At 36.1% G+C, this 117,606-nt stretch overlaps 2 protein-coding genes across 5 annotated transcripts; both read right to left on the reverse strand.

The window, feature by feature from the left end:
• Positions 1-25,919: 25,919 nt before the first annotated feature.
• LOC138703130 (ATP-binding cassette sub-family G member 1-like) lies at positions 25,920-101,447 on the reverse strand. 4 transcript variants are annotated; one of them, XM_069830749.1, is made up of 11 exons: positions 101,399-101,447; positions 66,295-66,424; positions 64,809-64,998; positions 52,956-53,101; positions 42,943-43,181; positions 40,355-40,462; positions 37,473-37,636; positions 33,302-33,470; positions 28,394-28,494; positions 28,142-28,300; positions 25,920-27,368 (listed from the first exon to the last, which is right to left on the reverse strand). In XM_069830749.1, exons 1-11 carry the CDS (start codon positions 101,430-101,432, stop codon positions 27,024-27,026), a joined length of 1,785 nt encoding a protein of 594 aa, XP_069686850.1. In that variant the 5' UTR covers positions 101,433-101,447; the 3' UTR covers positions 25,920-27,023. The 4 variants fall into 4 exon arrangements, with proteins under 4 accessions (XP_069686850.1, XP_069686849.1, XP_069686851.1 ...); XM_069830748.1 differs by lacking the exon at positions 101,399-101,447 and adding an exon at positions 89,921-90,167; XM_069830750.1 differs by lacking the exon at positions 101,399-101,447 and adding an exon at positions 89,921-90,166 and having other exon boundaries at positions 66,295-66,447.
• A 2,663-nt stretch (positions 101,448-104,110) lies between these two features.
• On the reverse strand, positions 104,111-115,001 carry LOC138703131 (mitochondrial genome maintenance exonuclease 1-like). The gene is made up of 5 exons (XM_069830752.1): positions 113,662-115,001; positions 112,468-112,684; positions 110,558-110,690; positions 108,925-109,164; positions 104,111-104,760 (listed from the first exon to the last, which is right to left on the reverse strand). Exons 1-4 carry the CDS (start codon positions 114,491-114,493, stop codon positions 109,003-109,005), a joined length of 1,344 nt encoding a protein of 447 aa, XP_069686853.1. The 5' UTR covers positions 114,494-115,001; the 3' UTR covers positions 104,111-104,760; positions 108,925-109,002.
• Positions 115,002-117,606: the final 2,605 nt, after the last annotated feature.

Raw genomic sequence — 117,606 nt, forward strand, 5'->3', positions numbered from 1 at the left:
GTGGTTTGAGAGGCGACATGTTTCCGAATAAGACCAAGCAAAGTATCTTTGTCCCCCTTATTATTCGGACAAATCTCCAATCGCGCTTCCTTCGTCTCACGATCTATCATGCCCAAAACCCAAGAACCCTCCACAATACGACTACCAGCCTCAAATTTTCTACGTCCAATCTTGCATTCATCAATTTCTACTATATGATTCGGCCTCCAATTCTAGGTTCGTTCTTGTAACGGCGATCCAGACTGTCTGAAAGCAAAATAAACCTTATAGCAAATAAAAGCCTACAAAAACCTAACCTAACCCAACGCATCATAAAAGTCTAAACTAACCTAACCTGTCACTAAAATCCTAACTAACCTAACCTGTCACTAAAATCTAAACTATCCTAACCTAACCTTGCACAGTTTCGTATATGCAAAGCATAAAAAAGCCTAAACTAACCTAACCCAACTTATCACTAAAATCCTAAACTAACCCAACCTAACCTGCCACAGATTTGCCTATACAAGGCATAAAAAAGCTAAAACTATCTAACGCATCATAAAAACCTAAACTAATCTAACCTAACATAAGGCCCTAAACTAACATAACCTAACCAAACCCTAAACTAACCTAACCAAAATCCTAACCTTACCTAACTAAAACCCTAAACTAACCGAACCAAAATTCTAACCTAACCAAAACCCCAAACTAACCTAACCTAACCTAACCAAAATCCTAACCTAACGTAACCTAAACTAACCTAACCAAAATCCTAACCTAACTAAAAACCTAACATAACCTAACCTAACCAAATCCCTAAACTAACCTAACCTAACTAAAATCCTAACCTAACCTAACCTAAAACCCTAAACTAACCTAACCTAACCAAAACCCTAAACTAACTTAATCTAACCAAAACCCAAAACTAACCTAACCTGTCACAGATAATTATGCTTCACATCATAAAAGTCTAAATTAACCTAACCTGTCACAGATAATTATGCTTCGCATCATAAAAGTCTAAACTAACCTAACCTGTCACTAAAATCCTAAACTAACCTAATACGAAACGCATCATAAAAACCTAAGGTAACGTAACCTGTCACTAAAATCCTACACTAACCTTATCTAACCTAATCTAACCTAACCTAACCAAAACACTAACCTAACCTAACCTGTCACAGATAATTATGCAACGCATTATAAAAGTCTAAACTAACCTAACCTGTCACTAAAATCCTAAACTAACCTAACCTGTCACTAAAATCCTAAACTAACCTAACCTGTCACTAAAATCCTAAACCAGGACGACTAGAAGAAATAGTGTACGCACTCCTATGCTTTCTCATTGTCGGTGGCGGACCTGACAACTAATGGCGCTTCGATCGCTAGGAGCCATCTGTTGTCTGAAGTGAGACACCGAAAATATATTTCTCGCGCGTTTAATGGTGAAAGTTTCTAAGAGTTGTTAATATGATTCGTTGTTGAGAGTTACGTAGATGTCTTCAATTTGTTGTGCTCTGAATTAACCAGTGACAAAAGAATATTGTATGGTGGTTTACAAAATAATTACAAAAATTCCGTACTGTTTTGTTCCGAGTTGTAGCTCGGGATACAGTAGAAATAGTGTAACAAGTCATTTCTTTTTATCGCCCAAAGAAAAAAAAATGAGTTGGGAAATAGGTCAGAGCGATTTCGCGGAAAAATAGGCAGCTTTCGGTAAATAACCGATCAGACTGTTTTAATATAAAAAGTCATAAGACAGCAATACCGCGAGTGTGTTGGAAATTACAACCAGGAACTCTACCTCACATTTTCCCTAATTTACCGAAATGGTGATATATATGAAAATAAACGTTGCGGAGCGGTAATATTCGATGAGGTCAAACTCAGGGAAGAAATTCAATTTAATAATTATTCCCTTAAAATGGACGTATTTGTTGATTTCGGAGATCTCACGACTGATATCCAAAGAATCAATTAGCAAATCATGCATTAGTATTTATGTTTATGCCATTTATGCAAGATTGGATTCAGCCAATTGCTATTTACGCTGGTAGAAACGCTACTCCAGGTGACATTCTCGCTAAAATTCTTATACAAGTTATACTACAATTAGAAGCAGTTGAGACGAGAGTAGTCGGTTTCATTTGTGATGGCAGTCAAACAAATAGAAAGGCCTGGAAGTCTTATAAATCAGTGGAAAAAATTTTCAGAATTATACTATATTCCTAATTCGTTCGACGATAAAAAAGAAAGATACAGGCATTCTCAGATATTGTGCACATACTGAAATGCATAAGAAATTATTTCCATGATAAAACTGAACTCTCTTGCAAAGAGAAAAATATCAATTTTAGTTTTTATAGGAGACTTTTTAAGGAAGACTTATCTGGATGTGCGGGTCTTAGGGTTTGTCCCAAGTTGACAACAGCTCATTTAGATCTCTCGTCCTTTGAGAGAATGGATGCCAGACTCGCGTTCCAACTCTTCAGCAACAGTGTCGCCAAAGGCCTCAAATCTTATCGGGAAGTAGGGTCATCGGGTTTCGAAGGCAGTGAGGGCACTGAAGTATTTACAAAGCATTTAAACTGTATTGTCGGCGCATTAAATTCACACATTTCTGCTAAGGTTCTTTATAAAGACTCTTCTGATCACAAATTCCTTACTGATTTTCTTCAGTGTCTCACAACTACAACCAACACATTTGCGTCTGCTACAACAATGCTTAGTAGTAACCTCGCAGAGTACCTTAGAAATGAGCGAATGGTTTTGGAGCAAAGGATACAAATATATCATAACAGGGAAACTCGCCCAAGACCCCTTGGAACGTCACTTCGGAATTTTGTCCTCACTCACTTCAGATGACCATTCTTCGACGATAGATTTCTTCCACATGTATTTACTACGAAGCAGATCCTTAACATTGCTGGAAACTTTGATGAACTACTCACATCGTTTGTGAATCAAATGCGAAACATTAGCGCGAAATGTGGAATTACGCGACAAGACATTTAAGAAGTCTGTAGAAACTTGTATAAAAGAAAAAAAAATGTTATTCATGAAAAAATACATGGTCAAGACTGGGAAAGTGCTGTGCCTGAGTTGGTGAATACCATTCCTGCTGCGTTGATTGACAGATGTTTAGTGTATTATGTGGCCGATTATGTCGTAAATCATTCCTCTAATTTTATTGCGTGTACCCTCTGTGCCCTTCGACAGGAATGTAATAGGTCTAAACATTGTGCAGCTCTCACCCAAATCAAAGACTACCGATCAGGTAGGAACGTCAGTTTTTTAACCCATCCCTCCCAAGCTGTGTATGACGTACTTATTCAAACAGAATTGAAAATTAAAGAAAAGATTAGCTCAGCAAGTGCAATGTGGATGACATCTTCTATTTTGACACCATTGACGCTCTTTCGATCCAGTCTTCGGAAGCAGGTTGATGCAGAGGACACATCATGGTTATTATTACTAAATTGGTCTACCACTACTTAAAGTGCTGATTCTTCTCCAGGACAAAGTAAATCCGAAGATAATTGCAAGCTCGTAAATCCGTCAAGTCATCTCGCAAACTCTCGAAGGTTACAGGCAACTAATCCGTGTGAATATAATTTAATTAATTTATAGGCACGAAAAATATCATTCACCTCTTTATTTACTAACATTTTGTAGGTTTTTTCTGTCCCTGAATTCGCAGCTTGTTACGAAAATATTATTTAAATGCTGAACTTATAATATTGCTTTTACAACGTTTCAGATCCCATTGTATTTTCTGTTAAAAACGTTCATAATAGTATTACCTGATAGAAGACTATTAATTGTGAATAAGAGATTATAAAGGTATTTCTTAAGTTACGAATAGCCGGGTTAAATGGAAGAAATTTGCTTTTAAAAAGGACTACATTCAGCGTAACAAGTACTGTGAACTCCTTCCGAGTCAGGCTCATAGCAGTAACAGCGTCGCGTTGCGGCGGATCCGTGTAAACTCACAGAGTGCGTACACTATTTCTTCTATTCGTCCTGCCTAAACTAACCTAACCTGTCACAAATAATTACGTAACGCATCATAAAAACCTAAGCTAACCTAACCTATCACTAAAATCCTACACTAACCTTATCCATCCTAATCTAACCTGTCAGTAAAATCCTAAACTAACCTAACCTGTCAGTAAAATCCTAAATTAAGCCAATCTGCCATAATAGTTCATTTTCTTACCTCTACACACTTCCCTCAAGTATGAAAACCAATCCGCGATCGTTGACTCCGCTATATCTGGTACATTCGTCTCATCGCACTCCCTTATTGTTTGGGAGTACGAAAACTCCCCACAAAGTGGACACTCCATATTTGCGGGAAGCAGACCTTTCTCCTGGCACCACTGTTGCGCTTCATTTTCACTATTAATAATGCTCAGCTTTCTAATATTAATACGATCACCTACTGCAGCCATTGCGTTTCATTTTCACTATTAATAATGCTCAGCTTTCTAATATTAATACGAACACCTACTGCAGCCATTTCCACAACTACGAATTCCCGCTCGAACATTAGAAACTAGCACGAAACATTTGTTATGTTATATTGATAGCTATGAATATATACATTTTAAATACCCGCTCAACCATCCCGCTGGAATATTGCAAACTAGCGCGGAACGTTCGTAATGCCTCATAAGTTATGTTGGTATGATATGTAAGATGCCTGAAAGTGCAGGAAGAGAATACGCTCATTCCTTGTTCAACCTCAAGGATAATTTAGGCCTTCTTATAAGTGAGAGTAAAAGGGCAAATAATTATGTGTTATTTCATACAAGTATGTTGGAAAATTTATTTCAAAGTTTGATATGTGTAAAGTGTGGTGCTACAGGTCTGAATACAGTGGTAGAAGATTTTCAAGGTTTTACTGCTAATGTAACTGTGAAATGTCCTGCCTGTCAGACATGTTGTGCACAGACATATATAAGCCCTCGTGTCTCCTGTGAATCATCTTCTAGACCACCACTTGAGGTAAACAAAAGGGTAGTGTCTGCTTTTTGAGACTTTGGTTGGGGGCTATGCAGCCATTAAAAAATTTTGCATGTCAATGGGGATGCATGTCATGAGCAAGTCAACTTACATTTCACATTTACAAGATAGGGCAGAAGATGACAAAATATTGCGACATAATGTTTTGGATATGGCACGTAATGCTGTTCGAAAAGCATATACAGGTTTGAATCAAGATCAGGCTCCTGAAAATGTTGTAGACATAACTGTGTCTTATGATGGAAGCTTGCACAAAAGAGGCCATATGTCACACTATGGTGTAGGCATAGATATTGAGGTACTGGTCTTGTCATAGATTTTGAGTACTTTCCACATATTGTGCCACATGCAGTAACAAGGTAAAAACTCACAATAAAGACAGTGAGGCATATAAAGAATGGATGCAAAACCATAAAGAAAGTGGTGAGTGTGAGGCTAATTATAGTGGGTCAGCAGGGTCGATGGAGGTGGCAATAACTGAAGTTCTGTGGAAGCGTTCAGTAAATGTATGTGGCATGAGATATGTTACTATGCTCTCAGATGGTGACTCTAAAGCCTTCAACCATCTAGAGTCCCTGAAGGTGTATGGAAACGAAGTGAAGTTACAGAAAGATGAATGTATCAATCATATATATTTAAAGACTGGTGACAGGATTGAACAATACAGTGAGTGAGTGGAGTGCAAAGGGTGTGACAGTTGGTAGTACTAAAACAGGCAGACTGACAAAGGAAACAATCCTAAAGCTGCAGCTTTATTATCGACAGGCAATTAAAAACAATATTCCAAATGTGCAACACATGAAGACTGCAATATATACCACTGTGTACAATGCAATGTCTACAGATGAAAAGCCTCAACACTTCAAGTGTCCCGGCGGAGCATCGTCATGGTGCTTCTACAATCGTGCTACAGCCAGAGGTGAAATACCGCCAAAACATGACAAGACCACGATGACAACAGTACTGGATTCCTCAGTGGTAACTAAAATAAAATAATACCTGTGTACCAAAAGCTTGCCAGTAATGAACTTCTTGAAAGGTGCAAGCAAGGCAAGACACAAAACTCCAATGAATATCTACATAGCGTCATCTGGAATTATTGCCCTAAGACTGTTTTTGTGGCAAAAAAAAAGTGAACATTGCTATTATTTCAGCTGTTAGTGTTTTCAACGTAGGTTGTGAGGTTAGTGAAAAACTAAAAGAATCTGCAACTGGCTTGAACATGAGTAAGAGTGGAGTGAAAGTAAGTGTGCAACGCGACAAGCGAAGAATTAATCAGAGTGAAGTAACACACAATACTGGACACCATTCAGTCAGGAAAAGGTTGAAGTTCTCTAAAATGGCTTCTCAACACCAGAAAAAGAGAGCAGAGGGAACCACATATGTAGCTGGGCAATTCTAAGGTAACATATCATGTTAGAAGCATGTTTTATTTCAGTGTTAGTTTTCTCCCATTTAAAATTTTTAATATACTGACATCATAAAAGGCCTATTACAAAGGAAGTTATGACTCAATAGAGTTGAAATTTGCCACACATATAATATAGTGTGTAATAAAAATAGTGACATATGCTTTTTTCCAATCTGCATGCAGGAGCTGTGCTATCATTAAAAGAAATTAATAGTTATAATAAAATTCATTATTTTTTTAAAATATGAAACATAATATTTTTTTTAGAAGAAAGGAACATGATAAAACAAAATGCATATGTCACTTTGTTATTACAACTCTTAGGAGTATATAAAAATAATTGTATTGATTTTCTCCCAAAACTTTTTTTTAAATAGCATTTTTATACGATAATGAATAAATTAATGTAATAATTAATATCTCAAAGACTAATTGAGATAATCTAATGAAACTTGGTACAGGTGTTTCACTTACAATATGAAATATGCAGTAAAAATTTCGAACCATTTGGTTAAGAACTATGGAAAATACAAATTTCAGTGCTCCCTCGTCTTATGCAGAATTGTAGCCTATTCTGTTTATCTTCCGACCGCAGTTTTGACACACCTGTAATTTGTAAGGATGGAACTTCAAGTCAGACTTCACAAACCTACTCAGGATAGTGTGAGTCATGCGTAATGTCCTTATATGGCGACGAATCGATCGCTGCGGACTTCATTGCAGCGTTGGATATTTTCAGGCGTACGTACAAACTGTTTTCTGCGGCCCCTCATGTATCGTATTCACGACTGAACCAATTGTTCTCCACTGATTCACTCACCTGGATATTGTCCTGTTCGGAATGCAGTGATGACGGTTCTCTCCACGTCGCACAGTGTGCAATATTCCCAATCTAGCTGGACAAAATTAATTTCTCACTTTCCTTTGGTCAGATTTCGATGAAACTTTATATTCAAGTTTATATCAATCATAGAAAGATGTGTTTCAATTTTGATTTAAATTGGGTGATTAAATCAACCCTTTCACATAAGGGTGGGAACGATATATTGTTTTTAATGAATATATTACACTGAAAATAAGTTCTTGGTATGAAATATTTGTCCAATGTAGACTTTGTTTAATGGGGAAATGATATTTATAAATTCCCTTAAATATGGGTGAAAATATTATTTTCTTTTCCACGGGACACATTGTAGGCCTAATTAAAATTAATATGTGTATTAAATATTGAAATATTTGATGTGTTGTAACAGGACAGAATATATTTTGAACCACTTCAGTTAAAGAAATAATTGATTTTTATTTATTTATTTATTTATTTTGACCCAATGCCAGGAACATTAATATTTGAATTAAATATTTAACTGAAAGTTAATATACCTATTATAACATTATCCTCAGTTTCATAATTTCTTGTAGTGAATTATCTACGTTTTACTTCACTCAAAGTGATATGGCAAAATAAATAATACACTTTATAACACAAATGTGCGAAATGATCTGAATTTACAACAATTTCTTTAAACAAAAGATTTGTTTTAAATCGGTCATATTATTTTATGCCGTAATGAAAAGTGTATATACAACTGAGACAATAGATCTGCTGTTATTTGTCTAGAATAAAAATTATAACACTAATAAAAATATAGGCTAATTTACAGGCGTGCTTTATTCACTATTCGTTTCACTGGAAATATCGCCAGATGCTTCTGACGTTGCCGAGCTGCTTACTGGTGGACTGGGCAATAGCAGATTAATCACTTCTGGTGATAAGCTCCCACTTTTCTTCACGGGAAGTTTTCTTAATGAAGAAATGAGGGGATCAGATGACACCAGCAACAGTGATAAAAGATCTTGATTTGTAGATATTCTTGACTTCTTTCTGGTATGTCCTTCCCTAAACTTTCTCAAATCTTTGTTCCTTACTTCTTGTGCCTCTTCAGAAAGTTGTCCAATGGGTAATATGCAATATTTTATTATTTCTGTGCTGTGAATTAAAATTTTGTGAACTGTTACCGGCATGAAATACCAGGGATATAATTCCATATAGAGTGTTTTTGTTTCTGCTGTGTATAATCTGAATGCTTCTAAATTTATATCGTAACCACTTGCTATTGTTTCCAAAATCACACAGAATCGTCATATAAGTTCTTCATTAATTCCAGTAATATCACTACTTTGTTTTGAATTTCTGAAGAATCTTCTTGCAGTATTACCATCATTACTGGTGTCACTACCTGGTTGAGGTTTGTCAACTATGGGACCCATATCAGTTCTGAATTTTTCTTGTATTACTTTTTTCCTTTCATTACATACGGATTTGTCCACCGTTTGTTGAGGTTGGATAAAAATGTGTCCAATGTATTTTTAATCTGAACTTCAATGTCATGTGAACAATTTTGTAGGCCTAAAACACTCACACAGTGATAAAAACTTTCCTCATTTCGTGATTCTTTACTGCTTACCCAAACATGGAATAGTTGCCGCCGCGTTACCGTGTGCGCCGCCACTGAAAACAATTAATTGCTGATAAATGCGCAAGAACACGCAAACTTTGAAACAAGGATTCAACACTCTAAATGTTGTTTTATTAAATGCTAAAAGAATTATCGTAACCGGACGTGACCGGAGATACTAAAACTCCAATTATATTTAGAGAACTTGAAAAAATATTTTTTTTTCAATTGTAATATTTAAACCCTGTTGTAAGAAGAATAATAATTTACAAACTAAAAATTGAAGTATCATTAGTAAGAACATACCTGTCTGAACAGATTCCATGTCTCAGAATACAAATAATAACTATCAGCTGGCACTTTTTCGCCCACACAGTAAGCTACTTTGCCTACGACTGAACCGGAGCGAGAAATGCAAGGAAGAACTCAGTGTTCCCACCCTTCTAAAAATAGCTTGCTCCTGATAAAACAGTAAAAGCTATCCGTCACAACATTCTCCAAACATTAAAGAGCATGAATTCATATTCATCTATGCCAAACTAAACAAGTCGAAATTTGATTTTTGTCCACCTAGATTGGGAAAATTGCACACTGTGCGTCGTAACTCACGCTGCGCGAAAATAAGACTAGCTCCACGAATTTATGCTTCCATTGCCCTGACACGGATCTCCTGCGACCAACGGTTTATGGTTAACAAAATGGCAATAATAGTTGTTTTGTTTGGGCAAAACAATTGACGGATGAATCCATTATTAACTGCATGATAACCAATATAAAATTGTACTATTTCCCGCGGCCCACCTTGTACTTGACGTATTATCACAGTCTAGTATATACAGTCACGAAGCTTGAGTTGTTGAAGTTACTAGGAACAATGGATGCATATTCCCTATGTATTGAGCTTCGTGACTGTATAGGGTCCACAATGAGACATGTTCCACAGTGAGACATTCCCTATAATATCACCTTGCAGATTGCTCACTGTTTTTCTGCTGTTGCAACCAATATTGTTGGAGTCTTAAAAGCTATAAACTCCAATATTTCTTACAATCTGTTACAGACATCCTGAAAGTGTGAGCTGGTGAACCATCACTGTAGGCCACCACAACAAGACCGCCCTGCACCTGAAACACATATAATTTATGATCATGTACAGTAGAGCCAAGAACTGTCCTCTATCCTTATCATGTGCCGTGACTATATCACCAAATAGTAGTAATAGTAGGTTTATTTTGCCTGGCAGAGTTAAGGCCATGAGGCCTTCTCTTCCACTCAGTATGGAGGGAGAAGATATGTTTAGTCTGAGATGAACTTCCGTGTCAGTAGATTTGTATATTAACAGTCATGAAACAAACTCTTTCTGATAGCTCATTCTTTCCCCTCTTGCACAACTCACATGCCAGGTCTCGCCTCCTCGTCTATAAAACCCTAGACAAAAAAGACAAGACTCTTATATTCTAAGTCTCCTTCATATAGTCTTATGCGAGTTCATAAGCACTTGATTCATACATGTATGACTTTCGTTATTCAGCTACATAATTAACCAATTTTGTTGCCACGTGATGAAAGATGAGTGGAATGGAGAAAAATTCTCTCCGGCACCGGGATTTGAACCCGGGCTTTCAGCTCTACGTGCTGACGCTCTATCCACTAAGCCACACTGGATTCCCATCCGATGTCAGATCGAATCCTCTCAGTTTAAGTTCCACCTCTTGTGTTCCCTTTAGTGGCCTACCCTCATGCACTGCGTCATAGATGTATGACAGTGGCACAATGTCCACACATGTGCAGAGGTACACTCGTTATGAGTGACTAAGTGGCAGGGATCCGACGGAATAAGTGCCGTTTTAAATTACTAAGTGATTATTTTTCGCATATCATATATTATTATTATTATTATTATTATTATTATTATTATTATTATTATTATTATTATTATTATATCTGCACAGAAATATCATATGTACTTCGGTACAACATAATAATAATATTTGTTGCCACTGTTTTAAATGCCTCTTAAAACATAAGTCAGTGTTGTATTGATAATAGTCTAGGCGTAAGATTGCAGTTTATATTGTTATATTCCATGTTCAAATCCCGCCATTTCTTTTTTTTTTTTTCCTTTCTTTTCTTTTTAAGTTAATAGTGTTAGAACATATTTAAAACAAATAACAATTTTTGTCAACTATAAAGGACAAAGACACATTACAGATAAAACTGCTCTTCCTCTTGTAATTAAAAATACTGTAAGCCTTTTATAGTAAGGAAATTATTCTTTAAAACATTAATAATGCAATAATTAAAAAAAAGCATAGGCGCAGTTGGACATATAAATATGTTCATCCAAAAATTTCTTGGAAAAACAAATTACTAATGAATACAAATAACCAATCGTAGTATATTATGCCATCCCTCTGCTTCTATGAAAGCTTGTATTCTCCGTGGTATAGATGATACTAAGCACCTAGGACTATCAACAACATGAAACTACAAGATTCCAAGGATTCTCGATATTTGCCCAGGAATCTTTCTTTGTGGTTGGCTGATGGAATTCCTGCGCAGTTTTCCTCGTGGTTTTCTTCACCTCTGCCCACAAAATTCTCTTATCGAGTTTATATGTAGTAAATGAGGAAGTGGTTTTTCAGTCTGATATCTGGTCTGACAACCAGTTCATCACTCAAGCACAGGTATGGACAGGATGACTATCATGCTGGAATAGAATAATTTCATCCTCAGGTTACACCATTCTCACAGGGGGAATCATGACATGCTCCAGTACACATTAAATTGCATCCAGATGCTCATCCAGCCTCCATAAAACACCGAGACCATCACTGGACATCCACCTCCAACATGTCACAGGTATGTGGCCATTGCTATAGCATACTGCTACGTATTTAGGATCAAAACAGAATGCCACTCATCTTGTGCAGAGTCAAATGTAACCTCGTCTGAAAATAAAATATTACCCTACTCCAGTCCCAATTAACATTTATTCCTCTGGCCTCCCAACTAACACTCTATATGGATTTCTGGATTCGCCCATACATGCTACAAGCCCTGTCCGTCTATGTCTGGATTTAATGTTCCTAATTATGTCAGGTGAAGAATACAATGCGTGAAGTTTTGCATTGTGTAACTTTCTCCATTCTCCTGTAACTTCATCCCTCTTAGCCCCAAATATTTTCCTTAGCACCTTATTCTCAAATGCCCTTAACCTCCATTCCTCTCTAAAAATGAGAGTCTAAGTTTCACAACCATATAAAACAACCGGTAATATAACTGTTTTATAAATTCGCTTCATCCATCCAGCTCAATATTTAATCACTTGTTAATCAGGCATTCATTCAAAGGGACCAAGTAAAATTCATGCTTCAAGAGTTCGGTAATTTTTTAAGGTGTACAACCATTTTTTGTATACATATGAAATCTGATAATGCATTAAAAGAGATTAAAGTGCTACAAGATAAAATTAAAAGCCTTGTTAGTAACTTCAAAAAGAGTCCAGGTGCCAATGAAAAGTTTCTGCCCTATCAGAGAAATTCTGGTCAGCAAGTACCAAGGAAACTAAAGCAAGATGTTCCTACAAAATGGAACTCCACATACTACATGTTCGAACGCCTCATTGAGCTTGAAGATGCTGTGAAGACCACTGTGGCACTTATCAACAAGGATCTGCCAGTGCTCACCGAGGCTGAATGGAAGACATGTAGAGAATTGTGCAAGGTGCTCCAACCTTTTGAACAGGTTTCGGTGAACTTAAGTGGTGAAAAGTATGTCTCAGGCAGCAATGTCATTGTAATAGCAAGTGGGCTAAATTCAGTCTGTAGCCAGTTGCTCGAAGAAAATTTTAGTGATAGTGTGAAAGCTGTGGTAAAGGAATTACCAAAGGGCGTGTCTGAAAGATTTGAGAATATAGAATATAGCAAGATGATTGCCCTTAGCACCTTTCTTGATCCAAGACACAAATTATTGGCTTTCAATTAAGAAATGGCTGCTGACAATATTAAGAAACTTACAATAGCATTGGTTACTAAAGAAATAAATCTACAGAAAAAAAAAAAGAATCACAACAGCTCAGCAGGTCACGCCCACATGTGAAGAGGAAAACAAGTTCTCAGTCTGGGGAAAATTTGACACTTTGGTCCAGAAAACTAAACCAATAGGTAAAATGTAGGCCTATTTAATATAATGTGCTAATAATAATGTAGAATCGAATCTCTTAAATTTGACAGATTCTATTAGGTATGTACTAATGAGATAATGAGGTTAATGGTAATTCTCACTTAATATTTTCAGGCACTGCCATGTCAGCAGCGATAATAGAAGTTGATAGATACTTAGACGACACCTACCTCCCAAGGGAACAAGATCCTCTTTTATGGTGGAGAAACAACAGGCACAACTACTCTACACTGGCACGACTGGTTGTGTCACGATTCAATGTCATGGCAACATCTGTTCCTTGCGAAAGATTGTTTTCCAAGGCTGGAACAGTAATAACAGAAAGTTCCCATCATGTAGAAAAGATACTCTTTTTGAATGCAAATATGCCAGATTAGGAATGTTACTAAATTACTATTCACATTATCACTAACATACTGTACAGTGGCATTTCTAAAAATGCTGAGAAAAAATTGATATTGTATTCCATGGATTCCGGGAAACATGGTGGGATAGAGAGGTTTCCCCTAAAATTAATTCTGAAAAAAAATGTATTTCCACTTCTTCTCGGATTTTAAAAGAATGCCAGCTGTAATTTATTAAATTCAAATGTAACTTAATGCATTAAGTCATCACTACATTTGGTATTTCAGCCTGATAGAGCCGAAGCTTGTCTCAAGCATAGTTCAGTTTGGTTATTTAGGCTATACAGGGTATTTTACAGAATTGAAGTGTGTTCACTCAGTACATTAACCTTAATACAGTGTAAAATACAGATAATAGAAATTACAAAAGTATATACGTGTATTAAACTTAAAATTTAAACTCAAGTAAGTTGTATAAGAAAAGAAAAGATTAAATAATTAATGCAGTTTTTTCTTAAATTTGTGTGTGTCGAGTGTACTTAGCTGAGATTTGGCTCTAAATAATGTGTTATATATTCTGGGTCCAAAATGTCTGCTGTGTTTTAATCCAGTAGTTGTGTGGCATTTGGCAGCTTTCTGTTCTTGTACCTTATGCAGTGAGGTTAGTTGGGAAACTCGAGCGTCCCCAACTAACCTCACTGTATATTATACTTTGTAAATGCTTTTTTTTTTCTAACCAAGTCTTATAAGTTTATTTTTAATACATACACGTACATTGTGTAAATTAGTTTCTTTATCACTTGTATGATCACTATATTTTGTAATTTTAAATAATTATATAAGAACTTAACCCTCACTGTGTTATAATATTTCGTTGTTACTCCATTCCGAGAACACCTAAATTTCTCTGCTATATGTTTTGAGAAAAGATAACTAACACGAAGTATGTTTGTTGCTAAACAAACTGAAGCTGGCTCGTTTTTGGTTTTTAATGAATGTTTTAATTCTTCCAATTTCTTATTGCGGGATGGCCCTATTTAAAAAGGACATAAATTAGCGTTTAATCTGTAAAACGACTACACAAAACCGTCACGATTCGCTTCACTCGTGGATTTATCGGCAAATATCAGACCTCTTGTGACATTACTATAGATAACTTCATTTTAACCCTAGTTTTCTACGGTTTTAGTAAATGGCGCTTGGCCCACTATGGTTCTGAACCCTTTAATTCTGTTCATGGAGGGATTTAAAATGCCGGAACATATTAAACAAGGAGCAGAATACCTCCTTGTTGCACAACAAACACAATGCTTTGTTATTTCGAGGAATACAAAAGTACTTATATTCCCATTCGTCTTTGTAAATGTATCTTCTTATTTTGCTGTGGGACATGATTCCACCAATGATACTCGCAGATTTGTTGTGACAGAGTGGTCGCGATTTGGACGGAAACAGATAAGCTTATAGGAATGAGTAGTCTGCTAGCTAGCAGTGGTAGGGGTTCAATTATGATTGAGGAGAAGGGAACACACTGTGCTACGTTTCCCCATCGCTGTTATAGACTGCTTCTTTTTGAATTTCAAAATATCCATCCAAATCTCCCTCCATGATTTTCAGTCTATCAACTGTTCCTGCATGGATAGCTTCGTAATGAGCGTATGCTGCATTCTGTAATGTTTAACAGGCGATGTAAACATTGCCGGAATAGGGAGAAAGATAATTGCTATTCGACCAATGGCAGAGATGATATTCCAGACTTATCTTGAAGTTGGGCGGAGGTAGAACGAGGTACAACAGCCTACAAGCCGACTGCTAGCCTCACGTGCATATGCCTCAGTAGCACGGGAGGCTTTAGAGGCAGTGCCATCGTGGTATGGCACTACCAGAACACAAGAGAGAAAAGAAGAATTTATATTTTCCGCGCAAAACCGGAGAGAAACAAGTTACACTTGTACTTGCAAACTCTATCGCCAATATTATCGTTGCCGCCAACCATATTGTAACCAGTGTTCGCAGCATGGATCTGAGCCAGGCTCTACATCCCAAAAGAAATAGAATGGGCTGCGCGTGTAATTTTCATCTTCTCCCGTCCTTTTCAACATCTAAAACGTGCCAGGCACAGTTTTCAAATGCTTGGGTAGCTATCTACAACCCCATTTACTATCTCACTCCCTTACCTTGCACTCTTGTCTCTTTTTCCTGTTTGTCGAAAGAAGTTTCTTAGAGGAAAGGATGCAAAAATAAGATAATAAAATCCTTGTCGGTTTCTTAAACTACTTTGTTTAAGAATGCTTTTATAAATCTGTTAGTCTACGTTGTTTTAAAAAAGGAGTTCGCTATTCATGTATAACAGTCTTCAATGCACTGCCTCATTATCTTAAAGATTTGAAGAACCACGAGAAAAGGTTAAGAAAAGAATTAACCAAATTTCTACATACTCATACCTTCTACACAATTTATGAATTGTTTATGCTTGTGAATTGAATTATTCTACTTAAATGACATGTACAATTTTATATATTAGCTCAACTAAAATATGTTTTTGTATTGACTTAATTGTTTACTATGCATTGTATATTTTTGTTTAGCATTGAATGGTAGTCTGTATATATAGCTCAATTGATGAATTGTATATGCTGTAAATTGTATAGTAGTCTGTATAGCTCAACTAATGAATTGTTTATGATTATAAATTGAATTAATCTACTTGATATTAATTGCACAAATTTGTATAGCTTAATGAAAGTTTGCTACTTTGTATTGTATATATTTCTATAGTTTTGGCCGATGAATTGTATATGCTTTAAATTGAATAGTAATCTATATAGCTCTATTGATAAATTGTTTGTGTTTGTAATTTGATGTAGTTTGCATGATATGTATTATCAATTTCTGTATATCACAACTGGTTGAATTGTTTATGCCTTAAATTTAATTAACTTACTTGTTTTATATTATACCTATATCTCAACTGATGAATGATCGTTTGCGTTTGTAAATTTAATAATCTGATTGGCTATGTGTTGTATACTTTTAGTAGAGCCATCGATGTACCTCAGTCGGCAGACTCGCTGGGCTGCTGATCCGGAGCTACGTTCGGGCTTGGATTGGATCCCCCTTTGGTCTTCGGTTTCTTCCGAGGTTTTCCACAGCCGTGGGACTGAAGCCGGATGGTCTATGGCGAGTCCTAGGCATCAACCCCTTTGATTTGATTACCCCCCTTGATTTGATTACCTGGTTGGGGTTTTCCGAGGTTTCCCCCAACCAAAAGGCAAATGCCGGGTAATATTTTGGCGAATCCTCGGACCTCACCTCATCTCACTACATCTCGTCAAAATGTAAAAAATTGCACGAAATCGTAAAAATTGTAGAAAATTATTAAATTGTAAAACTAAAAATTTGTAAAAATTGTAATTGTAATATTGTAAAATTATGACTTGTTCCACATCTTAAAGCTTCATTGCTCATGTAAGATTTATGGAATAAAATAAATAAATGAATGAATGAATGTTTTACTAAGACATTTTATGCAAAAAAATAACATTAAGACAAATATATTTGGGTTTAGTTAATTCCATCCTACAATATGGCATTATAGGATGGGGTAGGGCAATGAAGTCTTCACTCATGCCATTAATATCATTACACAGGAGAATAATAAAAATATGTATTAAGAAAAGAATGGATTATCATACACGCCTCATATACAAGGAATTTAATGTACTGACTATTAAAAAAACACACACACAAAAACACGCACGCACGCGCGCGCACACACACACACACACACACACACACACACACACACACACCCTATTAAAATACTACGATAAAAATAATAACTATTATGATCATGGTTACAGTACTATAAGACACATTATATCAGGCCCTGTGTTTGATCCCAAATGCAATTCTGAAGCAGAACTAAGGCATGCCTCAAATTTCGGCCCGAGACTGTATAATAACTTCATTAAAAACATTCAAAATTAGCATCTTCCAATAATAAATTATTTAAAAACCAACCACTTCAACTGATTTTAAATACTGATTAGTACTCTAATAAATTTTAATTTTATTTTATTTTGTATATATTTTTTTCTTTTTTATATTTTCATTTTTTTTATTTTACATTTTTTTATATTTGTTTCTTACATTAAATTTTGAAAAAAAAAAAAATATATATATATATATATATATATATATTTATGTTATGAATTTTCCAAAATTCAATAAATAAAATATAATTTTATTCTATATTCTCTTATAGGCCTATTAATATTATATCTGAACTGCGACCGAACATGAGCGCTGCTCATTCGGTCTCGAATTTTGTTAATACTACTGTATCTCCTTTTTTATATTGTTTGTATTATTTTATTTCTATTTCTCTTGTTTGTTTGTTTGTAATTATATTCTTTATTCTGTATATTTAAGTTTAAATAAATTAAATTAAATTTATGTATATAATATATTACTCCACTATATTATTGCATTATATTTTGTATTTTTTTACAATATACTTTTTCATTTTACTTTATTATTGTTTAAAGGGGCCATCGCCCCTAGTAGTTTCTAGTTAACCTACTCTTCTGTGTATTTGATATAATTTTATCGTATTTCTTGTATTATTATTTTGGTATTTTTCACTTTACTTTTGCTTACATACATTTGATTACTTAAATTAAACAATTAAGCAATTATTTTAGTGTAGGCTTAAACTTGTAATGTTACTTTTCAATTATTCAATGTAATACTCCACTCCCGGCTACAAGCGTTTGCTTCCTCGGGAGTGCCAACCAAAAGTATAGGCCTACAATTATTATCTTTCAAATACAAATTATTATTATTATTATTATTATTATTATTATTATTATTATTATTATTATTATTATTATATTATTAAAAAACCTATCCACTCAACATTCTCGTGGTCTACCCCTTCCACCGTCCAATTCATTATCTTTCATGGTATGAGAATAAAATAATAATAATAATAATAATAATAATAATAATAATAATAATAATAATAATAATAATAATAATAATGAAAATCGCACAATTGTCCAAATAATAGCCTTTGGGTTGTCCTCTGCACTGAAATCTGTAACAATTTTTGTCATTTGTGTACAGCTTAACACGTGATCTACATCACATGAAGTTGCAATACACCACAGAATTTACACACGCACTTATTCCCTTCATGGAAATGCGTCTTATTACACACTTTCTTATTGAAGCCATGGACCGCTAAATAAATTATTGGACACAAAAATCAACCAGACTTTACAACTTTTCAAGATTAACTGCTCGAATATACCTTTTGTAGCCTACTACAGAAGATTAGATCTACACAGTAACTCGCATTACCCAGGAGAAGCAGACGTGCGAAGTCTGACCTGCTGGGAAGTACAGCAGTTGTAATTTTTATTCAGTGATTTCAGTGTGTGTTTTTTTTTGCTTGGTTATTTAACGTCGCTGTATCAACTACGAGGTTATTTAGCGTCAATGAGATTGGTGATAGCGAGATGAGGCAGAGAATTCGCCATAGATTACCTGACATTTGCCTTATGGTTGGGAAAAATCCCAACCGACTGAGCTACGCCAGTGGCGATTTCAGTGTTAACATTAGGGCAAGTCAGTGGCGTGATGTAGCTACTCTTCACGGAACTGTAAATAATCTCTACCCTAACCAATCCACCTCCTCCACCATTGTGGCTATGTGGATTGGGTGTTCTCTTCCCAACAAAAATGGTTCGTGGCCTGATTCCCGGTGTGGGCAATGGAAGAGATTTATTTTCCGTCCACGGGACTGGATGTTTGTCTGTTGTCTTAGCGGTGGCCAGATTGGGGAGGTCCGCAATGGGCCCGTCAAATTTCGGTCCATATCTTTGTCCGTGTCACCGTTTTTGGCGTGTGAAATAAGTAATAGGAACGTTAAATACGAGTGTTTTACCTTCGCCGCAGTCAATCTGACAACTGTGTTTGACAAATGGCTGATGTGACGTGTATAGGAAGTGGTACTATTCTCACCTGCACTAACGACATGCTCACAAACTGGGCACTATACTATAGGACATACACCAAAAACGCTGGCGCTACTATACCCACCTTACACAGCATTGACTAGTAAGCCGGAAGGAAAGGAGAAAGTTAAATAGAAGAGCAAAAGGAAGACAAAAGTTCTGATGTGAAATTAGCTGGTTACAAAAATTTGAAATATTACATATTATATAAGAGATGTGTGTGCGCGCGAGCGCACGCACGCACGCACGCATGCTCATCTCTTATATTTTATAAAAGTTTCTCGATTTTCCTTTCTTGACAAAAAGAAAAAAGCCCAATTTAAGAAACGTGGATAGGGTAGAGTAGCAATAAATCGCACCGCTTCCTAAATCGCACCACTGCTAGTTTAAAACAAATTACTATAGTAGTGTGGCATCTAGTGGTAATGTTACAATCTACCATATGAACTTCCACCATGTCACTTGGTTTCTGCCACTTCTTTGTGTCAGCAGCGTGGTGATAGTGTATCTAATATAATAGCTCATGTGGATGTATATTTAGCTAACATTTTGTAACTAAATAACGGATTTGTATGCAAAGGAATCCATAATCTTAAAATGTTATTCGTTTAAAGAGGTATTAAAGAACATTTAATTTAGTAGGATTTTCGAACATGTGGTGATTACAGGCCAGAATGAAGGAAATAACTTTTGGAGTAGTTTCTCAATTCGCACCACTTTGTAGGTGCCTAATTCGCACCGGTGCGATATGAGCATCTGTAGCAATTCTAACCATACAAAAGGAGGCCCCAAAAATTTTAACTGAACTAGGAATGCATCAGGTGGGTGCAATATCAAGTGGTGAAAAGGGCGTTAATACAACAAGTGTGTGTTGTACAAGCGCACCAGGTATTTTGTGCCACCTGTGATAATTTTTGAACGTCAAACAGTGCATTCTTCATTATCAGCTAGTGCTCCTCCAGGATCGTTATTTGTTTGCTCTGAGTCAGGTTACAACAGTGAACTATTTGTCGAATAGCTCAAACATTTTATTTGCCACTCAAACCTGCCATACAAAAAAAAGTGCTGCTTCTGTATGTCCACCTATACGACCCATTCCAAAAATTTAGAAGGTAGATTATCTCGGGAAAATGGATGCTCCTGTTTCAGCTTCGTCATAATACTCATAGGCTCAGCCTTTAGATGTTTCTATCTTCAAATCATTTCAGAGACAGCTATATCATGAAGCAGTTCTTAGGTGGTTTCGAGATAATCGTGGAGAAAAGGTGACGCAGTTTACAGTCTGAACTGCCTGGTGAAGCACATGGCAAATGTGTAACAATAAAAAACCCATTCAGAAAGTTTAAATGTTACGTAATTTACACTCTACTTTTTCAATTTCATTTGAAGATGCGTTACTCTCTTTCATTAATTTCAATAAACTTGTAATATGCATTTATTACATTATTCATTCAAATACTCTTCAATATGTTCAATATTAAAAGCTTTCCTTCATCCTGTTCCCTGCAGTTAAAGAGGTGCGATTTAAGAAACCGCAGGTGCTATTTAGGAAACTAGTTGCCTAAATGACACCACTGATATGTGTTTCGAAAATGTCATTTTAATTAAAAAATATTAAATCAAATTCAAGGATTTTTTTTGTACATGAAAGGTACATGTTCTGGGGATGTATCTCTGTAAAGGAATACAGAAAATAAAAACTGTATTGTTCAATAAAAATTATAAATGATAATGTGATGCGATATAGGCAACCTTACCCTATTACAATGAGGATCGGCGTCAGAAGTGAGGGCCTTCGATTGGTACTAACCATCCAAGTTTATCCTTGCCCAACTTCTCACCATATGAAAATTGAAAGTGCAGCTGAAATATTTTTTTAAATAACTCCAACTCGTTTCATTCTTAATTACGGCTTAAGCTCGATTCACATTATACGTCACATCACCGTCACGGACCATCACCGTCCAATGCAGACTCATTCACATTTAACGGCAAGTGACCGTCAGTTTGCCGCCATCAAGACTGTAGGAACTGTGCTCTCGAACAATGCCGATATTTAGCAAACAAAAACTTGAGATGATTGCTGTCTTGTTGGACGAAGAAGAGGCCGTAAGAAGAAAACGAAACAGAATATGGATGAAAGAAATGCTCAGAAAGAGGAAGAATATAGGTGAATATCATACACTATACCGACAGTTGGAGGATGATGAAAGTTGCTTCTATAAGTATTTTAGAATGTCAAAATATGTTTTATATTTTGCTTCAAAAAATAGAAATACAAATACAAAAACAAAACACAACATTTAGAGAAGCAATTTCAGCAAAAAAAAAGTTGATGGTTTGTTTAAGGTAAGTCCTTCTAGATTGTAGTCTAAACAATGAAGTGGAAAAGTAATTATGTCAATTAGAACAAATTATTGTTTGTCATTCCTTGCATAAAATCACTCACAGGAAAACGTTAATTATTCCACAGGGGAAAATTGTTAATAGCAGGTTTGAACTGATGATATTCCTGACATGTGTGATGGTGTAGGCGACGGTGTTTGCATAGTTGCCAGATCATGTGACGTAGTTGAGGTCGTCCTATAAGAAACCCTATCTGTTTGCAGCTGATTGTGCTGCAGCACGGGATGCTGATAGTGAGCTGGTGGTGCTGAAGAAATCGAAGGCTGCTCATTGCTTTGGGACTGGAACATCCTTTCTTGAATTTCTTCGTATTCAAGATTAGAAATTATATTGAAAATTTTTGATTTTGCCAGATTTTGTCTTAATGGTGAAAATTGTTTCACTGTGGCAGCTATGCAGTTGAAAAATGCATCTATTGGGTCCGCACTGCAGGTAGACGTCAATTGCTTTTATTTTTCATTGTTTTCTAATAAATATTTCATAACGAGAGATGACGCTATTTCCTTCTCCTGCACCTTTTTCTTTGGACGCCTTTGTGACCCTGTAACTAGAGGATCAGTGTTCTTGCTTCTGGCAGTACTGATTTTCTTAAGTCCTGTGGATGTGAAGCAGCAATCTCTGCAGTCTCTCTCATTTGTATCATTGTTCAAACTTTCTTCTTTTCCTTGATTGTTCGAATCGTCACTGCCTTGAGGTTCAACGTTTCCTATAGTTTCTCTTTCTTTAATAAACGGGATCAGAAATAACATATAATCTTCATATTTCCATTTTTTTTTCGGTGTTGGTTGCCTGTCCGCTCTTAGTCTTCCTCTTTTTTAATGCCTTTCTAAACTGATCCCTTAATGAAATCCACCTCACTTTGCATTCTGGACCTGAAAAGATTGAATCGGCCTCATTCATCATACAGTAAGACGGTCAGATTATAACAAATTTTGGGTTCACGAAGTCCGAAATATCAGGATCTCGTGTAATTCGAGAAGAAATTCGTCACAACGGAAATCATATTCATAACAAATCAGTAATACATATAGTCACCATCTAGTTCACAACAATAGAACAGACCTTCGGATTTCAATCAAAAGATACTAGCAATATGACCAAAGATGTTAAAGCGAGTATAAATAACAGGGAGGAAGAAGAAAGCATAAACAATTCACGCTATCAAACCGTCCACGTCACATCAAAACATTCTCCTCGAGAATCCCAGACGGTCCGTGCCGTTGATGGGCTGTGACGTTGCCTGTATATGTGAACGCTACCATACAAAACGCATTGTACAATGTTTTGATGCAACGCTGCTGGTCCGTGATGTGACGTATAATGTGAATCGAGCTTTACTGTTATCTTTAGCTCACATCTTATTCTTCACAGTTTATCTTATCGCAGTGCATAAACCGATAACGTTTACAATATGCTTTGACTTGTTAAATAAATATTGATTAAACTTTATCTTCATCTTCTTTATTTTCGTCTCACGTCTTAAGTAGCGTGCAAACAGTCTATTGATATTATTATTCATGATAATCACTCAGCGCCCTGTCTAGTTGATACCATACTACAAATACAGGCCATTTCCTTGTCAACATTTCTTACTATTATAGGTCTCGCAAGCAGGGAATACCGACGGAAGGAATGCGAATGAAACACTGCGATAAGGAAGAGCAAGCTACAGGAAAGGTCACGAGATAGCCTGAATGATATTCAAGAGTACAGTCGGAAGAGAAATGACATCGATAGAATCAGTCTTGCATTGTGATAGTTACTATTTTAGTTTGTTCCATTGCATGTGAATACGTGTCTTGTAACGCAGGGTATTATTATTTCATTCGTAAACATATGTTGCGCCATGCCATTGAGCTGATCCCTCATCCGGAGAGGCCCTCCATGTCCTTGTGTGGTCAAAAAAGTATGTATGTGATCCATAGATTAATTCCTCTCCCGACAGGTCGCGGCCCTGTAAGGCCCGGGTGGCGTGGGTCGTGTAAATGCACCTAAATGGGAGAGGTTAAACCCTAGATCATATATACCCAGATAGGTCGGCCTTATAGGCTTTGGGGGTAACAACTTTTGTCAGGTTTACTACGCTGCCATCTAGTTGTTACATAAGGAGTCACGTCATAATTCCCATTTGAATTGCATTAGCGACTGTACTGCCATCTCGTGTTCGTTTACGGCGGACGGGTGGCGATCCTGGAGGTTGTTCTCTTCAAAGTGCTGCTGATTTTAACAAAGCGATGTGTTATCTGTTACATATATGATCTAGGGTTAAACTAAGGGAAAGAAGAAGAAGAAACATATGTTGCGCGTTTAATTAGCTTCGAAATTTTCTCTTGCTACGTTCTGTATTTCCACAGCGATATCCTCGTTTGTTCAGCTTCTTGGAAGAGATAGTACTTCCATCGCCCCGCCTTCTTGCCCTGTCGGCGAGCCTACATACACACGTCAAAACAGACAGCAACGCCACCATTGCTTTTCGGTAATCGGTCCTTGCGCGAGCTATATATAGATATCTGTTTAGGAGTTATGCTAATGCAACAGTCTATAGTGCTCCAATCATGAAAGTAGAATAATCTGTGCCATAAAGACGACACTTCCTGATTATATGCTATTATATAAGGATCACGAAAATTCAGTTTGTCATCATTTTGAATAGGTGTGGTATGCAATTTTTCACAAATTCCCATATCATAGCTTTTCAACTATTCTATTCTCTTTTAGTGCAGTGCAATTTTTTTACCCTTGCGTACACCATTACGCGAGAACTTCACAGTTATGTCTATTATATAAGCCCTAAATGCAATTTTGAATCTTTGAGTACACAAAATTAACTTCATATAAGATTTTCTAAATATAACCAACACATTTTTATTCTGTTTAGAAATATGCTGTATTAATAATCTGCCTAGCTTAACATTTCAAGTAGAGAAGAGAGCTGCTTATCTACTGCAGGTATTCTATGACGCCAACATTTTATTAGCAGCCTCAAAATTTCAACAGATCTATGTTATTCAAGTCAATTACTATTGAGAAATTGAATATAATGTTAAACAATATGAAAACTGAACGAAGAAAAAACATATAAAAATACGACTAGAAACAAGAAAATTGAGTTGCGGGAATGGGAAACAGTTTTGCTTGAACTGGAGCACGATGAAAAAACTATACTAAAAACTGGGCCGATGGTATTAGCATGGGGATTAAGGTAAGTGAAATATCTTTAAAACAGAGTAACACACATCAAGGACCCTCAATACCAACCAACCGTCCAGCCAGAAAAGGAAGACACGTGAAACGGATGAGATCAAAAGCCTCTAAATTCAGAACTACACAGACCGCTTATGCTGAGCATCTGAGACTTAGAGAAAGCAGATCAAACTAGAAGAACTTTTGCAGCAGAGTCTTTTTCGGGACATCTTAGATGTGCCTCTTTAATTTTATCTCGAGAAAGTAGGCGATGTAGAGGAGTTTGTGTTTAGGAAAGCATATGAGTGATAATTATTAAATTTATTATTAATAAAAAATATAATTTTGTTGTGTGTTTAATTTATGAAACTTGTTTTCAATTTTTTATTCATATTTGAAGTTTTTGTCATCCAGTCTCCTCTCAAAAAAGCTGAAAGTTAGAATTTATAAAACAGTTATATTACCGGTTGTACTGTATGGTTATGAAACTTGGACTCTCACTTTGAGAGAGAAACAGAGTTAAGAGTGTTCGATAATAAGGTGCTGAGGAAAATATTTGGGGCTAAGAGAGAAGAAGTTACAGGAGAATGGAGAAAGTTTCACAATGCAGAACTGCACACATTGTATTCTTCACCTGACATAATTAGGAACATTAAATTCAGACGTTTGAGATGGGCAGGGCATGTAGTACATATGGGCGAATCCAGAAATGTATATGGAGTGTTAGTTGGAAGGCCGGAGCGAAAAAGAACTTTGCCCGAGACGTAGATGGGAGGATAATATTAAAATAGATTGAAGGATGTGGAATATGGTAGGGACTGGATTAATCTTGCTTAGGATAGGAAATGATGGCGGGCTTATGTGAGAGCGGCAATGAAACTCCGGGTTCTCTAAAAGCCATCAGTAAGTAAATATTTTCACTTTTGCAAGTCGAGAGTCTCAGAGGACCTTTATTAATCTTCACTGACTAAAAAGTAATCTTTATATACAATAAATCTACTACATGGCACAAACACACAAACAGTTTTACTTTCCCAACCAGTACAAATCTCATTTATATAGGGTAAAGGTTGGTAAAATTGTGATAGTTCTTTTTGAGAAGTTATTATAATTTTACTGAGCCAGAGAAGGACCGGTTTTGTCAGAGGGATCCTGTCGGCGAATTGACATGCTTGCCATTCCACTAGGCTCTACATCCGCCTACATTATCGACCCGAGTCAGCTTCGAGACACAGGAACAACAGCCCGCTGAAGTGCATGCAGAAAAATGCAGAATTTATGAGCTCACACTTCCATTCTATTTGGAGAAATATTACCTCACCTCCACTGAAGTAGTTGGCGCTAAGGGCACAATACCTCGCCTCTTTGTCAGTTTCTGCAAGAAGTTCCAGCTGAACAATGACTTCATTCGTGATGTTTCCCTTACTGCTATCAGAGCATCACTTGCCATTTTAAAATACCACCTGTACTTTGTTTCCTAAAAAGGAAGAACTTTTGTTTGAACGTCTAATCTGTTTGTTTACTATTATATGTATGCTATTATCTTTCCCGTCCTTAATTCCAATTTTGATCGCTCCCTACATTTCTCTTTTGTGGTCTGTTTTGTTTTCACTCTGTGTGTTTGTTGTGCTTTGTCCAATGAGGCAATCCCGTTAGTGGGAAAACTGAAAGAGTGTCTTTCATATTATTATCATATCACAATATTACCAACCTTTACCCTACTCGTATTTTTCCCCTTAAATAACAACTTCCTCGTCAGTATTTGTTTTTCCACAATAACTGGTTCCAGCGACGAGAATGGTAACTATCAGACTACCAAAGAGAACATAGTGAAATAAAGTCTCGAAGTAAACCTCTTTTAACACCACAATATTCTCCTTTTGCTTCGTATAATGAACAAAAGAGAACAGTTCAATATGCTGCAGTAAGTTCTTTCAGCAGTTAATTTCTCAAATGAGAACAGAAAGTGGCAAATGGTTCAGATCTTGAAAGCAGAAAACGATTATTGCAAAGTATGAACTTTCCATTTTAAAGCTGAAAACAATGAAACTTGTAGTATTAAAATCCATACAATCAGTGCTAATATATCATATTCATAAACTGCATCTACCATATTAAACTGATCCAGGAACTTGAGTGGAGATTTGAAATAACAATAAATATCTGGACAATGCATGTCGGGTCTATTATAACCATAAACACACTGCATTAAACCTTCGAATGCGTATCTGTAACAGCTGACGTAAGTTAACCACTTCAACAACACAGGCACATCTCTTATAACTGCCAAGAAGCCGGAGAATAACATCAGTATAAAAGCAGATATGCAAATCAAAAATATTCCCATCTGAAAAAAGAAACAACAAACAAAATATATTAAGTGTTAATAAGATTTTCCAGTCATAAGTTACACAGTTAAGTAAATTCTACGTATAAAAGTGCCTACTACTATTACTATTATTATTATTATTATTATTATTATTATTATTATTATTATTATTATTATTATTATTATTAATGTTATGCGGTGATGCGATTTCACACAATACAAATGTCATTATGATTCGTCGCTAGGCGAGACAAATTGTAGGCCTATGTAGTGAGATAAAAATGTACCTTAGTCCTGTCTTATTATGATACCAGCGTTAGAAAAACGGTATATACATTTAACATGTAACAAATAGAGTATGTTCAAATTATGGTGTTGTATAAAGATAAATGCAAACAAGACGAAGACCATGGTTATCGGAAGAAAACTAAAAAAGTTAAACGTGCGAATTCTAAATAAGGCAGTGGAAAAAGTGGACAGTTTCAAATACTTCGGGGTACTATAAGCAATACCGTAACATGAGATGCTGCCAGTAAAAAATAAACATTAATAAACAGTGCATCAAAATTGGAGGGCAAATTTATAAAAATGAAAAAAACAAAAATAGAAATTTTGCCAAACTTTTACATACGACTAGTAAATCAGAAAAACCCGCATACCGACTTTTCACTAGCCATGGCTCTTTAGCACAACAGTAACACTCATCTTTATTCATTTTTTTTTTGAAAAAGTAGACAAAGTACCATATCCCGAACTTCCCACTAACACCTTAGTATACTGCAAACACTTACCTCAAGACTGGAAATTAAAGCACCAATTGTCAGTCCAAAATGGTGACTAGCGACACTTAGGAGGAGACACACAGTCCAGAATTGCAGCCATCTTAAACCGTCTGTTGGTTGGCCAGTTGTGAAATATACTGTGATGACTAACAGAGTGGGACAGATCATCTGATAAAAATTAAGGGACAAACGGTGTTCTTTAAGTATGATTAAAACCATTTTAATTCCGGGAAGTAAACTGACATATTCCATTTTACGTACCTGTAGAGGAATATCTGAAATGAGTTTTGAGATAAAATACGCTTTCAATGAATACCAGTTGTTCAGGTGTTCATGTAAAACTACTGGTGTCTCGAAAGGAACTGGAAAAAGAAAAAACAAAATAAAATCTTCAATTCTTTGCACGACAGTATGAATTTGAGGAAAATGTTTTAACATAGAAAGATAAATATATATTGCACATTGCCGCCGGGGACTTACAATCATGTGGGTCCGGCGTACTCCCGAATTATAACCTGTGTTGAGCAAGCCCGTTGTCCAGGTAACACAGGGGTTCTCTCTGGGAGCTCCGGTTCCCCTGTGGCACCGGACTCCTAAAGCGCACCCTGAGCAACGACTCTGTCGGTAAATTGGTCTATATGGGTGATTGACGAAAAGTCAAGTACCCACCATTAGAATACAGTATAGTACATACATACATACATACATACATACATACATACATACATACATACATACATACATACATACATACATACATACATACATACATACATACATACATACATACATACATACATTCATTATATATTAGGGTTATGACCTTTTTGTAATCCCATGTTCCTGTATCATAAATCGATGAACTTTTGCTCATAAGTAATTAAAAACGTGTTAATTTGGAAAAGGTCACCCCAAACCGAAAATTCAATGTTACCGTATAAACTTATTGGGTAAGAAAATCAAAATATTTTAAAAGCGTTATTTTTTTATTCTAATGATGTAATTGCATAGTATGTATTCAGTTTTTGAAGCACTGTTTATTGAAAGTACATTTTATTGCTACAATATAGCATAAGAAATTAAAAAAAAAAAAAAAAAAAAAACATACAAAATCACAAACTCACATAAGAATTCTTCAAGCACGAATAGCTATATAACAAAACACATTGTGCAGTATTTAGAATAATTACTGTATAATATACAACCATTATGTTTTGTTAGACAAAATAAATCTAAGCTGAAGTTTCTCTTTCTTTTTACAGTCGTCATAAAAATTTTGAAGGCACTTGATTGCCCATTCTGCACACTGATTTGTTCTGGGGATTTCCAGTCTTGATGGTTCTTGATTCCAAAACTTTTTCAAAGACATCAATGGCTTTTCATGAACCTGCAAGCAGTTACATTGTTTCTGATAATCAGCTGCATCGTATATGTGGTCAGCAAACCAATTGTCCGCCCATCTGTAAGAGATGAATCTACAAATTTCAAGTAGCGAGTCTCTTCTCTCTGTATAAGAATAAATGCCAAAAGAGCTAGTATTGCTCTGGAATTTCATCTTGCATTACTTAAATTAGATCTTTTCTGAAACTTCACTTGCGTAAGACTTCCAGTTCCTTAAAAAAAGCGGAAAACTCGAGTTAATTGAAATAGAATTTCATATCATCACGCCATCCTGCTTTTTCAGTAATCTCTTCTTTACCATTTTGAAATTCATCTTGATATATTCGTAGTTCGCTAAAAGTTCGGGGATAAATGGATATTCGATACTGGGAGATTTGTTGTTTCCTCCAAATTCATCATCCATTATTATGCGGCCCAATCGATCAAGAACATGATGTTGACAACCTATGAATTGTGGTTCTTTCAGTGAACAGTCTTCGTAACTGAACAACAATCCCCTTCTTTCTTCCTATGTTCACATTCGTAGTGTCCGTAACAATCATCTTTATACTCTTCCATAAATTGGATTAATCGAGAACAGCTGTTATTCCTTTGACAACAGTATCCGCTTTTCCGTTTGGTAAATCTAGTGCATTTACGAGTAATTTAACGTGTCTTTGTTCATTCTTCAACACTAGTACTTGATATTCTTGGCCTTCAATAAGTTTACCTCAAAATGTAATGCCCAGTTTCCTAAATGTAGTGTTTTCTTCAGTTCTTCTATAAGTTTAATAGCTTCTTTAATAGTGTCATAGTGCTACTACTTGCTTATAGTACTTATATACGATTTTAGAAAATTCGTGTTGGGGGTTACTTTTTTTAATAACTAAACAAAATTAAAACCATTTCATTACTTTTAGCAAAAGTTCATCGATTTATGATACAGGAAATCAATTGTTATTTTGCAAAAACTAAAAAAATCATAACCCTAATATTATATACAGGGAAAGGATTTATATGTAAATACATATTTACTTATAAAGCTAATATAATTTATATTTTGCATTATCTTTATGTTTCACAATGTGTAGGGTTGAAAAATCCTACTTTTATTTTCCATATTTTTCCATATTTTAGAGTTTAGTACATATTTTCGTTAATTTCCATATATTTTCCATATTTCATATAAAACAGTCCATATTATATTAGGTTTAACAATAAAACAAAACAAAATTCCATTAACTTTTAAAAATACATTTCAACAATAGAGATTTAAACACATGTTCAGTAATCCCTTTAACATCAGAGTTATTTGAAAATTAGCAGTCCTATCAACAATGGGAAAGTAAGTTACAAAACTGTATTAATTTAATTTAAAATTTTTAACAGACTTCAGTTGTGCAGCTCAACAGTTAAATGCCAGTCAGAGTACACATAGGTTCAGTTTTGTAAATCATACTATAAAGACGGTAAATATGCCAAAAGTACGTCATTCAGTCAATTTAAAATCAAAACTAACAAGTTACATTTCAGAATTTAAAGAAGATGGTTTATCAACTGACAATAAAATATTATTTTGTAATTTGTGTCAGTGTGCAGTATCATCTACACAAAAGTTCCTGGTGCAACAACACATTACAACTAGTAAACATCAGGCCAACAAACAACTAAATTCCAAGCAGAGACAATTGTTTTTAACACAACCAACAACATCGAATGTAAGATCTGAGTTTAACATCGACCTGTGCCGTTCTCTCATCTCTGCTGATATTCCTCTCTACAAACTAAAGAATAAGGTCTTCAGGGAATTCCTTGAAAAATATACTCAACATACAATCCCGGATGAGTCAACACTTAGGAAGACGTATGCTCCATCCATCTACGATGAGACAATACAGAAGATAAGAGATGAAATTAAAGATAGTTCAATTTGGGTTTCCATTGATGAGACTCCCGACAAAGAAGGTAGACTTGTTGGTAATGTAGTTATCGGTTTGTTAAGTGAACAATATTCTGAACGAATTCTTTTACATTGTGATGTTCTAGAAAAGTGCAATAACAAAACTATAGTTAAACTGTTCAACGAAGCTATGGGTATCCTGTGGCCAAAGGGTATTATGTACGATAATGTGTTATTCTTTATTAGCGATGCTGCCCCTTATATGGTCAAAGCTGGACAAGCATTATCTGTTGTATATCCTAAATTGACTCATTTTACTTGTGTGGCGCATGCATTTCATCGTGTGGCAGAAGTGGTCAGAGACAATTTCCCTAAAGTAGATTTGTTGATTTCATCAGTGAAAAAAGTATTTCTCAAAGCTCCCAGTAGAGTTAACGTGTTGAAAGAAATGTACCCTGAAATTCCATTGCCACCAAAGCCAATTTTAACTAGATGGGGTACATGGCTAGAAGCAGTTGAATATTATGCCGAACATATAGACTCTATTAACAATGTTCTCCTTGCATTGGACTCTGAAGATGCAGTCTCAATTGATACTGCGAAAACAGTTACCTGTGACATAAGTGTGAAGAATGACTTAGCTCACATTCAGCATACATTTTCATGCATCATAAAAACGCTCAAAAGTCTCCAAAATAGGCACCTTTCACTATCTGAAAGTTTTGAAATTATAAATAGTACTGTGGAACAACTGAATCGTGGTAGAGGTAAAGTTGCAGATGCAGTAAGAGCTAAGGTGGACACTGTACTTTCAAAAAACCCTGGATATGAAGAACTACAAAAGGTTGTTGCTGTGATGAGTGGTGAATCAACAGTGAAGATTAACTTGGACTTATCCCCAGCAGACATTGTGAAATTGAATTATGTACCAGTTACTTCTTGTGACGTCGAACGCTCTTTTAGTCAGTATAAATCTATCCTCAGAGACAATAGAAGAAGATTCACTTTTCAGCACTTGAAAGAAATGTTTGTAACCTATTGTTATGGTAACAGACAATAAAAATTGTGTTTTGTTGAAACTACATTGGAAGATAAGGTACGTCCATTATATTTTTTGTTTAGTTTGATTAAAATGTACCAATATTTAACGTACATAGTCATTTTTTTATAATTTTAAGTCCATATTTAATTCCATATTTTGGTAAAAATCCATATTTAATTCCATATTTTGGTAAAAATAACTACATATATATTTACATATTTCATATATTTTTAGTCCATATAAATCCGTTCCCTGATTATATATAATCTTGCACATAAGCTATAGTCCTCAATGAAAGCAAAGAGGCAAAGCTATATCGTGCTTTCAAAATCTCAGCAATAAAGTTATGGCCTTGCTGTTTTATCTCTAAGAAAGAATCCATTTTAAAATTTCTTTTCAGAACGAAAATTTATATTTGTATATCTGTGCATTTAAAGGACAACACTAAAATTCTTTCAATAATTTATCATTGCTAATACACTGCTCTCTGAAATTGACGTAGCATATTGATAATAATTAAATAAACAGCTTTCCCGATACACGCTATGAGATGTTTCATATAAAATAATTTTTATCTCGAAGAAGAGACAAAGAATTAGCAAAATTGTATTATATTTTTTTATTTGAAATATCTCAAAGAATAACTTCCTGAAATTGATTATATTACTTACGGTTCCCTCTGTATATATTATAGTGTAGACTATAATAACCTGCTTTTTTTATCCCTATGAACCATGTATATAGTAGGCCACAACTTATGTCTTAATTAAATTTAAGTTAATTGCACTGAGTACATTTGGAGAAAAATACAGACGTATTTTGATACCATAATATGTAATGAACTTACTTTGGGCTACAGGCGGCGCCGAATTGCACATAAACAGTAAATTTACGATGACAAAAAAGCACGACACATTATTGAATACTTTTGAAGCATCATTTCCAATTCCGTAATACATGGACCCAATTAATAAACCAGTTCCTATGTGGGTAAGGACTCGCAACCAAACACATAACTGAAAAATAGAGTACACACTATTATTATTATTATTATTATTATTATTATTATTATTATTATTATTATTATTATTACTATAAAAAGCATTATACTAGCATCGCAGACAAATAAAATTAAATCAATACTGATACAGGTCTACGTCATAGATTCGTGGAGCTTTTTACGCAAGGAAGGACAGAAAACCTTAAAAGTAATACACAGAAAGTTTCCGAAAAGGATTTAAATATAACAAAAACAACTAAAACAAATAATAATAATAATAATAATAATAATAATAATAATAATAATAATAATAATAATAATAATAATATACATTTATGGAGTGTTGTCAAGAAATAACATCCCACTCATGTCATTCACTCATGTGTCATGAAGCATGTGGTGAAGTGACATGAAACTAGTTGTGTGGGAACTCAATAATGGCATTATGGATTTTTTCTACTTCCGGTTTAATGGAAGTAACTCCAACTCTCTTATTCTTGGGATACCCCAATCTATATATGTAATTTGAACTGGTAATGGAAATTATGGGAAAACGGCTGAATGGATTTTAATAAATGACCCCTCGTTCTGAAGCTTGGAACCCAAAGTTTTTCAGAAAAATAATAGTTTTGAGTGAAATGTAAATTTTTCAACATAATTTTCCTATTTTATAAAATCCAACTGTCGTCACTAACTAATTGCATTTCAGAATAAAACAAAACACACACTACAGTAAACAATATTACACGAAGGCCATCTGCAAGAATGCTGACATATTTAGAGCTCAAATTAAATTGGTTATTAAAAATTTCAAGACTGTAAAATTAATTTACAGGTCTGATTTTGTGGTGTGTATTTTTCTGAGTACAGCTGTGTATTGTATATTAAAAACTACAAAACTTGAGGTGGTTTGATGACATTATTACTATTAGAAATGAAATATTATTATAGTTAATGCCATGCTGTGACTATTTTTCATTAATTATAGTATTAATGCTATATTGATGATATGAAAGTGAAATGTTTTGGGGTTATATAAGTAGATGTAGAGAATATCTTAAATTAGATCTTGATTTATATAATTTACTGAGTGGCGGCTATATAGTATATGTTATTGAAAACTATAAAACTTACGTAAGATAATAATATTGTTATTAAAAATCAAATATTTTTGTAGTTATTAATCAAGTGGGGTTGGATCTTTTTCATATATTTAATGGTGGTGTGGTGGTGCGTGATTCTCTTCAGTATTGGCTCGAGAGAGCGCAAAAATTAGAGTTCCTAAGGAAAGACCAAAAGGTATTACTTACTGATAAAATATGAGGCCTACAATATTTTGTAATCTCCCGATCATTTCAGCAAGATCTCTTAGCAGGATAAAATGATTTTACCCTTTACATTTCAAGGTAGTTTACGAAACATGCAGCAGCTATTGTTCGAAAGCATAACCTGACATTTTTTTTTAACTTTCACCTACAGTCCGCAATGATCTGAAATAGCTACTGCCTTGCTCCCACATGAAAAACCGACTGATCGTCCTGACATTGTTACTTGCGTTTTCGCGTTAAAACTGAAAAAAACTGAAGGTGTATAGGTTCTGAAGGTGTATAGGTTCAAGAAAAAGTATTTGGCATAAAAAAACATTCAGAGGGAGTATGTTTCATTATTATGGAAGCAAATAACTTTCAGAATGTCTGATATTCTTCATTGAAAATAATTCTGAATAATGTTTATTTGAACGTCTAATGAACTTAGTTTGCAGCATTTGCTGCACAAGCCACTAGTATTTTTATATTTTTGAATAATGCTCATTAAGAGCTTTTCAAAAAGTACCCACACTACCCTATTGTTGCTAAGAAAACAGTAAAGTGTATCGAATAATAAAATAATAAATTGCTCCTCCCTTAACAATACCAAAACAAAGCTAGCGCACTGTCTAAATTCTGTGTTCGGACTGGTAGCCCTTAGCTGCTTGACAATGTGCCAGTCCATCATAGAAATCATTTAGGAAATGACTTAACCAGGCTTTAGGAATATCTTGCACCACCTCCATTATTCGATGCTCCAGATCTTCTAAGTTGTTGATTCTTTTTCGATTTACTACTAACTTCAAATGGCCCCAGAAGAGCAAAGGCGATAAATCTGGGAATCTTACTGGCCACTCAATGCATTGCATTGTAAGCTGTAATAATATGACGTAAGATATTAATGCCATTCAACTTGAATTCTCAGAGAAAAAAAAAAAGTAGGCTATATCTAGAAATTATATACACTGTAGTAACTTTTGAACATCCTTTATTACTAAACTTAATTGTTAAGTTCGACATTAGCTTGTAAAATTGCTAGCAGATCAAGAATACTTCACTCACTATAATAACGCTCTCAACCAACACCACGTTCGGGGTTCTACTGGGAAAATAGCATGTTACTGACTAGTTTCTCGTGCTAATGCTGGGAAAATACGCCATTTGCCTAAGGGTATTTTAACCTCCGTCAACATTCAATGCGCGCGCAACTCTCGCTACAGAGAGACTCAGCGCAATCTGAAAATTTGGGTGTAGAATTTCAATTTGTTTAAGTCTGTTCGACCTTTAAAATCTTACATGATCTGAGTTCAAACCGGCGAGAACCAAATTGATTTCTATCTGTAATTAATTTTATACCTTAGTTCGAGAGGACCAGGTATTTGACATAATTTTTGTTTTATGATTCTTATTAATTTTACTATTTTGGCAGATAAGTGCAATGGATTTAGAATCTTTGAATATAGATTTATCCACCATAAGGTTAAACGAGCGTTGAGTGACTTCTTCTCTTATTGTGGATATTATATGCATTTTCAGCCGTCTTACATATCGTACCAACATAACTTACGAAACATTAAGATTACGAACGTTTCACGCTAGTTTGCAATTTTCCAACGGGATAGAAATTCGGCCATTTTCATATCTCAGGGAAGTGTGTAGGGGTAAGAAAATTGAGTGTTATGACAGGTTAAGTTAGTTTAGACTTCTATTATGTCTTACGTACTTATCTGTGACAGGTAGTTTAGGGTTTAGTTATGCCTTGTATAGGCAAATCTGTGACAGGTTAGGTTAGGTTAGTTTAGGTTTTTATTATGCTTTGCATATACGAAACTGTGACAGGTTAGGTTAGGATAGTTTAGGCTTTTCTTATGCCTTGTATAGGCGAATCTGTGACAACTTAGGTTAGGTTAGTTTAGTTTATGATTTTAGTGACAGGTTAGGTTAGTTTAGGCTTTAATTATCAAGATGAAGGTGAAAGCGATTGAGTGTGGGGCTCTTGAACAGGTAGTGATTTTTTGTTTTCTATGTTGGCAGTTCAAGTCAGTCAGTGTCTATTCCAAATTCAGCGGAAGTCACTCAACGCTCGTTTCATTATTTTAATTCTTTTACAGAATAATATTGCTCGCGTATACATCAACATTTATTCCAACAAAATTACGAGTGTGCTATAGCACAATAGCACATTAGGACGAGCCGCCCCTGATTTGTTATAATAATATAACAAAATGGTCATCCTCAGTGTATAACAGTGCACATGTGGTGAAATATATGAAGGAACATAAATTACATTTGACAGTAGCATTTTAATGCGTGGAGCAATAGTCGACTTAAGTGGGGATAAAAGTTAAAAAAAAGAAACATATTATTAAAACTGTATCCTACTTTAAAAACATGGTTTTTGTTCGTTTTTGTCCTTTTTACAACATAACTGAAACCACAGCTATTTAACCAAATATTGTAACATTGATCAAGTATGTCCATATATACTTTATTTTAGTTTGCCTTTCTCAAATAGACCTACATAAAATTGCAAAAGACGCTTTAGCTAATACAAGGCTTAAATTCTATTTATTCAAATAAATAATGCTATAAAACTTTTTTTTTTTTTACATTTTGCTATAAATAAAAAAAATTATGCTGTAACTTCATATATCTAACCATAGCCAATGCTGACAATTACTAATTACTATTTTACTATTCAATTAACGTACCTTATCCCTAAGCGTACACAATAGTAACCTTCTAGTCAGAATTAGGATTTGACTCCACAAAGGCTGAGGGTAACTTGGTGTTACATGAACATCTCTCTCTATAATGATGACTGTTTCCTTTAACTTCTGTGGTGGATGTGGTTCTAGCAGATTCAGTCTTGTTGCTGAAATCGAAATTATGCAACACATTAACATTTTAAGTATGAGACTGAGTTACAATCGTAGCATTTTTGTTTCGCGTGTTGGTACTCCGGTTGCTATGGGTTTATTTATCGATTGCCATTTTTTATTTGAAGTTCAATTGTTGTGCTTCAGTTTACATATTGGAGTTTTCATTTTTGCAGATAGTGAGTGGAGCAGTGGACACTAGAAAATGGAGTGTCAAGTGGAGAAAGTGGAACACTTCCGACATATTCTTCTTTTTGAGTTCAATAGAGGGGCGAAAGCAGAGGAGGCGGCCAGAAACATTTGCGCCGTGTATGGGGACAATGCTATCAGAGAGAGCACGGAAGAAAATGGTTTTCTCGTTTTAAGGAAGGTCGTTTTGACATTAGTGACACTCCACGTTCAAGAAGACCTTAGGGGTTTGATGAAAACCGTTTAACACATTAATCCACAATGATCTGTACTCGAGAACTGGCAAATGTGATGAACTGTGACCATTCCACCATCATGCGACATTTATTGCCATCAACTAGGACGTCTTGCACACGCAATCCAAGAAAAACGACCAACAAGATGCATGAAGTTATGCTGCACCACGTGTTAGTAAAGAGATTGAACATCAAAGAGAAGCCCGTTCATATCACCACGATAACGCCAGTCCGTACTCTGCTAACCTGACACAAAACACTATCCAGGAGTTTGATTGGGAAGTCATTACGCACTCATCTTATTCACCTGATGTTGCGCCATTAGATTTTCATATTTTCCGTTCTCTATCGAACAACTTTCAAGGAACTTTTTTTCTGGATGAAAAGGAGCTCCGAACATGGCTTGACTTCTTTAACTCAAAACCACGCGATTTCTACAGGCGTGGAATCGAAGAACTACTCCAGCGTTGGTAGATTGTTGTAAATAGTGAAGGAGAACATATTGTTGATGATTAACTTCTCTCTTATGTGTAGCGTATCTGACGTGTTTATGAAAAAACGCTACGATCTTAAGCACCAACCTAATACTTAAAGGTATAAGAACTAAGAGATAATTTTTGAAGTGTAAATAATGGTTTATTAACCTTCAGAGTCCTGAGATTATAGTATACTATACCATACTTCATACATGATTATGATATAAGATGTATGTGCAGAGACTCGAAGTATAGCATAATATACCTGCATTTCTGCCCTAACAAGTAACCTGCAGAACTTTTTCTGCATTTTTCCTCATGTCGTGAATTTTTTTGAAGTGCAGAATTATATTTGACTTTAAAAATAAAACAACAAATGTCTTACAATGCAAGAGGTTATTTTAATTTATAAGCATAAACATTTCATCGGTTGAGCAAAAGGTATGAGTAGGAGAAATTTGGTTAATTCAGCTCTTAAACTTCTTTTCTCGAGCTTTATCTTGTTAAAAGTTGAACCTTGTTGCATTTGTATTGCTTGTAGTATGAGCATGCAATGCAGGCGCTTTCACATCCCTGATTTAAAGATTATTAATCCATGAATTATAATCCGCATATGAGGCGTTTAGTTGCAAAATCAGATACATCACTAAAACATAATTTTTCAGTATGAAGGAAAAACGTGTATCTCCTATATACCAAGAGGTAAAATATTAATACTTTGAGGATATGTTTGTTATGGAATACTGTAATGTTCCATGACGCATGGCAGCGACATTATTGCATAATGAGTAGATAATAGAGAAAATGCATTTGATCTATCTGGTTTCTTTATCAAACTAAACACACAACCTTCATATACAAACTCAGTACAGAAACTGCAATTGCAAAAGTATAACGGTCAAAACAAAAGACTGGCCCCTGTTGTAATCGAATTACCAGATTTTAGAAAGAGAAGAAGGTAGTTACGCTCTCACTTGCACACAGTGTAGACATGGCTATTTTATTAGGGATGAGTGGGACGAATCCTAGAAAAGTATGTATTTCATATGCTAGGAAGATGAGCTGACAACAAGGTGGAAGTTTTCTTGGAAAACCATAAAACTTAATAAGGATTTCGCATTGTGTTTCAACTTTCAGTAGAGGTAAACTATGTCACTGTCCTCATATCTCCATCTCTTTCTGAAGTGTTTGTACAAAGATTTTCCCTACGCTACCTGGTTTACAGTTAGAAAATAACAGTACTATTATGCTTTTAAGTAAGCAATTTCCGAGAGAGAAATATTGTCGGAATTTTTAGTAATAATTAATATCAACTACAATCGATTATTTTTAATCGACTCGATTATTCGATTAAATATTTTTATCGATTACTCTTACAAAACAGAAATTGATCAATTAATCGATTTAATCTCACAACATTAATTAAAATGTCATTGTTATCATTACCATAACCTGGGTTAAATTCATGGTGCAGCGTGCTATATTCTACAAAAGCGCAGGAGTTCAGCAGCACATATCATTCATAGCACAGGAGTAGTAAGTACAATAAGCCTCGGGTTGTGATGCAAGCTTTCGGGCCCCTCTTCCGTCAAAAAAAAGGTATGTATTTGAATTGTGCCACCTCTCCAAGGAAGTCGTTCTGTATTCTTAGTCACTATCACTAAAGGAATCCATAGTCAATTTGTGAAAGGACTCACTTTACCGATAATTAGTAAAGATCGCATTCAACAGCAGAAATAGTATATCACAAAATGGTCATTGCTTACGTAGTTTAAGTACTTGTTACACCTGTACTCAATAATATTGTATTTACCTTCCTCATTGCCGCCATCTTGTTGATATTCTGTATCGACTTCACTGTTGCTAAACTTGTCAATCAATTTGCTCTTGTCACCTCTCTGTCCACTTGCAATTTCAATTGCTGAAAATAATATTAAATTAGAATACGCGTACTTCTAAAATCTAATATATAATGTACAAGTGCGGACTGATTAGTTCTTCCTATGTTCTGCTAATCTGGCAGTATCGAATTTAATTTTTGAGGTAAGGACATCTAGGAGGAAGAATTCATCGAGCTTCACTTCAGAAAGAAGCCATGCTAATGATTTGCATCATCCTTAAAAATCCATCACATTGGGCAACATTTTTATCAACGAACTTCAGAGAAACCAGCGAGCATTGTAATGCCCACATCTAATTATGTGCAAATTAGAACTTGGGTTATAAGTAACCCAGTTATACATAAGAGGGTCATTTCATAAGTCATGGCAACTATACTATATCTTCTGAATAACCGAAAATGAGGTTAGTTCAGTATATATGTTAAAAAACCTGTTATACAATGTAAGGGATGCCACAGCGAGATTGCGTCTGTGTGCATTAATGGCTAGTTGACAGCACACACAGAAGTTAGCATGCTAGAAGCACATGCCAGTGATCTCCAATCGCATATAGTGAATGTAGCAGCTTTATTGGCTGATAGAATATAGTTGCCATGACTTAGGAAATGACCCTTGTAGTAGTTCGGTTTGCACGTAATTATGCAGAGGTCCTGGCAAAATGGCATTTAATTACACAAACATTAATTCCGAATTGTATGTAATTCGCTTTTGTAAGTAGTAATTTTTTTAATTGAGTTTGACTTGTAAGGCAAACTCGGCTGATTTCGCAGTATTAAGGTCTTCTGTCTGTAGTTATACCCAAAAATGCTTTAAAAAATTTCCTTCATGAGGCAGTTAATCACTAGACATTATTTTATTGGTTGGTTTAAAAATTTAATTTTTAAGTGTATCTCAACAGGGAAATAGCGCCATCTAAAACATGAGATGATATGTGTGTGTGTTTCAGGAACTCTTGTAACTTCGCAGTACTGCTCGGGCAATTTCGCAGTAATACTTGTGCAATTTTCAAGAATATTCTTTTTAGTTCAAAACATGTTTTAATGTAATCTAAACATCAGTACATGTTTACCCACATGAACTGAACATACATTAACAAAGTAGGCAATAAATGTAGAACAATAAATGTAGAGCTTCAATTATTAACATTAATAACGGGAATAGGCTTGCATATTAATTGTAAATTAATAAATATATCTAGCACATATCTGCATTATACATTATGCCAAAGATAGGAAAATCATTATGAGAACTATTTAGGCTAATCCGAATCCGCTTCCGCTAGCAAGACAATTGTTCTTCCTCCATTCTCTGCCATGTTTGAAAGTGGACAGACTTTGCTCCTTTTGGGGACACAATTTTGTTAGTTTGGTAACCAATGAAAATCCTGTTTCATCTAACTTCCAAATGAGATTAGGCTTGGTTTTCAGTTCTGCTTTTTCATACACACTTCCTAACACATCATATAAATCGTTCAAATTCGAGCAAGTTGAGGCTGTTGCTCTATAGTAGGACAGATTTTCTGGCTGGCGCATACTTAGCCCATAGCACTTTTTAAAGGAAGTTAGAATCTGCGTGCCACTCGAACTGCTCTTCCGGCAACTAGCGGAAACTATTTAAGAAATTGAGTATCGGCAAAAGCATATTACGAACAAACTGTATCAGATAAAACAACAATCAAAGATTCAAATTAATCATAAGAATGTAGAGAATTCACTAATCATAGTGTGATACTTGAAGTTCTGAATATCTCGACGATATAATGTCCAGAAACACAACACTGCAGATTCACTCACGCTATCTCAGAAAACACACACTATCAAAGCAGATAGTTGTGTAACTTTCTGCAGAATGCGTTGCAATGGGATCTTCCTGCATGATATATGCCCGACAGGTTTTGACATTTAGCCGTATTTTTGTAACGACAATTCCACAACTAATTAATATATGAGATACTGCGAAATTAGCCAAGTTTGCCTTACATATTTTTGTTCGTTTTGATAAGTTACATAATGAAGTTTCATATTGAATCCACATGATTTGTTTTATGACTCAGAGTACATTCTAATCATTTCCCACAATCCTCAATGTGACCTGCTGGATTCGGGGAAAATAATAAGACAGCAAACTCACACAGCCCAGGCGAATATAGAGCCAGTATGCTCCGTCTTTACATGCTAGCTTATCTCCTTTCTCATGAGACATGTTCCAAACGTTTCAAAACAGTTCCAGTGCCAATAATGAAGTTTAAATAAATAAATACGTAAATAAATACTAATTAATTCCGGCCTAGACTATTTAAACGACCTCATCTCTTGTGGAAATACTATAGTAGGTAATGGTTTGAGATAGTGCATATTTTTAGAAGCATAATAGACTGCGTAGAAAGAAAGGTTTATTTCATCAGTAAAGAAAAATGTCCGAAAACTGAAAACCAAGCAAAATATTGTGCCAAATGGTATCCAACAATATTTCTCAAATTATATTTGTTCCTTCTACTTACCGAAATCTGCTCTGTTGTAAAATGTGGGACAATGAAATCCTTCTTCCTTCAAGCTATCTGTTAAACTCTTGTTTGGTCCGTTGTAAATACATTGTCCTTCTGACAAAACGAAGACATCATCAAACATCTCGAAAAGCTGTGAGCTTGGCTGATGGATAGTGCACACTACTGTCCTCCCTTCTTCAGCCAGAGATTTCAGATGTGAGATAATTTGTAGAGCTGATAAGCTATCCAGACCACTGTAAATTTAGTAAAGTTCAATCAGAAACGTTTTATGACAATATTTTAGAGATAAACGAAAATTCATGACAGGGGTGAGATGCGCTTCTAGCTATGTACTTCATGCTGAAAATAAGGCTAGAGGTCAAAATAATATTACAATACTTTCTGATTCTTTTTCTGAATTACAGCGCAAAGAAACATAAACAATACAGAATGTTCTTGTTGCTACGTGAGCTGGTGTATGGCTTATGTATGCTGATGCTGTTGCATATAGCCATAGAACAAGAAATTATTTCATTGCCTATAAAAAAAAAAAGGAATGGCCAGTTCATTTGCATGCAAGCCCGATTACCACACATGTACATCTTGAACTTCTATTTTTGTGATCGTCTGTAGTCTAAAGTAGGGATTATTTCAATTTACCGAAGTAGATATGATATTTCCGTGCAAGAATTCTGCGTTATCATATGATGAGGGATCGGTGGAGCGGAGAAAAATTCTCTCCGGAACCAGGATTCGAACCCGGGTTTTCAGCTCTATGTTCTGACGCTCTAGCCACTAAGCCACACCGGATTCCAATTCCGATGCCAGATTGAATCCTCTCAGTTTAAGCTCCACCTCTTAGTTTCCCTTTAGTGGCCAACCCTCATGCACTGTGTCATGATGTGTGCAGTGGCGTATACTGGTTTAAGGGTCTGGGCTACCACTGACCCTATTATTACACAAAATATATTTTAAAAACCCTATAATAAAATTCCTTACCTATTTATATGTAAATTCCAGACGTCTTGATTGGGACGAAAATATTTTGATGACTTCGCCATTGAAATTACAGTTGGGCCGCTTGCGAAGTTTCTGTAGAAATGACTTTTACAATGGACATCAGTGCCAAGCCGGATAAACGTTCTTGTGTATGAGTTGATCTACAGTAGGATTTTATTCTCTTCAACGCAGAAAATGTCTTTCTACAGATTCTGACGTAGCCGGTATTGTCACAATTAATGTTGCCAATTTAAGGACTTCAAGAATAACTTGGTTAAGCTGGTTTTCATATATGGCAGATAATATTTAATGGATAGGTTTGTTCGAAAAATCAAAGACTTCTGCTGAATATATTACACTTAATTCATTTTTCAAACGTACTTGATCAAAGTGACTGTTATAGGACTGAAATAATTTGTGTAGTGCCTCATTCGGGAAGTTTTCTCTATAAGCAGAACATTTTTGAGAATCTAGAAGATGTGTGAACTGAAGCTTTCCATAATCAGAAAATCTGTCAGTAATTTCCATGTGCATATGATCTAGTATGCTGTAGTAAAACTGCCTGTATTTCAATTCATCATCTCCTTTTCTTCGCTTTAATGGTGGTTCCATTGTATTGTCTGAAAAATTTTCATTTTCCATATTACTCCATATGGACGGAAACCCACTACGTCTGAACTCGGATATAGTATTTTTTAACTTTGATATCTCTTGCAAGCAGTATGCTATGTCTAGACTTTTTGTCTGAAGAATATTGTAGAGCACATCTGTATGTGCGAACACTCTAGCATAGACTTCAACAAGAAATATATTCTGAAACTGTGTGAAAAAATACAAATATCCTTGAGCCTGCACAATTACATCATCATCCCAGTTTTCTTCAGAGTCATTACAAATGATATTTTCAAAGAAAGCAGTCAGTTGTTCTCTGTATTCCTTTACTGTATTTACAAGCCGAGATGTAAAATTCTATCTAGTTGGTGCTACTTTTGGGAGTTTCTTTTTCATAAATTCCTTGAGTTTTTCTTATCTTTTAGGAGATGATGAGAAAAATGCAGCTAAACCCGTCAGTGTTTTGAAAAAAATGCGGCATTCTGGAATGGATAAAGTAGTTTGTTGCAAAACTAAATTGAGAACATGGTTGTAACAATGGACAAATAGTGCTTGAGGATACTTTTCTTGAACTTTTGTTTTTAAGCCATTAATATTTCCCGCCATAACTGAAGTACCATCGTATATCTGTGCAATTAACTTATTGCCGACATTGTATTCTGCTATAACACCTTCCACATGCTGAAACAAAGCAGCAGCAGTTTTGCCCGAACTGACATTTGTGAATCCTATAAACCGTTCTTGAATATTGGCAGTACTGTCGACGTATCTTAAAACAGTGGACAATTGACTCTGATTAGAGCAGTCACTTGTTTCATCAACGACAATGGCCACAAAAGGTGCTTCTTCTATTTCAGATTTTATGTTCTTTATCATAACCCCACTTATAGCAAATATTGTCATTCTGAATTGCGGGAGAAGTACCACGGAATACTGTTGAACTCTCAAGATGATTGGCCAGTAAATGGTCAAATTCACTTAAGGAACTTAAATATTCAATATAATTTCCTCTATTGTCTGATTCCACACTCTCATTATGACCCCAAAAAGCCAATTCTTGTTTTCCTAGAAAGCAGACTGCGTTAATAAGACGCAGTAAAATCTCCCGATTTTTTTTCACAAGAGCATTGTGTTGGTTGAAGTGTAGAGCTTTTTGCTTATCTAGCTGTAAATCAATTCTTGTCTTCCCAAAGTTTGCAAAGTTCATGCTACTATAAATATGAGCTTTTGATTTGTCGTGTTTTAGGACTGCCGTTCGAAGGGAGTTCATATTAGAAAACCCCTCTTTTGACCACACATTAGTTTCGCGGCTAAATAACAAACATGGCCAGCAAAATAGTTTAGGCAGTTTAAACTACCACACAACCAATTCCACTTACCATAAGATGTTGAAAGTGAAATGGCGTGTGTACTCACGCTGTTTTTCTTTTACGTCCATGGACAAATTTAACTCAGGAGTTGGTCTTTCCATTTTCACAATTTCAACTTTCTCGTTGTATGTACGACGGTTAAAAGGCACTTTTAATGAACCTTCTATTACACAGTCATTTTCAACACAAACCTCTCCAGAAACTTGTTCTGCCATATTTTTCACAATATCACTTAATTGGGAAATTAAAAACTTAATAATTCACAATTAATATAACTCTAAGACACTCGAACAAATCACAAATTTAAAATACTGCACTGCAAGAACACAATCACATTAATGAGCTAGCGTACTAAGCTTATTGTTGCTTCGCGCCTTCCAAGAAACCGATCACGAGAGCGGCAACTCACCCGCCTACACTACACGATAGAAACTGAAGGGAGTGGGGGCCGGGCAGATGTGCGACGTGAGCGGAATGGTCACAGGCTACCCTTCGTAGCAGCGGTTTCTCCAGTGATGCCGCATTGACAACTTGTTTCTTTTCGAGAGCAGAGAGCGCATATAAATCTAACAATTACTTTCATTTTAATTACTGTGGTAAAACTAGTACGGTAATACAAAATTATTACTTTATGTTATATTATAAACTTTTTCTTTTGTAATTTCCTTGGGCTACCGCCGGTAGCCCCGGTAGTCCGCAAAATACGCCCCTGGATGTGTGACAGTGGCACAATGTCCAACATACTAATGTGCAGAGGTGCACTCATTACGAGTGACTAAGAGGCCGGGATCCGACGGAATGAGCGTCGTCTTAATTATTCACAGTCCGATATTGAAGTTCTGTCATACGTGCCTAATAGAAATGAACAACGAGCAAAGCCGAAAATCCGCACGATAATGTTCTATACATCGCGTCGTTAACGTAAAGACTGCTTGTGAGTGTTTCGAGACGCCGAGATTGATCACTCCCGAAGTCCCGAACGTCAAGCAGTCTTGAATCGCCACAGTTGTTTATACATGACTGAACTTTTATCTACTTTGGCAACTGTTATAGTATATGTATAAACAATCAAGTAACCTATTTGAAACATCATCTCTAACTTTCAGTGTATAATAAGTTCCCCAATCTTTATTTAATTACTAGGCCCTTATTAAAAGGCTAGGAATTTTCTTTTCATATGTTTAAGATCAAGTGTGCAATCTTAAGTAAAAAGATACTTATTATCTTAGAAATGCAAATTTATTTGAGAATTGTTTTTTTTTATTTATATATATAATTTTTTTTATTTTATTGGGTTATTTTACGACGCTTTATCAACATCTAGGTTATTTAGCGTCTGAATGAAATGAAGGTGATAATGCCGGTGAAATGAGTCCGGGGTCCAGTACCGAAAGTTACCCAGCATTTGCTCGTATTGGGTTGAGGGAAAATCCCGGAAAAAACCTCAACCAGGTAACTTGCCCCGACCGGGATTCGAACACGGGCCACCTGGTTTCGCGGCCATCCGCGCTGACCGTTACTCCACAGGTGTGGACTTTTATTTATATAACCGTAGGTAATATCATATGGTATAATACACCCAGAATATTTTGATAACTAAGATACTGTTCTGTTTTGTCTTTCTGTCTCATTTAAACATTTATAAAGTTATTTATTTCAATGATGTACGTTATTCAAAGTTACGAAATCTTTCCACGCCGACCAAATGCTATTTCGAGAATGATGAGCGAGACTCGAAGCGCACGAGAATGACGAGACGAGACTCGAAAAACAAAGGCAACGAACACAGCGAGCGAGAGCGGCAGTTAGTTTTGTTCATCTCTAGTGCCTAAATTACTGCGACTGCTATGTTTTCGGACCCGCAAAATAAGAAGATTAATTAGTGTTCTTGTATCACGTATCAGTTTTGAACTAATGCTGTGGTACTCTCAAGCGAAAGTGTATTTTCTTAGAGGTTTTAGGAGGTTGTCTCCCAAGCAGGAAATCTTCTATTAATTCTAACAGTTTTATTAACGTTAGAATCGTTGAACACTCGGGAGTCCACCGCTGTGGAGCAACGGTTATCATGTCTGATCGTGAAAGAGCGGGCCCGGGTTCAAACTATGGTTCGGACAAGTTATCTGGTTGAGGCTTTTCCGAGTATTTTCCACAACCCATTAAGAGCAAATGCTGGGTAACTTTCAGCGTGGAATAAATTGAAGGTTAAATGAATCTGAAGTCCAATCAATATTTCACTTTCTATAAAGAATAATGAAAGATTGTATTCACGTTTTTATAAGATGTAACTTTGCGCGAGGCTATAAAAGATGTCATCCTTGAAGACAAGAAGTTATTAGTAAGCTTGGCCTTTAGGTAACTCAAATCTCTCGCAAGGTCATCTAATTCGGCTTGCGATATAAAATGACGCTCTTCAGATACAAGAAAATCCAATGTCAAAAGTTATGCAACAAGTAAGTATGTATCAATTGGTTGAGGGAAGGGAGGGAACCTTGAAATAACCGACCGGAGCCGCTCGTTTCACGATCAGACATTATAATCATTACTCCACAGCGATGGGCAAGGAGTCATATTAGTAAAGAATGTCGTGTATAAATTATGCTCGAAAAAAAAAACCCGATTGGAGCCGCTCGTTTCACGATCAGACATTATAATCATTACTCCACAGCGGTGGGCAAGGAGTCATATTATAGTACAGAATGTCGTGTATAAATTATTAAGCTCGAATAAATCCGACCGAGCCGCTCGTTTCACTGTCAGACATTATAATCATTACTCCACAGCGGTGGGCAAGGAGTCATATCATAGTACAGAATGTCGTGTATAAATTATGCCCGAAAAAAACCCGACCAAGCCGCTCGTTTCAATGTCAGACATTATAATCATTACTCCACAGCGGTGGGCAAGGAGTCATATTATAGTACAGAATGTCGTGTATAAATTAAGCTCGAAAAAAAAAAACCGATCGGAGCCGCTCGTTTCACGATTAGACATTATAATCATTACTCCACAGCGGTGGGCAAGGAGTCATATTATAGTACAGAATGTCCTGTATAAATTATTAAGCTTGAAAAAACCCGACCGAGCCGCTCGTTTCGCTGTCAGACAATATAATCATTACTCCACAGCAGTGGGCAAGGAGTCATATTATAGTACAGAATGTCGTGTATAAATTATTAAGCTCGAAAAAACCCGACCGAGCCGCTCGTTTCATTGTCAGACATTATAATCATTACTCCACAGCGGTGGGCAAGGAGTCATATCATAGTACAGAATGTCGTGTATAAATTATGCTCGAAAAAACCCGACCAAGCCGCTCGTTTCACTGTCAGACATTATAATCATTACTCCACAGCGGTGGGCAAGGAGTCATATTATAGTACAGAATGACGAGTATAAATTATTAAGCTCGAAAAAACCCGACCGAGCCGCTCGTTTCACTGTCAGACATTATAATCATTACTCCACAGCGGTGGGCAAGGAGTCATATTATAGTACAGAATGTCGTGTATAAATTAAGCTCGAAAAAAAACCGATCGGAGCCGCTCGTTTCACGATTAGACATTATAATAATTACTCCACAGCGGTGGGCAAGGAGTCATATTATAGTACAGAATGTCGTGTATAAATTATTAAGCTTGAAAAAACCCGACCGAGCCGCTCGTTTCACTGTCAGACATTATAGTCATTACTCCACAGCGGTGGGCAAGGAGTCATATTATAGTACAGAATGTCGTGTATAAATTATTAAGCTCGAAAAAACCCGACCGAGCCGCTCGTTTCACTGTCAGACATTATAATCATCACTCCACAGCGGTGGGCAAGGAGTCATATCATAGTACAGAATGTCGTGTATAAATTATGCTCGAAAAAACCCGACCAAGCCGCTCTTTTCACTGTCAGACATTATAATCATTACTCCACAGCGGTGGTAAAGGAGTCATATTATAGTACAGAATGACGTGTATAAATTATTAAGCTCGAAAAAACCCGACCGAGCCGCTCGTTTCACTGTCAGACATTATAATCATTACTCCACAGCGGTGGGTAAGGAGTCATATTATAGTACAGAATGTCGTGTATAAATTAAGCTCGAAAAAAAAAAACCGATCGGAGCCGCTCGTTTCACGATTAGACATTATAATCATTACTCCACAGCGGTGGGCAAGGAGTCATATTATAGTACAGAATGTCGTGTATAAATTATTAAGCTTGAAAAAACCCGACCGAGCCGCTCGTTTCACTGTCAGACATTATAATCATTACTCCACAGCGGTGGGCAAGGAGTCATATTATAGTACAGAATGTCGTGTATAAATTATGCTCGAAAAAACCCGACCAAGCCGCTCGTTTCACTGTCAGACATTATAATCATTACTCCAGAGCGGTGGGCAAGGAGTCATATCATAGTACAGAATGTCGTGTATAAATTATGCTCGAAAAAACCCGACCAAGCCGCTCGTTTCACTCTCAGACATTATAATCATTACTCCACAGCGGTGGGCAAGGAGTCATATTATAGTACAGAATGTCGTGTATAAATTAAGCTCGAAAAAAAAAACCGATCGGAGCCGCTCGTTTCACGATTAGACATTATAATCATTACTCCACAGCGGTGGGCAAGGAGTCATATTAGTTATTGTTATTCTTTCTTTGTGAATCGGACAGTCATAATCAGCACTATCATTATGAAATCAGGGAGTGACCTTTGAAAGAAAAGTGAAAAGGCAGAAAAAGCGTAAAAAATCATTTGTTGATGAGGCTAAAATTCTTTTACCGGTACTGAACATAAAAATTGGATTAATCTAGACGGCACTTACTACTAGGCTATCCTAGACTACACTCATGAGGACACAAGTCCATGGGGGAGGGAGCCCCATAAAAATCAGACACTGAAGATTCTAAAGTAAGTAAGAACATCAACCAGTAAAATTCCTTAAAATCGTGATAATAGCTAAATAAAACAACATACAAAATCTTTTTAATTGCTTTATTAGTTATGATTTACTAAAGAAGCTAGAAAGATGTCTATAGCGTTTAAATAACTTACATGATCAAAATGCTATTTTAAATACTGCACAGCGTGATTCTAAAAGATAGACTCAATTTCATATGGCTACATTTTCTGAACTATACGTTGTATTTGAAATATGTAAATTACTTTTAATTATACACACATTCAAGTTTATAGATGTTCAATGTGCCCTCCTCTGGCTGCACGGATAGCATCTAGACCCGGGATACACAACTGGCGGGAGAGGGGTGGAAAGCTTGGGAAAAACGTTGGTTCCCCGTCCACAGTCCACCGGCATCTGTGGCTCGTACGCAATCACTTAAGATAGACACTGAATACAAATTCCCTCCCCTACCAAGTCAATGACGCGAGGATGGAAGGAAGGGGTGAGTGACGTATCGGATGAGTGAGGCAACGCCACAATTGTAGCCCAGTTCTCCAAGCCTGATCTAGACCTAGACCAGTGATCGTCAGCACTCCCTGAAATGTGCAACAGGTACGCGGTGCCGTCCCATGTACACCGTCGTGCAGCAGGGAGAGATAGAGAGCATGTGCGCTGCGTTTTCAGCGGGTAAGAGATGCTAGCCCCAGCGTGCTCTGTGCTGACGACCCCTTTCCTAGATGGTAGCTGAATTCATCCCATACTCAATGAAGAATGTCTTGCGTCACTGAGTTCACCGCAGCTGTGATACGGTTTCTTAGGTCATTCAAATTTGTAGGAAGTTGTAATACAAAAACTGCATCTTTCAAGAAGCCCCACATGAAAAAAATCACGAAGTGGACATCAGGAGACCTCAGTGGCCAGAACTGAAGAGTTAGCTCTTCATTCCCCATGCAATCTATCCATCGTTGAGGTAGAGGTTCATTCAGGAAACGTCGAACATCCCGGTGCCAATGGGATGGAGCTCCGTCCTGTCGGAAAATGAAATCTTCTGACTCTTCATTCGAGGAAAAAGCCAGTTTTGCAGCATTCTGAGATAAGATACCGCAGTAACAGAGTTTCCATTAAAAGAGTAAGGTCCATAAACCTTTGTTAACGATATGACATAGAACACATTAACTTTCAGGGAGTCTCTCTCATGTTCCAGTGTTGCATAGGGATTTTGTAGCAACCATAACATGCGAACATTGTGTCTGTTGTTTTTTCCACTTAGGTGAAACGTCGCTTCATTACTAAAAATTACACGAGGCAAAAGAAAATGTCATCTTCCATGTTCTGGAGCATACAGTCATGAAATTCTACATGTTTTGCCTCATCGTTTGCTCAAAGAGCCTGTAACAGTTGAAGGTGGTATGGTTTGCAGAGTAACCGTCGCGTCGCCTCAACACATGCCAGACAGTTATATGCTCGCTATACGGATTGACTACTTTGGGCTACGCTCAAAACTCTCGAATTCGGCCCACGTTCTCCTCCGATACACGCAATCGGCCAGAGAGCCAATTTCATCAAACTGTTGATTCCAACAACAAATGCTCTTACTCATTGGAGGTTTAACGTTGAGATTGGTGCCCTTTATCATCTACACTGTTCAACATCTACTTGGAAGATTTGGTGAAGAACTGTTTTCAGAACATGGGAGGGGTAGACGTAGGAGGAAGAAGAATACAATGCATAAGATTTGCTGATGATATGGCGTTGTTATCAGAAGAGGGGACGATACTAAGGGATATGCTACAGGAGTTAAATGACAGCTGTAAGTAGTATGGGATGAAGATAAATGCAAATAAGACGAAGACTATGGTTGTCGCAAGAAAAATAAAGAAGGAAAACTTGCGAATTCCAAATGAGACAGTAAAACAAGTGAACAACATCCAGGAAGTCAAAAGGAGGATAGCAATGGCTAAGAAAGCTTTTAACAGAAAAAGGAGCATCTTCTACGAACCTCTGGAGAAAGAACTAAGGAAGAGACTAGTGATGTATGTAATGGAGGGGGAAAGGAACTGGTCACTAGTTGCCTCATGAGTGATGCTTTATTGAGGTCACTTATGAAGTTTCAACCAGACTTCGGACTACTGATTAGACATACAAAACTTACCTTGTAGGTTCATCAAAGAACATAACTGGTGGGTTTGTAAGCAGCTCTAAACCGATTGACAGTCTCTTCTTCTCTCCCCCAGATAATTTACCAACAAGAGTATTCACTGTTTTCTCCAGTCCAAGAATTTCAAGTATCTGATTGACCTAAAATAAAAGAAAAACTAAATATATAGTTTATTATGAATTGTATTATTGTAATGTTGGGGAAATGAAAACGCGGTTCAAGTGTGACAAAACGCATATTTATGACACGCTTAAACAAAAAGATAAACTAATAATAAACGAGTGCCTGCAAGGAAACGGTCGAATGAAAAGGAAGGCGAAGATAACCTGTAACGAAAAAAAATCAACGAGATAGTAATAAAACTATGATGTAGTAATAACAAAAGTGCATAACCTACGTCAGCCAGCGTCGTCGTCGAGGCTCACTCAAAAAGGTATATAATAGTGATAATTTTATTATAGAGGCTCCTAATGTAACGTACAGGCTACGGAGCAGAGAAATTTCTAACTTGTACATTTTACACCAATTAATCTGAAACTTTTACCACAAATGAAGATGTGCAATACACAAATTTTCATTTTTTTTTTAATTTTAGTTAGTTTACTTATAATTAATTTTTGTATTTTTTTCAATACTGAATTATTTCTTTCTTTCTATACCTTAGTTTAACCTCTCCCTTTTAGGTTAATTTATACGACCTGTCGCGAGAGGAATTTGTCTATTGGATCACATACATAGTTTTTTGACCACACAAGGACATGGAAGGCCTCCCTGGATGAGGGATCAACTCAATTCCAGAGCCACCTCCGATACAACACAAACATTTGGAGGGTTCAGAGCCATAGTGGGCCAAGTGCCAGTTCTTAAAAACGGAGAAAGCGAGGGTTAAAGTTAAGTGAATACCATAGTTAAGTGAAGATTGACATGTCATTTAATTTTAATGTGCATACTTTATTTTACTTGCTATATGCTTCCATTGAATTATGGTAATAACTTCATTTTTACCCTTGTTTTCTACGGTTTTTCGAATGACGCTTGGCCCACTATGGTTCTGAACCCTTCATTTAAGACATTAGGCCTACACATCATTTACTCACACATATGAAAGGATTAAGGGAAGGATCGCCGTCCACGGCCAGACTTTCATGAGGTACGATCCCGGCATTTGCCTGGAAATAACTGAGGAAAGAATGATAAACCTCAGGATTGTCGGCCCCTGGGATCGAACCCAAGATCTCCCGAATGCAAGGCTAGCCCTGTATCACTCCGCTAGGCCACTAGGTAATACTGAATTATAATTTTCCCAATTTTCAAAGTTTACATAATTTTTTTAAATTCATATTTAATTTATTCCTGACAGATGTACCTATGTAAAATATGACATATGCGTTTCATATTTCTTCAATTACTTTTTGAGAAAAAAATTTACTCTTTTAGTTGTTAATTTTTCAATTTTTTTTAAACTTATCACATCCTCAAAGCATGGTGATTTCAATACTTTGAATAGCAGAAGAAAACACATAATGCCACTTTACTTCACATGCTTTTGTGGACTTCTGTGCAAAATTTCTCTGAGATTGGAGAAAAATTTGCATTCATTAGAGCATTTTGATAATACAAAATGTTTAAAATTGAAAAATCGAGAAAACGAGTGTCAAAGTACATCTATATGACACTATCGATATCCTTCTTTCCTATGCAGGTCTACCACATAAAGTCTTCTCCTACATAACAGCGCAATATATGAACTGACTGAGCAGTAAAATTAGTTAGAATGAAGAACAAAGCCTGTCAGAATGACAAATGAGTGTCGATTTAAAGGGCTGCAGGCCACGCACGCTCTGGACTCCTGAAGGGTTCTGAATTGTCATAGGGCCAAAATAACCCACAGATTTAGAAAACTGAAACATTATTTTATTTTTTAGACTTAAAAACAAAATTTCCATTTTTTGTTTTTCTCGTTATTTTCACCTTAAGAATTGAGTAGTTTTCTATAATGCGTAAACTTACGCAATTCGGAAAAAAATCGGTCCCTTGATTATCATCATCATCATCATCATCATCATCATCATTAGCCTATTATATTTTCTTCGCGATCCCCCATTAACTGTTCTCTGGATTAATTTCCAGAGGGCCGCGGCCCCCAGTTTGAGAATGACTGTCTTAAGCTATAAAAAGAAATTTGTCTTGCACAATTGCATATTAAAGAAAAAAAATTAGAGAAAGACATCCGATAACAATCTGCGACGAAACTGTTCATGAAGGGCCAAGGCCAACCAGCAGACTGCTGACCTCATATTAAACATTCCCAAGAGGAGTACTCCTCTTGAACATTCCCCAGCAATGGAAGTAAGGGTCCCTTCAGACGAGGCCATCAGTGTTGCCAACTTGACGGAAATTCCGTCAGTTAAACTGACGGAATTTCAACGTAGTGGACGGGAAAAGAATGGCTTTGACGGGTGACGGATTTTCCGGCGGAAATTGCGATTTAAACAGCCTTTTAACTTTTTTAGCTGCTGTCGTTTTTAATTGTTTAATTTTTGGGAGAATCTACCTTTTTTTTTTAACAGCCCTGTCCGTACTGTACCATGTTAAGGAATCTCCTGTTTCAGATTTCCTCGTAATCTAGTCAAGCGTTGACGAATTATTATTTTAATCAAGATTGGTAATCAAGTTGTGTTAAAATTTGCTTTTTATTTATATATAGACATATTCAGTGAGTCTTATTTACTTTTTTTTTTAATTTTGACGGATTCTGGCGGATTTCCAGGTTTTAGACTGACGGGGATACAATTTATGTGTTGGCAATACTGGAGGCCATTTTAGTGGAGCGTTAGTGGCGCTTCGAACGCGCGTTAGTGGTGCTGCTTAATACACTAAATTTTTGAAGAGAATTTTTCAGTCTTCCAGTAAGCATGGACGTAAAAGGAGATATACTTTTGCAACTTTGCTCACACGGAGAAAGAATGGACGTAAAAACAGAAGAAGAGGCTAGGTTCATACATTAGTTTTAGAAAAATTGAATCGAGAACTTCCATACCATGTTTGATGATTTACAACGGGACGATAAAAATATTAATTTAAAATTACGCAAATGAGAGACAATATGGCATAAAACATATTTTGTTCAATATTTAAGAGTTCAAAATTAAATATAATAGGTAGCAAACATGAAACCATTCACAGCGCGTAATTCAACCAATAGGCTATACTACAATAGTGTTTGTAGTGTAATGGTAAAGTCAAAGGCCGTGGTATAATTGAACCAAGTTCGAACCTGAAATAAACTAATTTTTTATCTCTTTGTTAATTTATTTACATTATCTTAGATGCGTTATTTTATTTTAACATGAAATAAAGGAGATTTTACTACATAAATAATATATCCGTAATTCGCACTTGTCCAGCTATTTAATTGTCTAGTCTCTGGTTATATTATCACTATTATTATTACTATTATTATTATTATTATTATTATTATTATTATTACACTAGTCAACAAATTTTAACTTTGAAAATTGTGCCGAAATGAAACATTGTTACTATCGACATATTTGCCATGCTGAATCCAAAAATGGAACCCATTTTTCAGCTGCACCCTCAGATTTTCAGTTATTACCCTTATTACACTTCTGTAAAGTTCGATACTAACATTTTTAATATCTAATGCATAAACATAGTCTTTCACTATTATAGTGGTGTTAGTATTAAAAATAAAGTATCCTTCATGTTATGATGATGTAAATGGCTATTTACATTTACGTAGTGAAAGAAGGCGTCGCTTTAAAACACCTTTTTGTGTGTGTTTTAGTATTCTCTCTTTGTATGAACCAGCAGTAATCACTCATCATAGATGGATCCCATCTCCCTTTATAACACTGTTCCATCTGTAAACTGTCTCTGTGAAAGCGTTCCCCTTGTTCGTCACTCACTGCACCCAAGTTTTTAGGAAAAAATCTAAATGAGAATGCAGGAAGTGAATTTTGACAGACATCCTGTATCCAAAATTCTTATAATTCTGAAAGAGACTCTGAACTAGTCGTCATTATTTTCTTGTTCTTGTTGCCGAGGAACCCATTCACAACAATTTTAAGTTACTCCCATGCTGCAAGTTCGTTTGGAGTTCATTTTTTCTAAAAAAAAAATCGATCACGCATCATTTTTTTAACCTCAGTTCCAATGAATATTCCTTCTTTTAATTTTGCAGCACTCAAGCCAGGGAATATTCTTCGTAGATATTTGAAACCTTCGCCTGTTGTGTCCATACCTTTCATAAAGTTCTTCATGAGCCCTAATTTAATGTGTAAAGGATGGAGATATATTTTTTGTGGGTCAACTAAAGGTTTAAATTTTACAATATGTTTCCCAGGAGTGAAATCTTCTCTTCTTGGCCATTCCTTGTTTATATAGTGATGTTGAGTATCTCCGCTGTCCCAAAGGCACAGAAAAAAAGCATATTTAGTGAATCCACTCTGCATTCCATGTAGAAGACTTTAAGATCCCGCAAATATTCCAACAATTGTTTTCATATTTTAATGATTTCAAGATACGACGCATGTTTTCGTATGTTTCTTTCATTGCTGCACTGTATGCTACAGATATATAGGAAAGTTTATTACGATTGTGTAACAAAACGGCTTTCAGACTAATTTTATTTTAGAAGCATCTATAAATAAGCGCCACTCTTCAGCATTATGTGTAATACCTACATCGTTGCATGTACAAACTCCAGAATCTGTAACTATGAAAAATGGTAATAGATCCTTATTTATGTTTCTAAATACTGAAACATTAGTATCTTTATCCAGCACCTTCCATACCTGAAGACGAGATTCTAGAAGCTCAGTCAGCTGTTTAGTTAAGTAAAAATCACGTAGGCCTACCAGATCGTTGAGTTCCACATATGTTATTAAAAAATGTGGCTTTTCTTCTCTCTCTTCATCTGGAATGTAGACGTCATCCCTTGATGTAGAGGCCTTGATGTAGAAGATGTTATGTCAGATTCCGATTCTTCTTGCCATGTAGAAGGTGGAATGGGAACAGGTAAATTTTCTCCATGAGGTATTGGTCTTATAGCTGACGGGAGATTAGGAAACTGAACGAGTCTCTTAATTTTTTAAGAAAATCCAATAACATTGGTTAAGCAGAAATAACAGTCATCTTCGTGGTTCTTTTGTTCACACTATACCATTGGTTTGGAAAGTTTTTACAACTAGGCTTTTACTTCATTTCATTTCACACAGAACAGCTCACACTACTAACAAAACCTCTACACCCAAACTAAACAAAATACACACTGACTGTCTCTGTTTTCATTATCAGGCACCCTGTAACTTGTAAGTCTATGTTTTCTTTCAAGTATCAACAAACTATGATTCAGATGTGTCAAGTGAAGAGGGACTTGGTATATGTATACTAGGTATTGAAAAATATGTATAAATTCTATATTTATAAAGATAAATTATTGAAATTTATTTCTTGTGTACCTTGTTAAATGGGAATACGTATGCATACATCGAAATTAAACGTGGGCTCCTGTGGCTTCCACCAGTTTCCTCAAGCGTCCGGTAATGGAATCCACAGTCTTCTTGGAGGAAGTTGCGTGGGGCATTGGTGATAATGCCCCGAATCCGTGCTTCCAATTCTTTATTGTCTCTGGACGGATTGTGCCATTCCTTCCTTTCTCCATATGAACGAAAACAACGGAATTCCACACTTCATAGCGTGCAGTTCGTTCGCGAACAAACAGGTGATCGACTATGTTTGCTATTGTTGCGCGAATCGCCCCTCACGGTCACCATCTATACTACGGACGCGCATAAGTTCAAACTCTATTTAATGATTTACACGTACACACAATTTTCATTATGGTTGCATCAATATTAAAAACTCCACAGACAATTAATAATGCCTAGTTACTTCCCGCCAGCATTGTATTTATGGCTATTCATAAAGTACAACATTGTTGCAGTGCTCGGAAACCTGACGTGATGGAAAAAATCTGATTACATATTCATAATCAGCGCATCAGACTTGGTAATAATCAGCATTCTGTTTGTCGGCACAAAAATTCTGTTGACTATTATTATTATTATTATTATTATTATTATTATCGTCATTCTATATTATTCTGTCGTAACATAGTCTGTATATTGTCGTGACGGTGTAGGTATAATAGAGAATTGGTGGCCCAGCAGTCGTCCGTTAGCAGCGCCACGTACGCGCTATTCACGTGCCACTAAAATAGTGGCCTGGCTGTGGCCACGTCTGAAACCTAGCATTTCATTCTACATTCTACTAGCATGTACGTATCGCGACGAGAAGCGCCACTTATAGTGGCCGACACCAGCGGCGAAGCCAACCATTCAGAGCGTCTGCAGCGCGACTGATTCTGTGGCTGTGGCTGTGTCTGAAGGCCTCCATTTAATACATTATTCACAAGCGGCAGTGCGTTAGCAGCGCTTCTGAAAGTGGTTTCGTCTGAAGGGACTCTTTTTAAGTGCTGAGCAGTATTATTGCTTACATAATGAATTTTTCCTATTCATATTCTTACTCTAATATAGCCTTTAATAAGCTGTAAGGATAAATTTAATCGACCTATTAATTTTCACATTAAATTTTATTGAGATTTTGTTAAGTGCATCTTGTATTTTTCCGTTGCTAATGAAATAAAATAAATACAACATTCTCTTTGTATGTTTTACGGATTTCACAGCAATTCGCTTACTTCATTTCATCATGTTGCCTCGTTTAAATTTGTTTTCTTAAATATCATTCAAAATACAGAGAAATGAAGTAATATCCTGCGCACACAAAAAAAAAATAAACCTTTATGTTTTTAATTCCATATATGTACAATAGAAGACATCCTTCAAAATCTCAAAAAGAAAACATATCTGACCTCACTGATAATTTATGCAGTTTGCGTTTATATAGGCCAGTGGTCATCAACTGATATGCGCAGTGCATCTCCCTAGCTCGCTAGCTTGCCCCGAACAACAGAGTGTGTGATAACGGAGCAAAGGTTCCGTGCAGTAGCTGTAGGCCAGTGGCGTGCATTCTGGGTAGGCTAGGTCTGCTGCGCCTACCCAGACAGACAGGAAGAAATTTATTAAATTTGTATTTAAAAGTAATACTGTTAATTTAAGAAAGTCTGCAGAGTCCTTAACTAATTTCAGCAAATTTTGGCTTGGCATCCTATTTTCATTTCCTTTTGGTTGGTACTGTACGTCGCATTTCAATTATTGTCCGCTGTGTGCTCGCTCTCGCGTCATCTTTCGTCACTGGAGAGTTGGGCAGCTCGGCTTGCTGAGCCTCCCTGGCCCTGCAGTGAGCATAGTGTTTCCCTTCATAATCAGTACATTAGAACAGCTGGCGCATGCGCCCTGATTTACGTGTCTTGCCCATTGCCGTAGTACGTTAGGCTGGTAGGCGCTAATGAAAGCGCTTTTGGTGATGAAATTACTGTATTATAGTGTTTATTTGAACTTCTATTGGTAAAGTGAGTGTGTTATAGAGTTTATTTAAACAAAGTGAGGTAAAACTAGTGCGATATTGTTGTAATATGGCAGAAGATCACTGTATAATTGAACAGATTTTTAAAAGGACTTTCGGTTGTAGATCATTGAACGAAAAAGTTGAAATTGTAACTGTGGGGGGAAGACCAGTGCCGGCGCTTCCGAACTTTAAGTTTTTACATAAAGAAAAGAGTAGAGAATATTTACGTTATTTCAATGTGAACCAATATGTGAAAACTAATTAGCTAACAGGATGCAGTCATTATTTTGCTGGCCATGCTTATTAATTTGTAACGATTTTTTTAGTAGGTTATTTTACGACGCTTTATCAACAGCTTAGGTTATTTAGCGTCTGAATGAGATGAAGGTGATAATGCCGGTGAAATGAGTCCGGGGTCCAACACCGAAAGTTACCCAGCATTTGCTCATATTGGGTTGAGGGAAAACCCCGGAAAAAACCTCAACCAGGTAACTTGCCCCGACCGGGAATCGAACCCGGGCCACCTGGTTTCGCGGCTAGACGTGCTAACCGTTAATTTGTAACGAACAAAGTGTGTGGAACAAAGAGGGTTATAATAATTTAAATAATCTCAGCAATGCCATTGTCAAACACGAACGATCTCAATGTCATTTGCGTTCGGTTGTTCAGCTTTCTTGTTTTGGAAGTGTTCGTATTGACACCCAACTTGATCAACAATTGAAATCGGATGTGGCGCGTCACAATGAAATGGTGAAGAAGAAGAACAGAGAAATAATGAAAAACCTAATCGACACAACGTGCTTCTTAGCCATGCAAGTACTGCCGTTCAGAGGGCATGGCGAAAGTGAAGATTCACTTAACAAAGGCAACTATATAGAATGTTTACATTTGTTGAGCAGCTACGACACTACTCTTCGAGAACATGTAGAGTCGTCTACAACATTTAAGGGCACATCAACAGAATTCAAAATGACCTGATAGCTGCTATCAGTGGCGTGTTGATGGAATCTATTAAGAATGACATTTCCATGGCCCAGCATGTTGCAGTTATTTTAGATTAAACATCCGATGTAAGCAACAAATCACAAGTATCCACCACTCTCAGTATGTCCATGACCAGACAGCACAGGTTCAAAAAACGTTTATTTCCTTCGTTGATGTGAGTGCAGATAGATCCTGTAACGGTTTATTTAATCATGTAATGGACATAGTAGGATCTTATGATATTAGAGACAAATTAGTTGGTCAAACATATGACGGTGCGGCAGAGATGGCTGGAGAAATAAATGGACTTAAAACCACAGTTCAAGACATTTATCCTAGAGCTCTATTTGTTCATTGTTTCAGTCATGTCCTAAATATAGTCTTATCTCAGTCAGCTATGAGTATTAAGGAGTGCCGGATCTTTTTTTCAGACATTGAATGGACTAAGTAGCTTCTTCTCCAAGTCTACAAAACGCGCGCATGCTCTTACTGAATATTCCAACAGAATAATTCCAAGAAATGCACCCACAAGATTAAATTTCTCTTCCAGAATAGTCAATATTGTAAAGGAGAACCGTAAATTGCTGGTGGACTTTTTTAAAAATATACTCAACAACTCATCAGACTGGGAAAGTGAAACTGTTGCTCTTGCGCGTGGATATTTGTCTTTCCTTTCAGAGTTTGAGACCAAATTTCTTCTAAACGTGTTATCAAAGATCTATGCATACATTGACATTCTGTACAACATTCTTCAAACGAAGCATTTGGATATTCTGTATTGTGTAGAAAAGGTTAATGAAACAAAACGTATTGTTCTACATGAGAGATACAGATTTGATGCATTATGGAGTGATGTTTGTAATTAAGTCGAATGTGAAGAAGTGCCGCGAAAAAGAAAATGCCTGGAAAATGATGTCATAAAATACAGGAGAATATTTTTTGAAAAAAATAGACAATGTGACAAACCATATTACAGATAGGTTTGGAAATCTCCCTCAGTTGGAATTTATTTCATTGCTTGATCCAAACAAATTTCAGTCTTATAAATTAAATTTTCCTAATTCCGCCCTGGATGCGCTGAATGTAAAGCACAGTGCAGTGTTTGATATAGTTCGTCTAAAAAATGAATTGACAGTCCTATATTCAATGGAAGAGTTTCGTGGAAAATACCCTCATGAACTGGTGACACATTTAAAATCAAAACAACTCCACACAGAATTTGTCGAATTGTACAAATTGACCCTACTGGTTTTGACCATACCAAGCACATCTGCATCTGCTGAGAGGTCATTTTCTGCCCTTAAGCGGATTAAATCACTTCAAAGATCAACTCAAGGGCAAGAAAGATTAAGCAGTTTAGCCTTGATGTCCATTGAGAAGAAAAAGCTGAAAGAAATCTGAAAATCCCCTACATTCCACAGCGATGTCATTGAGGAGTTTTCTAAAAAGGAACGCAGAATGGAGTTCACCTTTAAGTAAATAAGGTATGATTTATTTAATACCAATTTATTTTATCATTAGTTTCCGGAAGTTTCTGTTTTCTTACCCTCCTTCTGGCTGCTGCTCTGGTTTGATGTCAGAACTCACTAAAATTATATCAAATTATCAATATGTTCGAGATATTGTAAGTTGTATACCTATGTAGCATGCAAACATGAAGAGCCTACCCTAATGCAATAGGTTGCGCACGCCACTGCTGTAGGCCTATCTGTTTTTAATGAACAACACATTGGACATGATTCGAATAAATGAACATTAACTTTATTATTGCATTAGAATATTTATATATCGCTGGCTCAATATTACAAGGTTCTATGTCTATGTCAGAAATATTACTACATACACCCTTGTAACATTTAGCCAGCGATATTACACATACAAACAGAATAAGACATTAAATAGCGGCAGCACAATTGTTACATAGGCCTATTACTGGCGCAATTGAAGGGTTCAGAACCACAGTGGGCCAAGCGCCATTTACTAAATTAATATTTGAGGAGAAAAATTCGCTCCGGCGCCAGGGATCGAACACGGGTCCTTGGTTCTACGTACCAAGCGCTCTGACCACTGAGCTACGCCGAATTCAATCCACAGCACCGGATCGAATCTTCCTCCTTCAGCGTTTCCCTTTGTGGCCTGATCCAAGTTAGACATATATGTTGACGTGTATGTCTAGTGTCAACTGCCATTATATTATATATGCCTAACTTAGAGTCAGGCCACAAAGGGAAACACTGAAGGAGGAAGATTCGGTCCGGTGCTGTGGATTGAATTCGGCGTAGCTCAGTGGTCAGAGCGCTTGGTACGTAGAACCAAGGACCCGGGTACGATCCCCGGCGCCGGAGCGAATTTTTCTCCTCAAATATTAATTGTCAACATTACAGAGATTATTCTGTAGGACAAATTAATAAATCCATAATATTGCCATTTACTAAAACCGTAGAAAACAAGGGTTAAAATGAAGTTACTACTATAATTAAATGGAAACATGTAGCAAATACAATAAAGTATACGCATTAAAACATTAAATGATATGTCAATTCTTATTAAACTATGGTATTCACTTAATTTTAACAATTGCTTTCTCCGTTTTTAATAAATGACGGTTGGCCCACTATAGCTCTGAACCCTTCAATTAAATACTTAATATTCAAATTAATAAAAACTTGTATGTATTTCTAAATTAAACACTGATTGCCACTACATAAATAAATATGCATTATCTAAACCATGAACATAATAAAAGGGACTATTTTAGTTTTGAAAGGAAATAAATAATTGAAACGAGAAACTAGGCCTACAAATAATTGTTTATATGAAAGAAACATAGTGAAAATAAATATTGCTACTTTGTGAAACACGAATAAAAGTTCACTGAACAATGGCAGCGATTTTTCGGGATTTTTGGATCCGCTTTTCACCCACCAACCATAACAGTTCCAGCCAAGGTGTTGTCCTTGGATGTACAGTAGTACCTTCATAGGTGAGTATGATGAGGAGAGCGCGAAATTAACTGCAATGAATTTGCAGGGCGCGTTTCATTATTAAACATTCACTCTGATTAGCTAATCAGCTCCATTTACATTGTTTGTTATTAATATAGCAACAAGAATAAATGAAATTTCAAATTGTAAGATTGTGTCTATTACAAATAGACTGTCTTTATTAAAAATAAAATAATGAAGCTTGAATAGAGACTAATATTACGTATTACTGTAGTAATTTACTTCATTTAGCAGAAGGAATGATCAAACCATTGCGATGTTTGTTTAAATAGCCAAACTACTTGAAGAGATGATCAATGGAAGCAATGTAGTAACCAACAAGAGAATCCTGTCATAATAATATTTAATAGTTTCAACTTACAATTATTTTCTTTTGTTCCTTTGATATACTAGAATCCAACTTCAAATCCGCTGCAAACATCATGGTCTCCTTTGTGGTTAATAAAGCCAACATCGCAAAATCCTGCTTTATGTAACATGAAAGCTTCCTGAATTTCGAAACATTACGCTCCTTTCCATTTACTTTAACAGATCCAGATACACCATTTATTCTGAAACAGATGATAATAATTACTTCAGAGATCTTTAGCTCGGAATAGCGCAAATAAAACAAAATGAATTACGCATAACCATTAATTGATAAAATTAAGAGATTCTGCGTCCCTGATCATTGTAGAAAGTACTACAACTAGAGAAAAATGGATCTAAGGTTTAGAGATATGAACCAAATTCACTTTTAATATTTGCTGAATATGTTTCTGCTTTTTTCTGAACGATTCATAACAGTAAGGATGAGATGAATATATTAGTATCACAAATATCGTACACGCAATATTTATTAATTTATACAGAAATATAAATAATAATAAATACATTTTAAGAGTCATACTTACTTCAAGGCATACATTTTCTAGCGCCCTCAATTAAACTACAATCTCTAAATCTATTAATGTGAAAACTAAATGAAGAGATTTACTGTTTCAATAGTTATTCCTTTTGAGCTTAAAACGCAGGTTAATAAGTTTAAAATTATTAAGCATCCTATAAAATATATTTAACTTATCTAAAAAAAATTCAGAAAATACACCGTGTCCCGCTTAGAGGGATCGAGAAATAAGTGATAATTTCAAGTGTAAATAATGGTTTATTAACATAGCTTTTTACGTAACTTGATGTAACAACTCTCCGAGTTTCGGAGAATGCTGAATGCAACTCGATGTGTGAACCTTGAGTTGCCCTGCAGACACCTAAACGACGGTATTCAACCTCCCGCCAAGTGTTTTGTAGCATTTGTAGAGTCACTAGCGCAGCTGCATTTTGTGATGCGTTGTCTCAGTTCCTCCAAAGTGTTAGCTCCGCCTCTTTGGTGCACAGCATCCTTCACAAAGCCTCAGAAAAAAAAGTCCAAGGGGTTCAGATCGGGTGACCTGATTGGCCAGGCAATGGGTCCTCGTCTTCCGTTCCACTTATCCATGTACGACGAACACGACGTAACAGATTTTTCTTCTGCTAGCCATAGCAAACATTGAACTTTCTGTTGTGGTGTTCACATGTTGACCATGGCGTGTTCTCCTACAAAATGGCGCCAGGCTTGTTTTAGCAACAAACAAACGAAAGTTACGCATGCAGCTGTTTTCAGACTTTGTTTCGTAAACTTGGACAGTTTCTCTATCTTGTCAGATGTAAATCTCAACGATATCTTTATCTGGTTTAAGTGGTGAGCATTTATTTCTCGATCCCTCTAAGCGGGACACGGTGTATATATTAGTGGCCTCTAATGTATGAAGAAGACGAACAAGAAGGAAAAATAAATAGACACAAAAGATATATGTAACTTATTAATTTACTTAAATCCCGTCAAGACATTCAGTAAAGAAGTCTTTCCAGCCCCTGATGGTCCAAGGATGGCAGTGAGACGTCCAGAATTGAATTTCCCTTTAACATATCTCAGTATTGGCGTCTGTGTAGATGACTTCACTAGAGAGAAGAAAAAAGAAACACTGTAAAAAAAACATTAATGTAATAGCCACTAAAATATATTCAGATGCTAGAAAAATTAAATAAATATTAATTGTAAGTTAATTGAAACGCCATATTTGAAGCTCAATTGGCTTATGATGACTGCGGAACCGGATTCGAATCATAATGATGACGGAGTCATATTTAAGCTAGCTGGGCACTTACCGGAAAAAAATTCGTTCGCCGCGTTCGGATTTTTATTATAGTATCGCTCACTTATCCGCATTTCCGAATTAATAATCAAATAGTGTTTTAATTTACCGCTAGAGCGTATTATTTCATTGTACTGTTCTGAGCTGAATCTGGAAATAAAATGAATAGCTCTGTCTTAAATAGATTATGACGGACATACCTGGTTAATTTAGCATTTTCCCAAGCTCATCCCATACAGTCTTCCTCCATATTACATTGGTATATTTCTAATTTCGTAAATTATAAAGCTCTTCATACTGTTGGACTTAATAATAGTACATTATGCAATGAGCCTATGATTAGTAATTAAGACGCGAGGATGTTTATGAAACGAGCGCAAGCGAGTTTCATAATTTTCATACGAGCGTCTTAATTACCATTATAGGCAAGTTTCATGTGCCTTTTTATGCTCGACCATATTTCTAAGTTGAAATTATTCATAAGTATTCATATTATTGTTATGTGAGTGAGTGCAATAGCCTACCTCATAAATTGTGAGATGTGCGCAGACGCGAAAGTATTGATTTTTTCCGGGAAACGAATGTCGACGACCTTGATATAATCTAGAGAGTAAGATAAACATTAATCTTGATATAACCTTGAAATTGAATTCGACATTGAAAAACGAGATGACAAATTGAATTTATTTGAATATTATTTACAATTAACGCTAATTATTATAGTAACAGAACATAAGCTTCTGCGACAATATTGGATTTCCAGCCTCCGTGACGTTTCCCTAGTTGTCTTTCGATTGCATATCCGAGAATAATCGAAAACCTGAACTTTAATGAATAGGTGTACTTTAATGACATGCATTAAAGGACTGCTACCAGGTGTATAATTACTACATTTCGGCATGGTCGAGCATAAAATAAGCTTTTAATCATACATTTCATTACATCTTCAATATTACCACAGTCTAGTATATACTGTACAGTCACGGAGCTCAATACGTAGGGAATATGCATCCATAGATAGTTGCTAACCACTAGGATCGCTACTATCGCCTCATCACAGACAATGCGAAATAGTACCGGCACAGTCTATTGTTCCTAGTACTCTCAACAACTCAAGCTTCGTGAGTGTATATACTAGACTGTGATATTACAGCGATTGGAGGCCTTGCAATCGATATATTTGCCATGACATTCTTTATTTCGATCTTGGACAATACGGAAATCCCTTTAGAATTCTCTGGCCAGAATTCTGAAGGGAATCCGGCCATGCGGACAGAGGCAATACGGCCAGAATTTTTTCCGGTAAGTGCGTGCCTAGCGCAAGTGGTGAAGAAATAAAAAAAGGCGCAACTGTGGTAGTATAAAGGTAGGCGCCCACTTACCGGAACGGATCCGTACGGCGCGTTCGTTTTTTTTTTTTTTTTTTTTTTTTTTTTTTAAGAAAAGGAGCATCTCTGTTCGCATGACCGGATTCCGATCAGAATTCTTGCCAGAAAATTCTATCTAAACGGATTTTCGTACGATCCAAGATCGACATAGAGAATGTCATGGCAAATATATCGATTGCAAGGCCTCCAATCCCGGTAATATTGAAGGTATAAGGATGACGCAAAGCTTATTTCATTAAGTCCAACAGTATGAAGAGCTTTGTAATTTATGAAATTAGAATTATAGCAATGTAATATAGAGAAAGAACATATGAAGGTACACGGGAATAACGATCAAGGTCCATTTTAGAAAGTTTTGAGAAAAACGAATTTTAAAGTTTAAGCACTTAATACTTTGTTATGTGTCTATTTAATAGAAATTGACTTAGTGGAATGTCAAGAACGATGATTTCTTATTACTAGCTAAACCACATGATAGTACTTCCTTTCCACTATAAGATAGCATTATTAACTCAATTTCGATTTTTGATGGACCTTGATCGTTTTTCCCGTGTACCCTTCATATAGGACGAGATTGGGAAAATACTAAATTAACCAGGTATGTCCTTCACAGTTTAAGTTACAGAGCTATTCATTTTATTTCCTGGTCAGTTAAGAACACTACAATGAAATAATGCGCTCTAGCGGTAAATTACAACACTATTTGATTATTCATTCGAAAATGCGTACAAGTGAGCGATACTGTGGCGATACTATAATAAAAATTCGAACGCAACGAACTAATTTTTTCAGGTAAGTGACCGCCTACCTTTAGAACCTAAGACTGTATAAAAAAAACAATAATTGACAATTACATTCTCAGTCATTTTCGATATAAATTAATTTATCCATCCATACATATAAGAATAACAAACAAAATGCGTAATATGTATCTAGCATTGTTACAATTAATAATAATGTATACTATTTTATGGTTAGAAAAATATTTGTACCCTGAAAATGTTCACTCTACGTCACAAGTCCTAACTCGCTACGGCGCGACGTCACATTCAGTCATAACATGGCCAACATTGAAGAAATAAATGCACATTTAACATTAATTTAATACAGCATTATTCTTTTGTTTTTAAGAACTTTGAACATGTATTAATAGTAGGCAATTGTCACGATGGCCATGACTAGACCATGATAACCATGTGACTCCGATTCGCACCATAGCCTGGCGTAACTGGAGCAAATCTAAAATATGATACAGTATTCTTTACTCTGCATCACCACGTCAACAACAATTTTGTGACTCTAGTCTGTAGTGTATTTCTTATGGGTATATGCCACATCGCATTAAACCCATAATTCGTTTCAAGAACACTTCTCATGTTTGCTTTAATGACTATTGGGACTTCTGCGGATAGATATACATTATATAGCCTATATTTTAACAATATAATTATTTTTCCACATCTCTCTGCGTCAGTAATAAAATGTTTATATTTCTGGATCACAGCAGAATGACTGCTGCAGGTAATTGTTTGAAGGAATATTGAAACATACCAACATCATACATAGGTCGAGAAAGCACAAAATTATGTATAATTTGTTTCTCTTGATCGTTCTATCCCCCATGCAAAGAAGAGTATTCCATATAAATATTTCGTAGCACAATATCCCTAAATTATATTCGTTCTTTACATTATATATACACACACATTACATAATTTCCAGATAACATGTTTCTCCATTTGTTGATAGGCTTGTGTCATTACCAGTAAATCTTGAAGTATTGCATTCAACTTTATGTGATCGGAAGATTTAAATTCTCCCATGTTAAAAACCGCTCATTAAACTGCACAACTACTCTGCAAATGTTAGCACGTAATGAAACTGCTTCTCTACTCTATATATTGCTGTAATGTAGTTACGAAAGTCATCCATCCACACTTGAGAATATACTGTGAGTTGTTTATGTGAACAGAGTATGGTATACTCAGAAGACAACTAGTGCAATATAACCGAGATGTTCTATATGCGTGGCTGCACACAAACTGAAATCAATGTTTTGGTACGAACTTCCTACCTTTAGTCATGATATTCATCAAGAAAGCGACTCTTCGTACTTAACAACCATTCCTAAGTATAGGAGTGGGGAGGCACAATAAGTCCATTCGAGGCTGTGGTGCTAGCCTTCCAGCCTCTCCTCGCGATAAAGAAAAACGTTAATTGAAAAATGTTAAACAAGGCAATAATATTTATTTAACGATGATTTAAATAACAAACACAGATCATTCTTCCAAAGTCCATTATTTTTTATGACTGTCTTAACTTTCTCTCAGTAGTTTAATTCGAAAGTTTTCACATTCCTTGGACTGATATAAAAATCTTGTAACGCCGTATGAACTTCGAGTCTCAAAGAGTCTTTAAGCGTCGCAACTGGAATAAATTATAATCAGAACATGCAATATTTGGGATACCATTTGAATGCTGTGAAACTCTAATGTCTTTAAATTCTTGAATTTTGGATTTTGTTGAAATTGACTGATGAGTACAGCGTTGTCGTGCTGGTAAGTAACTCGCTTTTGTTTGGCTAAAGAGATATTGCGATTACGCAATTGTGCAGTTGTTGAGAATGCAGTTCGATATCAACAGCTCAACAATATGGAATAAGAAGATCAAAGTGAAGAATCAAAATTTCATCAAATATACAACACAGTTTTTTTTTTTTTTTTTTAGCGGAAGCAATATTGTCAAATTACAGACCATCTGTTATATTGTGAAACCAATGAATGCGTGCCCATAGTAAGGAAATTATAGGTGGGGTTAGTTTGCTAGTTATCTGCAAGTGGGAAATTATCGTAGCAATGGAGCGAAGCTTCTCAGTTCATTTTCTTCTTTCCCTCATGCACAAGTTGGTTTCACGAGATAAAAAATGACATGTGTACGAGTACGGATTGTTATTACTGGTTACGAAATATCTGCTGCTGTATTTTGGTTACATGGATCCACTTTACATCGAATATCACGACGCATAGTGGGGTAATTACGGGAAAAGTTGGCAAAAAGTCCAAAGATCAAATCGCGGAATTGTTTTAAACAACTATTATTCAAGAAAGCTAAAGACCACCTGTAACATAATATCACAGTCTACTATATACAGTCACGAAGCTTGAGTTTTGAGGGTGCTAGAAACAATAGACTGTGACGGTACAATTTTGCATTGCCTGTAATGAGGCAATATTAGCGATCCTAGTGGTGAGCAACTATCTAATGTTTGCATATTTACTACGTATTGAGCTTCGCGACTGTATATACTAGACTGTGATAATATATCGATTAGGAAATGACATAAGAAGTAACCTACTCCTTACTGTGGAGGTCAGAACTTGCACGTTGCACTGACGACTTATTGATTAGCTGATAAGCGCAAAAAGCGCTTGATATTAATTTGTTGTGTGTTCATCTAATGAATATTAATTGACATGAGTCTTCACCTGGAGGTATGTAGTTTGCTGTTTTACTATTTCTAAAGTAATATACCAATTGAGGAAAGGTCTCCGGAATTACAAATAGAAACACTATGTGTTTTATTAGAATAAAAATCCACTTCATAGATATATTATTACGATTTCAGTTATAAGGTCCGGGCTATAATTTTAACTTCTTCTGGTACACAAATTAGTCATTTTTTAAAAACATTAATAACATTTTGCGGATATTTGCGGAATTCCGCTGTATAACACTTTCTTTAGAACGTGTGTCGGTCAGTTAATTTTACATTCTTAACTAAAAACATAATTTTCTTAAATATTTTATTCAGGATCTGGCTGTAATGATATTTTCTTAACGAGACGGACCCTGTATGACGTAATAAGAAATTCTGGCAAGAAAAAATTGACGAAAAATTGTGATTTTTGAGGGAATTTATGCAGAAACACATTAAATGCCCGGAAAATCTGAATTCGGATTTAAATAAGAGGCTATTTTATTTTGTCCCTGATTTCAAAAAGAAATGGCAGGAGTTCAGCAGAAAAGAGGAAATATTTTTTCAAAGTAATAGAAATTGGCTCTGGAAACTTCGATTAGATTCCCGAACTACTCGACTACCGAAAGAAAGAAAATTGGTCGACCACAAAAAATTTCGAAGACATTAATGAAATAGTCAAACGTCAGAAAACTAGAAATATGCAGCTTCAACATTCTTTTAGGGAGCTTTGGTATGCTGCCCAAATGAGTCTTCGTTCTGTTGGTCATTTTGAAGCTTGCAAAGTCGTTAAAGATGTTACGATGACTTCGCCAAAACGAGCTTCAAAGTACGGAACTGCATACAAGTAGGTAAACAGTCCAAGGACACGAGAACTTCTAGCAACCGAAGCATTATCTAATGTTTATTTAGACTCATCTTACAAGAGAACAGTACAACAAAATTAGGAAAAAAGATTTGTCTCGATTTCCTTCTTACAAAAGAATTCAGTCTGCCAAAAAAGAGTGTTATCCCGAAAAAGAAGCAATTATTGTCACTGAAACTTCTTCCGAAGTAGAACTACAAGCCCTGTTTGATCATACAGATTCACGAATTGTATAAACTCAAGAAAAATGCTTTAATGAATCAAGGATTAGGAAGGGTGAGGAAAATTATATTTGGTTAGTAAATGGGGATCTGATGTACCTAATCAATCACAGTATAAGCAGAGATTACGACGAATACCGAAGAAAGTGATGCAAATATATTAATTTCATCTCTAATGCCTTTACGACACACTGTACACAAATCTGAGACGAACAAGCAAATTTTAATTTGGCGAAATAGAAGGTATTTATTGACGAGATTCTGTAGATCAAAGAAGCACAAGAGGCCAGTAATAAATTGTTCAAAAGATACAGAGAACGTTTCACAAGAAAAATTTATCGAATGAAGACCACGCAAGATGTGCTTAATAGGCTATTGATTGCATTTGAACAGCATTTCAAGCATTTGCACATTACTAGAATGTCATATTTTGATAAAGAAGTGTTAGATATGGTACTGCCACCAAACATTAACTATAATTCCGAAAATGAGTCAAACAATGGTATTTCAGATTCTGACTGAGAACTCCACATGTATTATATGTTATTCCCAGTTTTTGTATGTTTAAATCTATACCTACTGTATATGTATAGTTCATTGTGATCGTTATTCTTAATTATTTTGTAAAATTTAAATCCACTAAGTTATAATTTTATTTTAAGATTTTTATAACTGTAGTATTTTGTCAATAAGTTTATCAGAAACTTGACTACTGACAGGTAACAAATGATTAATTATTATTATTATTATTATTATTATTATTATTATCATTATTATTTTGTCATACATATATATTTCTGCCCATTATCTTACCTAAAATCCACTAAAATAATTTTTGCTAACTTTTCTCCCTCTTGGCCCCACTGTGCGACGGTCTTCCCAAACTGATAACCTAATGGTTGCCAAATCTTAATCTGTCGGCTGGATTGTGTATTCGTTAATTCAGATGGATATTATCAAGACTAGTTTTAAATTGAAGCTTTTACAAGTGCGGAAAAAAGTTCAACGTTCGATAACCACTCTACACTACTGTACTCCAACCAGGAGAAAGTCTCAGGGGAATGAGACGCAGCGGGGTAATGCTGTGAATGAATGTTTTTTTTAGTAGCTTATTTTACGACGCTTTATCAACATCTATGGTTATTTAGCGTCTGACTGAGATGAAGGTGATAATGCCGGTGAAATGAGTCCGGGGTCCAGCACCGACAGTTACCTAGCATTTGCTCAAATTGGGTTGAGGGAGAACCCCGGAAAAAACCTCAACCAGGTAACTTGCCCCGACCGGGGATCGAACCCGGGCCACCTGGTTTCGCGGCCAGACGCGCTGACTGTTACTCCACAGGTGTGGACTGAATAAATGTTAATGTCGTAAGGTCACACACGTGGGTTACGCATCTCCATTGGCTAACACTCAAACCACAAACGATAACACTGATACACATATACTTATACTACCCTAGTTACAAAATTAGATTACGGTTAATCTCCTGGTCTTTTAATCACTCCATACAGGAAATAACATATGCAGGAGAGCGCTTGGTTTTTAAACTGACGTTATAACGGCAATATTATCTACTTCGCTCCAATAGATGACGTAATAATAAGCACATTCCTTTCACGGTTAATCTCCTGGTTGGAGAACAGTACCGAGGTTTGTCTTCAGATTGTGTCATCTTCAATAAAATACTTCAGTAAAATCCATTGCATAATCCCATGCATTACTCCCTTACCTTCAAACTTACAAATTCCTTCGATAGTTACATTACACTTAATTCTTTCCCATCAAAACTGTGAAAGCAATCGAATCGTTATTTTTCATCATCTTCATCATCATCATCATCATCATCATCATCATCATCATCATCATCATCCATTTTTAACATTTTAACACAATACAGTTATAGCAAAAGGAGTATGTATTATTAAGGCGAGAGAAAATTAATAATAATAATAATAATAATAATAATAATAATAATAATAATAATAATAATAACAATAATAATAATATGAAAGCTTAGGTATCCTTAATAAACCAAATGTTAAAAAGAAATTAAACATTATGTATAACTATCGAATCTAAAATAGGCCTACCTGCGGGACAATTTATCGAACATAAGATTAAGAATAGATGAGAGTTTAAAATTACCCAATGTAACGCCCGTTCCAGTTGTGATGCTTAATTACAAGAATAAATAAATAGCCTATGATAAGACAAAAATTGTAACTGCAAGATAAAGTTCATCCGGAAAGCTGTTACAGAAGTAGACTACTTCAAGAGACGAAATAATCACTATCAGAGAAAAACTGTAAGTAATATTAAACTAAGGAGATAAGATTGCTTATCACAAAATCAAGTGGCATGGACATCTCCCAAGAATGAGCTCAAGTCTTCATGTCATAGGGAGTATAGAGCATCGAAAATAGATGTGGGCTTCCAAGAAGATTGAGGGCAGATGATTTGAACAACAATGACGACGTCTGTAATTCCTATAATGACAACAGATCTTAGATTTATAATAATAATCAAAATTAACCTAACAAAAAGTTACATGTTAGGAACTCTTCAATAGTTCAGTGTTAGTATACGGAGCTACCATTCCGCCTATTAGTGTGCGATTCCCTCCATCGACTGGATACCAGGGTGCTTCAAAAAGTAAATTAACAAGAGCTCTCATGGAGAAACTTTATTTCACAGGCAGATATACTGATACACAGTAGTAGGCACTGGTACGCATTACTTTTCAACATAGTCACCGTGCTTGTCCAAACACTTGCTACAACGGTAGACTAAGGCGTCAATCCAGGCATGAAAGAAATCCTGAAGTCACGTCATGACGGCTTGCTGAATGACCGTATCGGTGTTACCATCCAGGTGCTTTTTAAACGGTCCGAAGAGGTGGAAATCGCTGGGTACTAGGTCAGGGCAGTAGAGAGGATGGTCCAGCACTTCGCACTGGAAGCACCAAATTCACACCGTACATGTCAACAAGTTTACGATGAATTTTTGCTGGCCAGGTGCCCTTCAGACGGAAAAACCGAATCACTCTACGCACTTTAACGTTTGACCATATTTCCGTGCGCGCAACCATTTTGTAACTGATATTGCGAAGGTCTGACGCAACATATTATGCGCCATCTAATGGCTGCATGACAAAGGTGTGTTCTGCTGCTGCAGTCCTGGCGGAAAATTCGAAGAGGGGGAATATATAGGGTGACCAGATTCACATCGATAAAAAAAAAAAAGAGGACACAAAGCTTCAAAAAGGACATTGTTCGAAAAAAGAGGACAGAAAATATTGTACTTAGATTTATAGTCGCGTCGCTCTTATTTCACGTTTAAAATCGGCTACATTTAAACGTATGAGTCTTGTCATTCGCTGCTGATGACGTTATGCACTACCTAAGGTTCGATAAGTAACGAATACAATCGCCCGCCATTTTGTTTATTTCATTGGCGTCAAAAGAAAGCACACTAGGAGGCTATTTGCTGTACCGTTAAACATTATAATGCCGTGGCTCCTATGAGAGTCTGTTTATCACAGGAGCTGCGACATGATAATGTTTAACGGTGCGGCAAATAGATTCCTCGTCTGGTATTCGGCAACGAAAGAACAGAAATGGCGAACGATAATACCTACCTAGACTTTATAGAGCCTTCACATTGTAAGGCGTAAAAAAAGAGGAGGAGTTACGCCGGAAATAACAGCGACGCGACTATAGGCTTAGGCCTATATTATATTTTAAATTACGTCAACATGTATTTTATTACAAAATATTTACAGTAGAGAATTAGGCTTATATCATACTTAAAAGTATATTAATGTCTATTTTATTACAAAATAATTATAAAAAAATAATAATAATGATTTTACAGTTAGCTACATATGAAAGTCAAGGGAACTATAATTATTAAAGAGGACAGAAAATATTTATTTAGATTTACATTCGTACCTCGATCTCTCGATTTACTAGCTACCTGTGAGCAATGACCATAACAAGGGGGAGCAAAGAGAGTTATCATGATCGTTGGCAAAGAGTATAATTCCGTCGATGCTGCTGCCACCTACAGGCAAGTTACTTGAAAAGAGCGTCAAATCAGATAATTTCAAAATATAAGGCATACAAGTTACGAAAAGGACATTTCTTGATTTTTTTTTTAAATCCGCCCAGACCTCGGACAAAGATCTAAAAAGGAGGACATGTCCGGAAAAAAGAGGACGCCTGGTCACCCTAGGAATATGTCACCCATGAGAGCTCTTGTTACCTTACTTTTTTAAAAAGAACGGACAAGATTGGAAGATAAGTATTCCCAGGATTCTTCAATGTTTCTCGACATTACAAATTTAATTGCATTAATACTCTCCATTTCATTCTATTATTTTAATTCCTATCACCTCAAGCTATCAATAATCTGGTTTCAGCGTAAGAAGTACAAGCTTCGGTGATGCCAAATGGAGACATAATGAGCATGTTCCCTGTGCTGGATAACCTCACGGCGACAAAAGCTAGCACCTAAGAAATGGTCGTGCAAGTCGGAACCGCTATGGCGTGCTGCTCATTGCTCAGGGACGATTCGTGACTTCTATGAACCTACCATGCGAAGGCTGTATATATAATTAAGTAGTGTAGTATTGTATAACGACGTCTTTCAACTTCAGAATAGAAATTCTACTTGGGAGAGAAGTGGCAAACATATCAGACAAATTTTTGTCTGGAGTTCTCTACGAGGAACAGGGTTCTTTCTTCTATACGCCGTAAATCAACGACAAAGAATCCCGGATTTACGTCTCTTCCTGAAGAAGCGGTGCTGTAAATTTGTTATTCTTTAAAATGCATTGCCCTTATCCAAGCTTGAACTCGCGAACTTTCGATCCAACAGGTATCCGCTTGCCCCCGAGTGCGAATAGTATACATAGGCTAATTGATTTGTGTGAAAGATCTACATATACAGGATGTTCGGGTGAGTGTGTGACAAACTTTGAGATGTGATAGGTGGTGTCAAATGCAATTACTTTTGCTTATAAACTCATATCCGACGAAGCTACATACCGTTGAAAGCAGAGAGTTTTTCCCAAGACAGTTTTGGCTCATCTCTTTTCTGTATTAAATGCCTGGAATTGGAGCAACATGTTGAACGTATCTTCATCTTTGGTTGCATAATACTAAGGGTTTTCCATACTTTGTGTAAACATTATACGGGGTGGGCAAAATAGAACTGGTCCGCGGAAAATATGTATGAAATATATTAATTTAACACTGACGCGTAAACGACCCTGACAATGCAGGAAATCTGATTTCGATGCAATAATGGGTTGCTGTCAAATGTCCGTGCATGCGCATCTCCCACATGCTCTGTCCTGAGCTTCGCAGTGTCATTACGTTTGAGTGAGTGAGAGGAGCAGACTTGTTTAGGGGCCAGTTGAATGCAACACAAAATGGTGCTCACGATAAAACAACGCGTGTTCATTGTCGAGTGTTATGCGAAGCACAACTCATGGAAAAGGTGTGCGGAACTGTTAGCGCAAGAGTTTCAGACTGGACGTGTTTTGGCAAAACCTCCAGCAAAGGCTGCAATTAGCAAAACATAGTGGCAAAATGGCGTGAAACGGGCTCTGTAGCGAATAAAAATCGTAACTGGCCGAAAAGAGTTCGAACACCAGAAAACATTGCTCGAGTGCTGGAAAGCCTGGAACAAAGTCCGACGAAATCGCAACGCCGTTTATCTCTGCAAATTATAATTAAGAGAACGTCGTGTCGAAACTTTATCAGAAAAGGACCTGCATCTGTATCCTTACAAATTTACTGTTGTGCATGCGTTAAAGCGTCCAGGCGTCCGGGCCAGTTTTATTTTGCCCATCCTGTATTTACTAGTTAGTAATGAACCTCCGGGTACCTTAAAAGCCATTTGTAAATACGTAAGTTCTTATACATACCATTTGATTACGCTAAGGGAATGCAAAACGCATGTATCTTTGTGTAAACATTCATTCATTTGTCTACTGTAGCTGTTAAACTTGCTGTTAGTTTTAAATGTTCTCCTTTTTTTATTTTTTTATTTTTTTTTTTTTAGAAGTTGCAAAGGAGCGTTTCACAAATGCAGAACTTGCAGGCATGCAATGTATGCAACGAGCTGGGTGGGCGCCATTTTGAGAATAGCCTTCAGACCATCACTGTATATAGGCCCTACATTAATACTGACACGTAATCATTTGTAATTTTTGTGGTAGGTCTACATTTGTTATGTGAAAACATGTACGCACTTGAGAGGAGATAAAAAGAGTCGCCTCAACAAAACAGCTGTATTTCTCGTTTCACGCATCCCACCCTGCAACGAGTTATGGTTGAAACTGCTTTCAAGGTTATGTAGCTTTGTACTGGAGCAGGATATGGGTTCGTAAGTAAAAGTTGTTCCATTTGACACCACCTATCATACCTCAAAGTTTGTCACACACTCTCCCGAACAGCCTGTGGATAGACTTCTGTCCAATATACTCACTCACTTGCTCACATAATCTGAAGCATAACTGGTCCATACGTCTTGCCACTCAAACTATTGCACAGTGGACTTAACAATCACCAAATATAAATGCATACTTGGCTCCAAAACATGACGGCCTTCACCACATAACTGTAGGAACGTGCAGTGGATAAATTCTGTTGAGTTGCCTACTCTTGAAATGCGTTTCTGCCACGCGCCTAAGAGTTGAGGAAAGGATGCGAGTTTATCAGGGTTTACTCTTCCAGAAAGAGGGTCGTCATGTTTCGAATCTGATCCCTATGGCTTGCCTTTTCGTGAGCAGGACACGGGATGGATTTTGTAAGCCTACTTAGGCTTACAATAGCCTATTATGTGCCCCATGCATGAGATAATTATTATGAAGTTCAACAGGTGGCCTGGGTAGTATTCGTGAATCCGATGCTGACAGATGGACCATTCTGCCTCAGCCCTGACACAGCCAGATCTCATCCGCACACGAGTAGTAGTATTATTAGCAGAACCCGGATGTTTGGCAAAATGCCTTTTTTACTGGTGGAAGTAAATCATTATGTGTATAGATATAAATGTGATTTGGACTAAATCAAATGATAGGGCTAATTTTTATTCATTATTTGTATAGATATAAATGTGATTTGGAGTAAATCAAAGTGATAGGGCTAATTTTTATTTTGCCTATTTAAGGTGTTTCTTGCTAATATATGTCTTTCTTTGTTATTTTAAAGCGATATTTGTTGTATATTTGCAATTTTCTAATTAATTGTAATGTAATGTGTATGAAATTTAAATATTTGAAACAATGATTAACTTTACTAACAATAGTAAATAAAAGTAATTTATTTCGGTGCTTAATCCGCTAATAATCGTACTTTAATATTATTGGTGTAATATGAATAATGATCGACAATCCACAGTTACAAATATAATATTGCCATGTCTTCACGATAACAACAATCAGCTTTATAATTTTAAATATTAAGCTCGTTCTCATAGAAGGTGTCACGTAGAATTTTAAATTGTTTGCTTTCATATTTTCAAATCTTACTGTTACAATTTTATGCTACACGTGTTTATTATTGTAGGGGAAAGAAATTTGAGTTAGGAACAGTCAATTATTGTCGGGTGACAGAAGGTGTAAGATCGATTAGCTCGAATGCCTAAATTCAGCATACCATTTCAAAGTTTACGTGAATTTGGTGCTCATGTGTTTCCAACTGATGGAACAGTTTTATTATGTAAGGTTTATGAAAAGACAGTTAATCACGAAAAAAAGTATTTTATAAGTCAACATGTGTCACCTACGAAGTAAATATGTGAGTTATGTTGATATAATTTAAATTTATTGCTAAAATATATTATGCCTTTTTAAAATTTGTAATGCCTTTTTCAAAGATTATTGTCTGCCTATTTTAACTGTTATAAATGCCTAAACATCCGGCTCTAATTATTAGTATTCCAGCTTTATACCCAGGTTTTCTGTTTCGTTACTAGTGTTGGCACTTCTAGGAGGAGGGAAAACCTCACCTTCCAACAAACTTAGAAAACAGTGCAATGAAAAGCCAATGCAAGTAGCCATAAAACAAGTTCGAGAGAAGACGTGAGAGACTATTCATCTGGATTCAGTATTACGGTCGGGAAAACACTTTCTAATGAAGATGCTGAATGCTTGTTCTGTGCTTCTCTTAGTAGAGGCTATTTTCACTTTGCAAAATTGTTAATCTTGTGACTTGTTAATAGTATTCCATATTAATTTTGTACTTCCATTTTTATGAAGGAAATATGTTAGATTTTGAGGAAATTATTTTTTTTTTTCAAAGATTTCATAACATGTTACGAATTCTAAGTTCGGTGTACAGGGACATTCAGCAATAAGCAGAACGATGCTTTACGTTCAGTATTCAAAATATGTAGGTTTCAAAATGAAAAAAACAAACAAACAAACAAACAAAATGCTATTTCATATTTGTAACTCTTCATATCACATCTTATTTACAATAAAATATGAAACAATGCCAAACTACTACAGATTTTTATACCTCCTAGCAGCATTTAATCTATGTTCATATATGAACTTTTTCAACCTAACACTACACTATATGGACGCACAGTGAAACAACCTTACTGGGGAGTGAGAACGACTTTGTCCTTCACATAAAACTGCACAAGAATTCATGAATAATAAGAGAATGTCGGAAAAATGTAAGTCTAGTAATTCCAGTTTTGTTTCTTAATTATCTTGATCAAGTCCATAGAGAGTTTCAGTGTGGCAGTGCTCAGGGACATTGGTTGAACCAGGCCAATATGAACAGTTTGTGCACGGTGCACGCTATCGAAATTTCTAACGAACTTATTTTGGTACTCCGTACACGAATGAACACCAAAATTATGGAAAAAAAGTTCTATGCTCTAAGTTGCAATTAACCTTTCTACATGTTTTATGCATTCATTGAAAAATAAATGAGTAGCAAAGGAAATACGTGCATCAATCAAGATTATATCAAAACAGATCTTTTTTCTCCTTAAAAATTGTTCCTTTTTATGAAAGGATAATTCAAAATAGTTTCAAGTATTCTCAATGTTATGTCAGGCTATACAGTCCGTATAATGTCATAATCCTTCTTTTTAAATATCGTAGATTTTTGATCCGAATACTGAAAATGAGATCAAATTTATTGTACGGATATATTTCAAAAGTTTCTTATACTTTTTCGGTGTATATAGTATTTGCGGACCTAGAAAATTTGTTTGACAGAGTGGATTGGAATAAACTGATGGGGATCCTAAAGAACTTTGATGTGCATTGGAAAGAAAGAAGGCTGTTCAGTAATTTTTATATGAAACAACGAGTCAAAGTCAGGATAGGAGAAGAAATGTCAGAAGGAAGCGAAATAGGGAGAGGAGTAAGTCAAGGATGCCATTTATCACCTACCCTGTTCAACATCTACTTGGAGTATTTAGTGAAGAACTGTTTTCAGAACATGGGAGAAGTGACAGTAGGAGAAAGAAGAATAAAGTGCATAAGATTTGCTGATGATATGGCGTTGTTAGCAGAAGAGGAGATGATACTAAGGGATATGCTACTGGAGCTAAATGAGCTGTAAGCAGTATTTGATGAAGATAAATGCCAACAAGACGAAGACCATGGTCATAGGAAGGAAAATAAAGAAGGTAAACTTGCGAATTCTAAATGAGGCAGTAGAGCACGTGAACAGCTTCAAATACTTGGGATGTATTATAAGCAGTAACATGAGCTGCAGCCAAGAAGCCAAAAGGAGGATAGCAATAACAAAGGAAGCTTTTAATAGAAAAAAGAGCATTTTCTGCGGTCCTCTGGAAAAAGAACTAAGAAAGAGACTAATGAAGTGCTTTGTGTTGAGCGTAGCATTGTATGGGGCAGGAACATGGACATTACGATGAAGTGAATAGAAGCGAATAGAAGCATTTGAAATGTGGATATGAAGAAGGATGGAGCGTGTGAAATGGACAGACGAAATACGAAACAAAGCTGTGTTGGAAAGAGTGGTTAGCTTTAAACAGAGAACTAAAACAACGTGGCACTCTATTTGTTGCAACGCTGCTGGAGAAGCAAAAATGGCATTAATGCTTCCCTTGATGCTGAGTCAATAAAATACTACTACTTGAAACTAAATGAATGAACACTGACACTGTTATGGGCCTTGCAGAATACATCCGTCAAATTTTCCAGAAAGCATTTAGTTGTTCATGAAATATTAACAAGATATCCCGGAAAATTTATGTATGCTGCTTTTAGATTAGGTAGCTTACAGTAAATCATTATTCAGTTTACACAATTAAAGTGGTATTAACATATAACGCTGTGAAAACCATACATTCTTGAAAAAAAAATTGTCTAGCACCATGATTTTTATGCTGTATTCACAAAAATTGGTCCTTTTTTTAAGATACTTCGTCAAAACATACATTTTCAATAGCTGTTGTCAACAAATTGTTCATAAATTGTCGTAAATAATTTAACATATTATGAAAAGATGTTTCTTTTCTCTGAAACTATTCAACTTATTTACAGGACTTCTTTTGGAGTTACATTTTCATGCACATAATAGCAATCTGAATTAATTAGAAATGTGATATTAAGAAATATTTTATTTTAAAACATATTATTATGTAAATATTCTGATAAAATTACATCATTCATGAAAAAGTTTGCAAATTTCGGTATGGGATATTATCAGAAAACTAAATGACTCAGTTTATTAGCACTCTTGATATGTATATTACAGTAAAAATTCAGAACAATATATATATATATATATATGAGTTTTTGAGAAAAGATACATTTCTTACAATAATGTGTTTATAAAAATTTATGAACAAGTTGTCGACAACAGCTATTGAAAAAGTATGTTTTGACGAAAAAAAACTATCTGGTGCCAAATTTTGTTCGGCGATGTCGGTTTTCTAATGTTCTCGTTATTATTGTGGTGTCAAATTAGATGTTTAATACGAAAGATATGGTAAATTTGTGAATAAACACCATAGTTTCAATTAAAATTGAAAAGTTGCTCAAATAACAAATTTACTAAATATTTAGTGATAATATTTAGTGATAAAAATGCGTGACATGCTGGAGGTCTGACCACTCAGCCACCTCAGAGACTAAAGAAACATACTAATATCTATAATGGAACTTGAGCGAAGAGTTTTCATGACGACACTCAGCCTTCACTTATGGCAACATGTAACATCACAATAACAGTGTTCAGTACAAACATTCATGACGACTGGGATTCTGAAGAGTAACGATGACCTTCACGCAACGTTAAATACGCGAAGAAATTCACGTCGTACACGAGTCACAGATTCAAACTTTGTCAGTCGCAAAACATATTGCACTTTTCTTCGGACATCCATCTTGTGTAATTATTAATTGTAACAATGAAAATTATTGCATTTGTTCGATTGTTATTGTCTTTTGTTTCCTTCGGTGCTTCAGACTCTTCACTCAAATCCCATTATACATATTAGTATGTTTCTCTAGTCTCTGCGGTAGCTGAATGGTCAAACCTCTAGCCTGTCACGCAGGCGGCCAGGATTCGAGTCCCGGTTAGATCTGGATTGGATTAACACTTGTGGAGGAGAAGATCGCATTTGGAGTTTTTCTCGATGTTCTCCCGTTTTCCCCTATATTAGGCATGTACATAATTTCGTCATCATTCCATAGCATTCCCCGATCGCCGGCTGGCGACGCACGGAGGGGGCTGGCCTAGGGACGAGGGTGGTTGCCTGCTCGAAACCTGGCTGCACAGCGAACCTTAAGGTTTGTTTACACGACGACACTAGGTTTCGCAACTAATTCCATGAAGCCGATTTCATGAAAATTATTACGTAGAAAATTGTTCACATGGAGACACTTGTGTATATTGTATTTTCATGACAATTTTTGTATTTCTCTTCAGTGCATAGGCGGAGAGAGAACCGTTTCCTTTGGGGGGCAAAACAAAACCATAGAATCCCGATATAACGAGGTTACGGGGGATATCATTTACTTACTCTCCTGTTATAGCTTGACCGTGGTACAGTATATCGGAATATGATCATTTAATAAAAGTATTTTTGGGGTGCAAGTTTCTTATAGTGTTACATCCATATCCGCGATGTTTCGGACCGAGTTGTATAGGGCTTCAACTGTAGGTCTACTACAAATGAAATTATAATAGGGCATAACCATAGGCAGAGTTATGGGAGGGTATTTGGGAGCAGTGCCCCCCCCCAAATTTGTCTGAACTTTTTTTTTTTCAATTAACATTACAAAATATTGAATTCAAAATACTTTTCTTGCTTTTGTTTATGAATGGGATATTATTTGTAAATGCTACCATCGTAACATCTTCCTGGAAAATGGCTGTTTTCACAAAAAAATCTTTGAACTGTGGTTGTTTTATGAAAACTGCTGAAAATTTTCACTCCTTTAACATGGGACTATGGTGTTTTTTTTTTCACTAACACCTAATTCAGTAGATGACCGCTGCAGATTTCTAACACAGGAGTACAGGCTGTTTCAAAAGAAACATTACAAATTACGCAAATTTCTGTGTTTATGTTAGGGTTATGTTTAATTTTCATTGTGAATGGGCCTTAACATTTATATTCTTAAGTTAACGCTTACGTTATGTTTAATTTTCATTGTGAATGAGCCTTTAGCCATTTGCGCTGTAGTGTCGATGAACTCCTGTTCTTCCGTTGAACAGTGGCGGATTTGAATGTCCATAATGAACGTTGGCCACACGGATCTGAACATAGGATAGTCGAGTTCTAAAAGTGTATGCATATTATATCACAAACGTTCTAAAGGTTTATGCAATTTACTTATGTTTACAATCCTAGGCGGAATGTTAATTTATCATTAAGAGAGCAGACATTTCTCACAAAGGCAGGTTTTAAACACACTATTACCACAGTCTAATATATACTGTACAGTCACGAAGCTTAAGTTTATGAGGATACTACGAACAATAGACTGTGCAGGTACTATTTCGCTTTGTCTGTGGTGAGGAGATAGTAGCGATCCTAGTGGTTAGCAACTATCTATGAATGCATATTTACTACGTATTGAGCTTCGTGACTGTAAATACTAGACTGTGCTATTACTCTAGGACCAATATTATATAATTTATTCCATAATAAAAATGCCCGTGAATTTTTTTATTTTCCCTTATTAAGTTCAATAAAAATATTAAACATTTCCTTATAAATTATATTTAAATTAGTTCTATGTATAATTTTTTTTATTTCATGTTATTTCATTTTACTTTTTTATATTTCAGTATTTTAAATTTTGTATTTCTTACATACATGTGAGATTACACACAAACACACGCCTTGTTGGTACGCGTGTTCATGATTCTTTATATCTTGTTTGTAATTTATTATACAAATACAAAATTATTCACGTAAAGTAAAGAAGACTGTAAATATTGTATTTTGTTTCGTATTGAGCTTACCATCGTAATCATTGAACGATTTTTAGGTGAACCTAAACACATTACACAATAGGCTATATCGTTTGTCTATATAGTAGTAATAAACAACCAAATAACAAATGATCATGTGATCTTCCAACATTGCTGTCTCAAAGAATTGCACCATTTCGGTCAAATCCTCTCTTTGTTCTGCAGAAACAGTGGACGATATTTATTTAAACATCTACGAAATCGAAATGTTTTTCGACGATAAGTGGCTTTTGTACGTGGTATAAAATTTCGGACAGATTTCTTCGGAAATTTTCATCTCTTTATCATATTTACACGGACGACGGAAATGACGAACGGTAGTCATATTACATAAATATACACATCTTTAATAATAACATTTACGGTAATATCATAGTACATGTAACTATTCATCGATGGGTTAAATGAGGGAATAGATAAGTGACAGTAAACAGAGGTACCTATGTGACAAGGTTAGTTGAGGAGATTATTTAAGCCTCGACCCCATATCACTTAAATAATTCCCTCAACTAACCCACTAACCTTGTCGCATATCTCGGTTTAAAGTCAATGATTACATGTCCTATGATATTACCAAATTTACTTCCACTTACTACCGGACCTTTGTTTCGAGTCTTTGAAATGGATAGGCTACTCAGATTGCAGTTGAAAAAATAAGAAATTTGACTTTCTGCCTAGCGTGACCTTGACCTATGACATCTTATCATTAGCTCGACAAGGAAAGATAAATTGTGCATAGTCCCGGACCTTTCCAGTTCATTAATCCAATGCCATTTTTTCAGAATCTCAACTATAGTCGCTGCAGAATCAGACATATCAAATACATGTCGCTAAAATATGCTAAATTGTTTTAGGTTGGTTATTTAATGGCGCCGTATCAAATACTCGGTTATTTAGCGTCGATAGATTTAGTGATAGTGAGACATTTGGCGAGATGAGGTCGATTCGCCATAGATTACCTGACATTCGCCTTACGGTTGGGAAAATCTAAAAAAAAAAAGCAAGCGAGAATCGAACCCGCGTCCGAGTGCAACCCTGGGTCGGCAGACAAGCGCCTCAGCTGACTGAGCTACGCCGCGCCGCACAGTGTGCAATAACGCAAATCTAGCTGGACAAAATTCATAACTTTTCTGCATTCCAACGGATTGTTATGAAACTTTGTACAGACATTATAGATAGCACATATTCTTTGTGTGCGGAAACTCTGACTATGATTGTGAAAGAGGAACTACCCCTTTATACCAGCTGGTTTTAGACAAAAATAGTAATTTCTCTCCTATCTAACAGATTTTTATGAAAAATTGTACGGAAATTACACGTAGAATGTATTTTTTTGTGTATAAACTCTATTTACCAGCTAAAATAAATCATTATTATTATTATTATTATTATTATTATTATTATTATTATTATTATTATTATTATTATTATTATTTACAGTTTCACAAGGAAGTACCCCTTTACAGGGGGTACATTTACACAAGATTAACTTCTCTCTACATAACAGATTTTATGAAACTTTGTATAGGTAGCATATATTTTGTGCACAAATTCTGATTACATTTGTACGCTACCTGTAGGCCTAGTAGTTGTACAAAGTTGCATAAAAATAGTTTATATACGAGAGAAGTTGTTAATTTTGTCTAAATGCACCACTATAAAGAGGCAATTCCTCTTATAAAACATAATCTGACTTTGTAGACAAAAAAATATATATTTCACCTGAAACTTCTGTATAAAGTTTCATAAAAACTGTTAGATAGGAGAGAATTTATTAATTTTGTTTAAATGCATCCCTAAAAGGAGTAGTTCCACTTATTGAATCGTAAATATAGTTTGTGCACAAAAAATATATGCTACCTGTAACTTTCGTATAATGTATCATAAAAATCTTTTAGATGGGAAAGAAGATATTAATTCTGTCTAAATACACCCACTATAAAGAGGTAGTTTTTCTTGTGCAAACATAATCAGAGTTTGTACACAAATCATATGTGCCACCTGTAAGTCATGTACAAAGTTTCATAACAATGCGTTAGACTGCAGAGAAGTTATTAATTTTATCCAGCTAATGATTTGGGTTCTGATTCACTGTGCGCTTGTTAAGGTTAGATAAAAATGTGTCCAATGTATTTTTAAACTTATATTCCATATCATGTGAATAATATTGTAGGCCTAAACCACTCTCACATTGATTAAAAACTTCCTTAGTCAATGATTCTTTTCTGCTGTTAAGCCAAACGTGGAATAGTTACCGTATGCACCACCACTGAAAAAAATAATTACTGATAAATGCGCAAGAACGCGCAAACTTTAAAACAAGGATTCAACACTCTAAATGATGCTGTATTAAATGGTAAAGAATTGTTGTAACCGGACGTGACCGGCTATACTTTAAAAACACGACTTTTTCAATTGTAATATTTAAACCCTACTGTAAGGAGGCAAATAATTTATAAAATTGTAATTGAAGTTACATTAGTAAGAACGTATCTTTCTGAACAAATTCCATGCTTCAGAACACAATAAATCACTAACAATTCGCTGTTTTTCACCCACATAGTAAGCCCCTCTCTCTACGACTGAACCGGAGCTAGAAGTGTTAGGAAGAACTCAAAGTTTATACCCTTCTAAATAGAGTTTTTCGCTGATAAATCAGTAAAAGCTATTACTCATAACATTTTTCAAATATTAAAGGACACGAATTCATATTCACCTATGCATAACTAAACAAGTCGAAATTTGACTTTTGTCCACCTAGATCGGGAAAATTGCACACTGTGCGCCAGTGGCTATTGTTTACTACGTTTTCATGGAGTATTCAAATCAATTCGAATACGTTTATCGTATTGAAACTTCCATGAAAACGGGGATTAAATATTATGAGTATCAAGGTCGATACACCTAAAAAGTTGGATCGGATCGTATTCAATACGGACTGAGTTCCATGAAAACGAGTATCGTATTCAAAACGATTTCAATACGCTAAGCGCATGAACGATCATTATTTGCTGCGTCAGCTGTTTTATCAACAGCGAGGGCAATTGTGTATGTTGAAAAGGCGTGTTGTAACTCGTAATATTACCATTCTTCATGTCGATGACATGTTAACCAACATAACTACTTTCGAAACTTCAACTTCCGTATTCAAATCGTTTTCAATACGTATCGAAAATTGCATGAAAACAAGGATCGAGGGGATCGTATTCAGTACGATAAACGTATTCAAATCGATTTGAATATTTCATGAAAACTTAGTAATAAATAGCGAGATCTTATACGAATGCTATAAAACAATAAAGTTGTACAAATAATGCTGTTGTCAGTATTAATTTTAATTCACATTTAATTGAAAAATATACCAAACTAAAATGATCCGGTACGGACAATGTTGTAGCTATTTCTTGTGAGACTGAACAGAAAGGTTCCTGAAATTGGAACGCCACGCCGCGCCGCCGGTCCATTTCGAGCCTTAAGATAAGGTTTTGGAGTAAGTATCCGACAATTCTTTGTAATTTGAATTTAATATATTTCTCATATTGTTCACTCTTTTTTTACTTGGTTATTTAACGACGCTATACCAACTACTGGGTTATTTAGCGTCTTGATGATAGCGAGATGAGACCGAGGATTAGCCATAGATTAACCTTACATTTGCCTTACGGTTAGAGAAACTCGGAAACGCTCTACATACACTGCGAGTATGACTTATTCTTCATGCCCTGTCTACATAAACAAATAACGTAGGCCTATTTGACGACTCTCTCATTTCAGGTGTTAAGTTTAAGATCACCGTATTTTGTATAACATAGGCCTATAGCATTATTACAGCAATATAGCACAAGAAAAAAAATATGTTGTTCACCTTTCTTTCCTGGTGGATAATAACAAAGGTTGTCAAATTCGATGTCCAGACGATCTTGACACTGAATACCTCTCTTGTCACGTTCTGCCATTCTCGGCCACACGATGCAAGCACGCTGCCAATATATGATTAGATAATGCACTGCGATCTGCAATATTCCTTCCGATTACTCTGTTATCTTCACTGCAGTCCACTGGTCCACCCACTGGAAGGTACAGCTGCGACTGGCCAATCCGAACGTTTGTTTTGCTTTGCGTACTATGACACGCATGAAAGACACCGGCGTTACTCAGTCGGTTAAGGCGCTTGCTTGCCATTCTGAAGTTGCGCTCGGGCGCGGCTTCGATCCCCGCTTGGGCTGATTACCTAGTTCAGAGCCTTCTTCAGTTACAAGCCGGAGCCATATATCGGCACCACTGTAATTAACTGTCAGCCGGAGGCCGACCAAACAGTACACGTGTTTGTGCTAATGCCGATTTTCAATGTAAATTCATGTTATAATATAATTGTGTGTCGATGGAATTAGGCTATGTTCGCGGTCGTACCAAACGTTCATTATTGATGTATTATGAACTATATGCGTGTTGGCAATATAATCAAGACAATAAATGAAAAAAAAATGGTTGCGTAATACTTAATAGATAATGTGTTTTGTTACGCATGTTGGAGGTATTTTTCTTAAATTTTTCATAGATCTTTATACTTGGCCTTGGCCTATTTAAAATTATATTTTTAAAAATTTATAACAAATAATTTAGGATAACAATATTGTTATGATGACTGGCGAGGTTCAAACTAAAACTGGCTTCCTGGGTATCGGAAATATTTATTGAAAAGCACGACAGATCACATGGAATTAAAATGTAGGCCTATATGATATTCTAGACCTTTCACGTCAATTTAATAGCGACATAATGGTTAATTGATTTGAATAGGGTATTGCGAAATTACGTCGTTATTTTATTTATTTTTGGTAGAAGTAACGTTTCTTTAAGTATTTATTTATTTTCCCTAGTACCATCAATTGAAAACACGTATGATTTTAATTTTTTTTTGAAGTTATAAGTGGCTGTATGCAAGTACTTAGGCGGTATTCTGAAATTCAAATAAAAAACCATTTCGGATTCCGTAATAAATTACGTACATCAATACGCTGAATCTTGATCATATGCACTTACTTTTGTATCAATTAATGTCGAAAATGTACATGTGACAACGAAATCAAAGCACTAAAACATCAAACGTCATGCCTTTATTTCGCCTCCGCCCGCCTCCACTCTGCGTTGCCAAACCTACCCATGCTCCGGTTTGTAACTAAAGAAGACTCTGCCTAGTTAGGTTTTTTTCCGAGGTTTTCCCTAACCGAAAGGTGAATACCAGGTAATCTATGGCGAATACTCGACCTCATCTCGCTATCACCAATCTCATCGAAGCTAAATAACCTAGTAGTTGAAACAGCGTCGTTAAATAACCAACTAAAAAAAAAAGGCACGCATGAGTGTCAGCAGATTTGCTGATTCGTCATCGCTTCATCAGTAATGACCTTAAATCTTTACTTCTTATGTTGGGTGGTAGCGTCTCTGGCAACAAATCTAGCAGATCCGTCTTCGATTCGACGATTCCAAACTACTGAGATTGGAGAGGTACGGTTTCCGATAAATCCATGGGACCAGTGTTCAATTTCTGACAGGGCAGTGGAACTAAAAAAGATTAATGTACCTTGTTTTGTGTTTGCGCTGTTTTTTTTAAGTGGTGGCTTTATATCATGCTAAGCAAATACCAGAGATAGTTGTGTTGTTCTTTAAAAGCATATGCTCAGCAGTCAGTGGCGCATTTAACATTTTTACGTCCCCAGGCACAAACACAACACGCACACTCCTAAAAAAAATGAACCACGGTTCTGTTACGCGGATAACGTATTATTATTAAATCTTATGCTAGGGTTTTTGTACAGGTTTATACAGAGTGTCTCAGGAGGAATGTAAAATACTTCAGGATAATGTAGTTTGGGTTGAACTACATCGATTTAACCTGGTATAGCTATGTCCGAAATTTAACGATTACGGAGAAATATTGGAACGCCTTGCGGTTCCGTGTATTATACAAGGTGGGCCTTGGGAAATAGTACAAAATAAAAAGACGAATATCAGAAAATATGCGTAACCATAACAATTTTATTTATGGCAGTCAGATATACAGTAGTGGCAAAAAAACCGGACCGACCCTTGTAGCTGATTTCAGAGCCTTGTTCACTCCAGAGCACGATAGACTGGTAACTAAGACTCGTGGTTCGAATCCTGCCGGGAAAGGAAACTTTTTTTTTTGTTCCTTATTCAAATTTATTCCCAATACTTTTCGATTGCTGGTAAAATTCATGTTCTGGGAATAATAAGTTAATTAAATAGTAAAATATCGCTGCAATCGAAAAGTATTGGGAATAAATTTGAATAAGGAACAAAAAGAAGTTTCCTTCCCAGGCAGGATACGAACCACGAAAGTCTTAGTTACCAATCTATCGTACTCTGGAGTGAACAAGGATCTGAAATCAGCTACAAGGGTCGGTCCGTTTTTTTTTTTTTTGCCACTACTGTACATGAATTGCCATCTTAAGTCTTGAATATAACATCCCGCAAATGGCTTCCATCGGCATTCATGCATTGCTGCAAGCGTTCTCGCAAGTTTCTCATGACAAGTTGAATAATTTCATTGGGAATGGCATGAATCTCTTCTTGGATTGCATTTTCAAATCCTGAATAGTGTGTAGCCGCCGGGAGAAAACTTTCTCTTTCAGATAATCCCAAAGAAAATAGACTGGGGCTGTCAGATCTGTAGATCTCGCAGGCCATGCTATATCTCCCAATTGCGAGATCATTCGATTTGGAAATAACTAGCGCAATGTAGCCATTGTGTTACGGGCTCTGTGGGCTATAGCCCCATCTTGTTGGAAAAACGTTGTGTTGAGATTATTCATTGTTAACAGTTCTGGAACAACAAAGTTTTCCATCATGTTCCTATACCGTTCGGCGTTGACAGTGAGTGGACGTTCTTCATCGTCTTCAAAAAAATAAGGTTCGGCAATGCCAATGGAAACTCCAATAGCGCACCAGACTACGACTATTTGGCTGTGTAGAGGTTTCTCATGAAGAAGTTGTGGGTTCCTGTCTGCATAGTAACGAAAATTTTGCTCATTCACGAACCCGCTAAGGTGAAAGTTCGCTTCGTGAGACATTGCCAGAGCAGATAAAATGGTCTCATCTTGCTGCACTCTTTCAAGAAATGTTATGCAGAATTGTAGTCTATTCTGTTTATCTTCCGGCCGTAGCTCTTGGCACACCTGTACAATAGGCCTAATTTGTAAGGATGAAACTTCAATTTAGACTTCACAATCCTACGCAGGCAAGTGTGAGACATGCCATGGACTTCGTTGCAGAGCCACATGAAGACGTTGGATATTTTCAGTCGTATGAACTGTTTTCTGCCGCCCCTCATGTATCGTATTCATGACTGAACCAATTGTTTTCTCCACTGATTCACCCACCTGGATATCGTCCTCCTGTCCGGAACACGGTGATGACGGTTCTCTCCACGTCGTAAAGGCTGATTCACAATAAACCGGGAACGGAAACGACAATGAGAACGAGAACGAAAATATTGTTAAAATACGTGCATTTAACATTATTTCCGTTCTCGTCCTCGTTGTCGTTTCCGTTCCCGGTTTATTGTGAACCAGCCTTAACTCACGCTGCACGAAAATAACACTATTTCCACGAATTTATGCTTCCATTGCCCTGACACGGATCTTCTGCGACCAACGGTTTATGGCTAACAAAATGGCAATAATAGTTATTTTGTTTTGGCAAAACTATTGACGGATGAATCCATTATATTAACTGCATGATTACCAATATGTCCCGCGCCGTGGCTTCGTGGTCTAAGGCATCCTGCCTAGGACTCCCGTTACGGAATGCGCGGTGGTTCGAATCCTCATGGGGAAAGAAATTTTCTCACGAAATTTCGGCCAGTGTATGGGACCGGTGCCCACCCAGCATCGTGATGCACTTGGGGAGCTACGATAGGTAGCGAAATACGGTTGCGAATGCCAGCTATAACGGCTGGGGGGATCATCGTGCTAACCACACGATACCTCATTTTCGTTGGATGATCGTCCACCTCTGCTTCGGCATGTGGGCGTGAGGCCAACAGCCGGCTGGTCGGTCTAGGACCTTCATGGGCTGTAGCGCCAAGGATTATTATTATTATTATTATTATTATTATTATTATTATTATTATTATTATTATTATTATTATAGATTACCAATATAAAATGTACTATTTCCCGCGGCCCACCTTGTACTTGACGTATTATGTCAAATCTTTTGCACGTGGCAGCATCTGAATACCGCAATGCCAGCGGAACACATACAATATTGAATACACGTTCACTCGATATTTAATTCGTGTATTCGCATAATGAATATGCAAACATGCTTTTCGACTCAGTAGCGGCTGGTGGTCAAAATAATGAGTGTGCTACAATCTCTATATCGGCCTACTGTATACACTTATATGCATTTATCTTAATTTGAGACTCGCCTAGTGACGAAATATGGAGTTCCTTCCTACTGCAGAACTTGTCAATTACCCTGGTGTTAAACGTTAAACCCCTCTATCCTGGACATCATACTCTTTTCTATTGACAGTATTGCAAGAGCAGTGACGCGATCCTGGGACATAGTGTTCCTTAAAAACGTTTTTATGCGTTTCAAGCAAGAAGAACATATTTCTGCCTCAGCAGTGGTCATTGGTGTTGTAACCAAAATATTTAACAACTTCGTTACTTCACAGAATGGATCCCGTGAATTGTTGGAGACTATGTTTTGTAACAATTGAACAGCCATCTATATTTCGGAAGTCGGATCTTCCGTATAGAACTCCAAGTTGTGTCTTTAATATTCTTTTGTTCAGTACAGTATAGCTGTTGACAGCAACTTCAAGTTCGCGTTCAGGAAAATTATGCAAAAAATTGTCAAAAAATTCGCTGTTTAACAATTTTGTTGCGTCTAGGTAGCTTAAAGATTGGAAACGATGAGTAGTTTCCTGAATTATACGGTTACATACCTCCTTGGCATCAATTTTCTGGGATTCAATTTTCCGTCGCTTGCTGATTGATTCAGGAGGAACCTCAAAAAACTGGTAGATGGCAGCAGCAGTCGAATATTTGAATTACCAAATACATTGTACATAGTTCCGAGTTCCTCCACAAACAAGCATTCTTTCCTTACACTTTACTTTTGCAATCTCCAAGCTGTGTTGTGCTGAAGCTGACTACAGCACTTCCCCGCGTAAAAATAGCCAATCAGAGCAGTTATTTCAGCTTCGCACATGCGCATTAACTGCCTACAATCTCATGTAAGTTTTGAGTAGCACAACGAACCCCCTGAGGCACCAATGAGCAGAGAGCGAAGACTAAACACTTTATAACGCGTCATGAACATAACAACGGGAAATTGTCAAATGGCAGATCAAATACTATGGTATTGCAAACCAACGAGTTAGAAACTCTTTCTAACTCGTTGTTGCAAACACTTTATTTGAGCAAAAATTATTATTATTGTGCTGTAGCTCTGTAGCACATAAGGACGGGCCGCCCCTGCTTTTCGTTTATGGATTTTGTGATGGGAATGCCTTGGGTGCTATTGAGGAATACAGGTGATGTTTTCCTAATCGAAGGAGTCCTTCTAGCTGTATGTTTTTCCGTGTTTACCCGATGTTATCTGAAACTGGGAGGTCGGAAAAGAACCGATATCGGTACTTGACCGTTATGGAATCCATAAGAAGGGCAACCTTAGTAATCTGCCTTGTGTAATTATTTTATTTTCTTACTGAGTTTGTACTTAATTATGATCATTGATTGGAACAACACAATATATAGCATTTTCAATAATGTATCATATCACAATGTTCTAAAATGTATATGTTATTGCTCCAAAGAATAAACATCAGCCTCCTAAATGTAGATGACCACAAGGACCCTGAATTCCAGAAAACAGTGAACACTGGAAATTTGAACATGGGTTTACATAATATTTAAAAGCACTTAAAAAAAAATAAAAGAAAACATGCAATTTAACAATTATATAAATAATAATGCCTCTCTTCTTTCAATAAGTTCCCAACCGTTACATTTCGGACGTAGTTATACCAGGTTATATCGATGTAGTTTAACCCAATATAAGTACAGTACATTAACCTGAAGTATTTTACATTCCTCCTGAGACACTCTGTATACACATATACCGGTATTATTTATTTTACGTACATACTTAAAATAATGATGAGAGATTGTTCTTCTGTCTTCAAAAGATACAGTTCTACAAATGTATCATATAAATTCTATGTTGCAACAGGATATCTGGAAAACTTTACTGAGCAGGATGCTCTACTCGGCATTACAGTCCAGGTCCAGTGCAGTTTTATAACTGAAAAATGGTTATTTGAGGATTTCTTTTCAACGTTCGTTTTACTTTAACCTCTTTGTATTCACATAGTAGAGCTTTCTATAATTTCTACCCATTCATTTTACAAATTCTTCATATTACAAAACAATATATTAACATGTTTTTACTAATTACACAGCAGAAATTTTGGACCCAAAATATATAATGCTTTAATTAGAGCTTACCCTGAGCTAAGTACACTTAACACACATAGATTTAAGAAACAAATCAGATTAATTATTTAATCGTTTAAGCTAATTGAGTTAAAAATTGATACTCTAATATTTATGTACTTTTGTATTTTCTATTTGTATATAGACCCTATTATTACATGCTGTATGTATTTTACCATTTATCAATGTTATTGTGCTCAATGAACTCTCTTAATTTTGTGATATATTTTGTATAACTGATTTGAACTGCGCCCGAGCACGAGCTTCTGCTCGTTCGGGCTGCAATGCCTAATGTAGCTCAAGTGTAAAGTATTAAATAAATTAATTTATAGAAAAGAGGGCTATAATAGAGTCCTCCTGCTTGTAGATTCATTATGTTGTGTGGTATGTTAAGGACTGGCTTATAATAGCTAAGGTAGATCTTCGTAATGTAGGCCTAGTTACCACATTTTAACAAATCTACATTGTGTGCAAATACTACGTCAATGCATGACTGTGACCTTGTAGTGTTTGCTAATTGCATTGTCTGGAAATTCTTGTTTCTCCCCCCCCCCCCCATATAAACAGTCTCGATTTTTCTTTGTCTTTTGAGCCAGACATGATACTGACTATGTTACTGGTACTATGTTACTGTATGTAACAAAAACTTATGTTTACCGCCATAAGTGTAGATTTTTGCTATATTTATTTATTCATTCATCGATTATCATAGATGTCCTATGCGATTATCCTGGATGACCTATACGATTATCATAAATGGCCTATGCGGTTATCATGGACGACCAATTCGATTATCATGCATGACCTATACAATTATCATGGATGGCCTATGTGATTACCATGGATGGCCTATAGGATTATCATGGATGACTTCTTCGATTATCATAGATGGCCTATGCGATTATCATGGACGCCCTATGGGATTATCCTGGATGACCTATTTGATTATCATGGATTTATCATGGATGGCCTATACATTTGTCATGGATGGTCTATGTGATTATCCTGGATAACCTATACGATTATTATGGATGGCCTCTAGGATTATCCTGGATGAATAGATAGCCTATACGTTTGTCATGGATAGCCTATGCGATTATCCTGGATGACCTATGTAATTATCATGGATAGCCTATACGTTTGTCATGGATGGCCTATGCGATTATTCTGGATGATCTATATGATTATCATGGATAGTCTATACGATTATCTTGGATGACGTATAGGCTACGATTATCATAGACAACGTATACGTTGATCATGGATGACCTATGCAAATACCATTGGATGACCTATGCGATTATCATGGATGGAATCTACCCTGACCAGAACTTGTGTTGATTTTGATGTCAAGCCTGCAGCTGTTCGAGCTACACTTCATCTTTTCCTTAGCTATTTGAACATGTGCAGTAGAGTAGTAGTGGTGAAGGAATAACAGCAAATAATAATAATAAAAAAAAAATATTCATAAAAAAACTCTCGTATAGTTCTTATTTGATACAAATTTCGTAGAATCTGACAATCTTCCTATCTGATATATTTTAATAAGAAACATTTAGGTATTCGGGCTCCTTCGGACGAGATCACTTAGCAGCGCCACTAGTGGCGCTTCGAACGTGTGTTAGTGGCGCTGCGAACGCACGTTAATGACGCTTCTTAATACATTAAATTTTTTTAGAGAATTTTTCAGTCTTCCAGTGAACATGGACGTAGGAGATATACTTTTGGAAACTTTGCTCATACGGAGAAAGAATAGACGTAAAAATAAAAGAAGAGTCTGGGTCCATCGATTGGTTTTGGAAAGACAGAATCGAGGACTATTTCATATTTTTTTTTGATGATTTGCATCAGGACGATAATTTTTTTCTTTTTTCCGCATGTTTAATAAATCATTTCAAGAGTTTCTTGCAGGAATTACCAATGAGATTCGGAAAGAAGACACCATGACACAATATGCTGTATACTGTAGCGATGGTGTAAGCAATATTCGTGACCCAACAGTTGTCCATTAGCAGCGCCACTCACGCATAGTGGCATTGCTTGAAACCTACAATTTAATTCTAAAATTCGCAAGGATCACCTGCACCCAAATAGTTCAAGGCTGTGCCATCAGCAGGCAAACTCGTGCTCATAGTCTTTTGTGATATTCAAGGTGTGGTGCATATGAAATTCATGCCTAAAGGCACTACCATTAATTCTATAAGGTATTGTGAAACCCTAAAAAAACTGAAAGCACGAATTCGAAGGGTTTGTCCAGATACGCAGCAGCTCCTCCTACAGCATGACAACGCTCATCAGCACATCAGTGCAATGACAACAGAACACATTCAGCATCTTGGTTTTGCTGTTGTTGATCATCCTCCATATAGTCCCGACCTGGCACCATCAGATTTTCATCTGTTCCCAAAAGTTAAAGAACACCCGAGAGGACATTTCTTTGATTCTGACGAGGCAGTGCAGACAGAAGTGAGGCTGTAATTTCGCCATCAGAGTGAAACATTCTACACTGACAGTATCAAGAAATTGGTTACCTGTTCAGAGAAGTGTATTCATCGCCGGGCGATTATGTGGGAAAATAAAACTACAGGTATGAACAGTTAGGTTGTAGCAAGTTGCCAGTTTTGGTTCACTCAAATAACTATAATACTTTTCACATAAAAAATTAAGAGGCACTACTTTTCAGCACTCCCTCGTAGAATATGTGTGTAATGCCTACCCACTTCACTTTGCGTGATTCGGGTTCTGCATATTGCGGATAGATAGCAGAGCTGTGACCCATTTTCAAGTTGCACACCATTTTGGCAGGCCACATTATGCATGATATATACCCGTGAAGAGTCATGTCATGTACTAGGGTGAGTGTATGTTAAGTGTTCGTGTAAGTGTAATGTAAGGAATGGGTGAGGATGATGATGAAGGTGAGAGAGGGAGAAGGGGAAACCCGGTGCCGGCACATAGAACATAATGGAGGAAATTTTGAGCAAGTGTTCCGAAATTCAGGTAAAATTCTCTTTATTTCTGTAAATAAATAATTTCTTTGGTCGGCAGGAAAAGGCACATGTCAAAAAAGTCGATTGTCTGTCGTATCTAATCACATGTCAAGTATTTTTTCTAATTTTTTAAATAATAAAATTTCTTGTATGTTAAATTGAAAAGGGTCTTGCTTTGACCAACATACATGAATTTCATTATTATGTTGTTGTTGTTTTCTAATGCCAGGCGTTTGACAATAAAGTCATTTGGCCTCTAGCACTCCAATATTTTTCAAAGATATTATCATGACCAGCCAATGAAGCACAGATTTTGAGGTGTTCCGAATCCATTTCTTGGTTTGAGTTGCACAATGGGCAGTTAGGGGACTGATATATTCCAATTCTATGCAGGTGTTTAGCCAAACAATCATGGCCTGTTGCCAATCTAAATGCAACTACAGACGATTTTCGTGGTAAATCGGGAATTAACTGTGGATTTTGATGCAGAGAGTTCCATTTTTTCCCTTGGGATTGTGTTATCAAATTTTATTTGTTGAAGTCTAAGTATGTAGATTTAATAAATCTCTTCACAGAGTAATACGTAGATTTAGTAACAGGTCTGTAAGTAGCAGTGCTGCCCTTCTTTGCTAAAGCATCTGCATTCTCGTTTCCCAGGATTCCACAATGGGATGGTATCCATTGGAATACAATTCTTTTATTGAGTGATATTAATTGAGAGAGCATTTTAGTTATTTCTGCTGTTTGAGATGAAGGTGTGTGTTTAGAGACGATTGATAGAATAGCTGCTTTGGAGTCTGACAATATAACTGCATTCCTAAATTTATTGATGTGGCATAGAAGATTCCTGAGACTTCCCCTTATTGCAATGATTTCACCATCAAAACTTGTTGTTCCATATCCAAGAGATCTATAAAGTGAGAAGAGACAGCACGTAACACCTGCACCGGCACCTTGTTCTCTGGAGATCAAGGATCCGCCGGTGTATAAATGAAGCCAGTTTTGTGGAGGGTACCTAATATTAATTGTCTCTAAAGACAATTGTTTCAGTATTTCAGTGTTTACTTCTGATTTCAGTATTTCTTTTGTTAAATTTAGATTATATTCTATATTTAATAGAGTTAAAGGGTTTGGTTTAATTTGTAAGTTTTCTTTTAAATTCGGGATATTGATTTTCTGTTTTAATTCTTGAACAATGGATATGAAACTTTTTTGAGTTTTCAATCTACAGAGAGGAAAGTATGGTAATCTGATATGTTTTTCATATTGAATCAGTGCTTTTTCTTCTATTGTCATTTTGATACTGTTAATATTAGTGAGGAATCTCATAGAATCTATTGGCGTTGTTTTGATTCCACCAGGAATGAGTCTGAGAGCTTGGTTTTGAACATATTCTATGTCGTTTATGAAAGGTGAAGTAATTAAAATTTCTCCGCAGTATGTCAGCACTGGTATTATTATAGTTATATTTAATTAAGAGTAAATTAAAAAAAAAAGTCTTTCCTGAAAAATTCATTTTTTTTACTTATGAGCCTTTTCCCGCCAACCAAATATTTGCTAGCTATGTGAAAGATCACTTACCATACTGTAATGCCATGAGACAGAAAGACAGAGTGCCAGTTCTTTAGGGTTGAATCCCTGTAGTTTATTTGTAAACATACTTAAAAAATTAACTCCAATAACTAGAAAAATATATTATTATTTTTACATGTGCACTTAATACTGCAAACTCAAGATTATGCTCACTGAAATAAAAATCACATGTGCATATTAACATGCCAGCTCGTAAACATTTTACTGAACATGCAATTAACTTACCCAATTTCATTAGACGTCTGAAGTTTTCGTCCATATGTCTTAATGACCAATATTGCTGACAGTGAGTCCATCACAGTAGGGGCACTCCCACCAATACAAACCTATGCACAAAAGGCAACGAAGAAAAAATGGAGGAAAGAGAAAGGAACAAAATACAAACGAGTAATTTGTTATTTTGATAAGAAACCTGTGTTGCATACCATTAGAGCATGCTAAAAACGCCAGCTTTCAAGACAGTGGTTATTAAAATTGTTATATTGTTGATTATAGTTAATTTTCAACTGCAATACAAACTAACATTGTGGTATTAGATTTGGATTTCTTTTTCTGTATTACAATACTTGAGCAATCTACTGAATGGCACCATTCCTATTGTATGTATTCTCACTTGTGATAAGAAAGGGGTCATTTCCTTAAATAAGAGACAAAAAAAAAGGACTAACAAAGAGACTCTCTTCAGAATTGTCAGCAATATACGCCTACTCACCAGGTTAAACTACTCTATTCATAATTAAAGAGATACTGTTTGAAAGAGCCAGTAATCTTTCGAGAGTGCATAATGGTTTGCAAGCTAAAATTAGATACATACTGAACCACGTTATTATATGTTCGTTGTAATGCATATTCACTGAATTTTATAACAGAAGATTTAGGACAGATGTGAGTGATGCAAGGAACACTTTAACTGAGAATCTGATAAGTTTTATTTAAGTCTTCGAAAAAACTTCCACAGTTCAAGAAATGTACAGTTCTCTGTGATAATGTACTTTGTCCAATAAGGTGGATCTTAAGATGTCTTTTCTTTCATGTATCTTATAAATCTATGAAGAACTGCTTGAATTTCTGTCAGAATGTTCCTTGAATGAGGATGACTTGGGTTCTGACACTGATGGTTTTCTAAATCGGAAAAAACTGATTCACATGTTGAGAATTATAAATGGAGATTTGGGACATCTATGAGAAGCCAAAGCAGTGATACAAGTCAAACATTATTCTCTACTGATATATTAAATACTGCAATAAAAAGTGTTATGTTTTATTTAACGATGCTCGCAACTGCCGAGGTTATACCAGCATCACCGGTGTGCCGGAATTTTGTCCCACAGGAGTTTTTACATACCAGCAAATCTACTGACATGAGCCTGTCGCATTTAAGCACACTTAAATACCATCGACCTGGTTCAGGATCGAACCCACCTCAGGAATAGAAGGCCAGCGCTATACCAACTGTGCCAACCAGACCGACTACTGCATGTTTTTTCCTGTCCAAAGCCACGGAAATAAAAACAGAATTGAATCTCCCTAAATCTAAAGAAAACATTTTAAGCAGAGAAAACCCTCTAACCTTCGAACCAATTAACATTCAACTAGATTTAGAAGAACCAGTTACAAAATCTGAAACTTCCAAACCTGTACTAAAAGCGCTGGCATTAGAAGCTGTGAACAATAGATACCCACCAGAAGAATGGTTACATATCTACACAGATGGGTCTACTATCGATAACAACTCAGGATCAGGAATTACGTGTGCGTTATTCTCATTTTATCAACCAGCAGGACATCATACAACAAATTTTGATGCAGAAATAATGGCTATTCATATCTCACTCCAACACCTACTATACAGAACAGATAAATTTCAAAATGCTGTCATTCTCTCTGATTCTAAAGCAGCATTATATGCAATAAATTCATATAAAATGATGTCAATCCAAATTAAAGAATGTCACAAAATGATCCAACAACTTCAAAAACTACAGAAAATAATTCAATTGCAATGGATACCTGCACGTTGCAGAATTGCTGGAAATGAAACTGCTGACTTTCTTGCCAAAAAAGGATCCAATTTAATTCAGAATACAAATACAAGCCTACCTTTTACATCCATCAAAAGACTAATTAAAAATAAATATAAAATCAAGCAAAACCAAGCACTATGTACCAAAGCCAAAGATAAAAAATGGAGCATTTTAATAAAAAAAAAAAACAGAAATTATTCCAGAAATCCCACGTAAATCTGCAGTAGCAAAATTCAGACTGCTTACAGAACACGATTATTTGGCCAAACACTTGAATAAAATAGGAATTTACACAAATCCAAATTGCCCTCTATGCAACAAAGAAGAAGAAATGACTGAAGATCATCTCATAACCTGTGAAGTTCTACCTGATGGATCCACCACAGAAAAATAATGGAGAGCAAGAACGCTAATGGCTTTGTTGCCAAAGCCCAGCATTAGATAACAACAACAACAACATGTTATTGAAGTTTACAGCAAACAATTTCCAGTTTAAGATGTTTCTTCAATTTAGGACAAAACCGAAAAAGACTGCAAGATTTGGAACTACATGGTGTTAGAAATTATCAGTAGAAGCTTATCTACAAAGTAAGACAGTAATTCCTTTTCAGATGAAGAGAGATTACTGTCCTCTTCATCGCAACAGTACAAATTTTGAGATGAGAGGGGGAGGGGGGGAGTGAAGAGAAGAAGGCAAAGAGAGAGAGAGAGAGAAAGAGATGGAAAGGTGGAAAGAGAGGAAAAGAACCTGCAAAAATATACAGGTAAGGTATTGCATAAAAGAAATGTAAAAAATTATGTCTTAACTGAAGAGCAAATGGATGACAATATGCACAATCTACAGATTCTGGAATAAACGATGTAGGATGTAGGAGGGATGGGAACTTTGTTTTATGATATATAAAAAAATGGATAACATTAGTAACAAAATATGAAGGCTTTATTTTTCCTTAATTTATTACATAAAAGCTGTGTATGAGCTACATGGAAGCATAAATAATGGTGTAGCAGACACCATACTGCACATAGCCTCTGAGACCGGACCGTGGTATGAAAACAGAAGGGTAACATTGAGCAATGGGCCCGTTCTTTTTTTTCAGAGAGGCCCTCAACAAATATGGCTTCAAAACAGTATGTACTCGAAATATGAAATATTTCTAAAATAACTTCATACGCTGCCCTTATAATTAGCTTCATCCTCCCTGAATTATCACACATTTTTGTTTTAATAATATAGTCCAGCATTCATGATATAATCAGAACTTCTACTTATCACAGAGTTATCAGAATGTCATATTTCGATACAATACAGATGATGTGCTAGACAATTACATTCTGTATAAATTATGTATGAACTTTGCAGTTTGCAGATGATTATTTCCAGAGTAAAAGTGTGAATGGTTCCTGTATCATTATCTATATTGATCCACTGTTACTATTTGTTTTTCCATTTATTTTTGTTAGGTTTTTTCCACTTTTCAGTAGTTTTCTCTAATGCTCTTTTCACTCGAGAGAGGAGAGCAAACTTGGCTAGATGTGATACTTCTCTGATACATAGCTGACCTGTCATGAAAGTTGAGAAGATAACAATGAAATAATTATTATTTACCATGGAGTTAATATCCTATTTTATGCTATGTATTCATAATCTTTTCTTTCTTTGTTGGTAAGCTTTGGTGACTCTTTTGGATAGTAAATGTTTTGCAAGTTCTATAAGAGATGTAAAATTATTGATTTCTTTAACTTTCCCACCAAATTTTCTACAGAGATGTTTAACTGTTAGTGAATGTCACGTGAGTGATTCACCACCTTTTTTGTGCATTGTTAACTTTACGTAATTAATAAATGAATGTTACAAGCAGTAAAGAAAATTGTTATAAAATACAATCTATAAATTTATTATTTCTTTAAAAAAGAAATTTATATCCGTAATGTTATGAGCCACTAAATGAACATCTTTATTAAACAAAATAATTACACATCTTGATTACACAACTTTTAACACTGTATCACTTCGGAATATGTATTATATGACTTTGTGTTAAATTCTGAGGATGACCCATAATAGGTCGAAACATGTAAACCAGGTACGATAGAATTTAACACAAGTCATATAATACATATTCCGAAAATAATTACGTTTTAATATGTCATAGGGGGATATTTTTGTCTCAGTAATTCTCTGAACAGAACATACTGTACTATTAAATTAATTTCAAGTATAAATTCTAGAGATAGGTCAATACCACTATTTCTCGATATTTGATTCCAATACCCGTTTTTAAAGCTTCAATACTTGATACTACAACTTTAAAACAACAACACAACAAAACATGTAAATACTTCAAACATCACTGGAATTTCTTTACACTTTACTAATAAATTCCATGCCTCATTAAAAAATGAAGCAGACAAAGAAATGCTAAATAAATTATTTTCTGGAGAATGCTATACCTTTCCAACTTCAGATATCTGGAGTTATTCACACATCTTATACCTGACCCGAACCATTCTGAGGGGACAGTGGCAGTACTAACCCTTTCACAATGTATCTATTTCACTACGAATTCCTCCTTAATACCACTGTTGAGGGATTTCCCAATCCCATGACAGAGTCTACTGAAATTTCTGGTTTACTCGGGATGAGGATTATTTACAACCTAATGTTATAAACAGAGCCCAGAAGTTAGCCAAATGCCTTTTTTTATCTGGGTGAATATGTGAGAGTTAAATAGAGATAAACATGTTTCTACATATCTGTGGACAGTAGATCCAGTTTTTATTTTGCCATTTTTGCTTATTTTCTAGATTAATGCCTTATTTTACCTTTTTTTTGCTTTGTAATAGATATTTTATGCGGTACTATTTACATATTAAAATAAATCAGTACTACGAAAATAAAAATGTACGAATTCCAATATCTAAGAACTATAAATAAGGAATAATTTATTTTTTATTTTATAGAGAACTTACAGCTTACTTACTTACAAATGGCTTTTAAGAAACCCGTAGGTTCATTGCCATCTATCCCTATCCTGTGTAAGATTAATCCAGTCTCTATCATCAGATCCCACTTCCCTCAAATCCCATTCCGTGGCTTATTGTATGGATTCGTAACAAGCTGTTTTTTTACGGTGATGGGTTGTTAGCCCTTCGCCCAACCCCCAAGCTGGAGGACCACCCCTTATCGGCTGTCCACGACTGCTTATTCAATATATTCGCAGCTACCCTCCATATCTGGAGGCCGTCTCCTCTATCCGCAACCTGAGGACGCGCCATGCCGTGGTGATAGGGACCCACAATACATGGATTTTATAGAGAACAGTTACACAAATTAAACGATATTTTTGCATTACGCAAAAACTTCACTCTGCACAAATTCATTTATGGTGGCATGGTTACAAGCCAGCCCTAAGTTGACTAGCCGCCGAGAGTGATGTTATATCTGCTTCAATTCGTGAGGTGAAAGAAAACATTAGAGTGTAGAAGATGCAAATACGAAATTTGAGAAAATTGGTGAGAATGAGACACTGGTATCATCCATGGTTACCAATAGAGATACTGTAGGTCATTACTGGAAGCACCTGGAGTCAAAGGGTTGACTACTAGTGACAGTATAAACGTGTGATGAGTGCTAATGAAGACTAGAAAAACGTAATACATTCAGGTAAAATTTCTATTGTTACTGATATGAATCCAGCCTGGCTTTAAGTATGTTCGAATCACTCAGTGGAACGATCTTTTTCCTTGATGAAAAATGTCCTCTCTGACATGCAGCTGACTATGACAGTTGAGGATTTGGAAAAAAATCTTGCTGTGGCATGTAAAAGAATTGAAATGTGACACAGAGGTGCATTTACTACCATGTATTACATTAATACTTTGATGAATATACTGTCTAATTTCGTAATTTTTAAATGCCTATTTCCTGAATATTAAGTGCCTATTTGTCTGCCTATTACTTACATACTTACAAATGGCTTTTAAGGAACCCGAAGGTTCATTGCTGCCCTCACATAAGCCCGCCATCGGTCCCTATCATGTGCAAGATTAATCCAATCTCTATCATCATAGCCCATCTCCCTCAAATCCATTTTAATATTATCCTCCCATCTACGTCTCGGCCTCCCCAAAGGTCTTTTCCCCTCCGGCCTCCCAACTAACACTCTATATGCATTTCTGCCTATAAAGGTATCCCCGTAACATACCATGCAGGCACTTGGGGGGCATGGAGGTAGAGCCCCATGCTTTCCATGACCTTGGCACTAGAATGAGGTGGTGTGGTTGGCACCACGCTCTGATCGCCTTTTACCCCCAGGAAAGACCCGGTTCTCAATTTTATAGGAGGCTGAGTGAACCTTGGGGCCGTTCTGAAAGTTTGGCAACGAGAAAAATCCTATCACCACCTGGGATCGAACCCCAGAACTTCCTATACCAGCCAAAATAAATGCCCGAACTTCTAGGCTCTAGTTATAAAATATTTCTAATGGTGAAAAATGCAACACATTTCTCTAAAATGTGGAAGAGATGGATATACAACATGAACTCATAAAATTTGATATAATGATGGATATAATAATAATAATAATAATAATAATAATAATAATAATAATAATAATAATAATAATGATTTATTTTAGCTGGCAAAGTTAAGGCCGTAAGGCCTTCTCTTCCACACAACCAGCAAAAAGTGTATATACATATGCATGAACTTACAAAGAATTCAACAATTTGATTTAGATGAGAGTTACATGTATACAAGAGTTATTTACGAATTAAACAACAAAATACTATGAACTATTAATTAAACACTGAAATAAACTGTGTAGCAGAATTAAACTAAAATACATAGAATGTTAATATATTTCAAACTATATTAGATAATAGAAAGAGATTATTATGAGACAATTTTGAAAATGCAGCACAATCAGGATGATGTCTAAAGAAAAAAAGCAACAGTGTAGTCTTTAATATTTTAAATCAGTATGACTGGAGTGAAATGCTAATAAGGTTATCTTTTAAGCTGTTCTTAAAGGTGTTTGTTGTCTTGCAGCCCCTAATACTTTGTGACAAGGAATTCCATTGACGCGAGGTGGATATTGTAAAAGATGAGGAATAACAAGATGTTCTATGAAGAGGTATATTTAGCGTGCCACAGATAAGTGATCTGGTATTTACGTCGTGGTTAGAGTATAGATAAGAGAAACGAGACGAAAGGTAATTTGGTGTTGAGGTGTGCAGAATTCGAAAGAGTAAAGACAAAGAGTGTAAAGTTCTGCGTTCTTTAAGTCGGAGCCACGAGAGACTTGCGAAGGACGGTGATATGTGATCATATCGTCGGATGTTGCACGCGTATCTGATGCACATATTCTGAGCTCGCTGTAACTTGACTGACAGTTCAGAACTTAGATCACTTAACAAAACGTCACAATAATCGAAGTGCGGCATTACTAGGGTTTAGTGCGGCATTACAACATGAACTCATAAATTTTGATATAATGAAAAGAAAGATGAGAACCTCGTAAATTTAAAAGATATCGAAAAAGTATATAGTCCTTTTCCCAAAAGTATTGATCACTCTCAGTTGTATCAAAAGTATCGAGGACTCAACTCTACTAAATTCTTTTTCGCAAATGAAATGTATGTCTGATGCTGTATTTACTGCATTTAAAGTATATCAAAATTAAACAGAAAGTAATTCTGAAGGTACAGTTAGTAAAAACTTACCTTCTTATGAGAATCCTTTGTACAATATTCTATTCTGTAATGTTACTCTGACTCCTGAAGTGCATTAATCTGCTCATATCACCTTGCATATTGTTCACTGTTTTTCTGCTGTTGCAACCAATATTGTTGGAGTCTTAAAAGCCACAAACTCCAATATTTTTTACAATCTGTTACAGACATCCTGAAAGTGTGAGCTGGTGAACCATCACTGTAGGCCACCACAACAAGACCGCCCTGCACCTGAAACATGTATAATTTATGATCATGTACAGTAGAGCCAAGAACTGTCCTCTATCCTTATCATGTGCGTGACTATACCACCAAATGGTATGGAGGGAGAAGATATGTTTAGTCTGAGATGAACTTCCGTGTCAGTAGATTTGTATATTAACTGTCATGAAACAAACTTTTTTTCTGATAGCTCATTCTTTCTCCTCTTGCACAACTAACATGCCAGGTCTCGCTTCCTCTTCTATACAACCCTAGACAAAAAAAAGACAAGACTCTACATTCTAAGTCTCCTTCATATAGCCTTATGCGAGTTCATAAGCACTTGATTCAAACTTTTACGACTTTGTTATGCAGCTACATAGTTAACAAACTTTGTTGCCACTGTTTTAAATGCCTCTTAAAACATGAGTCAGTGTTGTATTGAAAAAAGTCTAGGGGTAAGATTGCAGTTTATAATTACATTCCATGTTCAAATCCCGCAGCACGCACGCACACACACCGAAGGAATGACAATCTCACGAAAGATTACGAATTTAAAGGTAATAAAGTGGCATATTCGCTACCAAACTTGTCTACTGCTGTGGAGTAACGGTTAGCAGTCTGTCTGTGAAACAAGCAGGCCCAGGTTCAAATCCTGGTTGGGACAAGTTACCTGGTCGAGGTTTTTTTCCGGGTTTTCCCTCAACCCATTAAGAGCAAATGCTGGGTAACTTTCGGCGCTAGACACTGGATTCATTTCACTGGCATTATCACTTTAAATTCACTCAGATGCTAGATAACCATAGAAGTTGATAAAGCATCGTAAAATAAACCAATAAAAAAACTACCAAACTTCTCTGCAAAGTGCTGTCTGGAGAAACTCAATGCTGGCAGTCAAGAGAATTTGAGAATGGATTCCAGAGAACTCCAAGCTGCCAGACACACTCTGAAGTTGGGAACAAACACACAGATCCAAATCCATGAAATACACCGCAACCGCTGCCACCACCCTTTCAAGAATTTAGATCAAATGGACTGTTTTTGCCTCATGCTATTGCCCAAATGTCTTCTTCCAAGTAGGGTGTACTGCAATATGCGCATGCATCCACATATACACACACCTTCACACACATGGTTACTGCTACTGCCTACACAGATAACAACAGATTACTAGAAGAGAGCTGAAGTGCAAACCATGTGGGATTCAGACTGTCCTTTCACTGCAACTGCAAACCCCAATACAGCATACAAAATAACATTCTTATTTTTAGCACGACATTTGAAAATTAAGATGTCTTACATACAGTATATTCCAGTAAATAGCAAAATCTATTTTGGAGAAGTCTGACGTATCATATTGTATATTATTTCCCATACATGATAAAATCTGTGACAGAACTACATAAAGAAATATATATACTACCTGATATTTATATGTTTCATCGTAGTTCATTGCTCCAAAATAGGCACTTAGTTGGAGGGGAGCATCATAAGTTTTTTCAATTTCTGGTTTCTGTTTATCTGATTTCTTCCATTCAATCACCACTGGTTGTCCTCTGAAAAAATAAATATGTTGTGACAAATAGTCAATATTCGTTACTATGTGTATATAATGTAATAATGTGAAAGCTCCTTAAAATTTATTCATAAAAATTAGTAATTCCTCATGTCTCAGTTGGGTATTTTTTACTCAAATTTTCTAAACTATGAAGCAGTTGATAGTTAAAGTGATGTGATAAGAAGGTGAATATGAAGTATTTATTTTATTTTATTGGGTTTTTTTACGACGCTGTATCAACATCTAGGTTATTTAGCGTCTGAATGAAATGAAGGTGATAATGCCGGTGAAATGAGTCCGGGGTCCAGCACCGAAAGTTATCTAGCATTTGCTCGTATTGGATTGAGGGAAAACCCCGGAAAAACCCTCAACCAGGTAACTTGCCCCGACCGGGATTCGAACCCGGGCCACCTAGTTTCGCGGCCAGACGTGCTGACCGTTACTCCACAGGTGTGGACAATATGAAGTAATTGTGTAATGAAAATGAAAAAGAAAATTTAGAAAAATATGAATCACGGTTTGCCCTCCTTCCTTTTCAGTTTAACTATACTCAATTCAGAATATGTACAGAGCAGAAGTAAACAGCCAACTATGGCCATACAGGACCATCTCCTTAGCAATCAATGTCTGCTGGTATGGTAAAACAATGAAAAAACAAGTTACATTGATGAATGGCTAGTCAGCTCCATACAGCATAGTTTAAAGATATTTATATTGAGTTACAAAATTTTGGCACAGTGAGATGAATGTGTCTTGAACATACATTAAGAATCACCAATCAATCTTCTTAATGTATCCAGCTGTTTGCTGACAACATAAAGTCCACTATAGTCCACTGTAGTCTATTCAGTTCTTGTTTTTCACGAGAAATGAGGGGTATTTTGATCAGTGTTCATTATAGATGACTGTTGCTAGTAACCAGAGTTGGGGTGTAGTCAATATATACTGCAGGGCTGTGTCTTCTGCAACTGGTACTGATGATTTTAATTTACGTCTTTTGTGGTTTAAGGATGGACAGTATAGAAGAATGTGTTCCAGATCTTCATCATGATTATTACACAACAGACAAGTAGGATTATCAGAAATGTGAAATCGGTGTAGGAACAACTGTGTGACAATGTGACCTGTTCTAGCTCTTGTTAAAAATGTTTGAACATGTCAGGGCAAGTTCTTGTACATTTCCAGGTCATTTGGTTTCTTTTGTACAGACTGTAAAATTTTTCCTTTGTCAAAAGAAAGCCAATTGTTGATCCATAGGTTTATAAAATGAGACTTTACTGAAGCAAAGGCACTGGATAGAGATATCGTTTGAAGAGGTCTTGGTTGCAAATATGTTGCCTGTTTTGCAATATTATCGACTTTCTCGTTTCCAGGTATACCACAATGACTAGGTAACTTATCCATTGAAATGTTATTACCTTTTGGAGAGGGCTTAAACTTGTTGTTTAAGCTAACAAGTAACAAAGAGGTACCCACAGAAGCTGCATTAACACCAACGCAGTCCCACTATATTTTTCACTGCTAATGATAGATACATGGAGTCCCTCAGTGTAAAATTCTCCAGAGGTAAAATAGTCCCTCAATCGGATTAAGAATTATGTTCACCAAACATTTCTATTGGCCAAAGTTGTCTTAAATTTTCTACAAATAACGTACAAATAATGAACTAGGTCTAGTTCACAGTTGGTATTGTGAAATGAATTACCAACATAAATCATAAGTTTCAAAGTATAATTTAACTTACGAATAAATAAAAATGAATCAGTGATGCTTACTTATAACGTGCTACACAATCAATAACACCCTTATACATTAAACTGGAATGAGCCACATGCCCTTCCAGCACGCTGACATTTGTTACGTCAGTAACAACATTTGACAAACTATGCCAGCAGCCTTCAATTTGAGGATCCAACTTCAAATCAGTCTCTGGTGTGCCTGACAGGTACTTTTGAATGATAGTATGAAACTGGCTTCCTCTGTCCAAAAGACCTGTTTAATAAAAGAAAACACAGATTAGTCAATACAATATTTATAAAACATTCTTTTCAACTAAGGTAAAGGTAACCCCTACATATGTCATGAAGGTGCTTGGGGGACATGGAGGTAGAGCTCCATGCTTTCTTGGCCTCAGTACAAGAATGAGATGGTATGGTCAGAAACACACTCCAACCATCTTTCAGTCCTGGGAAAGACCTGGTACTCAATTTATTAGGAGGCTGAGTGAACCTCAGGTCTTTCTGGAAATCTTGGCAACAAGAAAATCCCTTTACCATCCAGGATTGAACCCTGACTTTCCAGTGTATAGCCAGTTGCTCTACCACTAAGCTACCCGGCTGCTTCTTGCTAGCAAATTACATAAAATGTTATCTCCAAATTTTTTATATAGTAAACTTAGTAGTCCTGTAACCTGTATTCGGGAAAAATTTATTTGGTTAACGAATAATGATAAATAAAATGTATTTGTTAATCACGAATAACAAATAATCTTATCGTGAGATTTATTCATTGCCGGTGAATAAGATTAATCAAAATTATTTGTAATCACGAATAAAAAGATACATTCTAATTACGAATGAAATGAACATTTCAGCAATGATCTACTTATTCACATTATATTATCATGCTTATGTGGAATTGAGGCTTACAAACAAGAAGTGGTCTAATATGAAAGCTTTAATCACAGATTGTATGATTTATAAATCTTGAATGACTGCATTTCTCTTCATTTGTGATTTTTAAGTTGGACTTCAGAAATACTCTCACTTCGAACATACGATCAGATAATAATTGATGTGATTTTGAGAGATTTATCATTGTTGGCTCAACCTCTGAAGGAGTCAGTCCAACTGAGGATAGAGACAAGTACAAGAAATGGATCCAAGGTGATCCCCTAACACTGCAATAGTGGCATTATTAGGGAAGAGAAGAAGATACGTGAAAGCACTACTGTAAGTATAGCATCTTACCTCTATAATGTATTAGAAATCCTTCTTCTCCCAGCTCAGAGATTAGATTCTGGCGCCATCTTTTCAGTGCAGCAAGAGAGCTTTCAGACATTGTGGCATTTAAAATTTTACTAACAGAAGGATATGCACTATAGTCTTTACATTTCGTAGCATCTTCATTATTTCGTGTCAGATTAACACCAGTTTCTGTCTGCAGTTCTCTGTATGTCTCTCTACTTTCGTTTAGTAGGGGAAATGTTGGTATATTTCTAATGATGACTTCAGGAAGAAGTAATGCTGGCTTCTTGCGTGACTTTTCTGAAATACTTTCATCTTGACGGATTTCTGAATTTATTTTATTAATTGAAAAATATCCTCCATCAGGGCTATTCAAATTAAATGGCAAGGTGCTAAAGGTTACTTCGCTGGAAGTCTTTTTATGTAAATCTGACTGTTCATGAGATTTTGATTGTTTCATTGGCAAATTCATATTATGGACATTACTCTTATCAATAAGAGATGTTTTAGCAACAATTTCAGACTTCATTTTGGAACGTTTATTTGTTGTAAGAACATAGCTTGCTGGCAGAGTTTTGCTGTACCACAAAGTCTCAGACGAATTTCTACTTTCAACTGAATTAGTCTGTTCCACAGGAGATGTCTTTTTCCCTTCCCTTTTACGTTTCTCAGGTCTGGTTTCCAATAGATCACCAAACAGAGATTTGTTCTCTTTATTCAATTTCTTAATTATTTCTCCAATATTTATTTTCTTTGCCTGTGATGTAGTTTTTGGTTTATTCAAAACAACAGAATGTCTTTTGTAAATAGTGCTAAATAAAGCTGATCCAAACATGTTAACTTCGTTTTAAGTATAAAATTAGTAAATATAAATAGTTAAAACCATGGATAATAAAAACGTAGCATAGGTATTGTCGAAGAAATAGTAGTTCATATCACCGTAACACAATACCTAACTAATCACAAATATTCATAAGCACACTTGCCAGCCCTAATAATGGTCCGTACAGTAAGTAGTATATCATCTCCAAAACATACGCTATACAGAAACAATTTGCCTTACTACTTCAAACTATTTTCTGAATATCTTATTACATGTAAGGGCTTCAAATACAAAAATTTTTATAAGAATCCTGATAGCAACCGGCTGACAATATTAGAATCACGTAAATATAATATTGTTTACAGGTCTATACGTGTACTTAATTATACAATCAAGTACGCATCCGATAAAATAAAAAAAACTTTCACTGAATTAGTATTCTATTACTTCAATTTCAATAATTCGCGTTGATTTCAATCAATTGACAGAATTGAACTTCACATAGCATCACAATTCAAGCTGCCAACTCTTCAAAATCTATGTTACTAGATGAAGTTTGCAGGGTTGCCAACGTCAGCGGTTTCCCGTCCGCTATATATATATATATATATATATATATATATATATATATATATATATATATATACTGACGGTTTTGGATTCGTCACTGCCTTAGCCTCGGGTAAATTGAAAAGACAGCGGTTAGCGGGAAATCTGGATGTTTTATAAAGAAATTTAGCAGGTTTTGAATAATTGGAATTGCAATTTTTAAAGTGAGATTCAAATGAAAAAGTAATTGGTTAAAGAATTCAGTAGGTTAATTTTATATTACACAGTTACGATTTTTGTACGATATGCATTCTTACGACATGGTAATATCGTAATATCACAGCCTAGATCTAGAATCACAGTCTAGTATATAGTCACGAAGCTCAATACATAGGGAATATGCATCAATTGATAGTTGCTAACCATTAGGATTACTACTATCGCCTCATCACAGACAATGCGAAATAGTACCAGCACAGTCTATTGTTCCTATAGGCATCCAACAAGGAAAAACTCAGTGTGCAGAAACCAGCGGGTGTGACTGTCTCGCGCAGATGACGTATGCTCCCGTTCCCAGCATGCTCTCACGCCTACTGCAGGGGAGTAGAGGGGTATAACATGCGCGCTGCGAGGAGTCCGAACTGAGTTTTGCTTGTAGGATACCTATAGTACTCTCATCACCTCAAGCTTCGTGACTGTATATGCTAGACTGTGGTAATGTCACAGCTTTGGAGAGCCCTGAACTTGTTAATTATTGCTACCGAGAAAGTGTCTGGAAAGAGTGTTGACTCGGTTCTGTGCATTGCCATTGCAGTTTGCTCTCATCTTAACAGTTGTGCAATGGGATGGGAGGCCTACATGGACTTAGGAAATGGAATTTATGTGAGGGGGCACTATGGCCCTGCACTGCGACCTGTTACGATCTATTGAGCTAACCCTCAAGCTAGACGCATTCCCAAACCCATACCAACTGACTACACTAAGGTTTGCTGCATACCCAGGTTTCGAGCAGGCAACCCCTCCCCTCATCCCTAGGCCAGCCCTCTCCATGCATCACCAGCCAGCAATCGGGGAATGCTAGGGAATGATGAAGTGGAGAAATGGTGACAGAATGCTGTAAATGCCTAATATGGGGAAAACGGGAGAACTCCGAAAAAACCCCAACTGTGATCTTGTTCGCCACAAGTGTCACTATGGAAGACCTGACTGGGACTCGAACCCAGGCCGCCTGTGTGAGACTGAAGTCTGACCACTCAGCTACTGACTGTAGCTAAGGCCAAGAAATGGATTTCCATGAGGAGGATGGTTTTGCACAGTCTGAAGAAAGGTTTTGATGTGAGCTCATTATCAGTTCCTTTGTAAGATTAGCTACTCAACAGAAGAAAACCACGAAAAGTAACAGCAAATTTCATGTTTCTGTCGAATGCATAATGTGCAGAACTCACAAGGAAACTGGTAACGGGCTCCCCTCAAACTCCACACAGACAAGAAAGAAAAAAATAGCTAGATACTCATACTAACTGTAAGGACATGAAAACTTACATTCCTCGTGTTTCTATCAGCTGACCAGTGACACCTTCCCCTCACTACTGCCACTACTTGCACCAGCAAATTCACAGTGCTTTGCTAAGTTATATTAATAACATTCGGTACTCAACCCCCCATACAGTAGCTGCTGAAAGTGTTTCCTAACCTTGTGATACTTATTCACATCATTCAAAGAACCTATTTCATTAAACTTATTTACTCAATTTAGTATTGTTTTTTATACAAACGGAGTGGCCAGGAAATTTATATCTAAAATTTTCTCTTGTTCTGCCACACAATTTCTTTTTTCGCATTAAAGTTTTCAAAATGTGTACACATTCACATACTGAATATATAAGCAATTTCAAAACACAGGGATTCAAGTAGTGATCTCTATCTCTTTTAGCAGTATACAATAAGAGCTAAGCATGAAGGATAGCATAAACACCAGTCTGGTGTGATAAAATAAGCTAAACATTAAGGGATTCACCAACCATCCAGATAAGGAGAGATGAACTCGAACTTTGGAGTATAATCGAATTGACATATTTAGTAATTTAATCATGAAACAGAGATATCCAATTTTTAAAACATATTAAATTTATTAATATAACGTATTACATAAAAATTGGAAATTTATCCTTTGAAGAGGTGGAAAATTTCAAATATCTTGGAGTAACAGTAACAAATATACGTAAAAACGTAATAGGGCGAACGCTAAGCTCCGCCCACGACCCCTTTCCACTTTTCCCCTACAAGCTCACCACACCCTTTACGTGATAGGCTAGTGTTGTGTCGAATGCACATTTCATGTGGGTGGGGATAACTTCCCCTACTGGCGTTTGCCGTATTACGTTTTCCCCCAAATATAAAATGACACTTGGGAGGAAATTAAATGCAGAATAAATATGGAAAAAATGTCTGTTATTATTCGGTCAAAAAGCTTTTGTCATCCAGTCTGCTCTCAAAAAACTTTAAAGTTAGAATTTATATTACCAGTTGTTCTGTATGGTTGTGAAACTTGGACTCTCACCTTGAGAGAGGAACAG

Source organism: Periplaneta americana, chromosome 7, assembly GCF_040183065.1.
Source record: "Periplaneta americana isolate PAMFEO1 chromosome 7, P.americana_PAMFEO1_priV1, whole genome shotgun sequence".
Classification (NCBI taxonomy): domain Eukaryota; kingdom Metazoa; phylum Arthropoda; class Insecta; order Blattodea; family Blattidae; genus Periplaneta; species Periplaneta americana.

Excerpts from the sequence above, each read along its gene's own strand:
- LOC138703130 (XM_069830748.1), bottom strand. The coding sequence starts at position 90,011 with ATGGCAGAACGTGACAAGAGAGGTATTCAGTGTCAAGATCGTCTGGAC. Across the intron at positions 64,999-66,294 it reads AATGTCTTGACGGGATTTAA|AATAAATGGTGTATCTGGAT; the intron begins GTAAATTAATAA and ends CATCTGTTTCAG. Across the intron at positions 28,495-33,301 it reads GGCGCCGCCTGTAGCCCAAA|TTCCTTTCGAGACACCAGTA; the intron begins GTAAGTTCATTA and ends TTCTTTTTCCAG.
- LOC138703131 (XM_069830752.1), bottom strand. The coding sequence starts at position 114,493 with ATGTTTGGATCAGCTTTATTTAGCACTATTTACAAAAGACATTCTGTT. Across the intron at positions 112,685-113,661 it reads ATTTCTAATACATTATAGAG|GTCTTTTGGACAGAGGAAGC; the intron begins GTAAGATGCTAT and ends TTTATTAAACAG. Across the intron at positions 109,165-110,557 it reads ATGAAACATATAAATATCAG|GTGCAGGGCGGTCTTGTTGT; the intron begins GTAGTATATATA and ends TACATGTTTCAG.